Source organism: Protopterus annectens, chromosome 11.part0 (assembly GCF_019279795.1).
Source record: "Protopterus annectens isolate FY-2018-M chromosome 11.part0, PAN1.0, whole genome shotgun sequence".
NCBI lineage: Eukaryota > Metazoa > Chordata > Ceratodontiformes > Protopteridae > Protopterus > Protopterus annectens.
The window spans coordinates 372,345,300-372,489,478 of record NC_056745.1 but is presented as its reverse complement, the minus strand read 5'-3'; positions in this window follow the sequence as shown (position 1 = coordinate 372,489,478).

Below are 144,179 nucleotides of genomic sequence, written 5' to 3'. Positions count from 1 at the left end.
TGTAAAGACAGCCCTCACCAAAGCTAAGAACATAGCATCAATGTGACTGTAAGTTGTCCCAGGATGCATCTTACACTAGGCCCTCAAGGAACTACACCCTCACCTACATTCACTGTCCAGACTCAAGCGTATCACAGGCTATGTTCCCAAAGAATGGCATACACTAATAGTCATCCAGCTCCACAAAGGGTGTGCCAAAACAGAACCTGGAAACCATTGCCCTACATGTGTACTCAGCCTGGCCTACATAGCTAATGAGCAAATCGTAATGGAACTTATACACTAAGACATCGGAGATCTCCAGACACTGGACTCTACACAACTTTGCCTTATTAAAGACATAGCCTGGCTCCCAAACCTAGTTGACTTATTTAAAACAGTTACCATGAACATAGATGGAGGTGGAAGTAGTCCACACAGCCCATATGGACCTCACTAAGGGCTTACCACACCATTCCCCACTCCATCATCATGGACAAGTGTACCAGCTTGAACATGAACAGCTATGTCACAGGATGGGTGGCCAAGTGGCTCACAGATCAAACACACATGTTCATAGTTGCAGGTGCCATGTCCAACTCTAAGCCAGTCACACAGGGCATCACACAGGTCTTGGTCCTGGAACCCCACCTGTTCAGTCGATACTGCTCAGAGGTACAGGCAAGCACAGCAGGTGTAAGGCTGAACAGATTTGCAGACGACTGGAAACTGTGGTCCATAATTGACTGTACAGCTGACACAGACATCCTCCAGAAGTGTCTTACAGAGACAGATACCTGGTGTCAAAACAATGCTCTCAAGCTGAATGGCAAAGAATGCATAGTCATCCCCTATGGGTAATAGAAAGTGCACACAAATTAACACATAGGTGGTAATCCTGCATGTACAGAGGAAGTTATCATATAGTCTGATGATGTCACCATCCTACAAATATACCTGTGTAAAAGAAAACCCTCAGTAATATGTATAGCGTGTCGTGTTAATGCGTACTCCACTGGTATCATGAAGTAGTTAGGCAGGGGTTTGAATCCTGCACTTGGCAGCTGTTTGTGTGTGTTCACCTTGGAAAAGAACAACATTTTAGGAGAGTAGTGAAACGCCTCAAAAGTGGTAATCTAACCTTTGTCAACTCTGATGATGTCAGCATCCTACAAATATACCTGTAGAAAATAAAACTCCTACTAATCTGTATAGCGCTTCGTGTTAATATGTACTCTTCTAGTATCATGAAGTAGTTAGCTAGGGATTTGAATCCTGTACTGTGCAACTGTGTATGTGCGTGTCCCCCTTGGGAAAGAACAACCTTTTAGGAGAGTAGTGAAACACCTCAAAAGTGGTAATCTAACCTTTGTCATGTCTGATGATGTCATCATCCTACAAATATACCTGTGGAAAAGAGAACTGACACTAATGTGCATAGTGCGTCGTGTTAATGCATACTCTTCTAGTATCATGACGTAGTTAGGTAGGGGATTGAATCCTGTACTTGGTGGGTGTGTGCGCTGTATGTGTATAGCTCTGTTGGCCAATGTGCTGGGGGTTTTGCTTTTACCACTGTATGACATATCAGTATGCATTGCACATGTGAGCTAGCTGTGTGTCAAATACATATCTGTACATGTTACCTCAATGATTGCATGTGTGGGAACCCTGCTTTCTCCAAGAACACAGCTGTCATCCTTGCCAGACTGTGCTGCTGCTTCCCAGACCTTAGGTCGCATCTGTATGCTTGTGACAAGGCCAGCCACTGCAGTGATCCCTGGCCTAGGTCATCTGTGTCACACAAAGTCATTACGATTCCTATTGGAATGTGTGAGTGAGGGTCTATGGCCGAGGTATATGTCAGACCTGTTCAAACGCACCAAAGTCTGTCCATGATGACTATTCATAGGTGTAGAACAAACTGTGGATATGCATGCAGACCCCTTATTGCTTATGTGATCCACCAAGGGATTCCAGAATACCTTTGGAAATGTGATTAACAAAGGAGAGATGACATAACACTTGGTTGCATGCACACATCGGTACCTGTTCATCATGCTGGTGGCTACTACCTATGTGGTACTGTGGGGATAATATATTCTTTATAGGTGGATGACTATGCTTAGTTTGGCTTATAGATTTACAGCATGGGTTTGACAACAGGCATCTGTCTGTATGATACCCTTGTGGAGTATGTGTGTGTCATCTGGAGAATGCATTATAGGCCACAGTATGCATTACCAGACGTGGACGGACATATCCCTACTGTGATTGCTTGTACCTAAGAGAGCTATATGGCAAACAGGAGTGGTCTCAGTAATGAGTGCAGGTGAATACCAGTAGTTACTGGCATTGTATAGTACCTGAAGGATCCAAATGTTGCTGTGTGTCCTACATCTGTGTGTCGGTTGTCAAGACATCATCTAACAATTGGTTATGGTCAGGCTGTTGAAGTGATGTATACAACCAGAATGCAAAACAATGACAGATAGTAATTGTATCACCCACAGCACAGTGTCAAACCATGTCATACACACATGTGTAGTCAGGTTCCGGAATGTGTGCAGTACAATGCATACTGGCCACCAATAGAAACTATGGAGTGTTACTGTGTAATACAGAGCATGTCACCCTGGCCATGTGTCCACTATGTACATACATGCAGACAGTGCACCTCCACCATGTTCACAACTGTACACCTGCAAATCTGTGCTGCACACATCCCACACATACTGTCCACTCTCTAACACATGCTGCCAATACTGCACACATCAGCCAAGTGGCACATGGCCAGACAATACACAATTGGAACCAACACTGGTGTAAACAACACTACAATGGCAATCATAGCTTTAATGCATCATGCCTGCTCAGCTACACCTTCAAGCATATCATTACACTCTACAGCTGACAGCATGCTAACATTGTTATACTGCTATATAGACACCCTGTGCATCAGCACCATGGTAGCCTGTTCCTGCATCAATGTTACAGATGACAGGAGGCAGCACAGGTTTCATCATATGCACAGGGTGTGTTGTTGATTCACCAGAGGCCTACAGTGAGCCATCCAATTGACATGTATGTGTGTGTGTGTGTGTGTGTGTGTGTGTGTGTGTGTGTGTGTGTGTGTGTGTGTGTGTGTGTGTGTGTGTGAGAGGTGCAAGAATACTGTAATGGGCCAATGTTGTTGTAATGTGTGTGGGTATGTGTTAGCCCTAGGTGTCTGGAGTATGTGTGTGTGTCTGCATGCACACAGTTCCACCATGTGGCTGCCATATACGGGTATTTGTGGGACAGCCACAGACTGTACCTGCGAGGCTTTACAGATCACCGTCTCTGGCCACGGATATGGTACCTGTGCCTGGCAGGGGTGCTACTGACACTATCAGGTACTAAGCCAGACTAGGTACTATCCCCAGAGGTGGATGGATGCACACTGGACACAGGTCCCTGCTGGGACTGTCCAGAGCCATGTGCATGTGGTCTTCTAGGACATTCTATTGACAGCCCACCCCCAACATTGCTGGGGCTGGTACTGGCACTACGGTTGTAGCTGTGGCTTGAGGGACGTCCACAGTGACTACCAGCTGCTGATGTTGCTGGCATATGTCCACATCGACATCTCAACCATCCCGCACTGTCCTGACACATGGACATGACATTGCGTAGGATATCTAATGTCTCCCCCAACGTCTATCAGTGACCTTGGTGTAATGTTGGATGGCATCTGCTAGGTCACGGATACAGTCAATGACAGCGGTGTTATGGCCCTCTGTGCCCTTAGTCCCTGTCTGGTGTACCGTTCCATATGTGCCTGTACCTCCATCACAGTCTGGAACATGTGTGACACTGTCAGACCTGTGGCACATCTGCCAGTGGCATGATGAGCAGCAGTACTCCTACGAGAACCCCTGGACATCTGCCTATGTGGTACCCTTCCAAACATCTGGGTATGGCTGCTGTGTTGGGATGCATGTGCCATGGATACCACACTGCCATGGCCAATGCCAACAGTACGCTGTCCCTCAGCTATGGGCATTGGTGATGGATGTATTGGTAGCATGACTGTATGCATGGATGGGGTGGACAGCTGTGTACTGTCAATTGGTGGCCCAATGACAGACCCTGGCAAACACGCCTGTGCCTCAACACACCTATCTTCATTATCACTATGTGGCTCAGTGACATCAGTTTTCCTGCTGCAGTGAACCAGCCCTAACATAGCACCTGTGGGAGGAAGACAGGAAACACACTTTACGACCTGTACATGATGTCGGCACACATGCACACATGCACACAAATACACTCCTCACTACCGCAGATACCCACACACACCACCAGCAATCCAAAACATACTTAATAGTGGTTGAAGGTGGGTTACAGTATCACAAGGCAAACAGTCATATCACACGTCAGCATGCAGAAAGTTTGTTGCTCAAGACCATGCAGTGCGAGTGTAGACAGCCCATGTTACTAACAGTATACATGGCTTTGATGCATGTGTGCTGTTGTTCAGTGATTGGCCTCACAGCCACTCGTTACATGGATTTGTAAGGTGCCCAATACGGAACATTAACTAACATGAATGTGTTATGTGTTGAAGAGTGTCACACAGCCCAGTGATAGGCCTCTACCCCTCAGGTATATTATGTGTGCTGTGTGGATGACATGTGGGATGCTGAAGTGTGACCTTACAGCGGGTGTCTGGATATGCTATGTGTAGCATGTTAAGGTGTACTGCGTATGACAAAGTTGTGTATGTTGTGTACATGTGTATCAACTATGCCTATTCAATGTCCATTACGGTGTTGCCACAATTGTGTGTGCTGCTCTGTGTATTGCATGTGATTGAGGCAGCTACTGTCATTACTGAGATGTGCATAGTCGCACAGCAAACATGCACAGCATGCATTCTGCGTAGGTGTGTTACATGTTCTTGGCCTACACCTCACCTATGACATGCACATTTCATTAGCAATATTAAAATTATAATACACTCACCAGCATCAACCGGCTACCTTGCTGTCACACCAGAGAGACTTACAAGAATATGAGACAGTTTGTCAGTGGTCACAACTGTGCCATTGCTACTGTGAGTTTGCTAAACTACTGTAGTACAACAGTCAACAGTCACAGGTGTACAGATTATATTCCAAATATCAGTATTGCACAACACTATGCAGCACAACTGCTAAACACACAGTACACATGTCACATATGCATAATCTACCAATACAGATAACAGTAGTCTACAGATAGGTCATGTTACCTGCATGCTCCATGTCAACATGATGGGTGGCTGCGGCCTCCATGATGACACATGTCAGTTGCTGATCCTGTGGTTGGCCAGGAGACACCACACTTACGAGCAGCACCTCCACTCTGGTGAGGGGGGGGGATGAATGCCAACCCCACCACACGTGGCAAGCTGTTGTCAACGGATATCAGATGCACGCTGCCTGACATGTCTAATTAAATCACTGCAGTGATGGCGTACCTGCTCATATGTCCAGTTATGCATGCCTATGTCATTTACCCGATGAACGAGATCTTGCCACAGTGCAGTCCACTCATGCTGGTCCTGGCTGGTTCTAGAGAACAGCAGGGTGTAGTGCTGCACCAGGCTGTTGTGTATTTCCACCTCCTCTGCAGCTGTATAGCACGGGTTTCTTTGGTGGGACATACCCTTGGAAGACAATTAAACAAGATGTGTGAGCAAGTCAAGTGGCACACTTAACATGCTAAAGTACAGATATCAATTACCTGCCATATTTCACATCCAATTGGTTGTCAGAGGATACACATGTTCAATACCACATATTAGTGCTCAGGCTACAACTGGCTGACAGTGCCTGCCACGCTCTATATATCAAACCATGTTCTGCACAGCAGCAAAGAGAAGCCAGTATGTAAGACTATACACCAGTACATAGCACACTGTATTTGACACAGTGTACCACCTAGCCACAGGAGGTATATATCAAGCTAATGCATAAAGAAAGATGTCATCCATTGCAATGAATGTAAAGTACCGTACAGTATTACCAGTATACCACAGTAGTCCTTGATGCCAAACCCCTGCCTAACATATGTGCACAGTTGTTGATATAGGTGGCATACTGTACTAGACTATACATGTTGCTAGATACACACGTATACCCTGTAACACAGATATGATTGAGGGCATGGTACAGGCATAATTACACACACATCAGACATACATACAACACATAAATGTATGCCAACCCAGATGAGCTTTACCTGTGTACCATACAGTACTGTGTGTCACTACTTGCAAAACCTTATGCCTGAGGTATGTAATCTGTGAGGACTACAGGGAACACACAAAACAGTGTTTCCAAGCAATGTGAACATACACCATACTGTACTGTTTAGGCCTACAGCTTCAGGTAGTACTACAGTTCATATGGGAGTTGGAATCAACAGCAGTACCACTCACTAAGCATACATGTATTGCTTTAGCCTACAATGGGACACCACAGTCGACAACAAGGGACTACGTCACACCGTATGCCATACTACTTTTTCTGCCTAGCAATAGCATGCACATCTTTTGCTGGGATCACAGTTGGACACAAACTACCATGACAGAAACAATTTCACACTAAGCTATCACACCTTTACAGATCTTGCACACATTCACCAACACATTCACCATCACAATCAGTCAACCTCACATAGCAATTAATGCACTAAGTACATGTGTGTGTGCATCGTGTCATGGGTAGGTAATACGCTATTGGCCCTAGGGCCTACAGCAGCCTGGCCATATGCTACCCTGGCCTTTGACACACATGTAATTTAATTTCACTTGCCCCTGTCAACCAGAGCCACAGAGGTGATTCCCGAGGTGTATTTCCTATCTCCCAAACAATCATCAGAAGTATTTATGACAACTGATAATGAGGAGCTTTGTTTGCTATTGATAGGTGGTTTGTTCCAGAGTATGGCATGTCTCTGAGTAAGGACTCTATCCCTCCAGCATGTGCTGTTTAGTGAGCTGACAAGGTTTAGGGCCCTTGAGCATGTATCTGGGAGGGATTGTAATATGTTTAAGTGGAGGATGTCCAACAGCTATGGGTGTGACATAGCTCTGTATGTTAGGCAGAGGTCACCTTTTGTGATGACGTGTACCACGTAGACAGAGTACATGACTAGTGTGGCACTGTGATTATCAATGGGGAGGCTACTGTCCACCTGTGTCCCATGATCCCTTATCACACCTTCGGTGTTAGGTAGACTACCACCTATGTGGTAGTTAATGAGTACAGTGTTCTGGCAAGAAGGGATGGCACTGCAGTGTCAACACTGAGCTTCAGTCCATACCTTGGTCGCCAGGCACCTGTCGCAGTAAGTATGCCCCATGTCTCTCTCCCTCTCTCTCTCTCTATATATATATATATATATATATATATATATATATATATATACACACACACACATACATACACACATACATATAAACATCCATTGCTGTACATATAGATGTACATATAGGCACATATACAGTCCACTATTCATGGTGGGAATATCAGTTATGCGACAGTTGTGAGATATACAGTTATGTAATAATATTGCACAGTGTTGTGCAGACTGCATTGAAGGTATCCTCAGCCCATGTAGCTTTAGCAGGCCTCACTGGCTGCAACACTGCAAAACTGACAGAGCATACCCACAGCGTTTAACCACCACATGTCATATACCAGCACTGCATGCTGTTTTCTTTGACACACACACACACTACAACCTACATAGAAATATGCACATAACAACCTTCAACAACGTATATATATATATATATATATATATATATATATATATATATATATATATATACCCTTCACAAACAGTTGCAGTATGTCCCTTGCCCTATGCACATGTACAGATGGTTCTACCTGACATAGTCGAAACCACACAACACCGACAACGACATTACCGACACCACATAATCGACAGTGCATTAACACGAAACCTCACATACCCAACAACGAAATAACCGACGGTACACAAACACGAAACCCCATACACTGCACACACCACAATAACAGCAATAAAAAACAAAACACATCCGCATTCCACAAACCACACATACAACACAAGCACACCAAAATCCTTACAAACCCACACTAAACCTTACATACACAACTATCGACAACCCTAACCCTAAGGTCCGTCACTATCGCACACGCATTACTAACCCGCTCCTAACCCAAAGTCTATCCCTACCGCACACTTACCTAACCCGGCTCCCTAACCTAACTCACTTAACCCGCCCCTATCCCAAAGTCTATCCCTACCGCACTTACCTAACCCGCTCCCTAACCCTAACTCATTTAACCCACCCCTATCCCCACAGACCGTCAATATCCACACTTACCTGACTCGCACCCTAACGTCTGTCACTACCGCATACTCACACAGCCTTTTCCCATGTCGGCATCCTCGGCATTGGTGTTGTCATCCGTCGTGTCGGTCTTCTGCATTGTCGATGTTCTGGCACTCGCGATTCGCATCAGTCTTCTTCATTGTCGATCTTCTGGAGCTCGGGATTCCATTGTCGGTGTTCTACGCTGTCGACTAAGTCAGGTAGAACCGTACAGATACATATAGATACATACTGCTGCCACATATGGATGATTCAAAGTATGTAGAGTACTCTTCATAAACATCTACTACATGCCAGCAAATACATATGTGTTACATACCTTTCCTTTGTATTGCTCTGTTCCGTCTGTTTTTAAAGGAAATAATTTCTTTTTTTTTTTTTTTCTCTGTGTGTTGTTGTTGTTGCTCTTTCTTTTTCTGTGTCTCTCTGTTTCTGTCTCTTTGTCTGTCTTTGTCTGTGTCTGTGTCTCTGCCTCTGCCTCTGTCTCTCTCTCTCTCTCTCTTGCTGCAATGAGATTATTGCATGTGTGGACAGCAAGTACAGCCTGCTTTTCTAGGTATCTGCACATGTGCATGTGATGGCCTCTGCACCTATTGGTGCCGACTATTTACTAATTGCATTCAGCCTGCTGTGTGGTAATTGCAGTACTCACTGTCATAGCAGCCCACTGCTATAAAATGCTAGGTTAGGTAGGCGTAGCCCTTTCAGCTTTCCAAAGCGGGGCCCATGCTTGTTTGCTGTGGACACCGTTGTGTCAGTCAGAAAGTTGGTATACTTCTTATATCTGAAGCTAGGGTTGTAGCCAGTGATTTGCATGTTGTCCTCAAACCTGAATGTCGCTGCTTCTAGTACACACTTGTCAGTGTAGAATTTTACTCACCCCTCCAAATGCTTACACAAGATACATGGGAGTATGTACTTTCTTTTCTAATTAGACAATTAACTGCCATACAAAAGTAGCTATTGCAATGTATTCCTCTGGCACATGAACTGTTTGTGAACTACTATACTGTGAATATTACTTACCTCACTTCTGAACAGTTTGTTGTTTATTTGTGTTGACATTAGCACAGGCTGCTCAAGACAACTGGACACATTTCACTACTGAGTATGCCTATCTACATCCTTGGTAGAGCCTGAATACACAGGTATATTGTTCTTTTGGGTAGGGGTGCAGAAGTACAGAGAGCATTATATATTATTGTATGATGTTTATCTTGCTGAACATACAGGGTTGTTGTGTACCTGTTAGTCTAACAAGGCAAGTAGTCTGTCTGCGTAGCTCTCACTTGTGGACATATCCAGATGGTAGCCAGAGGTTAGCCTATTATTCTTTGTCTGTGCACCACACCGGTCTTTTCTGCACTGGAACAAAGGCATTGTCACAGTTGGTTGCTACCAGTACATGGCTAAATCCTTTGATATTTCTGTGTTGTACTCTTACATAAGGGTATGCTTGTGGGACTCATTCCAAAGCTATTTGCAGAGTGTGTAACAGCAGAAAAGCTGAAATGCCTGTGTGTTTCTGCCTCTGCCAAGCCTCTGATACACTTAGGTATATATTTGAACAGCCTCAGGGAAAGGTACATATAAGTGAGGTACACCTGTAATATATTGCAGACATTAAGTTGAGACTGTGAGAGAATCAGAGCATATGTATTAATACACCTTTTCTGACGTGCATGCAGTGTGTGCTCTAACTTATTGACATTATTCATTAAGTGTAATTCCCCACTTTTCGGCCTAACGTCAGTACTTTTCAGAGGGATTCTGAGGGACACAGCTAACATTTGTTTACGAATCAGGGACATCCCTGAAAAGCAGTCACAGTTGGGAAGTATGGCCTCCGCCCTATTCAAATATGCCAGTGTTTATCCTGCTCTGATACTGTGTGGGGTTTGTAAAGTGCTACAGCAACATTATTTCCTGCTAGAATGGCTGGTTCTCTTTTCACAGTCATGTCATGCAATTCCACAACAACTGCTGGTAAAGATCCACAGGACAAGATTTGTGTTATGGCATTCCTATTTTCCATTTACATTCACTCATTGTAATGCATGATATATTTATTACAGAACCAACTTGTGGTGTATTTGCTGTGGCTTAGTGGTACTTTATGCAGTATAGTGTGTCCAAGGTCTGGGGTTCGAGACTGACAGAGGTGTTTTATTATGCTGCTCAGCAGAACAAGGGCCCTGCCATGCAGAGTGACTAAGGCACTTTTAAGCAGTTGTAAGCGGGTTTGCACGATGCTTAGCAATACTTAGCTAAGCGCACACATGCGCACACTCGCTCAAACCCGCTAACTACTGCTTAAAACTGCTTACTCCCGCTAACCCCCATGCTAATTTATTTGAAAGAAAAGAAAATGGGGAGATAGGAAAGTGGTGAAAAAGGGGGCACAAAGTGGGAAAAACAGTAGGGAAAGCAGCTTGGGATGTGCAGGATGGGTGTAGGGAAGGTCCATAGCTGTGCATATGTTAGGAATTTAGAGTGAGATTTGAAACTTTCCATCCCTGAGAGAGGGGTGAGGACAAAAAAGTATGTTGTACTGCCAATTTTAATTATCAGTTTACATGTCCAGTGGACATGTGTGTAAAAGCTATGTATGGGGCGTAATTTTTTTGTGGGCACAGATTGCCCCTTTTTTTTTTTTTCAGGTGAGAGTGGAATGTGAGGTAGAGGAAGTAGATATATTTGGGGATGTAGGTTGGGGAGGTAAACAGGCAAGACAAACAAGACGCATACATGGGCGGAATATGACACATGGGGTGGGTGAACACAATTGACGGGGACGGATGTTTGGAAATTGCAAGCCCATGAGCCCACAGATGGTAACAGTGGAACTGAGATCCCCACACATGGACAGTCACCACTGCACCTTCACAGCCCTGAGGGTGGCTGTGCTGGGGGCTGCGTAGAAGGGGCAGGCTCACCCATAAGTCGTGCCACTCTCGCCTCGAGCTGGCATAGGGGATCAGCGACTGAACACTGGATCTCCCTACGCACCACAGCCCGGACCCTTCGGAGGGTGACAGGTGGCCCTTCTCCACCCACGCTTGCACAGGGGGGACGAGCCCCATCCCCTGCAGCGCTTCCACCTGAAGGTGGCACAGGACCAATGGAGGAGGGGAGCCCGGGCTGGGCACCGGATCTGTTAGTGCCAGGTGCAATCGCCAGCTGAGGAGGGACAGGTGGGTCCGCTGGAACCGGCCTTCCCATACGTTCTGTGTTTAGGTGAGTGTAATTACAACATAGACAACATCATTCCAAATTAGTTGTAACAGCATGCAGTAATATTCCCATTAACCCAACACACCAGGGTTCCAACAGTTGAACAGCAAGCATAACACATGCATATATTGAACGACAGTGGACATTCCAACAGCATTCAGGGATGATTGGTGGCAACAGGCCACCAAGATTGTGGTGTTTGAACACGGCACATGCATCAAAGTAAATGCAGATATTTATAGAACAATAGGACATATGTCCCAACAAATGTTTAGAGATTAGACATGCCCATTGAGGTGTGGAATTGCATTGTTTATGCACATACAGTAGGGTGTAAAAAGATATCTCCATTAACATCTTATAAGTACTTTTAGTCTACACTACATTCCTATTGACTGCAGGTGTATATCCCCTACGTGTATTATTACACTAGGCAGTGTGCATTAGGTTGTGTAATGGGTTTGGCTAGTTCATTATATACCTGACCTATATCTGACTTACTAACTGCCCAAGATGCAGATGTTATTGCTACATAGTTATATATTTTATTTATATTTATATATCTACATATCTGGATGTGTTCACGTGACATTTTCAGTTATACTTCTACAGACACCTACATTTCATGTAGCACACTCACATTTCTGGGGAACACATTAACAAGCTACTCATGTGCCAGATTTACCTATGCATGCCAGCCATTAACCAACTGTTGAGGACTGTATATATGCTTCACAGCTACTGGCACTTCCTTCATCCACTTTATATGGGACTGCTCAACTGTCGGTTGACAGCACTTAATACAACAGTACTATTTATATAATGCAAGGGTACAACAACATTTCAAAGTAAGTGACACAGACACACTCCAAGTATTATACCTTTATTAATTACATTACACACATTTCTACAGGCTCTCTCATTTATTTGATATTACAGTGCATACAGAAGACTTATTCAATACGTATTATACCTTTATTAATAGGTTACAACACTCTTTTTCAGGCTCGCTCACTTATTTTATATAACAGTACATGCAGAGATATTATTCCGGACTTATTTTATCTTTATTAATGGGTTACTACACTCTTTTTTTGGCTCTCTGACATATTTTATATAACAGTACATGCAGTGAAATTATTCAGGGCATTTTATGCCTTTATTATTGGGCTACAACACTTTTTTTCAGGCTCTTTCACCTATTTTATATAACAATGCATGCAGAATAATTACTAACCTGCCTGTTAGTGCAGCCTTAGCAGCCTATCTGCATAGGCTTGCTGATTCGCAGCACAGACACATGCAGCTGTGAAGTAAATGAAGGGATATTGAGACATACCTATCCATTATATAGACTAAATTAGCATGTCTTACATACTTCATTCCATGGCTACCTACTCAGTAGTGGGGCATCTTGCATGTCACGGGCCTCCTGTATCCATCGGTTCAGTAGGTCCTGCTTCCATCTCTTCAGGTCTGCATGGTGGTGACGGACCTGCTCACCATTCTGAGGGATGCCTGTGGCACTGGTGAGATCATGAGCTAACCGGTTCCAAGCCTCTCCTTTGTACTCCATCCCTTGGAACTGGCCCTGCAGGAATCTTGACTCATGACGGTGGACAAGGAGCCAAACCATGTGTTTTGACTCTTCTATGCCCCAGCATTGCACTCGAAAGCATGTATCCTCTCCAGCACCAGCCATTCTGACTGCAGATGGGAGCTACAATCAGTTATGGTGAGTATTCCCGCCTATGGAGCTTAAATATGCCGCATTTCCCGCACTTTTTTGTGACTGGCCATTTTTGAAAATTCTCGACTGACTGCAGACCTGCTTAGCAATGGTTAGCCTTCCATTTATAAGTATATGTATGTTAACAGTGCATGTTTATCCTAAGCTGTCATGGCTTAGTGGTTCAGTATTTTAATTATGGTGCACAGTGTCCTGGGTTTGAACCTTGTCGTTGCTTTTTATTTTACTACTGTCCAGACAGGCTAATGGGTGTGTCTGTGTTTAGGCCACTTTGCACTACGTTGCTCCACATTGCCCGATGGCACGCTGGTTAGCACGGAGTGCAGCTCCGTGCAAAAGTATTGCACTAGGTAAAGTGCTACTTAGCTATAAGCAATAATATTGCACTAGGTAAAACCCTGATTATCTATGGGCAATTTTATTGCGCTAGGTAAAACCCTGCTTATCTATGGGCAATTTTATTGTACTAGGTAAAACCCTGCTTAGCCATGGGCAATTTTATTCTGCTAGGTAAAACGCTGCTTAGCCATGGGAAATTATATTGCGCTAGGTAAAACGTTGCTTAGCTATGGGCAATTATACGTCAATATCCTCAATGCTGCTCACCTTCTTATCTTTATATGTATACATTTTGTTCACTAATACATAGGCCATTTCAATGCTTTTTACTAAAATGTCATTCATATATGTCAGGAATTATTTTATATACTAATTTAAAACATAAAATAGAGAGGGGAATGGTGGGACTAGAACCGGGAATGTTTCCTCTTTGTGCGAATGCTCTACCACTATGCTATTGCAATCTGGTTTGGTATGCATAAACATTTCTTATTATGCTCTTCGTTGTCGACATTGCTAACTGCAGCTAAGCAATGGGCACACCCGCGCACACACACGCGCAATTATGGGCAGCTATATCGGGAATTATAAAACAAAAAAATAGTTTACATTTTACATTTACAAAGGGGTTTAGTATGTGGGGATGTGTACTGTTTGCTCTGTGTGCATTTCAGTGAACTCGCTCCTTGCATTTCTCATTTTCACTTTATATGGTTGCAGGGGCGTAGATATTTGGACTGCTCAGCAGTCCGACACGCCCCCTGCAGTCTTACACACTCCGTGTAAGCCTTCCAGTTGAGTCAGCACCCTCGTGCATATGCATGACGCGCTGACGTCGTAGGCTTAAATGGCAGTCTCCGAGTAAGACTCGGTTAGTCTTATTCAGAGGATTACTGAATCCCGGCCATAGACTTTTCTGTGAATTTGGACTAGCTGCTTATTCTACCATATTACTGCCTCCTAAATCGTTTTTCACTTGTGCACTTGCCTTGCTTCATTTAAAAAGTTTTAAATTGCTAATTTTGTAGAGTTTTACTTGCATTTACTGTTTAGGGCTACACACTCAAGTGCGTTAGCCTTTTCTGTGTTTAGTTACTGCATGCATTATTGCATTGTTTAGCCTGCTTTAACCAAAAAAAAAAAATATATACTATCTTGCTTGCTCGTTTCCTGTCTTTCCTAGCTAGTATAGTCCAGATCCCAGGCTTTGCTGGTCTCAGGACTTTATTTTCTGTGTTCAGAGCTATCCAAACCTTGCTGTGGTGGAGGGAAGTCCTACTGCTTACCAGTGGGAGTGGTTAGCATTGTATTGCCTATATAACACTAGAGGAGTGGTTTCCACCACTGAAATTGTAATTGTATTAGCCTTTTTGGACTGATTTCTATCCCTTTCAACTTTCTGGCTTAAAAACGTCTATATTTGTGCATTTATTTGCATCACGCAGCACCACGGGGTTACAGTTAAACTATTCCGGGTGCTAGAAAGTCTGCCCTTCAAATCTGAACCTCTGTGACTAGCACTTGCTCTAGAATTTGCTGGAAAGCACTAGAAAGCCTTAAACTAATACAAGCACTCAACTCTCCTTGTCAATAAGGAGAAATTAATTGTAGGCACTAAACACCCTATAATTGCAAAGTACCTTGCAAAGGTAAGGGAAAACAGCTCTTGTACTTTACAAAAAAACACCTAAACAGGCATGTCCAGGGGTCAGCTTCCGATGATTTCTCCTGTCCACCTGGTGAATCTGAGCATACTGGGGCAATGCAGCAACTGCCTCATGTACACAGACAACCCTCTCCTCCTACCACCCAACACTACAACCTGTGAGAGATGCACTTACATAGCCAAACTGGAAGCAAAGCTCTCTCCAGTCAAGATTGTGCTAGACAGTCAAGAGGAGAAGGTTAACACCTGCCCTACACCTCAAGCAACACATAGCCCTTCAAAACCCACGCCATCAGCACTCACACATAGCAACACTAAACCGACATATGTGGAGGCCTTTAACATTAACCTGCCCAAGCAACAAGGACCTCCGAAGCTGAAACGCAAACACCAGTCACAACCAAAGTGACACATAGCTCACAACACCAGTGTGCCACCCAACAACAGCCCCTAAGGCAAGACAATGTACCCAACACTTTAGTCATAGGTGACTCTATAGTCAGGCACACTGATGTCCCACTCACCAGGCTGAACAAGAAGAAAATTACAGTCAGCTGCCTGTCAGGTGCCGGGATCCACCACATAATGCATGCACTCAAGTCACTCCACAACAAGTACAAATACGACTCTGTCATTGTCCATGTTGGAGTGAATGACTTGAGATGTACCTCCCTGGACTACATGAAAAGAGACATGGAAGATCTCTTGGATCATGTGGCCAAGGCAGGTATGACCGTAGCCCTACGTAGCATCCTGCCTTCACCCAGATTGATACCACAGTATAAGAACAAACAATCGGCTAAGCTTCTGGTGTCATTCAAAGGGGATCCAGTATCTGTCTGCCTGGGAAGACATGATCGACAAACCATGATGCTTTGCCAGAGATGGTCTGCACCTGTCACCCCTGGCATTCAGGTTACTGGCTAAACCTCTTGCCACCCCTATAGTGCCTTTTTTAGGCAAGGTTCAAAGGACAAAACCACCACCATAACAGATGCAAGCATGCAAAATCTGAAGGTAATACTACTCAATGCTAGAAGTCTAAACCTCAAAATACACTCTCTCAAGGCACTCTTAAAAATGGAGAACATCGATATCTGTGCAGTAACTGAGACCTGGGTGAAGGTTCCAGAGAGCACCCCTGCAACACCAGGATAAAACTCTTACCACACTTTTTGGCCACCAAACCAAGACCGAAACACTAAAGGTGGAGGAGTGTCCATATTCAGCAAGGATATTCACACCTCCAGGATAGTTGCCCAACACAATGCATCTAAAATTTTCCAGGTGCAACTAACACTAGGTAAGGCTGCAATCCAAATTGTAGCTTGCTAGAAATCCCCCACCATGCCGCAGGATTCTCTCTACACCTTTCTAAACATACTGGAAAATATTAAGATGCAACTAAACACCCTAATACTGGGTGACTTCAACTACCCTGCCATTAACTGGGAAAACTACTCAGGTACCAAAACCTTTTCCCAATGGTTCTTGGAATTCATAAATTCCAACGCCCTGGATCAACTAATCCATTGTCCCACCAGGGGCTCCAATATCCTAGACCTGGTCATTACCAACATGGGAGATAGATGCTCCACACCAGTGGTCACCCCCTCATTGGTCAGGTCTGACCATAAGCAAATCACCCTTGACATCCACATCCCACCCCCACCCCCCAGCAAGAAAACCTCCATAAAAACTTCTCCAAAGCCAGCTTCATGCTACTCAAGTCAGAAGTGACAGACTTCATGATACCCATGCAGATGGGAGCTGAAAGTTTGACTGCTGAATCCTACACTAAGGCACTGTATGAGCACATCCAGTCATGCATGAATTGTGCCATTCCAAATAGAACCAAGACGCTCTCCTCCAAAAAAAGGAAGCCAATCTGGTGGTCCCCTGCCATAAATAAGCTATACAACAGAAGGAAGAAACTGTTGCAGAAAAGAGGAAAATCCCAAGATGCAAAAAACTCCATTACCAGCCTCAATAAGAAGCTGAGATCCCTCATAAAATCCTCTAAAGCTAGTTACGAAAATAAAATTGCAAATGATTCCAAAGATAACCACAAGGCATTCTATAGTTATGACAAGAATCTAAATGGCAATGCTCAGATCTGCTCTGAGCTACAACAGAATGGCATTAAACATACTGATCCCAAGGATATTGCCAATATCCTGGCAGATCGATTTAGTGCTAACTTCACCACCCTCTCACCCCCTAAAGTGACCATCTCAATACCAAAAGATTGCCAAATTCTGGTAATCATGGCCACACAGGTAGAAACCACACTCTCCAAAGCTAAGAATGCAGCATCCATGGGACCAGATGACATCCTGGGCTTTATACTACATGAACTACAAAATAAACTGGCACTTCACCTAAGTGTCATGTTTAATCATAGCCTCACCTCAGGCTTCATGTCCACTGAGTGGTGCACAGCTACAGTTATCCCACTCCAAAAGGAGGGATCCACCTTGGATCCTGGAAACTACCATCCCATCAGTCTGTCGAGCCTGATCTGCAAGGGCATGGAACGCATTATTATGGAACTTATAAACAAAGACATTGGCAACCTTCAAATGCTGGACCCCACCCAGTTTGGGTTCATGAAGGGCCGATCATGCCTCCTGAACCTGATTGACTTCTTTGAATCAGTCTCCAGAGCTGTGGACAAGGGTAAGGCGGTGCACACAGCCTATCTGGACCTTGCCAAAGCCTTCAACGCCATCACCCAATCTGGAATCACAGATAAACTTACTAAGCTGGGCATAAATCCCTATGGCACTCGATGGGTTGCCAACTGGCTTACTGACAGATCCCAGACTGTAAAAGTAGCCCACTCCAAATCCAGCTCCAGACAAGTGACAAGTGGAGTATCTCGGGGTTCAATCCTGGAACCGCTCTTGTTTTGTATCTACTTTTTTGAAGTACAGGCCAACACTAAGAGTCTCTGGCTAACAAAGTTCTTAGATGACTGTAAACTGGGAGCCATTATTGAATCCCCAAATGATGTGGATATTCTACAAAAGGCCCTTACAGAAACAGATGCTTGGTGCCAGAGCCATGGGCTAAAGCTTAATGCCAAGAAATGTATAGTTATAATCTTTGGGAAAAAACATGTACCCATGATTTACCACATAGGTGGCAGTACACTAAACACTGAAAGTGTGATGAGAGACTTAGAGACACAGGTGGATAGTGATCTCACCTTCGATAACCACATTGCCACAACAGTCAGGAAATCCTTCTATGTGGCACAACTCATCACTAAGGATTTTCATCCAGAAAAAATGAGGTCATTGTCCCACTGTACTCATCCCTCTTTAGACCCATTATAGAGTACAATGCCCTGTTTGGTATGTATCTCACAAGTTATCTGCAACAGCTGTAAAGGCTGCAGAAATACCTCACTAAAAGAATCACAGGCCTAAAGCAGATGCCCTATGCTGACCATCTAAAAAAACTCCAGCTATACTCTGTGGCATATAGTCTACTCAGAGGCGATCTCTGCTTAACATACAAGGCCATGCCAAACCCTGAGCTGTTGGACATGCTCCATTTAAAGAAATCCCAATCCTACAGAGCCACATGCTCCAGGGATCTAAACCTTGTCATCACAATGAACAAAACATGCTGGAGGGATAGGTTCCTGACCCAGAGACTCCCCATACTCTAGAATACACTGCCCATACATATCAAGCAGAGTGCCTCCTTGGCCCTCTTCAAAAGGAACCTTGACAATTGGATAGGAGATAGGAACTTCACCCCAGAATCATGTCAGTCACCCTGCTAGACAGGGGACCAGGGAAGTAAATATCGTTGGAAGAAATATCCAGGGAATTGTTATGGCTAGTCTTGTATAGGCCCTAGGGCCGATAGCCTAGTACCAACCTATGAACCTATGAATGGGCTTTTGGACACGGATAGGGGATGAAGTTTGCACTGAACCTATCTTCTAGCAGGTTGGCTAAGTCAATAGGATCAGTGTAAGTGGTACCATTAAGTACTAATTTGGAACAAACCTGGGCTTTGCTGTGGAGGTTCCTGACATAACTGAAGAGGGCTTTATGGTTTGCCTTTGTTTTGGAGGTTAGTTTCATTTCATAATTGGCTTTGGAGGCTTTCACTAGTGATCTAATTTGCTTGTTGAGGCAGAGGAGGGAGTTTTTATGATTTGGAATTTGTTCCTTTTTACCCTTGGACAACAGTTTCTTCCTTTTGTTGTAAAACCTGTTAATAGAGGATGTCTACCAGACAGGTTTGTGTTTCCTTGAGGATCAAGTTTTAGTTCTGTTGGGTAGGGCTGAGTTTATGCAGTTGTACAGATGTTTGTATACTGCATTGGTATACTGTTCAGTATAGTTGACTGCATTCTGTAAGGGGGACAGTGGTGTGAAGCTGTTGATACCCTCCCTTAGGAGGTTGTAGTCAGGATTTGAAAAGTTTTTCAACTGGGTTATGGCTGGGGTGTGTGGATGGGATAGAAACTTTGAATGAAACAGAGTGATGATCTGAACTCACCAGGGAATGTTGCAATGGTCACCCATGTTGGTTAGAACCAAGTCCAGAATGTTATCTCCCCTTGTGGAGAATGAGACAAGCATGTCTAGTGCATTAGAAATGATAAAGTCAAGGAATTGTTGGGTGAGTGCATTAGTGCAGGAATAGTTTGCCAAGTCTATGGTGGGGTAAAATTTGTTTTTTTAAATACTTTAAAAAGCTTTTAAAATGACAGGTAAAAACAGCACTCTCATTTAAAAGTACATTACAGTCTCATGATAGTCCATGAACAGAAACTTCTAGCTTTAAGTAACTTTCCTGTATAGGAAATTATCAAACATTTTTTTTTTTAAATAGGAAGATTTTATTCTCCCTGGAGGGGAACTTACCTGGTCAGCAAAAGAACAGCACAAGCCCAATGCTGATCCTCCAAACATCAAAAGAGTGTACTGTTCAGTGGCAGGAAAGTTCTGAAAAGCTGCCACCCAAACCTGTCTTTTTAGTCAGCTTAACTCAAACTGACTAATAGTTTGGTAGTGTGAAAGGTGCCTTGAAGCTTTGGAAGCTGGTTGACTGTTATATCCTTGCAGGATATAACCCATATAGCCTAGGCTACTGCGGCAGTGATCACTATGAAGAACATCTGTTTCTCCCCTCTAATACATCATCAGAAGCTAGGATGTATGACATGGAATCTAGAAGTAATCAGAGAGTTGCTCAGCATACAGTAAACAGGAATACTACTTTATTAAACTTAATAACTATAGGTCGACTGAAGTAACTAAAGCAAAAACTACATATTTTATAAAAAAAGCCCACTCTGCAAGCTGAGAGCATAATTATAACAAAAAGAAATAGTAGAAAAGACTTTGCGCTTAATCTTTAAGTTTTTTCTCACTTCTTGAACTCAGCGACTGCATTCATCCTATTTCTTCCATCACTTCCTCCACTGTATATTTTGTAAATGCTGCAATGTCAGTGCAAACTATTTTACTGGGCATGTTGCAGTTAGTTATTAGCATGTTACAAACATTTGTATGGTGTTCTTATCTTCGTATTTTCTTTTACAATATCTGTGATACCTGCTGTTCAATATTTTTCACCTTCAAATCATTGTAGGTTACTCCTGCTGCCAATATGTTCCAAATTCATATTTTTAAATAAATTCTGTGTTTTAGACTTGAACTATTTTAAATGACTACAGTTTGTCTGTGAGGCTTGATCTTTTTTCACTCCAAAGTGAATGTCAGAAATATCCTCTTGGATCAATCCTCTACCTCTGTAAACAAACAAACCAGCACAAACAAATAAACAAATGAAGTGGTATATACTTAAAAGGGACACCATAACAACACTAACCAAAAATTCTTGTTTCACTGTTTTGATATTATAGACAGCTTCTCCCCTATAGCAGTACAAAAGCCAAAACTCAGTATTTCATCATGCTGCTGACAGCATCAATAGGCTTTGGGTTATTTAGACATAACAGTAACTGTATTGGTGCAGATGTCATTTAAAAAGATTCCAAATTACAGTTTGATTCAGTTATTGACATTGGTACTTAATATACACTAATGCCACTGCCAATAACTATCCCTTTTTATAATGAATTTCCTTCTCATTAACTTGTTCCCACCAAAGTAATCTCTAAACTTCTACATTTAAATACATGATTTAACTTGTCTTTTAAAGTAAACATTGAACCATGACAAGATTACAGTTGTTAGCTTTAATAAGAAACAATTGTTCTCTAATACTGTCTTTAAGCATACTTTTTATTTTTCCCACATGCGTGCATGCATTCATGTGTTTCCAAGTAAACTTTGCCAAATATACATCCCAGCAAGTTTAAGAAGCAGAGAGGATATTATCTGAAATTTCTATCAGGGTTAATGCCTGGCTATTTTTGCCCTTGTCTCCATAACTACATTCTGTGCAGCATATTTCAACTATTTTCACAAAGACCTTACAGTCCAATATCACTATTACCTGTTTGTCGCATCTTCAAAAGTGAGCCTAATCGATTACTAAATGCATAGGTCTGACGCCTACTTGCTATTATTGAACTAGTAAATTATGATACATTCATCTGTTGCCTTATTATGTTAGCTATGACAGATCATGTGTATTTTGTATATAGTATTCCCAGGTCATACAGCTAGTGTGTTTTCTTTCACAGTAACTCAGTTCATGACTCTGCATTTCTGTTTACAGTGCATGGATTATGTTCTATTTATTAATTAAATTAGCTCTTTTTGCTATGCATATAATGCTTATTTTCTTGGATTGACACTTAAAATGGTTTATATGTAAGTGAACATACTTAGATAGCAACCATAAATAAATACACCTTCTTCTCTTTTGCATCATGGTGGAGCATTGGTGACAGGAATAAGCATAGACATAGTAAGATATTATTCCAAGGTGCATTGCTGCACATATTTTTGTTGTGTTACTGATTGTGTTATCATAGTAATTCTTCTTATGCTTCACAAGAAGAATTGAACACATTACTAAAACTGCTGGATAATGATCCGTTAAGAAAAGGTATAGCCAACAGTAACAGCTACAGGAGTCATACAAAACCTTTTGGTATGCATCTGTATTTCAAACTTGAGAGTACTGCAAGAGAAAGCAACAGACCAGATTATTTTCTATACACACCACATATGAACTCCCACTTCACAAAGTTCCCATATGACAACAGAATGCAGAAAAGGAGAATGCAGGTATTACTTTTTATTACCCTCATGTCAATTGTATGCTGTACATTCAACACTTCGGCTAGTTCCAAAGAGGATTTACTTGAGTATTCATTGCTAAGCACAGCAGCACAAAGGACATCAGAGTAATGTAGATGAAGACAAAAGCTCGCAAGATTTTGTCATAAGTTGTGTACTTCCATTTAGCTACGTTGCAGTCAGTGCTTGACAACAGACATTGTGCAAATACCATCATCACTGTGATGGCAATCAGGCACAATGTGTGTATAATCACAGATTTGAACACATGCCTTACTAAGACAATAGCATAGATTATGTGCATAATCATGAATTTTAAGACATGCCTTACTAAGGCAATAGCATAGACTGTGTGCAAAATCGTGGATTTGAACAAATGCCTTACTAAGGCAGTAGCATAGAGAATTTTTTTTTTTTATTTCCTCAGGCCACAGGAACAACCTTAGCAGTTCTCAGGGGGAAAGAAAATGCCATTCCATAGCATCATGACACAGAAGAGGGAAGACACATAGGGGGAGAGAGAAAGGCAGGGAATGTGCAACTACTGAGAGATGTGTGGCTTACAATAATATGTAGCAACAGCTATACATAAAACAGTGTGTTAAAAACAGTCAAATAACTAATGCCTGGATTCAAACACTTGCAATTATGCAAAAAATCTGACAACAGCTCTGAGCATTATCTCATCATACTACAAAAAAATTTCTAATTCGCACACTTTAATTCACACAATTAAAAGAGAGTAACACCTTACTGAAGCAGAAGGGGTGAAGATAGAGAGAGAGAGAGGGAGGGAGAGAGATGGAGAGAGAAATAGCAAAGCATTTTTTCTTTGACATATAGAACCATCTTTATGGTGTATTACTCTTACTTATTTCCTCATTATTACTCTGCCATGCTCTGTATTCTTACTTATTTCCTCATTATTACTCTGTCATGCTCTGTATTCTTACTTATTACCTCATTATTACTCTGCCATGCTCTGTATTCTTATTATTTCCTCATTATTACTCTGTCATGCTCTGTATTCTTACTTATTACCTCATTATTACTCTGTCATGCTCTGTATTCTTACTTATTTCCTCATTATTACTCTGTCATGCTCTGTATTCTTACTTATTTCCTCATTATTACTCTGTAATGCACTGCACAATAATGTGTTTGCTATAGTTAGAAAATACAACCAACATAACACAGAAACAGCATAAGGATGCATTACTAACTCTCCCAGTTGGGGATGGAATGTTTTGTCAAATGCTTTCCTGCTGCACTATTCAAATTGTATGTTACTAAAATGTTGGAAAGGTAGATAAATACAAACATTTGCAGTTCACCATATGATTGGAATATAAAATGTCATGAAATATGAATTTGGCCCACAGCTATAACTGTACCCATGACACTATGGAGAAACATCAGTTAACAGACAGGGGAATTATCTCAGCATGTCACACAGGAACTTTAACTCATTACATCCAGCAGCCTATGAACTGTTAAGTAACCATTTCACACCAGTGCCTTTAGTCTGCCTGCATCCCCATAGGACAGCCAATTTAAAGCACAGCTAAAGGAAAGTAACTGGGCTACTTTTTCTGAAATTAAAATCTTCAGGTTTTGTCATAGGAAGTTGTTGTGGAATTCCCTGTCATTAAATATCAGAACAACTACTAACACTTCCAACTTAAAAAACTCCTCAAATCACACCTATCAGGGTCGTGGACCTGCTCTTGCACACACCCTGATTAGGAAATAGATGTCTTAAGGGAGCCAAAGGAACACAATTTGTTATTTTTGTATTTAAATAGTATACCCCTACTAAGCATATGTATACGTAACTGCTTGTTTTCTACCTGCAATCACAGTACTGCTATCCTTTGTATCCTATCTAGACTATGTGATTGTATCAGTGAAATGCATAACATGTATTTTCATTTTCTACTTGTATCTCAGATCGAATCGATATTTGTATTTGTACATTGTATATGTTCATAGGTTCATAGGTAGGTACCAGGCTATCGGCCCTGGGGCCTATACAAGCCACCCAAGAAAATTATTTTCCTGTGCCACTGTCGAGCAGAGCCATAGAGGTGATCCCCGGGGTGAATTTCCTATTTCCATTCCAATCATCAAGATTTTTCTTGAAGAGTGCTAATGAGAAGCTTTGTTTGATATAGATAGGTAGTTTATTCCAGAGTATGGGAAGTCTCTGGGACAGGAATCTATCCCTCCAGCATGTTCTGTTTATTGTGGTGACAAGGTTTAGGTCCCTAGACCGTGTAGCTTGGAGGGACTGGGATTTCTTTAAGTGGAGCATGTCCAACAGCTCTGGGTTTCACATAGCTTTGTATGTTAGGCAGAGATCACCTCTGAGTAGGCGATATGCGACGGAGTAAAGCTGGAGGTTTTTGAGACGGTCTGCATAGGGCATCTGTTTGAGGCCAGTAATCCTCTTTGTGATGTATTTCTGCAGCCTTTCCAGTTGTTGTAGATGTCTTGTGAGGTACATACCAAAAGGGGCGTTGTACTCTATAATGGGTCTAATGAGTGATGAGTAGAGGGGAACAATGACCTCTTTTTTTCTGGATGAGAAACCTTTTGTGATGAGGTGTGCCACGTAGAAGGATTTCCTGACTACTGTGGTGATGTGATTATCAAAGGAGAGACTACTGTCCACCTGTGTCCCAAGGTCTCTTATCACACTTTCAGTGTTAAGTATACTACCACCTGTGTTGCAGTTCATGGGTACAGAGTTTCTACCAAAGGGGATGACAATGCACTTTTTAGCATTGAGCTTGAGGCCATGGCTTTGACACCAGGCATCTGTCTCAGTGAGGCCCATTTATAGGATGTCCACATCGTTAGGAGTTTTGATTATGGCTGCTAGTTTGCAGTCATCTGCAAACTTCATTAGCCAAAGACCTTCTGTGTTAGCCTGTACTTCAGAAAAGTAGATACCAAACAGGAGAGGACCCAGCACTGAACCATGTGGTACTCCACTTGTCACTGGTCTGAAGTCGGATTTAGAGTCTGCTACTTTCACAGCGTGGGTTCTGTCAGGGATCCAGTTGGCAACCCATCTTGTGCCATAGGGATTTATACCTAGTTTAGTGAGTTTATCTATAATTCCAGAGTGGGGGATGGTGTCGAAAGCCTTGGCAAGATCTAGATAGACTGTGTGATCCACCTTACCCTTGTCTACAGCTTTGGTGACTGCTTCAAAGAAGTCTATCAGGTTTAGGAGACATGATCTGCCTTTTACAAACCTGAACTGAGTAGGATCCAGAGTTTGGAGATTACCAATGTCTTTGTTTATAAGTTCCATGATGATACATTCCACAGCCTTGCAGACCAGGCGTGTCAGGCTAATGGGGCAGTAGTTCCCGGGGTCCGTGGTGGCTCCCCCCTTGTGGAGTGGGATAACCATTGCTGTGCGCCATTCAGCAGGCACAAAGCCTGAGGTGAGGCTATGATTGAACATGGTACTTAGGTGGGGTGCCAGTTCGTTTTGTAGTTCGTGTAGAACGCAGCCTGGGATGTTGTCTGGTCCCATGGATGCTGTGTTCTTGGCTTTGGAGAGTGTGTATTTTACCTGTGCAGCCATGATTACAGGAACTTTGCATTCTTCCGGTACAGAGATGGGATCTTTAGGGGGTGAGAGGGGGTAAAGTTAGCACTGAACCTATCTGCCAGGATGTTGGCAATATCAGTTGGGTCTGTATATTTAGTGCCATTGTGCTGTAACTCAGAGCAGATCTGAGTGTTGCCATTGAGATTCTTGACATAGCTATAGAATGCTTTGTGGTTGTCTTTAGAATCAGTGGCAATTTTGTTTTCGTAACTAGCTTTGGAGGATTTTATCAGGGATCGCAGCTTCTTACTGAGGCTGACCAGGGAGCTCTTCCACTTGTGGGATTTTACTCTCTTTTGCAAGAGTTTCTTCCTTCTGTTGTACAGTTTGTTTATGGCAGGGGACCACCAGATTGGCTTCCTTTTATTGGAGGATAGCATCTTGGTTATGTTTGGGATAGCATTATCCATGCACTCATGTAAGTGCTTATAAAGTTCAGTTGTGTAGGATTCAGTAGTCATAACTGTATTGTCCATATACATGGGTGTCATGAAGTTCACCACTTCTGCCTTAAGAAGCATGAAGTTGGTTTTGGAGAAATTGTTTACCATGGTTTCCTTAATGTGGGGTGGAGGCAGGATGTGGTATCTTACAATTATTTGTAAGTGTGGAGCTTTTCTCCCTGTGCCTTCACTGAAAAGGGACATTTTGTCCATTCAGACTTTCTCTGCAAATAAATATAAAATAAATAAATAAATAAGTTAAATGGAATGCACCGTCACTCAGCATTGGTGCGCAAATGCTAAGAACAAAAAGTAAAGGCTTCTCCGTGGGCTATTTCTGGCTATGTGTATTGTGTGTGTGATTCAATTTTTTGTTCAGATTAAATGTGCAAATAAGGGGTTGATAGGGCAGTGGTGAAAATGGGGGTGGCAAGCAGAGGGTAGGACACGGGAAAGAATACAGTAATTTGCAGGAGAGTGGTTGGACATCTCAATAGCTATCTATTTCTTCAGAATATAAATGCGGTATTGTACTCACAATTTTATGAGTTTGGAGAGTCACCACACCAGGGACAGGTAATAATAACAGAATAAGGCTATATATCCAACTGGACCAGATCAAGTGTGTCAAGATGACACATTGGTGATATGTTATGCTAAAAGTGTCTTAGTTCTGGTTTAAGTACTTGGGCTTCAGGCCAGTTATTTTACATTAAGAAAGTTTGTGGTCTACATTGTTGTGGGAGGAGCTGGTAGCTTCTCCCCTTCCGAGCTGGAAATTGCTGGCTGAAGGCTTATTGTACCTGCTTATTAGAACTGTTTTTTTTCTGGAATTGGTGCATTTTGTAGTAGCGTAGACTAGATTCAGACATGCTGAATCTAGTTGTGATTGTATAACTTCAACACTAAACCAGGTCATATTTAGTTTCTCCCTGCACCCTAGTGGCAGGGGTGTGCAGTTAAAACTCATCTGATTGAAGGTTGCTGGATCGGGGCTCAGTTTTAAGCTTTTTATTGGTTGTTGTTGTGTCTTTCGGCTTTTCCCAGTTAGGGGTCGCCACAGGGGAACTCCGGTCCGCTAATGATTGGCAGTAGATTTTTACGTACTGAGTTGCCAGCTCTGATGCACAACCTTCAACGAAGGTACACCCATTCACACATGTCTCCACACAGAAGACAGTCTAGCTGAGAATCAAACAGGATAACGTCATACTGTGGGGTGACAACGCTACCGCAGCACCACCACCGGAAATATAAATTCTACTTAAGTATTGCAGAGATCAGCAGATGGTTTGGATTTGCTTATGAAGCAAATGAGAGCAAACTGATTTAAACAAATTAACCAAGCTTTTTTATTGGTTAATTTGTTTAAATCAGTTTGCTCTCATTTGCTTCATAAGCAAATCCAAACCATTTGCTGATCTCTGCAATACTTTAGTAGAATTTATATTGCCCATTTGAACTGCATTTTTACTATATCACTGCTTATTTGAACTGTTTTTTTTCCTGAAATTGTTGCACTTTGCTGTAGCATAGACTAAATTCAGACCTGATGAATCTAATTCTGGTTGTATACCTTGAGCACTAAACCAGGCCATCTTTTGTTGGAGAGGGTTCCCTACACCCTAGTGGCAGGAGTGTGCACTTAGAACTTATCTGATTGAAGGTTGTTGGAACAAGGCTCTGTTTTGAGCTTTTTTATTGGTTAATTGTTTTCATATGTTCATAGGCATGTACTAGGCTAATGGCCCTGGAGCCTTTACAAGCCTAGCCAATAGGATTACCCGGAATCGTGCCACCCAACCTTAGTTCTTAGTGCCTCTGTCGAGTAGAGCCATTGGAGTGATCCCTGGGGTGAATTTTCTATTTCCTATCCACTGATCAAGATTTCTCTTGAAGAGGGCCAGTGAGGTGCTCTGCTTGACATGTATGGGAAGTCTATTCCACAGCATGGGCAGTCTCTGGGTTATGAACCTGTCCCTCCAGCATGTTCTGTTGATTGTGGTAATAAGGTTGAGGTCTCTGGAGTGTGTGGTGTGGAGGGACTGGGATTTCTTTAGATGTAGCATTTCTAACAGATCTGGGTCAGACATGACTTTGTATGTCAAGCAGAGATTGCCTCTAAGTAGGCGATATGAGGCAGAGAATTAATTTAGATCAGTTTGTGCTCATTTTCTACATAGCACCAAGTTTGGGCATAGTGCACTGCCACCCAGAAGTGGGCACCGTTGGTGATTATTGATGCAAACACTTTTGACGGCAAATTTTCCCTTGGTCCTCTGCTGGTGCTCCATCAGTGAGTTCTTGTGATTGTCCCTTACTTACAGGTGATACATTCAGCAGAGATCCTGAGGTGCCAACACAGATCCTTCCCACTAGCCCTTCATATCTTTTGTCCACTTCTCTTATCCTCTACTTTACCTGGTCCTTTCTGTCCTTTCCCTGTTTTCTGACCACATCAACTTACCTAGCATTATGGATGGACAATTTCCCAATTTCTCCAGCCAGTCTGGTCAACATGAGCATTGTGCACAAATGTAGCAATTGTCTCATGTACACTGATAACCTACTTCTTCTAGTCCACACAAATTTATTATGTGAGAGATGCATCTATATCAAGAATCTAAAATCCACACTCTCTCTCTCTCTCACTCACCAGTAAGTTCATCTGATACTAATCAGGTTGTCAGCATGCATGCCTCACTTCCTGCACCTACCAAACCAACAACACATAAACCTACATATATGGAGGTCCTTACAAGAAGCTTACCTAAACATAATAGACCTCCCAAACACAAACACAAGCATGCTTCACATAATACATCCTCTGCAGAATAAAGTCTATATGATATATCACACACCAGTGTCTTACCAGTCAAGCCCCTAAGCCATATCACAAAAACAAATATCTTAGTCACAGGAAAGTCAATTCTGAGATACACAGATGTTCCTCATAGCAGGTTGGATAAGGAAAGGTCACGTTCAGCTGTCTGTCAGGTGACAAGGTCCACCACATTGCATACTCACTCGAGTCTCTCTATGACAAACACTGTTATGACTCCATCAAAGTCCATGTTGGTGTGAAAGACTTGAGACATACCTGACTGGACTATATGAAGTGAGACATGACTGAGTGCTCTGCTTCTGTGTCTCAGGCAGGTATGTCCCTAGCCTTAACTAACTGAAATCTGACCACAAATCAGTCTTGCTAGAAGTAACTATAACACAAGACTCCCTCTTAGCAACAACTAGACTAAAAAACTTCTCTAAGGCCAATTGAAACCTCTTACGTGATGGCATAAATAGCTTCATAGCTCCTCCCCACACTTATGGAACAGGCACCTATGCTGAGGTACACACCAATGCTTTATACAAGCACCTGTACACTCTGCCATACCTGAAAGAACCAAAGCAAGATCTTCAAGGAAAAACAAATCTGCCTGGTAGACAACTACCATTAATAGTCTATAAAATAAGAGAAATAAATTGTCAAAGTCAAGTCAAAATTAACTTCATTTCCAAATTGTGGTCGGCTAGTTGGCACCCTATCCACGGAGCTCTTAATGTAGTTTTTACCTCTATTAGCCTTAAACATGTCTTAACAGTACCTTCTATTGATCGCTGGTCTCAACTAACTACTTAAATACACCTGACAGCAGATCAGGTGACTTCTACTGGAAAAACTTAAAAAATCCACTTTTTATCTAATTCCTGGGATCCGTGCCACGTGCATCCAAGAGGCCTGGGTGACAGCTCTCTGCCTGACAGATTAGCGCTTTTGACAGTTAGCGCTCCTGACACTCTGCGTTTAATACCAGCTACCAGTTATGTCAGACAATGCTGAAGTCATGGAAACTCAAAGTACCAAAGCAAAAATATCATCAATTCTATCTCCGGAGAAAGACAATGCATATAAAAGACTAAGAACCACAAAAACACCAATGGACAGCATCACTACAAATAATAAAACAAGTTCTAAAAGTAAGCCTGACCCCAACCTTCATATCGACGATCTCAAATCAGCACTCCAACCAATTCATAATGCTATCCAGGGCCTCTCTGTGCAATTGACTGGCCTCACTAAATCTATTAACCATCTTGTGCAAAGGGTTGACACTCTTGAACAAAAAACTCAAAATAACGACTTTCAAATACATTCAATAACTGACGACATAAAAAACAACTCTGCGCTTATCTCTGATTTACAGTCCAAAATAACAGATCTAGAAGCTAGGAGCCGACGCAACAATATCATTATCAAAGGTTTACTAGAAACCTATGACAATCAAAACCTGCGGTCAATATGTGGCCAGATTTTTATTGCCTTACTGGGTCCGGGAAATTCGACTGAAAACTTAATAATTGAAAGAGCGCACAGAGCCTCTATCTGCCGGCAAGATTCACCAACTCCACGTATTATTTACACAAAGCTGCTTAATTTTCAAGATGTTCAGAACATTTTAAGTGCTGCCAAAAAACAAAGAAACCCTACATGGAATAGCCACAAGATCACTCTCACTCAAGACCTACCTCACCAAATAAAATTAAATAGACAAAAACTGGCTCCCTTTTGCGCTGATTTGATCAAAAGGAATGTGAGATTTCAAATGCGTTATCCGAATATCCTCTCTTTCTCCTACAAAGAAATAAGATACTCAGTGAATACTCCAACAGAAGCCAAAGATGCTTTTACCAAAGCCTTTAACTCCTATCCTGTTTCATAAATGTGTTCTGACAAGTTCTTCTTCTTACAGCTCTTTTGTCAACCCTCATGTTAACAATAATACACCGCTAATTATTCGCTTGCTTCAGACAGTCACAGATTCAGTGATTCTGCAACGCTCGGTCTACAAAGATAAATCAAATTGAATAAAATAAAGGAAAAGGTTTTAACATCAACTCGACACTAATTGCTGCATATATCTTTATAAGAACTGTAGTGCTTACTATGCTTGCAGCCATCGGATCCACTGCTAAGTATTCATTTGCTCCAGGGAGTCACATCACAGTGATTCTGCAGTGCTCGATCTACAAAGATAAATAAAATCGAATAAAATAAAAGAATAAGATCTAACATTATCTCAGCTCTATTTTGCTGCATATATCTGCATAGGAACTTTAGTGCTTACTATGCTTGCAGCCAGCGGATCGCTTGTTCATGGAACTAGCGACGGATAACCAAGTTGATACACTTCCCACGACAACCCTGTAGCAACAATTCCCGCTGCCTCGTACATCTAAGGCAGCATTCAGAAGTCTTGCTTATTATTTTTCAATTGATTTTCATGACTAGTACAATTTTAACTGCTCTGACTGCAGTAACGGTTAGCTGAATCCACAAACTCATCTTTAAACAAGTTGCTGTTATCCTCCTTTACACTGTGGTATTATCAGCTATCTCCCATTATGCGCGATTACATCGCGCATCCTCACATACGATTGGATTGTTAATTTTGGTACCCTGTGTTGTGTTAAAGTGTTTTCAAAGTGTTTTCAATCACAATTTTTTTTTCTTTTCTTTTTCTTTTCATATGTATTCTTATTATAGAGGTACATTTCTCTTGCATACTTTAGGTTTACAAAGGCAGTTATGTGGCCAAGACACTTATGCCTATTATGTACAATATTTGTCTATCATATAACCACTCACGTACCTACACCTACTTTCCTGCACGCTACTCCAATCTAATCCCATTCATATAAATGTATTTTTATGCCAGCTTAAGTGAACAGAATGGTGTAGCTTGTTCTCATCTAGTACTTACATCCTCTTGAGCTCTAAACAAATAAATATATATAAGCAGGATGTACCTTGTTAAATGTGTAACTTTCAAGTAAGACATTATTAATATTTAGTAATTAAACCTTAGACTGCAGAGGACTGTAAACATAATTTAGCAGTCTATAATTTAGTAGCCTACAAGTTGCCTTTTTTCTTACCTTAAATAATAGTACAAGTTAATTATTAAAAACTGGAAATTATTTAGTTTTGTTTTCTACTAATCAGCTTTTCTTCTCCTTATTACCTTACTTGATAACTAACAATACTAAAAGTGTAATTTGTGTTTAAGCATTAAAACAATATTTCAGCTCTAATTTTGTACTCTCAATTAACTTTACAGCTTAACATTTCTTTTTACAGTTCAGACACGCTGGTTTCTGTCAGTACGATAAAATATTTGTTTATATCATGATTTAACAATCAGTAATAGATTTTTCCTACCTCTACTTCTTATGCTTTCATGTTTCATTTATTCTATATTCTTTATATCTCTTTTTTCTCTTTGTTACAAATGGCTATTACCGGATGTAATTTTTTATGAGCTCATGGAGGTGTTTTGCCTTGGGTTCTAATATAACCTGGTCTTGGAAGCAGATAGAGTTGTATATATGTACATATTGTTATTTTGCTAATTTAGTTACTTTTTGTTTTTTTTACAACTTACAAGACAAGAATAATTTTGCTAACCTAATACAAAAATTCCTGCTTTATTGTATATACGTTCCTTCCACCAGTATAGAATGGTGGGTAGGCACTGGGGATTTGTGGAAGGAACTGTTATGCTGCCTTAATTACCTTTTTTTTTTTTTTTTTTTTTTTTTTCCTCTTCTTCCTCCTTCTCATTACTTACTATCTGGATACCCAGCTCCCTCCTTCAGTATGTTCTCTCTCAATGTGCAGTCACTCACCCCCTTCACTCTACATCACTTATAAATACAAACTACCTACTCTTAATTAGCCATGACTCTAGATATTGACTCATGGAATGTCAGAGGGCTGCAGAATAAAGCCAAAAAAGCACTCCTCCTCCACCTAGTTTTTAAGTCACAAGCTAATATATGCTTTCTTCAGGAAACGCATACACATAATAAGGACTGGACCAAAGACAGGGAAAAGAAATGGTTGAAATCCATTATCTCTGCAGGAAATAGTTCAAACTCTAGAGGGGTGGCGATTATTATCAAAAAATCCTTCCAAGGCACTGTCTTAAAAGAGAGGTCTGATGTAAATGGCAGATGGTGCTTATTTTCATCCCAATTTCCCAATCTTAATAAACCAATTCTATTCTTCAACTTATATGGCCCGTGCTCCCAACAATATATCTTTATTACAGAAATCCACAATATTCTAGCAAATTTTAAAGATCACTATATTATAGCGGGAGGGGATTGGAATGCCGTTATAGACCCTAATTCAGATCGCATTAGTAAATCTCCCTATTATAATCTCCAATCCTCCTCTGCTTTAGAAGACTTAATGTACGATCTCAAACTTACTGACCCCATCTCTATGAAAGACCATATAACTAAAAATGAACTATACACATACTACTCAAAATGCAACAAATCTTGGTCAAGGTTGGACTTCTTCCTAATCTCTGAATCCCTCACCCACTTCAAAATTAATCTCTCTTTGGAACCGAGATCCTTATCAGATCACGCTAAGATATCCTTAAATATTAACCCTGTTCAAAAAGTAACTTCTCCATATACTTATAACAACTGGACACTTAACAATAATTTACTCTGTAATAAGGATATTATTCAAGAAATTACTGAAACATTAACTAATCTTACCTCTAACCTCGACCTCACTAACATACCACTGGATGTACAATGGGCTGCATGTAAAGCCTATATCAGAGGTACTTTAATTAACAAAGCCTCTTACCTCAAAAAAATTTACAAAAGCAAAGAACTTGAACTCACAAATAAGCTTCTTGACTTAGAGAAACAACAAAAACTTAGCCCAGACCCCATCAGGGACAATTTAATAAATGAAACACAGAACAATCTACTTCAATTACATAAACAGAACTTAACCATTTTTGAACAAAAGATGATCGCGATTTACTCTGAATGGGCTCAAATCCCATCTAAACTACTTGCAAAATTAATTCGGAACACCCAAGAACCCCCTAAAATATCTCGTCTACACTTTAAAAACAAGATTTATAATTCGGACCAGGAAATTATGCAACTCTTCTCCATCCTTTATTCAGATATTTATTCTAAAGAAAACACAGATCATGTTTTTCATCAACATATGATCGACTTCCTGAATTCCATTAAATTCCCTTCCCTTAATAAAGAACAATGTGACATGCTCTCAGCTCCCTTAAACCTACAAGAAATCCAATCCATTATCTCGAACTTCAAGTTAGGCAAATCCCCTGGTCCTGATGGCTTCACAGCCGAGTTCTTCAAAACTTTTATCTCAATAATTTCCCCTATCCTGCTAAAAGTCTATAACCACGTAATAAAGTACAGCATATCAGACTTCCACTGGAATACTTCGAAAACTATCTTAATTCTAAAAAACAAAAAAGACAAAACGGATCCAAACAACTATCGCCCCATCTCATTGATTAATATTGATATCAAGATTTTAGCTTCGCTTTTAGCCAACAGACTTAGAAAAATTCTTCCATCTATAATTTCCATGGAACAAGCAGGCTTTATGTCACATAGGCATACATGGGATAACACTCTAACTTTAGACTCTCTTATTCATCTGTTGAAAAAAGAAAAAAATCCAGTTTATGCTTTAACTTTAGATGCAGCAAAAGCCTTTGATAGGGTGAACTGGGATTTTCTTTTCCATTCCTTATCATATTTTAACATTCCCTCCTCTTATGTAGATATGATTAAAGTTTTATACAGTAAATCCTCTACCTGCTTACGGATAAACAGGATTATTTCCAAACCTTTAAAAATAACTAATGGCACCAAGCAGGGGTGTCCGCTATCTCCCTTCCTCTTCAATATATTTATTGAACCTTTATTTCTTTATATAAAACTAAATACTTTCCATACAATCCCCAAAGTAATGAATACCAAAATAATCCTTTCAGCCTTCGCTGATGATCTAATCATTTATTTTCAACTTCCGAATACTGACCTTAACAAGATTGAAAACTCCATTAACGCCTTCTCAGAAGCTTTGGATTATCAAATAAACTTCAAGAAATCTCACATCTTTCCCATTAACCCTCTAGGCCATAAACCAAATTACTTTCCCGCCTCCCCCTTCAAAACAACTTTTGACATCAAGTATTTAGGGATCTATTTTGATCATAATCACTCATCTACATTTCAAAATAACCTTCTCAGATCTTGGTCCAAAATCTCTCTTGATATTCATAGGTGGGAAAAACTGAAGCTATCTCTTTAATCCAAATCAGCAATAATTAAGATGAACATACTCGCCAGACTCCTCTTTCAGTTCAACTCTGCGGATCAGTTGGTACCCAAGTCCTTTTTGACCAAGATTAGCAAGGAACTAGCTAAATTCATTTGGTATCCCAAATCTGTAAGAATTGCATATAACAAATTAACCCTTCCCAAATCCAGAGGTGGCTTGGGCCTCCCGAACTTTCATCTATATTATTCAATCATCTCTGCAAGTAGATTATTATATATCTCCAAACTTAAGATAGCAGACTATAATACCTATCCTACCTGGTCCAAATTATGGTTTCAGCAGATCCTTAGTGTTAACTTAAATCCAGCTGCTCTCCCCTTTCTCTCATAGGACACTTTACGTAGTCTCAACTTGTCAAATAACATAAAACAAAAGGTTGTCATCTTCCACAACATTCTAAAACTCATAAATCTGGACAAATCACTCCCTTTACTTCAACCCCTACACCCAAATCCCAATATCAAAATAAACAATCTTCCAGTCAACCTCTCCAACTTCCCGCTAATAAAAAAATCTCTTGGTCTGGGATATACTCAAACACAACAATGAAACACTGTCTAATCTATGCAAAATCCTTAAAGTCAATAAGAAATACCTAACTATTACTCGACAAATACGAGATGTTATTACTTCTAAATTCATACACCTATTAGATAATGGACAAAATCTTTCCATACTAGAATCTGTGATGCATAATCTAACTCTACCCGAAAAAATGCTCTCAAACTCATACAAACTCATATCCTCCATGTTCAATGATAGAAATTATCTTTTTTCAAACTACTGGGACAAGTATAACCTTCTTCTTTCACACACTCAGAAACTCTCGGCCATAAAAAATACTATAAACTTTTCCACCTTTAAGAACCTTTTCTACACACAGTTAATGATCAACAATAGTGCTTACTACACCCCAGCTAGACTAGCTAAATTTGACTCTAAGAAGTCTCCTTCCTGTCCCTGCTGCTCTTCTCCGCATGCTGACCTAATGCATGTTTTATGGTCCTGCAATTACACACACAAACTCTGGACATCGTTAAAAGTCCACCTTCAAAAAATGGGTTATCATAAGTCAACACTTTCGTGGGAACTAGCCATTCTTCATATCCCTACATGTACTCTTTCTAAATTTGACACACATGTTCTAGTTTTCCTATGCTCACTCATGAAATTATACATCTCTAAAAATTCGTTGGACCGCACTAAACTCTGTTGGAACAACTTTAAGTCAATGGCCCTTACATACATTGCTGCACAAAAATTCATCATAAAAAGTCCAAAGAGGAATGTTCTCTATACAAAAATTTGGGTAAAGATCAATGCCCTCCTTCTTACCTCTACTTAAAACAGACCTTCCTTTCGTTAATGCTGTGATTTATCTTGTGCTCTCTAATTAGTGTCCTATTATCTCTTCTCCTTGGGTAGCATGCTAGGTTAGTAGTTCATATGGGGTATGTTATATATATATATATATATTTTTTTTTTTTTGTGTTTGTGTACATAGTTATGCTTGTTAGTTTCTACTGCATAATATGTGAACTTTATACGAACAGCTTGTATTATTTTTACCTTTACTATAACCTGTTTGGTTTCTCATCATTTGTTTGTTATTTCCTTTTGTTAAAAGAGAAAATAAAATAAAAAGTTTTTTGAAAAAAAAAAAAAAGTCAAAATTAACTTTATTGTCATTTAGACTCTACAAGGGTATCCTTAATGAAATTGTGTGCATCAGGCTCAGTACTGAGATGACAATTACACAGATACAAATTACATATAGCACATGCAACATACATAGCATTAACTTTAAGTTATACTGTTATTTTATTATATACTGCTATACATTACTATGTCGACAGTTTTTAGCACCTGAGTGATTGATTAGTGCACATTTATTTATTGCACACTTATTTTCTGATAAGTTAGAATAGCTAGCAGATAAATATTGCACTTCATTTACATTGTAAACAGATAAGTATGAGCAGGCATCTCATAACTTCTATTGCACCATAATGGTTTGACTGGCACAAGATGTTGTCAATGACTAACATTCATCAGATTGTTTTCAGAATTCAAGAACCTAATCATCTGTGGGAAGAAACTGTTCCTGAACCTGGTTATTTTGCAGCGCATGCTGCAGTATCATCTGTCAGATGACAAACTTGTAAACAGACCATAGGCAGGGTGTGTAGGATCACTGGCTATTTTTGTGGTCCTGTTGTAGCAACATTTTGTACATATAGACCATGTATCACTGGGAAGTTGGAGCCTGTTATTCTGTCAGCAACCTTCACCACCCTTTGTAGGGCTTTTTGACCTGCAACTGAACAGCCCCCGTACCAGACTGTGAAGTTGTTCATTAGGGTACCACATTGTGAAGTTTCTCATTAGGATGCTTTTTATGGCCCCCCCTGTAGAAGGTGATAAGGACGGAGGGAGGTAGATTAGCTTTCCTTAACCTCTGCCGAAAATGCAGGCATTGGTGGGCTTTCTTGACTATTTGACTGGTGTTTAGTGACCAGGATAAGTCCTCTGCAATGTGGACTCCCAGGAATTTTGTGCTACTTACTTTTTCCACCCTCTCTCCATTAATCATGAGTGGAGAATGAGCTGGATGGGTTATCCTTAAGTCTATTATGGTCTCCATAGTTTTGGTGACATTGAGATCAAGATTGTACTTAGCACTCCAGTCAGTCAGTAGATTCAGTTCTTCCCTATATGCTCCTTCATCTTCATTACTGATGAGGCCATGTCTGTGGTGTCATCTGCAAACTTGATGATATGATCAGTATTAAATCTGGCTATACAGATTGCTGTCTAAGAATAGGAAGGAACTGTCTCAAAACTGGAAACACTCCCTCTTCAACTTAAACAAGCAAATAAGACTCCTAGTGAGGTCCTCCAAAGCTAACTATGAAACCAAATTAGCTTCCATAAATAAGGATAACCATAAAGCATTCTTTAGTTACAGATGCAACCTCAAAGGTAAGGCCCAGATTTGCTTAGTTAATGGTACTATATATATAGAACCTGTGGCTATAGCAAACCTGCTAGCTGACAGGTTCAATGAAAACTTCACTCCCCTGCCCCACCACATATACCCCAAAGCATCCCTAACACCTGTCCCCTGCCTAGCATCTCAGAGGAACAGGTCTCAAATACCCTCTCCAAGGCCAAAAGCACACCCACTATTGGACCAGACAACATCCTGGGCTGAGTTCTGCATGGGTTAAAACAGGAATTAGCATCACCATTGAGCACACTTTTCAATCATAGCCTAAGCACTAGCTTCATCTCAGCAGAATGGAAACAGCTACCATCATCCCTTTGCACAAAGGGGGTGCATCCACAGACCCTGGGAACTAAAGACCCATTAGCTTGACCAGTCTTATCTGCAAGGCCATGGATTAAACCTTATTATCAAAGATGTAAGAAATCTCCAAATGCTTGACCCCACCCAGTTTGGCTTTGTCAAGGAGTGATCATGCCTGTTAAACTTGGTAGACTTTTTCGAGACAATCATCAAAGCCCTAGATGAGGGCAAATCTGTGTATAAGGCCTTTCTAGATTTAGCCAAGGCGTTTGACACAATCACCCACTCAGGCATCATTGATAAATTCAATCAGCTGGGTATCAGCCCATATATTGTCAGGTGGGTTGCAAACTGGCTCACTGATAGAATTCATATGGTGAAAAGAGGAGACTCTACCTCCTCCAGTAGACTCGTAACCAGTGGTGTTCCACAGGGATCAGTTCTGAGGCTCCTACTGTTCAGAATCTACTTGTCTGAAGTACAAGCTAAAACTATAGGACTGTGTGCTGATTACTGCAAATTAGATGTGATCACTGAGACCCCAAGCGATGTCAACATCCTGCAAGAAGGTCTTACGCAGACTAATGACTAGTGAGTGTCAAAGTCATGGTCTTAAACTTAATGCAAAAAACTGCATTATCATCCCCTTTGGCATGGGTTATGTTCCTGTAAACTACCACATCAATAGCAATACCCTAAATACACAGTCAGTGATGAAAGATCTGGGCACACAGGTGGACAGCAACCTTAACTTTAATCAACATGACTCTACAGTGGTAAGAAGGGCATTTTAAATTGCTCATCTCATAAGTAAGGACATTGTCTCAAGAAAAAAAGAAGTTATAACCCCCCTCCCATACTCTTCCCTCATCAGGCCAGTAGTATAGTACAATGCTCCCTTTAGTATGTTCCTTTCTAAGCACCTGTAGCAATTGGAGTGACCACAAAGGTTTCTTTCAAAGAAAATTCAGGGTCTTTGTGATCTGTCTTATGCAGACACACTGAAATCATTGTCACTTTACTCTGTGTCATATGTACTGCTCAAAGGTGACCTGTGCCTTGCATATAGAGCAATCTCTGATCCAGCTTCAATGGAAATTCTGCACATTCGCAAGTCAAATGACACATGGGTTGCTTGGTCAAAGGTCCTTAACCTGGTATGTGACATCAACAGAATTTGCTGGAGAGACAGAATTGTCTCACAGAGGTTGCACCATCTTTGGAGCAAGCTTCCTATTCATGATAAACAGTGCCCCTCAATGGCCCTATTTAAGTGTAATTTGGATGACTGGATGGGTAACCAGCAATTCATCCCAGGGGTTCCACCTGTGTCCCTCTTGGACAGGGGCAATGGGAGCTGATTTTAGTATCTGCTTGAATCAGACACCCTTAGGAACATGGGTTGAGCTTGGCTAGGCTTATAAGGGCCCTGGAGCTGTTAGCCTAGTAACCTCCTATGATCCTATGGAGAGCTATGCCTGGGACATAATTGTTTGAGGGGAACAGGGGCCCTTTTTTTTAGGAGAGAGAGAGAGAGAGGAATGTTGGGGAAGATGGTTAGGAATGAAAAGTTTGGGTATGTAGGGCAGGTTAGGTAGCAGGCACAAACATATAGGACATATAAGACACACAGGGATGGTGATGTCACAAAAGGTCGTGGAGCACTATTATTGGGAATAGGTAGGACACATCAGATGTGCATCCACATCCAGCTGGAGAACAATGAAAATCTAATCTTCACCCTCAGAAATGTCAGCTTGGGTCAGTGCTGGACATGACATAATTTTTACAATGCAATGCAGGATCTATCGATTCAGGCACTGAGGCCCCTATCTATAATGTGTTCCTGTTCCACCAGCCCTGTAATCTCATGTGGGATGACAAAATTGCGACCTCCACTACTACTGCTCCTGGAGGGTATTACTGTACCAGATACAAGGGCAGAGCTACCTGATGCAGATGGAGCAGGTAGGGAAAGAATTTGTGGAGGCAACACTGACAGGTTGTGACTCAGATGTGCTGGTTATCTGTGCTATCTGTAGTGGTGATGCTAGGTATACCTTTCCGTGCTGATAGTCATTTTGTTTTCAGAAGCAATGTGTTAAAAAAGGGAGAGATAAAGGGTGAGGAGACAAAAAAAGAGATAATTAGATCAATGGCATGTGAAATTATTTAATTTTTTGATATGTAAGACAATATAAGAAATACAGAAGTACACATTGGCCACATCCAGATATGATGGTAAGGCATGAAAGTGTCATAAAAATCAGTCAATCACAACAATGTGATACAAGTAATCGAATCTTGTATTTAATTTGCCCTAACAGATACCTACTTTCTCAGGTAATAACTGCATTTGCAATATTCAGTTGTTAATTCCCTGCAGTACTGAAGTTAAAATAGCGTATAAATATTAGCCTGTAAAAAAATGAATATCTGTCTCTGGGTATTGAACCCACACACAATAGATCTGATGTACTCATTGCTTAATAAAATAACCAAGTTCTATTGTAGCAGGCATGTAGACTTGATTTTAAAGTAAAGGGATGCCAGTTCAAGATGATATACAGTGATAGAGTGGGAATACTTATGTGCCGTTCAATCAGAGGAGATACATACTTACCCTGTGCCTCTCTGAGGTGGGTTAATCTCTCCTCATGCACCTCACAGTTTTCTTCTATTTCTGTTGGAGCCGTACAGTACAAAAAGAAAGCAAATATATATGGAAGCACAATGAATAACTGCATTGGCTGGCTAATTAATGACATATAATAGACAGGTTATGGGGCAGTTTACTTACACAAATGAGGGGTGTTTGTACTCCTTAATTCATCCTCCCATCAGCTAAGGAGGTCCATCTTGTGCTTCTTCATGTCACTGTAGTGGTGACAATATTGTTTCCCAATGTGTGGGATGCCACTTGTACTGGAGATAGCTTTGGCAAAGCTATTCCAAGCCACAGCCTTATACCGACAGTTAGTATACCCCCCCCCCCCCCGGCAGTAGCCTCTGGTTGAAGTACTGTACAATGAATCCAAAAAAATCCTGGACTCTTCAACACCCCACCTTTGTGGTCTAAATGTAACACCATGCCTGCCTGCCATTTCCAGCCATGTTTGCAACAGTCAAGCAAAAAAAAAAAAAAAAAAAAGCCCAAACTGGGCGCCAGTTCTGATCTTACATGTAACTGCTTTTGCACGAAGAGGCATAGCCTTACTTGCTGTATTTGCACAATTGGAAGAACAGCAATGGCTTGCAAGACACAACATTGTGTAGTACCACCTGGAAATTTAACCCAAGAGAAACAAGGATAAAATGTGAAACTTTGCTGATTAACTGTCACTGCCACAGCACAATTTACTTATTCATATGATAATTAGAGGTATACTAATTTAAGACTGAATGTAGAAATACTGAAGAGATGCCTGTATGTCTGTAACTTTACTTAGTCATGTGACTGAATTTCTATGTAAAAGGAAGTGTTTGTTTCTGTGATTACATCTCAGATGCATGCAGCTGCATGATGTGAGTAAGTTAGGTTGCATATATACCTCATACCACATGCTGTCATAAACATATACTTATGATATGTGAGAACTCAAAAAGAACAAAAATATTGTGCAGAATAAATGCAAATGATGCAGTTTTAGAGGAACAAATCTCAAGAAAAGGTACTATAATTAGGCAGTCTTAAAGGAAAATAAATAATTTATCATGTCTCAAAAGTCAAAAATGGTACCAAAACACAGCTGGTTACTATATAAAACTCAGGTTTAATAAAATAATAAAACAAGGTAAGTGCTTTCACACATTAGAATGTGCTTCTTCAGACAACTAGTATCACAAACAGGGCAGTTTATATATCAGTTTTATAAACATCATTAGCCAATTACACAGCATTCTGTCTAATCACTTGGAAATAAGTATTACTGCAGAAGAAAGCATGTTGTAAGAGAACAATGAGGGTGACTTCATCTTACAACAGATATTTGGACGAAGATACAAAAATTATACAAAGACATTGACACGTTTTAAATGTTATAAGAGAACTGTGGAATTATATAACTGATACACTATTTTTAGTTATAAGAGATCTATGAATTTCAAACAGAAATTATGTTATAAGGAAAAAATAATAAAAACATTTGAGATGTAGTCAAAGGAAAGGCACTTTTTGTTATAATAATTGCACTTTTTGTAAAAACATATTTAAGGGAATGCTTCTATGCATCCAGTTACTAGATTTAGTTATAAATTCTTTCTATGAATGTATATATATACTGTCTGCATAGTCTGATCAGCTTTCTGTCTGGGAAGATGAACAGGGAACTTAAGGAATGTTTGTGACCATTTGTCCAAGATTAAAAGAAAAGCTAATACTAATGCACTTTATAAGCATATTAGTGAGAGTGATGACATAATGGGCCAGAGTCAACAAAGCCTACACTAAGTATACACTGCTCTGAGTGAACAGACAACACAGGCATAACACACACCTTCTGCAGCTTTAAATATTGACAGGACTTCATAAAGGTTACCACAAAGTGTAGACTACATTTACACAATGTAATAGTTTCGAGTGACTAAAAAGGACAAAAAAATGCGATAAGAATTTAATTGAATACATGTCATGTGCACTTACTGTACACTTATGTAGGCTTTATTGAATATGGTCCTAAGTTTATGGTATTGTAAGATAAGCCTGAAAATTTAAGAGGAGGTGATGTAGTCACTAAAACTGAAAATGTAGAACATAAATGGATCAATATTCTAAGAGCTGATAAATTTCCTGCGCTGAGTGAAATGAACAGTCTGGAACCTGTACTAAAAGTGATGCAATTTAGACAAATTATTGTTTAGTTTAATTATTGAAATGTTTTTAATTAATGAAATGCTGGTAGCTAAATTTAACTCGTAGGGTATTTGTACTAATTATGTATTCATTAAGCTCTCTTACTTAAATTTTTTCTGTTCTGTCTGTCTCTGCTTCTATTCTGCATATGTGCAACATATCAGGTATGTATTTCAGCTTGCCTTTTGCTGTTTGCAGTGCTCCTTTGTAAAGGTTTACTACCATCACAATTTAAGAGCAGTGGCAGGAATTTATGAAATCTTTGCTGTGGTACAAGTCTTTGATTCTACGCTTGTTCTAGACATAAGCATGCAATGAAGAATCCGCATTCTGAGACACCTTGGCAACATTCTGCAAGCTCTGCTAGGGTAAAATATGCAAAGCACCTGTAAGCAGAGAATTTTAAATCTTTTTCTATAGCATTGTAATAAACAGTCTGATTGAGTATACCAAAAAAAGGCATACGGACCCGGTATTATCAGTGGTCATCCTCCTCCAGACAACACAGGTTTCCCTATTTAACAATCATTGTTAAAAAGCGGTGAGTAGAAAAACTACCTTTCCCGTCCTGGCTGGGATGGTTGCCATTGTTTTCTTCCCTAAAGCCTACTATCTTTTCACATCCTTCACCCATAAGCCCTAAAGGTGATTACTGACTTTATTTTCCCAGCTCCCTGTGCTTAACTGCATGGTTCTCAGCCTCTTCACAGTTAGTGCTAAACCTAATAATGGCAAAGAGTAAAGGACCAAAAGTCAAATAATGCTTTACATATTAGCAATAGTTATTCAGGAGGTTGGCAGAATAAAATAATTGACTTTAATATGCATTTTCTATTAATGTTGCATGTAACAGAAATAATGGCAATATTAAGTGACTATAATCCTCGATGTTCCATATATCTCATTAGGTACTGAAAGCCCCTCCACCTCACTTTTCTCCTTCTAGCAGAGCTTGGCACCTGCTGTGTCTCTCTGTGTCACCAGTCACTGTTGCCTACCATTGGTCTCCCAACTCATTATCAGTGATTGAGGCTCCTGATAAATCTCAGCACAGTACGCCAGTAACTTTACCCCAGCTCTTGCACTAACATCATGCCATTAGAGACCCACTCTTTTCTTTTACACTGATCCTAGTGGTTAATGGGAAATTTTAACACCATTTCATGCTGTAGCAGACATCAGTGCACCCCACTAACCTCGGATGTTCTCTCATGAAAGAACTATAGCAAAATGCATACCCTTCAAGTTTCTCACTGTGCTTAGTTGAAAGCTGTTATCCCACCACCAGCAAATTTTGCTGACTCTCAAGCTCCATTATCCCACAACTAATGACAATTTCACACATATACTATACAAATGAAGCACAATATGACTGCCAAGGAGCAATACTTCATTCTCATAGACATGTATGTGTAAACGATTTAGAATGTCCCACCTTTTACAAATGAGGTATAATATGACAGCTGGAGAACAATACCGTATTCTCAAATAGATGTGCATTCTACCTAGAGTGTCCCACTGACTAATCTGCACTGTATTCCTTCTGGCAGAAATCATCCTACCTCAGTCCTGGTCACTGTGCAGCAAACTGGGGATATATCACAATGCCCTCAGTACTCAACAATGCCAATATTACACCTATTACACAACAGCCAATATTTATAACCAGATTTCAATGCTAAAATCATTGAACATGAAGTGTTACAGTTGATGTATCTTTGATTCATCTCTTTAGCAAGTGTTGTATTCATCTTTCTGTTTTGCTAGTTTTATAAAAAGAAAAACTGAAAACTCCTTATTCCCTTAACTGCTCAAGACATTATATAAATGTAAAACTTGTAATAGATATTAGATGTATATCACATCATATCATCATATATATCATTAGTGTTCCTCCTACTACTATGCAACTTAGGCATTAAACATAAACAATAACTACAGACCAATGATACACACAGTCTAAGGAATAGCCAAAAACATATTTAATCCCAAACATTACTTGTGTTGTTTATAATATCTTACCACAGACAGAAAAAGATCTCACCTTAAGTCACCAACCCTACTGGAGTGTCACTACTGAAACTCAAATGCAAAAAAGCCATTGTGCTGCAATACAGTAAAATAAAGTCTGAAACACACAAGGCCAAAAATCTAAACTATATGCATTTTTACATGATGAGAGCCCCATGTGGTGCACTAAACTTATATATTTCAACTTTGCAGGTGCATAAATATAAAGAAGTGCTGCTGAACATTTGCAGATTGTACAGGCAGTGATTTTGTATGTTAAACAGAGATCAATATTCTGTTCCTCATTGTCTTGTGCCTCAGACACCTGAAAAGTAGCTCAGTGATGTGTATAGAACTCCCCCCCCCGTACTGGTGTTATATATATTCTTTTGATTATTAGAAAGTGAGTACATCTGCCATCCTGATTTTATTCAAGATGCATGCATTTTGTTAAATGGGTAAATTATTTTACTACCTAAAGCCATTATTTTAATTAAAATAATGTATCAAAGACTAGAAATTGCAAAGGAGCATGATCACCTTCAAACAAATGTTGTTTTTTTTCACTTAGAGAAAGAGATAACAAGGGGTCTGGGATGTCAAAAATATGGCTATACAATATCTTGCTATACAAGTTATGTCTTTCTGGCCTTGTAGATTCAGAATTATTTCATAGGCATCTATGTCATACAAGTAATCACACAGATGCATAAAAAATGTTAAGTAAACAATCTCACATTTTTGTGTAATAGCAACAACTGCTTAAAAAAGGAAGACTTACATGATATCCTGCATACTGACCATATGGGATTAGTATGAATACACTGCAATATGCATTCCAGTACATAGCTTAAGGTTTGCAATAACATATCTTTCAGTCTCTTTCTCTTGCTATATATATATATATATATATATATATATATATATATATATATATATATATATATGGGAACACTTCACATAATCGAATTATTAAAATCTCGATTTGCATATGGTCGAGACCATATGATCGAGATTTTAATAAATCGAATGTGTGTAGTGTTCCGAAATAACACTTTACTTACCTGAATACATTACGTGCACACAGAGGCAAGTATTGTTGCATGCCTTGTGTGTACGTAATGTATTTTTTGTTTCGTGGTGTTGGCAGGAAGTAAAGAAATCTCCCGTTTTGCGCTTCCGCATACAGCGCAAGACGGGAGATTTACCATCTCCCCATTGTAGCGCGATCTTGGAGTTGGTATATTTAAGTAGGGGGGGTGTGGGGGCAGAAGCCCCGGTGCAAAAGCAAAGCTTGTGTTTTTTTTTGTTTTAATGGTTTCCCTTCAGAAGTTCGAGTTTCCGAAACTCGAGCTTTTGGTTTCGGTTATTTGTAGTTCGAGATTTCGGAAATTCAATCTTCTTAAGTGAATCCATATATATATATATATATATATATATATATATATATATATATATGTTAGGGCCATCTAGTAATGTCTTGGCAAGAGACATATCTAACTCCTCTGGCACCCTGTGCCATTACCTTATCTGATCCCTGTTTCAGCTTAAACTGTAGCAAACCATTTGCTGTAGAAGTAAATGTACATACTATAACTACAGTCTAAAATGGCAAGGTCATGTTAAGTATTCTACAAATAAAGTGAGCATCCTCTGAAGTGGTGACAATAGCAAAGAGGGAATGACAGGAAGTTTGATTTATTTGTAGAGGGTGAGAACATGTGCAAGAGTCTGTCACCAATATATGAGGTTAATTCGTGGATGGTACTTTACACTATGAAGACTACATAATGACAGTAAAACTCTTACATTCACTGTTTTGATTGTTTTGTAAGCATCCATCACTGCACACTGCACTCTGTTCATGAGGGTTTACTTTCTGTACCATATGAGAAAAACTGCATCTGAAAATATCAGAATAATTGACTCAGCAGCTCTGCTAATCACTGTCTCTGTGACTGTATGATTCATTTATAAAAGTAAAATAAACTACATAAAGCTGGATTCTCAAGTGAGTTCTCCACTTATTACCCCTTTGCAATTCTGTCACTGGTATCTACAATTTTAGAAAAGTGCATACACTCTCAACTTCTTAAATTCAATCTAGAACACAGCCTCCTCTTTCCTACACAGCACAGTTCCAGAGCCTATGATAGCACCACTACAGCTTTACCTAATTTCACCAGCAGAGTTAACCAAAATAGAAACTTTCGTAGTCTAATATTTACACTTTTCCTTGATTTATCTAAAGTTTTTGATACTGCTTGCCACAAAGAACTTCTACAGCTACTTAACATATTAGGCTTCTTGGTATTTTGCCATCCACTTGTTCACAAGTTAATAGACAGGCAATAACCTAAATTTGTAAAAAATAACCCTTTCAGAACCCACCACTATATAGCTCTAAAAAGCCTAAATTAGCTAGAACTAACCCATTAACTAACATATACACAGCTTCTTACCAGTAGGGTTACCACCTGTCCCACTTTGCGAGGGGCAGTCCCTCTTTGGGCAGCTGTGTCTTGCGGCAAACTTGAAAAAATAGCAAGTGTCCTGACATTTTAGGACAAAATGATTTCCTAAGTTTTCTTTAATAGTTTCATAGAACAATTGTTTTCTATCTGAAACACCTAAATGTTATATGAAATAGCATAAGCAACTGAAATGCTACAAGAATACACTTCTATTTTGACAAAGAAGTGACATGCTGTCCTTTGTACTGATCATGGGCATGTTTTGTCCTCTAAAATCTGACATTTCTACATAAAATGTCCCACTTTGGGCATTTGAAAAGGTGGCAACCCTACTTACCAGCTCTAAAATTATCCAGAATCCATCTGCTTGCCAGTAGTAAATAACATTCTACACAACTATGTTCCCAGTTGGTCATTACTATCCAATAACTAAAAACATCTTGTCTGTCCACAAACCCATCAAATCTGCTTGACATTGTTTAGTAATACTTTAGAGCTTTTCTCCCCAGGTCTCCACTTAAAATGGCCCCTTATCTAGCTGGGCTTTCTTGGTAAAAAGATGTCAGTAAATAAATCCATAAATAAAACCACTCCTCTTTACTGCTCATATCCCTAGGAATGCCCCAAGGTACGATACTAGTCCCTTTATTGTTTAATCTATTTTTAAAAGACTTACACACTAACTCCATATATGCCTCGACAATTAAGTACACTTATGACTCCAGTCTTATTTGCACAGCCAGAAGTCTATCTATTCTACAACAACTAACCCATCAATCTTTGTCATGCACAGGAACTTGGCAACTTCCAACTCCTCCTTAACCCCCTCTAAAAAAACTAATGCTGATCACCCCTAAACAGACTGATGCCAAGAAAAAAATGTCTTCACTATGTCCTCAAATATCAATGCAAAAACTGAAGCAGTGACATGCAGTAAATTACTTGGAGTCACTACTAATGACCAAATGAAATCTGACAATCATATATTGCCGATAATAAAGAAAACATAACTAAAATGTGTTAGTCTTTATAAAGCTAAACTTTTTCTCAATGACATTACCAGAACTTTTCTACTTCCTACTGCCTATATGGCTCTCCTGCTCTAACCCACTTATCCTTCTTCTCTGTCGCTCTCAAAATTCAACAATGTTACAATATTGTTTTTCAACTGTTTAACTGTTGTGGGCTACACACTCAAGTGCGATAGTCATTTTTCTGCCTTGAAAGCGTTTTTATTACTGTATCTGTTTTAATTTTTGAAAAAAATAAACAAAAAACCCCCAAAAAATCCTATCTCTCTACTCGTTTCCCACCCTTCTATAACCAGTAGAGTCCGGTTTTCAGATTTTGCTGAATTCTGGGCTTTGTAGTTTCTGTGTTGCCCAGATCTTACTAAGATATAAGGAAGCTGCTCTGTTCATCAGTGAGAGTGGTGAGCTTTGAGCAGCCTATCTGTCGCTGGAGGAGTGGTTTCAGATCAGAATCTGTAGTTTTATTGGCCATTTCGAGCTATTTCTATCCCTTTCATCTTTCTGTTTAAAAACCCATGTTTGAGCAGTTTTTGCAGCAGAGAGATAAAAAAAAGACTTTGAGTGGATTATGTACCTCTGTTTTGCTTTTTATTGCCTATTTTCGCTAACCAAAGTATTCCAACCATTTTTATTAACTTTGTAACTTATTTGAACTGTTTTTTGAATTCTGATACTGCTTGCACTTTAACTGATCAGTTTTAAGTGTTTTTAAACTGTTTAATTGTTATGGCCTACACACTCAAGTGTGATAGCCATTTTTCTGCCTTGAAAGCATTTTTATTACTCTATCTGTTTTCATTTTTGAAAAAAAAGTCCTATCTCTCTACTCATTTCCCACCTTTCTATAACCAGTAAAGTCCAGTTTTCAGATTTTGCTGAATTCTGGGCTGTTTGTAGTTTCTGTGTTGCCCAGACCTTACTAAGATAGAAAGAAGCTTCTCTGTTCATCAGTGAGAGTGGTGAGCTTTGAGCAGCTTATCTGTCACTGGAGGAGTGGTTTCAGCTTAGAATCTGTAGTTTTATTGGACATTTTAGGCTATTTCTATCCCTTTCATTTTTCTGTTTAAAAACCTGTGTTTGCTTGGTCTTGTGATCGTGCAGCTAAGGTTAAGCTATTACCGGCGCCAGAAAGTCTGCTCAACAAGTTTTCCATTAAAACTAGCCAGTTCAGCTTTTAAGCATTCAAATCCATTCCGAGTAGCTAGTACTTGCCCAGAAACTGTTTTAAGCAATACATAGACCATAAATTGCTACAACACTCAACTCTCCTTACCAAGTAAGAAAAACAGTTAGTACTTAAATAGTTAGTGCTTAAATAAATAAGTACCTATCCAAGCATGTCCAAGGGTCAGCTCCCGGTGTCTTCACCTGTCCAACTAGTGAATCTGGGCATCCTGTGGCAATGTAGCAATTGCCTCTTGTACACAGACAACCCTCTCCTCCTACCACCTAACACTACAACCTGTGAGAGATGCACCTATATTACCAAACTGGAAGCCAAGCTCTCTCCAGCCAAGACTCGCACCACACCACACAACCCACATAATCCTTCAAAACCTACACCCACACATAGTAACAGAAAACACACACATACATTTATGGAGGTCCTTAAAACAAATTTGCCCAAACAACATAGACCTCCGAAGCTGAAACGCAAACAACCAATACCACCTAACACAACCCAAGTGACACATAACTCACAAAACCAGTGTGCCACTCAACTTCAGACCCTAAGGCAAAACAACATACCCAGCACACTAGTCATAGTTACCTCTGTAGTCAGGCACACTGATATCCCGCTCACCAGGCTAAACAAAGAGAAGATTACAGTTAGCTGATGGTTGGGTGGCAGGATCTGCCACATAATGCATGCACTCAGGTCACTCCACAACATGTACAAATATGGCTGTCATTCTTCCTGTTGGAGTGAACGACCTGAGATGTACCTCCCTGGGCTACATGAAAAGAGACATGGAGGACCTCTTGGATCTTGTAGCCCCAGGCAGATATGACCCTCGCCCTGAGTAGCATCCTGTCATCACTCAGAATGATACCTCAGTACAAGGACAAAATGACTGACTTCAACAATTGGCTAAACTTCTGGTGTAATTCTAAGGGGATCCAGTATTTGGCAACCTGGGATGACATGATCAACAAGCCACGGTGCTTTGCCAGAGATGGCCTGCACCTGTTGCCCCTGGGTTTCTGGATACTGGCTAAGGCTCTTGCCACCCCCATAGTGTCTTTCAGGCAAGGTTCAAATGACAAAATCACCACTGTAACTGGTACAAACAAAAAAAGTCTGAGGGTAATGCTACTCAGTGCTAGATAGAACATAAATTGCTACAGCACTCAACTCTCCTTACCAAGTAAGAAAAAACAGTTAGCACTTAAATAGTGCTTAAATAAATAAGTACCTATCCAAACATGTCCAAGGGTCAGCTCCCAGTGTCTTCACCTGTCCAACTGGTGAATCTGGGCATCCTGAGGCAATGTAGCAATTGCCTCTTGTACACAGACAACCCTCTCCTCCTACCACCTAACGCTACAACCTGTGAGAGATGCACCTATATTACCAAACTGGAATCCAAGCTCTCTCCAGCCAAGACTCGCACCACACCACACACAACACATAATCCTTCAAAACCTACACCCACACATAGTAACACGAAACACACACATACATTAACGGAGGTCCTTAAAACAAATTTGCCCAAACAATAGAGACCTCCGAAGCTGAAACACAAACAACCAACACCACCTAACACAACCCAAGTGACACATAACTCACAAAACCAGTGTGCCACTCAACCTCAGCCCCTAAGGCAAAACAACATACCCAGCACACTAGTCATAACTGATTCTGTAGTCAGGCACACTGATGTCCCACTCGCCAGGCTAAACAAAGAGAAGATTACAGTTAGCTGGGTGGCAGGATCTGCCACATAACACATGCACTCAGGTCACTCCACAACATGTACAAATATGACTTTCATCGTTCATGTTGAGTGAGCGACCTGAGATGTACCTCCCTGGGCTACATGAAGAGAGACATGGAGGACCTCTTGGATCTTGTAGCCCCAGGCAGATATGACCCTCGCCCTGAGTAGCATCCTGTCATCACTCAGAATGATACCTCAGTACAAGGACAAAATGATTGACTTCAACAATTGGCTAAACTTCTGGTGTCATTCTAAGGGGATCCAGTATCTGGCAACCTGGGATGACATGATCAACAAGCCATGATGCTTTGCCAGAGATGGCCTGCACCTGTCGCCCCTGGGTTTCTGGAAACTGGCTAAGGCTCTTGCCACCCCCATAGTGCCTTTTTAGGCAAGGTTCAAATGACAAAATTACCACTGTAACTGGTACAAGCTAACAAAATATGAGGGTAATGCTACTCAATGCTAGAAGCGTAAACCTCACAATGCACTTACTTGAGGCACTCCTTAAAATGGAGAACATCGACATCTGTGCAGTGACAAAAAACTGGCTCAAGACTCCAGAATGCAGCCCTGCAATACCAGGCTACAATTCATATCACACCTTTCAGTCATCTAACCTGGACCGAAACACCAGAGGGAGAGGTGTGTCCATGTTCACCAAGGATATCCACACCTCCAGGCTAATTGCCCAACATAATGCATCTAAAATTCTCCAGGTGCAACTAACACTGGGCAAGACTGCAATCCAAATTGTAGCTTGCTACAAATCCCCTACCATGCCTCAAGACTCCCACTCCACTTTTCTCAACATACTAGAAAATATCAAAGTACAACCCAACATCCTTGTACTGGGAGACTTCAACTACCCTGCCATTAACTGGGAAAACTATTCATGTATCAACACATTAGCACACCTTTTTTTGGACTTCATGAATTTTAATGCCTTAGACCAACTGATCCAGACCCCCAACAGGGACAGCAATATCCTAGACTTGGTCATTACCAACATGGGTGATCAATGCTCCACAACAGAGGTCAGCCTCTTGTTTGCCAGATCCGACCATAAGCTAATCACCCTAGACATCCACATCCCACCCCCACCCCTACTAAGGAAACCACTTTAAAAAAAACTTCTAAAAAGCCAACTTCATGCTTTTTAAGACAGAAGTGGCTAACTTCACCACTCCTGTGCAGATGGACAGTAGCAGTACGACTGCTGAATTCTACATCAATGCACTGTATGAACACATACATGATTGAATGGACCATGCCATCCCATATAGAACCAAGATGCTATCCTTGAAAAAAAAAGAAGCCAGTCTGGTGATCCCCTGTCATTAACAAGCTCTACAACAAAAGGAAGAGACTGTTGCAAAAAAGAGTAAAATTGCAAAATTGGAGAAACTCCCTTGTCAGCCTCAGTAACAAGCTGAGATCCCTCATAAAATCCTCCAAAGCTAGTTACAAAAACAAAATCAGCATAGATTCTAAACACAATCACAAGGCATTTTATAACTATGTCAAGAATCTCAATGGCAACACTCAGATCTGCCCAGAGCTACAGCACAATGGCACTAAACATACAGAACCAGCTGATATCACCAACATCCTGGCAGATAGGTTCAGTGCAAACTTCTCCCCCCGCTCACCCCTGAAAGGCCCCATCTCTATACTGGATGAATGCCATGTCCCTGTAATAATGGCCACACAGGTGAAAAATGCACTCGCCAAAGCCAAAAATACAGCATCCATGGGACTTGACAATGTCCCGGGCTGTGTTCTTCCTGAACTATAAAATGAACTGGCACCCCACCTAAGTACCATGTTTAGTCATAGCCTCACTACAGGTTTTGTGCCTAGCGAATGGTGCACAGCTACGGTGATCCCACTCCACAAAGGGGGATCCACCATGGACTCCGGGATCAACCGACCCATCAGCCTGAAGAGTCTGATCTGTAAGGCCATGGAACGTATCATTATAGAATTTATAAACAAAGACACAGGTAACCTGCAAACTCTGGACCCCACCCAGCTTGGGTTTGTGAAAGGTACAGCATGTATCCTAAACCTGATTGACTTCTTTGAAGCAGTCACCAAAGCCATGGATGAGGTAAGAAAGTTCACACAGCCTACCTAGATCTTGCCAAGGTCTTTGACACCATCCCCCACTCTGGTATTATTTATAAACTCACAAAACTGGGCATAAACCTCTATGTCACACAGTGGGTGGCCAACTGGCTCACCGACGGAATGCGCACCATGAAAGCAGCCAGTTCCAAATCCATCTCCAGACCGGTGACAAGTGGAGTACCACAGGGTTCAGTTCTGGGTCCTCTTCTATTCGGCATCTACTTCTCAGAAGTCCAATCCAACACAGAGGGCTTATGGCTAACAAAGTTCGCAGAAGATTGCAAACTGGGGACCATTATTGAATCCCCTAAGGATGTGGACATTCTACAAAAGCGCCTTGCTGAGACAGATGCCTGGTGTCAAAACCATGGCCTTAAGCTCAATGTCAAAAAATGCATAGTTATCCCCTTTGGGAAAAATCTGTGCCTATTTACTGCCACATAGGTGGTAGCCCACTCAACATGAAAGTGTGATATGAGACCTAGGGACAATGTTAGACAGCATTCTCTCCTTTGACAACCACATAGCCACAGTGGTCAGGAAGTCCTTCTATGTGGCACACCTCATCACAAAAGGTTTCTCATCCAGAAAAAAAGAGGTCATTGTCCCCCTCTACTCAGCCCTCATTAGACCTTTTATAGAGTACAATGCCCTGTTTGGGATGTACCTCATAAGACATTTGCAGCGACTGGAAAGACAGTAGAAATACCTCACCAAGGGGATCACTGCCCTTAAACAGATGCCCTATGCAGACCGCCTTAAGAAACTCCAGCTCTGCTCCATCACATATCGGCTACTCAGTGGCCATCTCTGCCTACATATAAAGACATGTCAAACCCAGAGCTGTTGAATATGCTACACTTAGAAAAATCCCAATACCTGCGGGCCACATGCTCCAGAGACCTTAACCTTTTCACCACAATAAACAGAACTTGCTGGAGGGATAGGTTCCTGCCCCAGAGACTTCCCATACTCTAGAACAAGCTGCCCATTCATGTCAAACAGAGCACCTCATTGGTCCTGTTTAAGAAAAATCTGGACAACTGGATTGGGAATAGAAAATTTACCCTGGGTATCACTTCTGTGACTCTGCTTGACAGGGGCACAGGTAAATAAATTTCTGGGTGGCTAAAGCCAGGGAATCTTTATGGCTAGGGTTATATAGGCCCAGGGGCTGATAGCCTTGTACCTACCTATGAACCTATAATGTAGCCAAATTTGTTACACATGTCCTTTATAGGGTCCACTACCCCTTGGCACTCAAAACACTCAATTGGATGAAGGGCTCATATGCACTTACTTTTACACAGCTTCGGATAATCCATAAAACTCTACACACACCTGATGTATGCCAAATCCTAAAAACTTTACGTCCACCTAATGCCCTCATCCCTAACATACTCCTATAGTATGATGACACATTGTTCCATACCATAACTAAATCCAGTAAGACTACCGGTGATAAGGTGTACTTCAACTCAGTCTCAAGAAAATAGAACTCATTGCCAATTTCCCTAACTGTTTTTAAAGGTGAACTAAAGGAATATCTTAAACAAACTTAACCTCTGCTCTTTTGTTACCCAACTAAGATTATCTAAATTAACCTACACCTCAATACTATGCATCATGTTCTGTTGCACTGAATTCTGTCAGCCTTAACTCACTTACTAAAAGATGTATTATTTTGCTGAACTGCATTCCTTCGTTGTATAACTTTTGTACGGTTAAATTGCCTGTATTTTTCTGCTAATTGAAGTATAACTGTTGTCAAATGTCTGTATTTTTATTACTAATATGTACTGTAGATAATGTTATTTTTCTTGGAGTTTTTCTCCCTGGGACCTCTGCTAAAAGGAGTTTCATGTTAACAGATGCAATAAATAAATAAATAAACAAACAAATAAATAAAATAGATTTTACTCAGTCAGTCTTTCCTAGTAAATGAAGGGAAAAAAATTAATGGTTTCGGATTTTACTTTATATGTGGTACTAATTTAATATTGCTAACTAAAAATTATTAGCAGAACTACAAGATATGCAGTCTTACAAAGTTTATTAAACCAGTTTCCAGTCCAGTATATGTTCCCTAGTGAGAGGTTTGGCACTGGTATACATCATTACATACATGGGGACAATATAGATAGAGAAAGACAGCTAGAGAGAGGAAGACAGACACACAGGAAAAAATGTGATGTGAATGAATGAATGAATGAATGAATGAATGAATGAATGAATAAATAAAACTCTCCACACTCAGAATTGCAGTGCTTGTACCACTAACACTGCTACCACTATTCATCAGCAAATGTCTTGTGGATATACAAACACTTATTGCTATTGATTATTGCTTGTGTTCAAAACAGAAAAAAATGCATGTATAGTGGACACCTAGGGAAAAGGAAGACGAACAACATAAAAAATCAAGATAGACCAGGAATACGTTTAACATATGCAGCCAAATTCAAGACTCTCAAATGCCTATGGAAAAGATATGGATCATAGTACTGACAGCTCAGTGTTATCTCTTGGACTAAGTAATTAGTTAATGGGGATCCTTTCTATGTCACTTGCATCTTTGCTAGAAATACAAATTATGAGTAGACTTAGTTTTTTTTTTTTATTTAAACCTGTACATTTCCTTTGAGTGAGAATGAACCAGATCCAGTAGAAGATCTGCTTAGATTCCTGCAGTGATAGCACCTATGCTGACTCTTTTAGCTTTCTATTTTCTGCATATACTCTGTTTTAATCAGAAGATCAAGTAAATGTAATAATAGGGTTTTGAGAATTAAATGCATGGCTTCAAATAGTTATCCCATGGAGTCTATCAAAAGTTTAGTAGTCTCAAGAAAAAAATTCTTAAAATAACCTATTATTTTATATATGACATTTACAAAGCTGTTGTTCAACTCCCATAAATAATCCTTACTTTTTATATCTTTTCAGCATACATATGTTCTTTTTGTAGCCGGTAATCTGACTTGAAAACTGGGCTTGTTGAAATGCTATGCAAGCTGAATTTATTTCTACACTGTGCATTTCCATCTTAACTACCTTGGAATTTACCTGACCCAGACTCTGCCAGGGCATTTTAAATTATCCCAATATGATAGATAATGACTAGGATTCAGAAAGAACCTACCAGTGAGCATTAGCTGTTTTGGCAAAATGGGCTATTTATTATGATAAAAACCGATTCATAGACACATTACTCACAATGAGGAAATACCTCATTATAGGCTATTTTGCATGTCTCTGAATCACATGATAATTATTGGAAGTGCTAAAGCACTTTGCTCTGATAATCACCACTGGCCACTCATGCATCATGTTGGCACAGGCAGCTGACCTTCATTCCTCAACAAAGAAATACACACACACACACACACACACACACACACACACACACACACACACACACACACACACACACACACACACACACACACACACACACACACACACACACACACACACACACACACACACACACACACACACACACACACACACATCCTCATACCTCTGAAACATCCTAAGATTTAACAGAACATCTCATAACTGCCTTATCCCTCATACCTCAAGCACTATTACAGTCAGTCAGCAATGACACACATTAGACTTTCATACTTTTTATTGTTCAGAATATGCTTTGTGATGCATTACACTTTGTTTTGTTAACTGTGTATGTGACATACAGTAATATTTAGAGAGTATCACTGGTGTCCAGTGTTCCCCAGTACTTTTTATTACTCAAAATGTGCTTCAAACTGCAAATCTTTTATTCTCTTAACTTTTTATGTGACTTAGAGTAATGTAGCATTGTTGCCTTCCAGCAAGAGGTTCTCCTGTTCGATTCTCAGCTGGAGCGCCTTCTATGTGGAGTCTGCATGCCCTCCCCGTGGTCGAGTGGTGTTCGAAAGACATGCGGAAATGAGGTGCCTTCGTTGAAGGTTGGGCATCGAGCTGGCACCTTGGCCCCGTAAAAATCTACTGCCAATCATTAGCGGACAGGAGTTCCACTGTGGCGACCCGTAACCAGGAAAAGCAGAAAGAAGAAGAAAAAGAGTAATATTTGTCCAGAGTCTTCCTCCCAGTATTGCTCATTAGTCTAAGGGAGTTTGGAAGTATGGCAACCCCCTGTACAGACACATGCATAACACACACCACACACACACACACACACACACACACACACACACACACACACACACACACACACACACACACACACACACACACACACACACACACACACACACACACACACTCCCATCCCCATCTCTCCACTGGACTCCCTGACACTTAGCTCTAAGTAATACTCTAAGTATTGAATAAATGCATCTTTTCGGCATTAGTTTATTCAGTACATCAATACTATGCATTGCTATGTTGCTTAAATCCCTTACCACTGTCATTTCAGGAGGATCATATGACTCATTAACTTTGCAGTAAGCTTTATTCACATTTCATCTCAGTGATTCTACAGATCACATTGAATCACTGCAGTATGGCTAGCTATAAACCAGAAAGGGCTACTGCCAGAGGAAAAATGGCTGTTTTAGAACTTACTGCTGGCAATAAACCTTTCCAAGTCCCAGGGAATGTCAGTCCTTTATCTGATAAAAGTTGTATAGGATGGTATTGTTAAAGGAAATGTACAAAGCAAAGTTATGCTTGCCCATTATAGGTCAGTATCAATCTGTCGCATGACTTTATCACTGCCATTATCCTATATAAAGACATTTGATATTCTATGCCAGACAGAAAAAATGCATAAAGTTAATAAAATATTACTCAATAATCTTTACAGATGCATAGAAGGAAAACATCTATCAGAATTCAAATCAATAAATGTTAGCTAGCAGAGAAGAAATATTTTGCATAACAGAGTTCTGGAGGCAGGAAAATAAGCCGACAATCTGATTGAAGGGAGTCAAGTTAGGAGTACAAGGCATCTAAGTAGTTGAGGCAACCTGGCTGAAAGACGCTGATTAATTTAAATGGCACTATTACTGATTTATTGCCTGACAACTCTAAAGAGTGACAACAGAACAACATCTCAGTAAGATGTCTGCTAACCCATTAAAATGACACCACCTTACTTTGTTGTCCAGAAAGGCATGTGATATGTGTCAGTACAGAATACTTATGCTGTAACAACTGCTCTTCTGATAACACTCAGTGAGCAAAATGCACTAATTTTAAAATGGAAATTTGTTCCGGTCCCCTTCAATAAACATCGCACTAAATGACATTTGACGACCTTTATTAAACTTCCATAACATAGCTTTGATAAACAATATTTAATTACAACTGAGCATAGTATAGATGATTTTAATCACATAAAACATCCATGTAATGTTAATCAGGACAACGTGACCTCCTCATCCGGATACAGTAAGCAATGTCCATACCTCCACTCACTTTACTTATGAAGCAGCATCCCACCACTCACTTCATATACCATTATTGAATTACCCATCCAACCAAATAAGTCAGGACAGCGTGCCCTTACTCATCCTGACCCAGTAAGCAGCCTCCATACCACCACTCACTTACATTACTTATGAAGCAGCATCCAACAACTCACTTCATATACCATTTATTGAATTACACCTCCAACCAAATAATCTTACCTCTGCTTTCTTATTTTTACTACATCAAAACCAATAAGCAGCATCTTTACCTCCACTTGCTTATTTATCAAGAAGCCTCCAACTGTTCACTTTCTTTCCCAAAACATTGAAAAGAACATCCAACACCAGAGGGGAAACAGAAGAGGGCAAGCCTGTCCTTCTTCTCCTCCCTACCCAGACTGATAAAATAACCACAATCCCCACCAATCCACAAAAAGAGGGGGAGGTGGGTGGGTAGCAAGTTCATGCCAAAATGTGATCCCTTACCCAGCTACACTTAGCTAGACCCCTTGAGCCCTTCCCCACCCTTACCTCATTTCCTCCCAATCATCCTTTCTTCCCATTTAACCCTTTCATCCCCCCACACTCTTAACTCCCACTAATATATTTCAACCCCCACAATATATATTTATCCAGCCCTCCTCTGAAGATTTATTTATTTATTTTATTTTACATTTGTTTACCGGGATAGTCCAACTGGATATATATCCATTTTCAGCAGATGCCCGGGGAGAAAACCTCCACATAGACAAACTTACATAGATTACACAGAAGTTAGCAAACAATTATAAAAACAAAGTGATTATAAACAATGGCTTAGTAGTGTTCCTTAGTAGGGACTCACAATTCTCATGGACAGACAATTAAAAGTAAGAGAGATCAGGTTGGAAGCAGAGCTTGGTGACGCAGTTACAAGTTATGATAATTACAGAATATGCTTTCAGTTTATAACTTAATCAGCGTTGGTACATGGGCATAGCCAATTCACTTTGAGATACTGTTTGAGGTTTTTTTTGAAGAGACTTTTGGAGGATTGTAAGGTTATATAGTTTGGCAATGAATTTCAGGTTTTGCCAACGAAGCTGGCAAACAGGGATTCACCAGCAGAGTTATTAGCTTTGTGGGTTTGGACCAGTAGCTTATCGGCTGACTGTAGGGATCTCAGGTTGCTATATGGCTTAATAATATTTTTAAGTCATAAGGTATCCTCAGGGTGGTACAAAATTTTGTGCGCTATTAAGAGTTGATTGAATTGAATTAAGCTAGGCAGTTCTAGCCACGCAAGCTGTTTAAGGTTCTGGCAGTGGTGGGTTCTATAGGTGGAGCCAGTGGCGAATCTGGCAATATGATTGTAGTTATGGGACAGCTTACCTAGTTCAGATTTGTTGAGGTTTGAGAGTACAGGTGAGGTATATAAAAGAGTAGAGAGTAGGTGTGATCAGGCAATTGCAGTCCTAGCCAGTGGGGTTAAAAATGTCTTGTTTCTATATAATGATCCAAGCTATTGATGGGCTGTATGGTTTTGTTGACTTGTGCATCAAATTTGAGATTATTGTCTATGATAACCCCTAGCAGTTTGGTGTGATGATCTGGGGAAATAGTGGTACCATTGTTATATGTGACAGAGAATGAAAGTGTGGTAGATCTACTAGTGGAGGAGAAGAGTAGAAGTTTAGTTTTATTGGGGTTCAAAAGTAGGCGTTGGTTGGTGAGCCAGTTCTCATAGGTAGGTACTAGGCTATCTGCCTGAGGGCATTTATAAGCCTAGCCAAAGTGTGTCGGCTTTCACTTCCCCATTGATTAATTAATTAACTGAACCTTTGTCAAGCAAAGCCAATGAAGTGGTCCCAGGTGTGTATTTTCTGTTACCCATCCATTCATCAAGGCTTCTCTTGAAGAGTCTTAGTGAGGGGCTCTGCCTAATGTAGTTAGGAATTCTGTTCCAAAGCATGGGGAGTCTCTGTGACAGGAATCTATCCCTCCAGAATGTTCTATTTATTGTTGTGGTGAGGTTTAGCTCACTAGAGTGAGTGGCTCACAGTGACTTGGATTTCTTTAGGTGGAGCATGTCCATCAATTCTGAGTTGGACATGGCTTTGTAAGTCAGGCAGAGATCATCTCTGAGTAAGCGATATGCCACTGAGTACAGCCGGAGTTTTTTCAGTCAGGCTGCATAGGACATATGTTTGAGGCCAGTGATCCTCTTGGTGAGGTGCTTTTGTGGTCATTCCAGCTTTTGGAAGAGTCTTGTGAGGTACATCCCAAATGGGGCATTGTACTCTATGATGGGTCTGATGAGTGACGAGTAGAGGGGCACTATAACCTCTTTATTTCTATATGCGAACCCCTAAGTAATTAGATGGGTCACATAGAAGGATTTCCTAACGACTTTGGCAATATGATTGTCAAAGGAGAGATTACTATCTACCTGGGCCCCAGATCTCTTATTACCTCTTCTGTATTAAGGGGGCTGCTGCCTATGTGGTAATTTGTGGGTGTTTTGTTTTTCTCAAATGGGATGACTATGCATTTTTTGGCATTTAGCTTGAGGAGATGACTTTGACACCAGGTGTCTGTCTCAGTAAGGCCTTTTTGAAGGATGTGCGTGTCAGCCGGAGAGTCAGTTATGGCTCCCAGTTTGCAGTCATCAGTGAACTCAATTAGCCACAGTCCTCCTGTGTTTGCCTGTACTTCTGAGAAATATATGCTAAACAGTAGGGGTCCCAGAAGAGAGCCTTGCGGGACTCCACTTGTGATTGGTTTAGAGTCAGACCTGGAGCCCGCTATTCTTACCATGTGAGTTCTGTCTGTAAGTCAATTTGCAACCCATCTTGTGACGTTGGGGTTTATGTTCAGCCTGGTGAGTTTTTCTATAATACCCGAGTGAGGAATGGTGTCGAACGTCTTGGCGAGATCAAGGTAGGCTGCATGAACCACCTTTCCCTTGTCTATGGCCTTAGTAACTGTCTCGAAGAAGTCAACCAGGCTTAGTAGGCATGATCTGCCCTTAAAGCCAAACTGGGTTGGGTCAAGTGTTTGGTGGTTCCCAATGTCTTTGTTAATGAGTTCCATGATGATGCACTCCATAGCCTTGCAGACCAGGCTAGTCAGGCTTATGAGGCGATAGTTACCAGGGTCAGTTGTGGCCCCTCTTTTGTGGAGTGGAATAACCATTGCTGTGTGCATTTCTATGGGCATATAGCCTGTGGAGAGGCTGAGGTTGAACAGCGTGTTTAGGTGGGGGGTTAGTTCATTCTATAGTTCATGCAAGATGCAGCCTGAGACACCATCAGGCCCCACTGATGCTGTGTTTTTGGCTTTTGAGTGAGCTGTTTTCACCTGTGCTTCTGTGATTTCCGGGACACTACACTTTTCCGGTATTGTTGTGGGCCCTTTTGAAGGTGAGAGGGAGGTGAAGTTTGCACTGAATCTATCTGCCAGGATGTTGGCAATATCAGTAGGTTGAGTATATTTTGTGCTATTCTGCACTAGCTCAGAGCATATCTGTGAGTTGCCACTTAGATTCTTGACATAGCTAAAGAAGGCATTGTGGTTATCTTTCGAAGCCTTGGCTATTTTTCTTTCGAAGTTAGCCTTGGATGATTTTATAAGGGATCTTAGTTTCTTACTGATACTGATCAGAGATGTCTTTCCTTCTTGGGATTTGCTTTTTTTCTGAACTAGTTTCCTCCTTCTGTTGTATAACCTGTTCATGACAGGGGTCCACCAGACTGGTTTCCTTCTCTTAGGGGAGTGAGTCTTGGTTTTGCTAGGGATGGCACGATCCATGCCTCCTTGAAGGTGCTCATAGACTGCAATAGTGTTAAATGTATTTTGGGTTAAGGTTTGCAGTTCAGATGTGGAGGTGGCTGAGCAGATCAGAGTTGAATCATCTGCATATAGAATGCAGGTAGCTTTAGGGATAGCAGTGTGAAGGTTGTTGATAAAAACAGAGAAAAGTAGTGGACCTAGTATGGACCCTTGAGGGACACCAAGTGTGAGAGGTAGCTGGCTGGAGAGTTTGCCCTTCCATAGTACCACCTGTTGTTTACCAGTCAGGTAGGATTGAAACCACTGGATAGCAGGCTTGTTGAGGGAAATAGATTTTAGTGAAAGAATGAGAAGTTTGTGGTTGACCACATCAAAGGCTTTTGATAGGTCAAGAAAGAGGGCTGAGGTTAGCCTGTTGTCATTCCTGCTTTGGTTTATGGCAGTAGTAAAGGAAAGGAGGGCTGAGGTGGTGCTGTGGTATAGCCTGAAACCATGCAGGGAGTTGTATAGTAAGTTATTCTGTGTAAGGTATCGCATTAGTTGCTTGTGTACCCATTTCTCCATTATTTTGGCTAGTGGGGAAAGAATGGTAATGGGTCTATAGTTGGATATGTCTGAGGAGCTACCACCTTTAAGGATTGGGATGACGTGAGACATTTTCCAGCGGGAGGGGATAGCGTTTTCGGATAAGGTTCTGTTGATGAGGATAGATATGGGATATGAAATGGCATCTGCAGCTATTTGTAGGTACTCTGCAGGGAGGAGTTCAGGAGCGGGGGTGGTAGGTTTTAGTTTTTTTAGAAGTGTTTTGATAAAACTAGTGGATATTGGTTGGTAGCTAAATTGAGGGTGATTATTGGGTAGATTAGGCATGTGGTTTAAGTTAGAAGGGGGTTAGGTAATTTGCTAGGGATTGGATTGTTTCAGTGAAAAAGTTATTAAAGATGCTAGCTATGGTCTCTGGGGAACTATGGGTGTAGTTAGCCGGGGGTTGGGGTGGTGGAATGACCTGGATGAAGTAGTTGATTTAAGCCTGCCCAGAACTTTTGAGGGTTGTTATGGTGTTTTTGTAGACGATTTTGGTAGAAGCTTTTTTTATCCAGTAAAATATTTTTTTTGGTATCATTCCTGAGTTGACAATATTTTAGATGGTCAAGTGGGGCTTCAGTTGTTCTCCAGCTGGCCCAGGCTCTAGTTTTGATTTTACCTTTGGTACCTTTTGTGAGCCATGGTGCTGTATTTGATCTAGTTTTTATTGTATGTGCTGGAACATGGGAATCAAGGATACTTAGGAATTTAGTGTTAAAGTGATCGATGGCCTCCTCTAATTTTAGATTTTTTAGTTTTGAGCAGTCAACTGCTTTTAATTCATTTTGGAATATAGCAGTGCCAAAGTTTTTCATCTAACTGTTTTATATTTGGGGTGGTGAGGGTTTCCTGCCTTATGTTTTATGATATAGGTTAGACAATGGTCACTGAGGTCATCAGGGAGAGTACCAGCTGTGTACAGTTGGGGTTGGCTATTAACTAGGATCCAGTCTAGGATACTTTCCCTGTTGGATAGTTTGTTTATCCTAGTGGGAGAGGTTATGGTCTGTTTAAACCCAGACAAGTTTATATGGGTGAGGGGGGGGTCAGAGGAGCAGGGGTTCCAGTTGGTGTTAAAATCACCAAGAACTGTGGTTTCTTGGGGATAGGTAGTGGATAACCAATAAAGGATATCTTCTAGGGTATTTAGGTTGTTGTCTAGGGAAATGTATGCACAGACAATGTTCAAGTGCTTGTTTTGGTTAATCTGTAGCTTGGTTATGAGGAGTTCTGCGTTATTGAATTGGAGAGGTTGAATGGTGTCTTTATTAATGGTTGGAATATTTTTGTAAAGGACTGCTATCCCACCTCCTTTCCTTGTAGCATGGTCTAACCGGTGAATATTGTATCCTGGAGGTAGTATCTCACTGTCAGTAGTACTGGGTATTAGCCAGGTTTCCGTAAGACACATAATGTCTGGGGAGTGGGTTGCTAGGAGGGCGTGTAGGTTGGGAATCTTATTGTTAATACTACTAATATTTAGGTGAAATTCTAGGAGGGAACTAGTGGGAGTATTCATGGGTAGCTTGACTGTGGGGGTTGTGGTAGGGGAGTGGAGGTTATTGGGTGTGGGTGGGCCAAGGATGGGATGAATGTCTCCATGTGTTATAAGGTTATAGTGACAGGATATTCTGAGTTTTAGGAGTTTGTTTATAAGTTTTATATAGTCTGTCTTTAGGATTATGTTTTGTGGCTGTACAGGGGTGGTATTTTATAGAGGGTGGTATATTCAGTGTGCTGGGGATGATAAAGTGTTTGTTGTTATGTGTGAAGTCGTGGGTGTCTGTTTGACCATTTGTGTAGTGAATACCATGGTCAAGTGTTTGTTCGTAGGCAGTGAGATGATAAAATAGAAACAGTATAGGCATTAGGGTAATTAGCATTTTTTTGCTTGTTTGCATTTTGTTGGGGGGTGGTGGGCCAAATTTTGATGGCTGACTGTGCTAACAGGGTATGGAAGAATGGGTGAGAAGGAAATGGGTTAAGGGGGAGGGTTGTTCAATGATGTGTGAAATGCTGATTGGTACTTAGGAGGAGGGGAGTGGCAAAGTCTAGTTTAAATTTAGCACAAGTCTTAGCACTAGTTGGGGCAGGTGGAATTTGGGGGCAGGGAGGGGAGCGGAGCAGGGCTAACACTGACTCAGAGAATTACCTTGGGCTTTTGGTTTGTATGATTGTATGCAAGCAATGGTTTTGGCTGTACTTCAATTTGTTTTTTTTGTTTTTTATTTTTACACCAATTTTCAGGCTAATTTTAATAGGATCCTAGGGGTAAACTACCAAATTTAGTCAATATGGAGGGAGCCAAATTACTGTGGGAACAGCCTAGAAGCAAAACTTTACCAAGTTAAAAAGTAAATGCTTGGGACTGGAACAATGTGTGAATGTAAGGATGATTCAAGGTATTATAGCCCAATCTCGAGGCAACTGGCTGGATCCCATCACTGTTGTACTTACACCTTTAAGCCTCGACAGTTTACGAAAACTAAATTGTAATTCACCTATTACGATAGAAAAGCTGGATTGAGTCAGGTTCTTGCTTCCCAGAGGTGTTACTTAGTTAAGATAGCTAGCTTCAGTGGAAAAGATAGAAATTGCTTTATGCAGTTGTCCCTGGACAAATTGGTTTGTTACCAAACCTCATTTGTCCCGGTCCCATTCTATAAACACATCACACCGAATGATGTTTGATGACCTTTATTAAACTTCCATAGCACAGCTTTGATAACCAATTTTATTAATTACAACTGAACATAATATAGCTGATTTTAATCACAGCATAAACATCCATGCAATGTTAATCAGGACAGCGTGACCTTACTCATCCTGATCCAGTAAGCAATGTCCATACCTCCACTCACTTTACTTATGAAGCAGCGTCCCACCACTCACTTCATATTACATTATTGAATTACCCATCTGACCAAATAAGTCAGGACAGCGTGACCTTACTCATTCTAACCCAGTAAGCAGCATCCATACCTCCACTCACTTACTTTACTTATGAAACTTCGTCCGGCAACTCACTTCACATCCCATTTATTGAATTACACTGCCAACCAAATAATCAGTGTTCTTACCTCCGCTCGCTTATATTTACAACATCAAAACCAATAAGCAGTGCCCTTACCTCCGCTCACTTATATTTACCACATCCAAACCAATAAGCAGCGTCCTTATCTCCGCTCACTTATATTTACCACATTCAAACCAATAAGCAGCGTCCTTATCTCCGCTCACTTATATTTACCACATCCAAACCAACAAGCAGCGTCTTTACCTCCACTTGCTTATATTTACCACATCAAAACCAATAAGCAGCATCCTTACCTCTGCTTGCTTATTTATCAAAAAGCCTCCAACTGCTCACTTTCTTACCCAGTACATTGAAAAGAACATCCAACACCAGAGGGGGAACAGAAGAGGGAAAGCCTGTCCCTCTTCTCTGCCCACCAGCCTGATCAGGCTGTTCCCCCTCTCTCCTACAAGAATTTCAACAACCTAACCACCCATAAAAGAGGAGGGGTGGTTCAGCCAAACATCATTTGGTGTACCCATCTTCTCTAACACCCAACTGGAACCCTATCAGCAGCCCCAAGAGCCATGCCTTATCAGCACCGAAAGTCACCACTTGATTAACAGTTGAACCAACGATCCTTTTCCAATACTAAAATGATAACCATATCTTTGCTTACTTCTGTATATTAACTAACTTCTCACACATTCCAACTACCAATGTTAACCTCGTAATGAGCTCCAAGCCATTACCCACCCTAGGTGACACAAAAAACATTAACCCAATGCCACATGAAAACCACACAAGGGCAATTGCCTACCATCCCCAACAGCAGCCCTATATAATAAAGTCCAAGAGCAATCCTGCCATCCCTCTAAATATCCAATACAAGCATAGCACCTAATGACCATCCTCCCCTTTGCTGACCCTTGCTGACCCTCAAAACATTTTTGGAATGACTAACTGCAGCCATAACAAATGCCACAGAAACTATAACCCCTTGAACTCTATATCCCAAGATCAATCTCTGCACAAAACCCATCTTTACAATAGTCAAAATCCGTCCATCTTCCCTCTCAACCTACCCTGACCCTTCAAACCAATGACCACTAACCAAATTCACTTAACCTTGTCACTCCTGCAACTGAAGTACTCATAGCTACCTCCTCCTGACCAACTGAACTGTCTTATCTTGATCCCAAGGCTGTCAAATAACTAAATCTTTCCATCAAATTATTCCTACCAACTGCTGTAACCCACACCTAATTAAGCTAGCCTCGCCTTTGGAGTTCCCTTTTAAAGCTCTCCTTTCAATGTATCACCTTTGCATCCAATAATGAAACAAACACTAGACATCTGCTAGAAGACTAAAAACCATGCCCTGCTTAATCCCCATAACTTCAGCCTAGCCACTGGAGCATGTACCACCTACCTATCCTCTACACTCACATTCCTGCATTACCCATCAAACCTTCCTATTCTAACCATCACGTATGACACACAGTCTATCAGTCCAAGGAAAGGACTAGCAAATAACTACCGCTCCCCATTCCTAATCCACCATAGCTCCCATCACTACTTCCTTTTATAAGAAACAATCCTACCTAATGTCCCCACACTCCTTGCTTCCTTAAAAATCCTTAAGAAACCCCCCTCATCTTATCCATGTAACAAATTAACCTACACAATTCAGGATGCTGTAAATTCAAATTAACTTGAAATTTGCTAAAATGCCCACAATGGTAAAACAGTACCCCAACTTCTAAACCCTTCCCCAAATGACCTGAGTAAACTGGCCGACAGGCAAATCTGTTAGCCCAAGACTAAACAGCCTTAATCCGTAGATGGTCTTTAACCTTCCCCTCAAAGCTTACTTCCTATGTGTTACCTTTACATCAGGTAAAGAACTAAAACATGGCCTGCATGTGCAAGAAACCCTAAACAGTGCCTTGCTTAAGCCTTCTAACCCCTGTGTAGCCTTGAGGCACACAGTTCCTCACCTATCTGCAAAGCACCCACAGACCTAGAATGCTCCATCAAATCCTATCTACTCTTAGCAATCATACATATACTGAACCACCTCCTATAATTCTTAATGTACAAATCGAATGGTACACATGGCACTCAATTTTCCCATGGTGCTCACAAACAAGCTTCTCATTGGCCATCTTCAAACAATACAAATGACTGGATGGTTAGCCATAAATTCACCCCAGGGGTTCCACCCCTGTCCCTCTCAGATAAGGGCAACAGGTGCTGCACGCAGAAATAAGAGTTGAACTTGGCTAGGTTGCCCTACTACCTTGTAAGGGCTCTAGAGCCATTAGCCTAGTAACTTCCTATGCCTATGATGGTTGCACATCTACCCCACCTGTGGGAACCCCAGATGCCCTATAAAATTCCGCAATCCTGCTTTACCCAGCCCCAACACACTCCCTCTTCACTTGCCCACACACTACCCCAAACCACACCAATTCTGTGATGCATTAATGAACACCGAATAACATAATATTACCAGTGACCTCATTGTACACAAATCCAGTAACTGGAACATCCACCCCATCAATTACCTTTAACCACTTCCTGCAGGCCAGCAACTTTTGCTCACTTCAGGCTCCCCCACTCGGGCTCCTTTGTGCACCATTCTATTAACAGACTGCCACTGGTACCTGCACCTTCACCTTTAGACCAACTTCCTTCAGATCACCGACTGATGTCCACTCTGCTCTTCCCCACCTGCAAAAGAAAATAAAATTGTAAATTCTCAGCACACACATATCTAAAAGTTCCTAAAGCCAACCTTAAGTGCCACTGGGTTGACCCTGTTCCTCAAATGCACAGGTACTACAGTGGCCCGCAACCCATCATAGCAGCTTCACCCCAGTGCTGCTTGCACTGCAATCATCTGTAATTCAACACTGTTATATTAAACCTACAACCTTAGCATCTGGCAATGACCTGGTCAGGCCTACCAAAGATCTCACTGGTATTCACCATCCTGGTCAAGAATAACCAAATATACCATCAGAAGTCAATGATTTAAAATTAACCAGGACAGCTGGCAGAAAATAAGGACCTTGGGAGTAAAAAAGCCCTGCGTTGGTAGCACATACCTACACCGTTGCCCCGTTCTTGCCTATGCATTTGTAGTCAGAAATTAAAGACTGCGTTCAAATTGCCTGTACCTTATCTCTTAATAAATTCATGTTTTTACTTAATGACATTCTGCACAGAGAAGGCAAATATATGATATAGCAGAGAGTATTGAATCATATGGTAAACTAGAATACAATTTATGAAATAAAGACTCAGTTTCTGTTTAACATTAGCCTTAGTTGCATGTTATCAGCATGTATTCTAAATTATGTCTTATTTACTTGATTAGTCTAGACAGGCTATGTTCTGTGCCATATAATCACATTTTAAAACATTAGCATGACCGATTTTTTAAAATAATTCTCTAGTAGGCCTAAAGGAAGTGAAATGTACAACAATGCTTCTATTTAACTTGAATAATTTTGGTTTAACTTGTTAAGATGCATTTAACAAACATTGATAGCTTGATGACAGCTGTAAATGCTCACAATGTCTTCCCTTGGACCTGTCTTTTGTTTGTCAGGACTAGTACCTTTTTGGATCTACACAGCTAAGAAGATGTGGCAAGAAATTTTTCTACTTATTCAAAGCACCAACAGAAAGATGCTGATAATGCAAACAAGCAGTGTGAAAAAGGTGACAGGACAAGTAAGGTGTGGTGGAAAACAACACACACCAACATATTTCCCTACAATGCGCAGCAATCAAAGTCCATCTCTCCCATTGTTTGAGTCAGTTACTTTATCTTTGCAACTGTACTTTTCCAAGCATAGCCAGAAACATCCTTTTATAGGTATCATTTTACTCAGTATAATTTTCATAATGAATAATATGCTTATTTATGAAGAAATTACAATACATACTACATTTGTTTACTGGATATTCTTGGGTTAATCACATGTTCATTAAATAGCAATGTCCGCATTATTGCTGTTGTCTCTGTTCTTCTGGATCAAGAAATGCCTGTCGACTTTCTACTTGGTATATATATATATATATATATATATATATATATATATCTTTGGAGAAAAGGGAATGTTGACAACATGCAGCATTTCATGTCTGTTCACACATGTATCATCTTGGGGAATGCTTTCTAAAAAGCATTTAAGAGCATTGTTTTTAGAATTGACTTATTTATACTTTTCTATCAAATCTTGTTACATGTCATGCCTAGTGACAATGAGACTGTAAATACTGGTCTAGTGATGACTAAATCAGTGAGAAAGCATCATTGTCCTGTTACACTTGAGCACATCCCTGCTACACAAAGTAGTGAAAGGAGCACGAACGGAAACCTCTAAGGCTGCATGGCCCACAAGAAAACAGAAAAAAAAACTTTCTGTATATACTGTGCAAGTTGTGCAAATTATATACTACTGAGGAACAATAAATCCACAGGCACCAATACTGTACTGGCAATATGAAACACCAAAGTAATTCATAGTTAAGTAAGACAATGGTAACCGCGACTCAGCCCATGCTTGATGAACAACCTTCATGCAGAGTTCCCTATAGCCCGCAAAATCATTCAATCTCGTTAGAGCTACACCAGAGGAAAGATGCCAAAAATAAAAGCTTTTCAGCTGAGATGCTGCTCACTCTCTCTCTGTTCACTTTTTTTTTTTTTTTTTTTATAAGGTTGGGCTAGGTGAATTCCAACATACTGTACCACCACAACCGACCCCACCAGAATACAAACCTACATCTGGGCATTCTGTGAAGATCTGGGACAACCAAGAAGTACAAGGGGAACTGCACAGATGAACCTGACTGCCAAACAGGTCCAGCTGCAACAATTCATTGCTTGCTGTCATTTGAGAGCCTGCAAACCGCTTGTAACGGCCACTTCTAACCTCCGTACACCCACAAATACCCAAATCAAAACATGTTACTCACTTAAAGCCCATGGGGGAAAAACTAAAATTCACAGTTCTGTTTACCTCCCTGACTCCCAAAACCATCATACTAAACCATCACCAATGCTACCGAGCAGCAGACCATAACAAACAAAACAACACGTATATATATATATATATATATATATATATATATATATATATATATATATATATATATATATACCGACAAAGTGACTGACAAGACACAACACTACCCAGTCCATCATTGGGACAGACAAACCAATAAAATCTGTACCTCACAGAACCAACTAAAGAAAGATAAAGGAATCTACACTCCCTCACCTCGCCACCAGACTTTACCATATCTCACTCATTAAACTTAAGCAGCACCCATAAAAAAAAGACAGCAATTAATATAGACAACCATGCCCCCTCTCTCCCATGCACTGCTACTATCCCAGGCCTACCTGTCCACTGGATTAGCTATAGGTCTTCTTGGACATAAACTTGCAGTATAGCAAGTTCACTTCAAAATGTGATTCCCTCACCCAGCTACACTTACCTAAACCCCTTAAGACCCTCCCCACCCTTACCTCATTTCCTCCCAATCATCCCTCCTTCAAACTTAACCCTTTCACCCCCCCACCTTCTTAACCCCCACTAATATATTTATCCAGCCCCTTTCTGAAGATGTCCCAGGACAAACTGGTTTGTTACCAAACCTCATTTATTCTTGTGCACTGTTCAGTATATATAATGGCATTATAAGACAAAACGGAGGCTGAGATGAGAAAATTAAGTTACTATAGTATGAAGTGCAAAGTTGTGCTCATTTTCCAAAGACATCTAAGAACATAGGTTCATAGGTTCACAGGTTCATAGGTTGTTACTAGGCTATTGGCCCTAGGGCTTATACAAGCCTAGCCATAACAATTCACTGGATATTTCTTCCTACAATATTTACTTCCCTGGACCCCTGTCTAGCAGGGCAACTGATGTGATCCCCAGGGTGAATTTCCTATCTCCCATCCAATCATCAAGGTTCCTTTTGAAGAGGGCCAAGTAGGCGCTCTGCTTGTCATGTATGGGCAGTCTATTCCAGAGTATGGGGAGTCTCTGGGTCAGGAACCTATCCCTCCAGCATGTTTTGTTCATTGTGATGACAAGGTTTAGTTCCCTAGAGTGTGTGGCTCTGAGGGACTGGGATTTGTTTAAGTGGAGCATGTCCAACAGCTCAGAGTTTGACATCACCTTTTATGTTAAGTAGAGATCACCTCGGAGTAGACAATATGCCACAGAGTATAGCTGGAGTTTTTTTAGATGTTCAGCATAGCGTATCTGCTTTAGACCTGTGATTCTTTTAGTGAGGTATTTCTAAGGCCTTTACAGCTGTTGCAGATGTCTTGTGAGGTACATACCAAATGGGGAATTGTACTCTATAATGGGTCTAATGATAGATGAGTACTGTGGGACAATGACCTCCTTTATTCTGGATGAAAAGCCCTTTTTGATGAGGTGTGCCACATAGAAGGATTTCCTGACTGTTGTGGCAATGTTGTTATCGAAGGTGAGACCACTGTCCACCTGTGTCACTAAGTCTCTCATCACATTTTCAGTGTTTAGTATACTGCCACCTATGTGGTAATTCATGGGTACATGATTTTTCCCAAAGGACATAACTATACATTTCTTGGCATTAAGCTTGAGCCCATGCCTCTGGCACCAAACATCTGTTTCTGTAAGTCCCGTTTGTAGAATATCCACATAATTTGGGAATTCAGTAATGGCTTCCAGTTTGTAGTCATCTGTGAACTTTGTTAGCCAGAGTCCCTTAGTGTTGGCCTGTACTTCAGAGAAGTAGGTGCCAAACAAGAGCGGTCCCAGGACTGAACCCTGTGGTCCTCCACTTGTCACTTGTCTTGAGCTGGATTTGGAGTCGGCTACTTTTACAGTCTGGGTTCTGTCAGTAAGCCAGTTGGCAACCCGTTGAGTGACGTAGGGATTTATGCCCAGCTTAGTAAGTTTATCTATGATTCCAGAGTGGGGGATGGTGTCGAAGGCCTTGGCGAGGTCCAGATAGGCTGTGTCGACTGACTTACTTCATCTGCAGCTCTGGAGACTGATTCGAAGAAGTCAGTCAGGTTCAGGAGACAAGATCAGCCCTTCACAAACCCAAACTGAGTAGGGTCCAGTGTTTGAAGGTCGCCAATGTCTTTGTTTATAAGTTCCATGATAATACATTCCATGCCCTTGCAGATCAGGCTTGTCAGACTGATGGGAAGGTAGTTCCTGGGATCCAAGGTGGATCCCCCCTTTTGGAGTGGGATAACTGTAACTGTGTGCCACTCAGTGGGCACGAAGCCTGAGGTGAGGCTATGATTAAACATGACATTTAAGTGAGCTGCCAGTTCATTTTGTAGTTCATGTAGTACACAGCCCAGCATGGTCCCATGGATGCTGTATTCTTAGCTTTGGAGAGTGCGGTTTCTACCTGTGTGGTCAGGATTACTGGAATTTGGCAGTCTTTTGGTATTGAGAGGAGGTAAGAGGAGGGTGAAGTTGGCACTAAATCGATCTGCCAGGATATTGGCAATATTCTTGGGATCAGTATATTTAATGCCATTTTGTCGTAGCTTAGAGCAGATCTGAGCATTGCCATTTAGATTCTTGACATAACTATAGAAAGCCTTGTGGTTGTCTTTGGAATCTTTGGCAATTTTGTTTTTGCAACTAGCTTTGGAGGATTTTAAGAGGGATCTCAGCTTCTTACTGAGGTTGGTAAGGGATTTATTTGCATCCTGGGATTTTCCTCTTTTCTTCATCAGTTTCTTCCTTCTGTTGTATAGTTTGTTTATGGCATGGGGACCACCAGATTGGCTTCCTTTTGTTGGAGGAGAGCATCTTGGTTCTATTTGGGATGGCACGATTCATGCACAAGTGGATGTGCTCGTACAGTGCCTTAGTGTAGGATTCAGCAGTCGAACTTTCATCTCCCATCTGCATGGGCATCATGAAGTTTGTCACTTCTGACTTGAGTAGCATGAAGTTGGCTTTGGAGAAGTTTTCTACTGAGGTTTCCTTAATGGGGGGTGGGGTGGGATGTGGATGTCAAGGGTGATTTGCTTATGGTCAGACCTGACCAATGAGGGGGTGACCACTGGTGTGGAGCATCTATCTGCCATGTTGGTAATGACCAGATCAAGGATACTGGAGCCCCTGGTGGGACAATGGATTAGTTGATCCAGGGCCTTGAAATTTATGAATTCCAAGAAATGTTGGGAAATGTTGTTGATACCCGAGTAGTAACATTTTAGCAATGTTAACTTAAATCATGTTATATTCAAAAACTGGCTGCAGAAACTACACACACACACACACACACACGCACACACACACACACACACACACACACACACACACACACACACACACACACACACACACACACACACACACACACACACACTTAGATTGATGTAAGATAGATAGATAGACAGAAAGATAACAGGAAAATAAAAACAAAGGAACAATGCTAGGCAAGCAGTCACAAGGACCATAAGACGGCTAGCAATATACACCTTTAATAGATTCACTTAAAAGTTTTTGTCACCCTTTATAAGCATCTAATTGGGCCCACTTCCCAAATCAAGCAGTGCTGTACATGATAACTCTGATATAAACCAATGTCTACCCTTCCAATCATCAAGAGTAGCTTTAACTGCAGACAAAGCAGTATTTCGCTTGACTTGTAGTGGTAACGTATCCCATAGATTAAGAATATGTTGAATTGTGAAGCTATCTCTTCTGTGAGTCTTGTTTATTGACTGATATCAATTTAGGTTCTTAGAATGGATATTTGTCCAGCCACTGGTATTGGGAAGAAATAAGAGGTGAAATAGGATTGACCTACTATTTGACATCCTATGATATATTACACAGATAGACAGCTAGAGGAAATATTATGTAAATGTATGTACTATACTCGGTTTATTATGTAAAAAAAAAACTTTAAAAGAATCAATACTTGTAAAGCCGATCTATTAGTTAACCATTTGTTAAGTAGTCAGCTTTATTGTTCAGTGTGCTAAAGTCCTAATGGTCACCCAGATGACACAGGATCAAGTAGTCAATGAGGGGCCAGTCCAAACTTGTCCATCTTAGGTCAGAAGTTGGTTGAACACTCCCCTCGCACACATTGCCAGTGCCTACTGGTGGCTGAGGGGTGCATAATGAAAGCATAATGATTAAAGAGATACAGTTTGCTCTGACAAGCTGTATTCATTCAGTGGGCTTTGTGGGGCATATGGGGAAATGTGCATGCTCACAGGGGAAGTCATATCAGGCCTTTGTGTCTGTGAGCATGCACACCTGTTGCCAACAGAGAGGCTAGGACAAAAAAAAGTGAAAAAAATCTCATGGCTGACTTGATGATAGGTATGCCATGACTATTTTTCACCCCACTGATGGGAAGCAGATAGGCACAATCCCAGCAGTGATTAGATGGTCAACAGGCATAGGAAGATTATTTTTTATTTTATTTTTATTTTACATTTGTTAACCGGGGGTGTCTGACTGAGTCGAAAAGGCCTTTTTTTCAGCAGAGGCCCAGGGAGAAAAGCTCCACAAAGAAAAATTATAGACACATTTAGTTATTTAGACATGATTAGTATATGCACACATTACAAGATACATGTTTTTACAGTGGTATGCAGCACATAAACAGTTACAGTGGAGAGAACAAATAAAAAAATATTAATTTTAAAAATAAAGGTAATTAATAGATTTGTGGTGTACAGCTGAAATTCGGAACATAGGTAGAATACATACATAGTACACAGGTACAGTACATACATTGTAGATTAGCCAGTGTTTGTGAGTAAGATTGAAAACTATTATCAAGTGATCTAGATTTTGTATGTATATGTTATCCGCTTTCACTAGCCTGGGGAGCAATCATGGCACTGCCAACTTTTCTTGAGATGTTGCCTGATGAGGTCTTTAAAGGAGGCTTTGGATGATGTATTTTGAATGCTAGTAGGGACAGAGTTCCATTTTTTAGCCACTGAACTATATAGTGCATCTCCAAAGCTATTGTAGCTGTTGGTGACTTCTAGTAATAGTTTGCTTTATGATCTAAGAGGCCTTTTGGCTGAGTGATGTTGTACTGGTGTTTGAGAGCAAAACACTTATTGGGGAGGTAATAGATAGAATGATTTATACATATTATTACAAGATATGGATGAAATCAAGGAACAGCCATATATTTGGGGGCAAAATGATTTCAGTAAAGTTTAGTATTCATTGATAAAAGAGGGACAAAAAAATAGAAGTTATGTTCTTACCATAACATTACATCTGTGTTGTCGCTCTTCATTCACTGTTGACTGTTGGGTCTTGGTTCCATCCTCAGACCCAGCTTGGCCGTTATATCAGGGTCACGCCAGCCAGAAATTCTTAAGCTAAGGCTACCCATAGTGCCTCTCTTCCTTTCCCCTCAGATCGAGTTTGAGCAGTAGAATAGAAAAAGTGTGAATGTTTTGTCTGAGCAACTGCCCTACTAGAAACACAGGACTAGTTCTGTACCTCCAGGAGTCTTTGGAAGAAGTAAGAAGGTGGGATGTTAAGAAAGAATGAAGATCGAGAACACAGATGGAACATAACTTCTTTATCTGATGTTGTCAATCTTCATTCATTCTTGACTGTAAGGACAGAGTCCTTCACTACTTTAGACCTTGGGAGGCCCTAGGGAAGGATATTCCTGAGCACCATCGAGCCAAAGGATGCTCTTCCCTGGAGACCATATCCAGTTTGTAATAAGTGATAAAGGTATGAAGGGTAGCCCAAGTTGCCGTTACACAAATGTCATCCATAGAGGCTCTGGAATGAAATGCTACTGAAGTGGAAACTGATCGGGTAGAATGAACCCTAACTTTTTTTGATACATTCAGCTTATTTTGGTATAAATAAAGGTGATTTAATCTCTCAACCATTTCGATAGAGTAATTTTGGAAACTGGTTTGTCCAGTCGAGTACCTGAAAAGGATAGGAACAATTGGTCCGATTTCTTAAACAGTTTTGTTCTATCCAAATAAAAATCTAATTGTCTGTGTATATCCAACAAATGCAAACTATATTTTCCCTTGTTTGAGTAGACTGATTAATGTTGGGGTCTGATATTACTTTAGGCAGAAAGGAGGGGTTAGTTCTAAGTGATACTCTGTTTTTGTGAAAAATGATATATGGATGTTTCACACACAAAGCCTGCAATTCTGATATTCTTCTGGCGGATGTGATGGCTAGAGTTTTCCAAGATAAATATTTGATATCATAGGTGGCTGCTCAAAGGGCTTAAGGACCAAACTTTGTAAGACCAGTGTTAAATTACAGGGTTCAATGGGCTCTTTTAAAAGGTGGTTTCAAATGTAAAATGCCCTTTAGAAAGGTTTTGCAAAGGTGATGAGACATCAAGGATAGGTCATTGACACCATGGTGAAAATTTGAAATAGTAGCTAAATGAAATCTAATAGTAGAAGCAGAAGCTTCCGATTGGAATAAGATTGATAAATATTCTAATACTTCATCAATCGAGTCTGTAAAGGGGTCAATTCCTTTTTCCTGAGACCAAGACACAAATCTGTTCTATTTACTAATGTAAAGTTTCCTGGTGGTTGGTTTATGAGAAGCTAGAAGTATAGTCTGTACTGTAGAAGATAGGTTATTCTGCCTGGCAATTACTGGAAATGTAGGAACCAAGCTGTCAGCTTGAGACTTTGTAGGTTGAGATGAACCATTAAAGAACAACAAAAGCCAGTAAAATCCAAAGGTTTATTCGATACACTCTAGCGCCTCGGCTACAGTAAGCCTTCAAGGAGTAACATCAAACACACCCAATACATCTTTTATACTCCCAACAGTCCATAAATCAATAAAACAATTAATCAATCAGCCAATAAAATTGACTTTACATCACACTTCTCCAACAGCAATCTGTATTAGGACCTTTAGGTAACAAAGTACCATACTTTAAAATAAAAACAGTTTCTTTTTTTAAAAGTAATTTTACAACAACATTTATATCCAATTTATTAACAGCCACTTGTTGCAAAATACTAGCTTGCAGTGTATGATATTGTCCATTATGGTATTCACAAAAATGTGTGGTCACTAGTGTACATAGAAAATTTGGTACACCGCATGATTTTGTTAAGGCATCTAGTTGTCATCCTGCACAGACAATTCAAGCCTTACCATATGGAGAGTTACTTAGAATCTCTCGTTTGTGTAATGAAGATGAAATATTCTTGAAAGAAATACACAACACAAGAGAGATGTTTGTTAATAGAAATTATGACAGCAAATTGCTTGATGCTGATATAAAACGGATAACTAAAATTAGATTTGATGAACAAAATAATGAAGAAATAAAGTACAAAAGTGTAAATAGTGGTTATTTTTGTAAAAATAGAATAGTAGATTCTGATAATAGAATTTTTTTAGTATCCACATATAATGTGTGTAGCTATAAAATTAATAAAATTATTTTACATTTTTGGCAGTTTTTACAAAATTATAGTGATTTGGATCAATTATTGCTAAAAAAGTTAGTATTTTCGTATAAAAGAGGTAGGAGCATCAAAGATCTGGTAGTGCATACAAGATTTAATAGACCAGAAGTTAAAATGTCACGATTAATTTCTGAACTAGGTACATTTTCTTGCACTAATTGTAATTGTTGCCAATATATTCAGAGAGTATTTAATAATATTAATAACAAAAGCTTTGTCCCTGATGGCAGATATAATTGTAGAACAAGTAGAGTAGTTTATGCAATAAGATGTGGCTGCAATAAGTATTACATAGGTCAAACAAAAATAATGTTCAAGGTGAGGTTGCTTGAACACATGAGAGACATCAGAAACTGCAAAATAGAGAGTCCTTTAGCTAAACATTTTTGTGAATACCATAATGGACAATATCATATACTGCAAGCTAGTATTTTGCAACAAGTGGCTGTATGAAATGGATATAAATGTTGTTGTAAAATTACTTTTAAAAAAAGAAACTGTTTTTATTTTAAAGTATGGTACTTTGTTACCTAAAGGTCTTAATACAGATTGCTGTTGGAGAAGTGTGATGTAAAGTCAATTTTATTGGTTGATTGATTAATTGTTTTATTGATTTATGGACTGTTGGGAGTATAAAAGATGTATTGGGTGTGTTTGATGTTACTCCTTGAAGGCTTACTGTAGCCGAGGCGCTAGAGTGTATCGAATAAACCTTTGGATTTTACTGGCTTTTGTTGTTCTTTGGTGATATCAGTTCTATTTTGTTGTTTTCTTCTTTGAGATGAACCATTCCCTGCGGATGAGACAACAGGTCTGGAGTTAGATACAGAGTCCACAGGCAGTGAACTAGGTACGGCCAGAGAAAGGGGAGCCAGACTTAATGGGGCCAATAAGGTGCAACGAGGATCACTTTGCTTCTCAACCATTGGTCTTTCTTCAAAAATTGGGGAATTAGGGGGATTGGTGGAAAAGCATAAAGTAGTCCCCGGGGGCCAATTGCGATGTACAGCATCTCTCAGAGACTCCACCGAGGGGGGTTTGGGCAAAGTAGATGCTGCATTTGTGGTTTATTTGAGATGCAAACAGATTGTAGCAAGGCTGACCCCATCAATGAAAGATCTTTGTCGCTACATTGGGATTGAGAGACCACTCATGAGGCAGGAGTATGCATCTGCTCAGTTTGTCAGCTATCACTTTGGAATTCCCCAGAATGTGCATTGCTATTAGAAAGCAGTTGGAGGTGATCGCCCATTGCCAAATACTTAGGGCTTCCTGACATAAAAGACAGGATCTGGTTCCTCCCTGTTTGTTGATGTACCAGACAACCGACATGTTGTCTGACTGAATAGCAATTGTCCCCAAAGGGAGGGCAGATTGGAATGCTTGCAGCACTAAAAGCTCTGCCTTCAGTTCTAGGACGTTAATATGCAAATTGGCCTCTTGAGGGGACCAAGTGCCTTGGACTGTCTTTCCCTGAAAAAGCCCCCACCCCATCAGGGATACATCCATGGTCACTACGGTCTTGGGCTGAGAGGGTGAAAAAGGGCAGCTCCATAATTCCTATCCTGGCTTTGTCCACCAATAAAAATCTTGCTTGCATTGGTTGGTTATGCCAACTGGGTGGGACAATGGCTGTGTTAACAGAGACCACTGTGACACCAGGAGCCATTGAAGCAGCCTCATGGGGTACCTCATCAGAGGAACTAGGATGATTGTCGCTGCCATGGACCCAAGGAGTTGTAAAACTAGGCGAACCAGAATTTTTTCATGAGAGAATAGCACTTGAAGTTGTGACCTCAACCTTATCAGTCGGTGAAGGAGCAGAGCAGCCATGCACGATTTTGTGTTTAGTGTTGCTCCGATGAATTCTATGTCTTGTGTGGGGGATAGTTTTGTCTTTTCTCTGTTTATTGAGATGCCTAAGAACTCTACAAGCTTTAGAATGGAGGCCAAGGTAAAAAGCAGTAGATTCCTGATTTGGGAGGTGAGGAGCCAGTTGTCTAAATATGGAAACACATGGAATCCATGTAGCCTTAAGTAAATTGCTACCATTGCCATGCATTTGATGAACATCCTGGGGGCTGAGGTGAGACCAAAGGGCAGTGCTCGAAACTGGTAATGACTGGCTCCCAGCTGGAAGTGGCGGTATTTCTGGAGTGCTTGTCCATTTTTATGCGGTAATACGCATCCTGAAGATCTATAGAGCACATCCAGTCATCTTTCTCCAGAAAAGGAAGGATAGACTAAACTATGACCATCCATAATTTTGTCTATTGAGCATATTTATTCAGTGCACAGAGGTCTAGGATTGGCCTCCAGTCCCTTGTCTTTTTTAGTACTAAAAAGAATCTTGAGTAAAATCTGGAGCCTACTTGGTCTGGTGGGACTGATTGGATGACTCTTTTTTGAAGCAGCTTTTGAATTACTACTGCTGATGTATCCCTCTGACTGGGTGGAACATTGTGGATTCACCTTTGTGGTCTGGGATAAAGAGTTTAAGGAATATGGTAACCTCTGGTAATTACTGTCTGCACCCAGGAGTCCAATGTTATTGTGTGCCAGGCTAAATGGTGCAGAGAGAATCATCCCCTGACTGCCTACAGAGGCAAGCAATTGGGCTGCTGCTCAGGAGCGCTGGTAGCATTGGCCAGAGAAAGAATCCCTGGAACCCTGGTTACACGGTCCCCCTCTGCCATGGGAGGGATATCTTCTTAATGAAATTCTCCTCTCTGCCCCAGGGAGAAAACTCACCACTTGTGTCCCAAAAATGCCCTTGAGACTTCCTGAACCACCTCTTTCCTCTCCTCTGATTCCTTGAGTAAGGTTGTTGAGGGGTTAAAAAATGCATGCCCATAGCAGAAAGGGTCTTTCCACCTTCTCACACATGGCTAATGCATCTTTGACTTTTGGGCCAAACAATGAGGTAGGATCAATGGGAGCATTAACAAAGGAAGACTTGAAAGGGTCCATGAAGTCACAAAAGCACATCAAGCATGACGCCTAATGGCAATGCTTGCACCCGCTGCCCTGGCCGTCCCTTCAATTGTATGTGCAGTCAGCCTCATGGATGAGTTGGAGATTGATTCTAGGGCTGCAAGCTGAGAGGCAACCATATTGTGTACCTTGTCACACACTGCTCCTGCCAAGGTGCTTGAGAGCTCAGTTATCATGGCCCTTTGAAGTTGCTTAAAATGTGCCAAAAAATGTAATGACCATATGGCAAAGGTCATTGAAGCATAGGCCGCTTCCCAAATCTGTCCATTGTCCAAGACTCTCGGTTTGGAAGATGGACAGCAGGACTCTCCTCAGTGGCAGTTTTGTGGCAGCTGCCCCCACCATAGCATCTATCGCTAGACCTTTATACCAGGAATGGTGATCCTCATGTGCAGAGATAATTTTGTCTGGTCTATGGGGGATTGGTTCTGTAGTGTCAGGAGCCTTCCAAACATGCTGCATGATGAGTTTGACCAATTCATCGGCAGGTGGGGGGGTCACCCAAGAAGTAGAAGTTTGCGCACAAAATGCCTGCAAGAAGTCAGATTCTTCAGACGAAGGGTTTGTGGGCTTCCAATCACCCCTCTGTTTTAAGATTTCCAAGATGTCTCCAAAGGAGACATCTTCAGGAGGTGACAGTGGGGTCCCTTCCTCTTCATCATAATCTGTATCTTCAGTGGCAGATTCTTCCAGAGAATCTAGGTGCTTCCTCTTGCATGATCTCTTACTGGGTAGTCCTCAGGGGGAAGATCTGATGAGGACTCTGAAGAGAGGATACCCTGCAGCAGGGTTTCTTGCTGCTTTTCTCCCCACTGCCCCAATGTAACAGATTGTGACAGCCACAAGCCAGAGGATACATAGACATAACACTCTGATGGGGATGGTGCCAACTGCAAGCCTGCTGAGGTGAGAGCTCTCTCCTGAATCTAGAAGGCAGGCTCATCCAAAGAGGAATGAGACCCCCAAAACCAAAAAAAAAACAACTTTAGAACCAGGGTCACACCCCGGTCCAACAAGCTTACCTCCAGAAATGGAGCGATTAGAGGACTCAGAACTGTCAAAGCCCCAGGAATCGTAGACGGTGATGTGGAAAAAATCAGAGCTAAACTAGGGATCCTGGAGCCAGCAGCCACATCATGGTCCCGACTAAAGAGTTGGTTCCGGAACCAAGATAAGGTTCACCATCAGTACCAAAGTAGTTGGCACCAGAAGCGTTGAAGTCAAGGGCTCCAAGACCTGCAGAGAGGTTGAAGGAGGAAGATTAGTAGGAGTCCTTGAAGAGAAAACCTCAGATCCAGATGGGAGAAAGAGTTCCTGGATGGGGCAGAGTGACCTCTGGCCGACAAGAGCTGATCCACTAATCTGACTACATCAAGCTCTGAAAGATTCCTGGTGGAATGGATGGACATCTCCGAGGGTGATTCTAGGTGTTCAATAAAGGGCCTCAACTGTTGACCAAAAAACAGGTCAATCAATGGAGAGTACCTAGCCCTGGGTAAGGATTCGACCTTCAGCGCCATGGTTAGCTGACCAATGATCTGTTTTGCTGGGGGGGGGGGAGTGACCGATTTGAGAGGAGAAACTATTATTGTTGCCAAGAGGGTCATAGGTACTGGTGAAGGGGTTGGTATAGAGGTGACTTTTGTAGGTTCAGTAGTTGTCGGCACCATGGAGGAAGTTACAGGCTTCAGTGCCAAAACAGTAGCAGGTGTCAATTTCAGAATCTTAGGCCTCTGTTCCGAGGTTTGAGTTGAGACCTGGCTTTTGGAAGATTTAGATTCTTGACATTTATGTGACACCAGAATGGAGTGGCTCCTCTTTTTAGATTCTTTCTTTGGAGACTTAGACTTCTCCACAGACAAAGCCTCACTAAAAAGGCATTTTAACAGCCCCTTGAGAATCAATTTGCTGCACCTCTCTACAAGGGTTCAAGTGCTGAAACCTTTGCAGTGTTCACATGGCAGTTGGATTTCTAAATGTGGCACCCCCAAACACTACATACAAGAAAGAAGCCCACCTGAATTGGGCATTTTTCTGCCACATTCCTCAAACTGCTTGAACACAGTTGTTCTCTTATGCTTTTCTGACATTTTTTAGTCTATAACTAGAAAGCACATACACAAAAATGTTCTCACACATGCAGAAGGAGTAAAAGAAAACAGAGAAAGGCAAAAAGTTTTTTTTTTTTTTTTGAAGAGTCATACCAACAATGGTAATTAAGAAAATACCCAGAAAGGGTAAAGGGAAGGAAAAAAGTGAATACCAATGATGGTATTAAAGAAATACCAGAGGTAAGAGGAAAAAGAGGGGCCTATACCAATGATGGTAATACAAGAAATTACTGAAAGGTAAAAGAGAAGAAAAACAGCCCTCACACTCAAAAATATCAACAGCAACAGGATATACTAAGTAAACAAGAAGTTTAGAGTTAAAGAGAAATTTTGAGTAAAGATGTATATGAAAAAAGTAGCACTTAGCTGAGAGCACAGCTGATGTGTCCTAAACTCTACACGGCAAACGTGGATATGGGGTGACTTTTGCCAAAGTGGTTATTGGCGTCTATGGCAATTTGACACTGAGGGTTATAAATAATAATTGGAGGTTTGGATTTATAAATACTGACAAGGTTACAAGGCATGCCTTCTTTCACCATGTTTGTTTTTGTTAGTTATTGAAGTTCTAGCATAGATGGTCAGAAATCAACTACAAATAAAGAGAAAGAATGAAGTTTCGTTCACAGTAAAAACCATAATCTGTTTCACTGATGAGTCTGTGATATTATTCACAGAGACTGAGGACAGACTACAGTGAGTATTGCAGGAGTTCACTATATATGGGCATCAAGCTGTGTCATAATAATGTACAAAACTGCGGCATTATCAGAAGGGGAGATTTCAGAGTGAATTTCTGGGTGTGCAGGAATAAAAAGATGATTAAGTGAAATGCATATATTTAAAAATGACCCTAGCTGGAATGATACGGTGATGAAGAATCAGAGTTATGAGGTAACATCAGGGAGCTTCTCGACAAATGGGTGAGTGGTATGTACCCCTTACCTGCAAGGACAGGTGTACTGAAAATGATGAATTTAGGAACGTACAAGGAACTGTGATAGATTTATTTGGGGTGAAAAAGGAAAAGATGCAGAAAGGCCAGACTTATGACACCAGTAAAGAATGGGTGTGCAAATTACTTGGTTTCACCTAATAAATAACCATAATTGCTCTAACAAATTTATACAGAGGTTAAGACAAACCTGGGGAACATGGGTGAAGTTGGGGAAGAATCAAAGAATTGTTTTAGTCAGAAGAATGAGAAGAGTTATGAGCATGTCTAGAAAAGTGAGAGTGTTGTCATGAGGAATAGCACATAATGAGAGATGGCCATATATCTAGCAGGGAGTAGACTAAAGGAAAAGTAAGTGAAAATATGTATAACAAACCTGGATAAAATGAGGAGAGAACATCAGCTGAACATGTTCTCTAACATGAAGAAAGAGAAGGGGAAGCTAGAAATCCATTCCAAAGATAATAAACCTGGATAAAATAAGGAGAGAACATCAGCTGAACATGTTCTCTAACATGGAGAAAGAGAAGGAGAAGCTAGAAATCCATTCCAAAGATAATAAACCTGGATAAAATAAGGAAAGAACATCAGCTGAACATGTTCTCTAACATGAAGAAAGAGAAGGGGAAGCAAGAAATCCATTCCAAAGATAATACAGGGTTTCAGGATGTTTGGAGAACTGTTGCTAGAATATTTGGGCAACTACAAGTCATTATGCTAGGGGGATGGTGATATGAAAGTAGAATGAAGTACAGTTAGAGGGTCCTCCTAGGAGGAGCACTGGAAAGCTGGTATAACAAGTGTTTTGAGTAAATATACAGGGTCCTGTGACAGAAAGGAGCAGGGGGCTTCCTCAGATTAAAGGGTGTGGAATACAGGAACTTGAAGGTCTGGCATAACTACATAACTTATAATGGCATTTAACTCAAAAAAATATAACATCATCTTTCAACGTAGCACAACACTTTTCTACTCTTTGTCATTTTAGCAATTGTTTATCTTTATCATTCTTAAAACTGTTTTTTTTTTTTATTTCAAGATACAGTTGATGCCTACTGATGAACTGTACCAATTGTGTTTGGGCACTTTTTTCTAAAAGTCTAATTCCTTTGTCATTACAGAAAGTCATATGAGCGAACTTTGAAAACATTTGTTGCATGATGCTAAAAATAAAAGTGAAAGCCATAGAAAGCTCACACTAGTGCAGGACACTCATTTACAAAATGTATGTGTTTGGCTGACATGCCCTAATATGTAATAATAGTCTAGATCCTTTATGAAAAATATCATTAGTAAAGCAAAATAATTCTTACCTAAACTTCAAAAAGAACCAACTTCATAGCATATCATTTTTTAAAATAATTTTTTGCATAGTATTCAAACGTTTTAGTATTATGACTCATTAGATACTCCCTTTAGGATGTATCTCCCTTACCACATCAAACAATTAGAAAGAATCCCAAAGGCTCCTAAACAAATATATCACATGCCTAATGTCCCTCAGCCACAAAGAAAGGCTGGAAGCTCTATTCCTTAATTCAGTGTCTTACAGACATTTGAGGAGTGATGTTTTTCTTACTTACATCACCTTTAGAGACCCAACTGTCCTGGACCTTCTGTTTCTCAGCAACTCCAAAATCTCTAGAAATACTAGAACCACAGACATAAATCTTCACCAACAGATAAATACAACATGATGGAGGGTTAGTTTTGTAACTCAGTGCACCCAACCCCTGGAATAAACTTCCCCTGCATGTTAAGCAGTGAGATTAACTGGCTTTCTTTAAACAAAAAATCGATGACTGGATGAATACTTCCAAATTTACTCCAGGACTGATAAGTATGGTGCTCCTAGTGAGAAGGGGTGGACTTCCTGAGGGATGGTGCTGCCAAAGCAAGGATGAGCTTGAGGCTCAGTTTCTTCGGAAATATGGTCTATAAATCCATAACATGACTGTATCTAAAACATGAAAAAACAATATTTTCAAGAACATTACAAAGTTTTTTTTTCAGGGTGTTCCCTTTGATAAATGTAATTGTAATACTTGTAATTTATATGAATTCTACAATAAAAATGCCAGCTTACACATTTCTTTGGAAAACATTATAGCTTTATAGCTGCCATACAATGCACCACCAACGGAAGGCATAACTGTAGTACTAAAGGGGTGGTTTATGACACTAATTGGATCACGTCAAGCTTTTTATATTGGAAAAATGGAACATACCTTATAATGAGAACTGACCAACATGTTTACATGATTAGAATACAGGATGATAATAATTCCCTCAGTAAACATGCTACAGTTCATAAAAGTTTTAAAAAATTGTTGTTTTTTTTAGTTTGGAGAAGGTTAATAAAAATGAAAGTAGTAGTAACTGAGAATCTTATTTGGAATACAGAGAACAAATTCTGTTGGACACCAATCAATTCTCTGGAAATAATGAGAAAATTTCAGCAGCAAGCATATTGATGCTAAGGGCAGATAGAATATAGACTATCAATGCTGGTCAATTTTAGATTGATTAATATTGTATTTACATATTTTGGTTTTGAAGCATTGTTTCATTGTACATTCTAATTTTGAATAATTCTGAATTTTATATAATACATTTTGAATGTATGTTTTAAATGAATTGGTGCATTAATGTAAGATTGTCCCCTTAAGGTCATTGTTTAGATCATAATATTTGTTCTTGGGCTTGGTGCAGTGATACTTAAAAGTGTTCTTAGTCAATAATTATTTATTTCATAACATTTTATTAATTTACCATGGGTTAGTGATGAAGTTTTTTTTTTTTTTTAAGATTTTAGTCTGTTTTAGAACAATTATGTAATATGTAAACTTTGACCTTGAGGGTATAAATTAAGTTAGGGATATGATGTGTGTAGTTCTTATTAAGTTCTGCTGGAATGAAAGAGCTTAGCTGTATGGTCATTAAAGTTTCGGTGTGTTGATGTACACATTTTTTTTTAGGATAGCAAAGTATTGGTAGCACTGTCGCCTCACAGCAAGAGGTTGTCCAGCTTGATTATTGGCTTGGGTGCCTTCTGTGTGGTGCCTGCATGTCCTCCCTGCATTCATGTGGGTTTCCACTGGGTACTCCAGTTTCCTCCCACTTTAGAAAGACATACATGTGGAGCATTTCCCACCAGGCCTCAGCTGAAAATTGGCTTCATTCCAAGTCAGACTTTCCCGGTTAACAAATGATAAATACATTTTTTTTTGGGTGTTATTTACCATACAATGCAAGATGTTATACTGAAGGAAATATCTTTTTTAAAAATCTTATTCTTCTTCTTCATTGCTTTTGCTGGAGTAACTGTATTGAATCAAAATACTAACACAAACACACCCACACACATGCACGCACATGCACACACACACGCACACACACACACACACACACACACACACACACACACACACACACACACACACACACACACACACACACACACAGTGATATACTTTGTTACTGAAAAATTTCATTAGTGATATTACAAATTGCATCATTGTATTAATGTAGTAACATATTGATTTGTTCATGATACACATTTTATAGCACATTTTGGCATCATGCCTCAAAAACGGTTCTACACAAGAAAGTCACATCAGAGCAGGTTTGCAGCAGGTATTGTATATTCAGTGCACATTCTTTAAAATTAAAATGAGTTGAGAAACCAATACTTGTTGATTTTAGAATGTATGGGGGATGCTGCACTTGGCAATAGGCCTGGCCCAGTAAGAATTACTAGCAATGCTGTGACTTCATCTTAGTGTACTTCACTTATACAGACAATATGCTGGCATCTTGCAGCTTTCAGTATAATTTTTACTGATCTTCTTACCTCATCAACTTGACAACATCACACAAACATGCTTTTAAGACAGATGTGACTGGATTGGGGTTCCAATCATCTGTTCCTCTTGTTATTCGCTACTACAAGTTTTGTAGCAGTGATTTCAGATAATTATTGCATTGAATATACAAGCTGTGTATTTTAAATATTTTAATACAGATTTTTCCTGAATATTTATGCCACAGTGTTCTTACTTAAATACCCTGTTTACTTATTGTAAGACATGACATTAAGTTGGGGAAATATAAATATCTCAGAAACAATGCAATTAAAGATTTGTAAATTGCACAGAAACTATACACATAAAGGTGGCATCAGTATTTTGAACCTAAAGTATATATCTTGGCTGTCTTACATCCTGAACATGCTGTGCTTCTTTGGTACATTTTTGTACTTACAAACCAGGTTAATGTTGTCACAATACGAGATACCGCCAGCCCAGCTATCTGGAATTTTGTAAATAATTATATGTCGTTTGTGAATATCAACATGAGTCATATAATATGTTTGTGTTACAAATGTATTATAGCTGTATGTCATATAAGATGGTTTGTATAGACGTGTGCTGAAGAGGTATTTTACAAAGTGCTGTTTGAAATCTATCCACAGTGTACCCTACTGGAATAAAACAGAAATGTACATAAACTATTGTAACAGTTTAAATGTATATATTTTAACAGGAGAAATTGGAATACAGGAGGTAACTTGTAAAACTTCAGAAAAATAGCTGAAATTAAATTACTTTATGGCTAGGCCATAAAAAAATGTTGTCTTTCAGTTTCAGTGTAGCAAGGAGACACACTGTCTAAAACTAAGGTGTTTTCTATATTGTCTTGGAAGTGGTTTATTGTTTTATGACTTCCATCATTTGCCCAAGATCTGAAGAAAAGCCTTTGCCTATGTATTTTCAGAGGTAGATGTTAAATACCACCAGATTCCAGCAGTGGGTGGTTTCACCTGGGATAGATTCAGATGACAAGAAGTGATGTCATTCTGCAAACTATCCTAGCTGTAATATTTGAGATATTAATTTTAAAACTTTCTGAGAGAGACTTAGCATTCTGTAGTCAGTCTTAGACCTAACCAGAAGACCCATTCACCACACATTTGCCTTGGTCTTAACTCATTAACCCTGAGTACCTTCTCATGGCGCCTGTGTGCTTAACACCAAGTGCACCATGAGGAGATACTAATTTCAAGCTATTACCCCCAAGTGCCTTCCTGGAGCATGAGAAACTGTAGTTCACATTTGTAGTTGAGCCTAATGTAAAACACAATGAAATTGTAACTGAACATGTAAATTACATTATATAGTTATGATTCAGTGTGTTTTTACATTAAGTTCACATTAAAGTTTTACTACAAATTCCATGTAAAAGGATATTGGGGTGGCAGCCAATCGGATCCTTGCAATCCAAGCCACCACTTGCGTACCAGCTCCACCCCCAACCTAACCGTTAACTTCTTCAGCATCTGTATCAATAGTTTATCATGCAACTGAATAAAAAGTTATTCAACTTCTTATAAATGCAATTACTACAATACAATGGCAAAGTAAACAGAGGCACACCTCTTTTCGTCCTTCTGACTTTGGTGTATTTAACAAATTTCACTGTATTTGTAAGAAACTGCAGAGTGCCAAGAGACATTTCTTGTTTATTTTGTTTTGCTCTTGACGTATTACAGTTTTGCTATTGACAAGCTTGGGCGATGTTTGCTACTACGTAGCTTTTGAGTTAATGATTATTCTTTATTTTGTTTTACATTTCCTTACCGGAATGGTCAGACTGGGTTAGAAAGAACACGTTTTTAGCGGAGGCCAGGAAGAAAAGCTCCAGTTACAGGCTGAAGTGTACAAATGTTTATAAGCAGTATAGTGTACAATAATTAAACATGACTAACATATAAAGTAGGAATACCAGTAGGTTGTAGTACATTGTGGTGAGGGACATGACTAATTATTTTTAAAAACTCAAACATGATCATAGTAGAAAGTAACATTGCATGTTCAGTTGACTATCGTATCAACATCATAGATGGTAAGCTAGGCATACATAGGTTTAGATAAGCAAGGTGAGATAGAGATAAGATGGAGTAGGAGCAGTGTGCGACAGAAATGTTGAGAGGAAGCGATTATACGAGGTAAAAGGGTGTAATCCTTAAATATTCTTTGAGTCAAAAACAGTAAACTTACAATATAAAAAAGTGACGCCTTAGCAGTTAATTTTGCTCAGAAACCAGTCAACATTGCTCCAGATTTTATGACCCAAGCAACAGAGTCTTATGATTTACATTTCAAGTCTTCTACGCAAGCTGTTGCATGCGTTTGTGACTTATGACAGATGGCATAACTTCAGGGTTTGTCGAAAAGTCTGTGCTATAAACATCAGACTATGAAGGATGGCTACAACAGATTTTAAAATCTTACCTGGTAAGACATTTTTAATTTTAGGTGCATTGCTGATAGCAATAGCTCTTTAATTTTAATGGTTTACTTGTCGGAGCACGCTGTTCACTCATTGCCAGCTCTTAGCCTCGGTTTTTCATGATCTGGGTAAAGAACCTGACCAAAGCAAAGACACATATTAGTACCACTGTCAGATGATGTGGAGCAAAAATTGTCTGATTGTAGTGAGCTCAAGATTGGTGTTGAGATGAAAAGTGAGCAGCAGTAAAAATTAAGTTGTCAATGCACTGAATCTGGTCAGATTTGAGGTATTTTGTAGGTCTGGAAATGATGCTTCTATCTATCTTTACATAAAGATGTATTTGCATTTAATTATTTGTTTCTGTTTGTTAATTGAGTAGAGTGCTGGTGCGCTGTAAGACTTAGCCAAGTGGATCCTGCTAAGGATTGCACAGTCGACAAATTGAGGCTAGGCACTGAAGATGTTTAGGCAGCCTAGGTAATGGGAGTGAAAATGATGCACGATCATTAACGTGTGAAATAAATGATGCACGATCATTAACACGTGAAATGTATTTTATGTGTAATTATCCCTAGAAAAATGGTAGGGACATAGTAAATATTTTCAGGGATCTTACACATAAAGTTTATCCACTATAGAGTACAATGGCCCATTTGGAGCATGGAGCTTCTCTAGACTCGTTGGTGTAGACCTAGTTACTCGATACTTCCCATTTTAAGTTTATGTGACAAAATAAGCAAGCAGTGTTGATGGGAAGTCTGTCTAGGGGTTTGGTGACTTTTTCAAAGAAGCTAACAAGATGACATGATATAGCCTTGCCATAGTTAACTGTGAAGGGGCTAGACTCTACAGAGCTTGCATCTCCATTTTGATTAGTTCTACAGTAATAATTTCATGACTTTACAGATAAGGCTAGTGAGACTGATGGATGTGGGACAGCAGAGAGACCACCTTTATGGAAGGGGCCAACTGTAGATTTCCTCTCTTTTTCAGATACTTACAAAGTGTAAAGATTTTGTGTGAAAATGTCTATGAGACGTTTTGCTAGATTATGCTATCAGCAAGCAGCCAGGTATGTTGACTGGCCCTCATGGAGATATTTTTTTATTTGTTTGGACATGCAGGGTGAAACTTAGCCAATATTAATGATGGGGATGGGAGTTTTACAAGACATGGAATGGAAAGAAACCAGGGGTCTAGTAGGTAAAGTAAAATTTGGAGGAATTATTAGTCAAGATGTTAGCTGTGGATTTCAGGACAGGGTCAATGGTACTTTTTGCAGTGATTTCAGAACATGGCAGGTATTATTGTGGATAGCCCCCAATACTAGGGACAACATGATGGCATTTTTAGCTGAAACCTCAGGTTAGTAGTTGTCATGTTACTACATGGATTTGTGCTTCCTGGCATGATCAGTGAGATCTGCTTCCAGTTACAGTACATGAATGCATCTATCCCAGAAGGATTTTGTATTGGATAATAATTGTCAGTAAAAGTATGCGATACTGCTTCAGGATGGCTAGGGAGGTCAGACTGGCAAGAAACCAGAATTAACAGCCTGTGTCTCCATAAAAGAGTATACTTAGGTTGGGGGGGGGGGAGAAAAAAATGCAAACTACCCCAGATAGCTACCTGCAGGGCAATACCTCTTGGTTGGCCGCTGCCTGGTAGGAAACAAATAGGCTGATTGCCTGAGAGCCTGTCTGATGGTCAACAGACTGTTGGAGAAAAAAAATTGGAAAAAAGGGTAGTGATTAGGTAGCAGCACATTGAAATCATACTACTAACAAGCATGACGTGTATAGCAACAGTTTCCTCAGTGTGTGTGTGTGTGTGTGTGTGTGTGTGTGTGTGTGTGTGTGTGTGTGTGTGTGTGTGTGTGTGTGTGTGTGTGTATGTGTATGTGTTCATTGCAACAGCACCGCTGTCCCATAGCTTCTCCACTGTTTGACTGTCTTCACTGTGTTCCATGTTATATCCAATGCTCAGTAAGATATAACTGCTGTACTACTTTGATGTAATTACTCTGGTCTTTGTCCTAACAGATGGTAATGACTCTGTCTTATATTCTACCTGTACAAGGAATATGATGCATGGCTTACTCAACAGATAATGTGATGCGATTTCCCACATGCACATTCAGTGTTCGTTTCTGAATTTTTCATTTTGGTACTTGTACATACCAGGAAATGTTACTGAATGGTTGTTTCAGGTTGATTTTTCATTCTGGTGCCTGTGCATACATTATATTGAAGGGCTCGCATGGGTGAATGCTTCATTTTGGTGGTTTAATACTAGCAAATCTTAGAGACATTTCATTTGGTGAAGCGTTTAATTTTGAACATTGTGCATACCTCAACTTTCTACTGAAGGGGTTGCTTGGGTGAAGTCTTCATGCTGGTGGTTGCAAATACTAGGAAATGTTACTGAAGGCTTGTTTGTGGAAATGTTTCATTTTGGGTGCATGTATACCTGGACATAATTATCAGGATATTGCTTGTAGAAATAATTCATTGTGTATAAGGGAAGTGCTTGTGCATGCAAGGTGGGAGCAAGGGCTCAGTAATATCTAAGTCTTGGTTAAGGTGTGTACCTTACAGACACAAGGTGCAGGGTTTGATCCTCACATGAGGTAATTGGCTAGGCTTGAAATGGCTCGCAAGGGCAGTTAGCCTAGTTCTAACCTATGAACTATGAACTATGAACTATGAACTATACTATTTGACTGAATGCTTCAGGTCTTCTCCTTACTGATAATACTGAGTCTGTATTACATAATGGCTGCACAATGTAATATAATGAATGCCTACTCAACAGGTTATGTGCAGCAATTATCACCTGCATCTTAGCATTCATACCTTTGCAGTAATGAAAGGAAGGTCATTATCACATTAGCAATACGTGCAGTTACAACAGAGCAGTGAGTCATTATCACTTTTCTGGGAAAAGTCTCAGCTGCTGTCACTGTTATTCACATAAGTAGAAGTCGTTATCACTTTGATGAATGTACAAGCCAGGTTGTGTTTTTTTGTCTGCTTAGAGTCATTGCAAGCAACCCCCCTCATTCTTCAACTGCCTACTCTCCTAAACCCCTGATTTTTTTCTTGCTGTGTATATATATATATATATATATATATATATATATATATATATTTGTGTATATGGATATATATGTATGTACATAATGTATTGCACATATATACATTGGTCACATGTATATATATATATATATATATATATATATATATATATATATATATATATATATATATATATATGTATGTATATATATGTAGTCTTCCAATACATCTCTCAAACATCAGTAGTAATCTGTTTGCATTTTCTTTGCTCTACAGGTTTGTCCACCTTCTGACGCTGACATGGCTTCATGACCAGGAGAACGACAAGTGAGAGTGTGGGTATGTGGCCATTCCTACATTCACTGGGCTGCCAGCCATGCCTCCAAAACTGAAAACCAGTACAACTTGAGCTTCCCCACTTCCATTGTGAAGGTATACTGGATTGTAAGAAGAGGTATTCTTGACAGAAATGGAAAATGGAAAACAGTGAATGGGCAGCTCACAAGGCCAGACATTTACAGAATGGGTTCATGCATGGCTTGATGCACAGGGTCGGAGGATCTACAATCTGCCATGACAGTATCACTGCAGAAGATGTTCACCTGTTCAGAAGGGATGGTGTTCACCTAACTGAGGAGGGCATTGCATTGTTCTTGACTGACCTCCATAATGGTGTGAGGAGAGCTATGCAGGATTGGTAACATGCAGCTTGTGAGAAGAATGGAAAACACCCATGACCAAGTAGGACCAGTATAGTAAGTGAAACTATATTATGAAATGAGTTGTGTAAAATATATTTTTCTGAGTTTGCCAAATAACTGTGGTAACGAGCTGGTGAAGATGCTGAGAAAGCATCTGTTTCAGGAGAGTGCTACCATGTACAATCAAATATGACAATGACCATCCTGCAATACTTCTTTTTTTTATTCTGCTTTTATCAGGTATGTGTAGAGGTTAGATGACAAGAAGGGCTTAGTAATTTAGAATTTGATCCCTTAGGTCCATTGCTGAATGGACAGACACATGTAAAGAGAAAAGGCATAGGTAAGGCAGACTGCTGACACTGAACATCGTTAGACTGCAGTGGTATCAGCTGTCTGAGTGGGTAGCCAGCACAACTATCAGACAGATCAGATGGCCTTGCCTGCCACTGAAGTCCCATGCCTGTCCTGGGTTCATTAGTGGAGTGGCAGTCCTTACCTTGCTTTTTCTCTTTACATGTACCCATTCAGCAGTATGTTGGCTACACCAAGAATGTGCATATTTACAATCATATGTGTCTACATGGTAAAACAACTGCTTCTGAATGCTGTACACATGTACATATATCAGTTTTGTTAGGACTTAGGTTATGGAAATTATGATTTTTTTTCATATTTTGGTAAATAACTTTGCAAGGGAGCATGTCAGTGTGCCAAGTAATACCTCATTTTGAAGGCAGTATTGATAGTTCCAACATGGTAAAATAATTGTGCCTGTATGTTGTACACATGTACAAATATCAAAGTTTGTTTCGGACTTGGGTTATGGAAATTATGATTTTTTTCATATTTTGGTAAATAACGTTGAAAGGGAGCACCTCAATGTGCTAAGTAATATCTCATTTTGAAAACAGTATTGATAGTTCTAACATTTGAAAAGAATGGTGCCTGTATGTTGTACTCATATGCAGATATCAAAGTTTGTTTCGGACTTAGGTTATAGAAATTATGATTTTTTTTTCATATTTTGGTAAATAACTTTGCAAGGAAGCATCTAAATGTGCCCAGTAATACCTCATTTTGAAGACAGTATTGCTGGTTCCAACATGCTAAAAGAATTGTGCCTGTATGTTGGACACATGCAGATATCAAAGTTTGTTTCAGAATTAGGCTATGGAAATTACGATTTTTTTTTATATTTTGGTAAATAACTTTGCAAGGGAGCATCTGAATGTGCCAAGTAATACTTCATTTTGAAGACAGTATTGCTGGTTCCAACATGGTAAAATAATTATGCCTGTATGTTGGATACATGTGCAGATATCAAAGTTTGTTTCAGACTTAGGTTATGGAAATTATGATTTATTTCATATTTTGGTAAATAACTTTGCAAGGGAGCATGTCAGTGTGCCAAGTAATACCTCATTTTGAAGACAGTGTTACTCCTTACAACATGGTAAAATAACTGTGTCTGTGCACTGTACACATGTACAGATATCACAGTTTGTTTAGTCTTGTACGATTATGAAAATTGTACATTTACAATACTTCTCATTATTATGCCCACATCTTTGCATTCAGATGCACAACTTCTATACTGATATGTAGGCTCTGTCTGTTACAGGTGATGAGATATTATGCTTTGTTTATCAATTATGAGAAATAATATATTGATCATATTTCTGTGAATATCTCAAGAAAGGAGCATCACACGGTAATGGTTAAGTTATCATGTTAAAGCTGACATTCATACTAACAAATTAAATTCAAATTATATGGGTCTGCATGGTACATTGACCAAGATATTGTGCTTTGCTTTTCCAAAAAGTTAAAACATATGCACAATATCAACATTCCTTGCCAAATATTTAATAATGACTTTGATATGTACTATCAACATTTACACTGTTGGAAAGGTCAATGTCTGCTGAACAACTTTCACGTTTACATTTTTAGTCTAGCTCTTATAGTTAAAGAGTTATGAACATTTGTTTTCTGTATGGTATTACAAATAGATTTTCTGAAAATGAGCTCAGGCTGCACTGTTGTTCCTATGGTGGAATTAAGCAGGCAGCTTTTTCTGAGCTGCTCCAGAGTGAATGAGTTAAGTAAGTTAACTAGGCTATTGTAATCCTCTTAGATATAGTCAGGATTATAGCCAAGCATCGTTTAGATTTTTTTCTTTATTTATTTGAAACTGTCCTGCAATGTTGTTTAAAATATTTTCTGTGATTTTGAACTCTGATGTCACTGTAAATATTTATTGAGTATTTTCTTGTTCTTTTAGAATTTATTATTAAATATACTTAAACATTTCATCGTGGCTGATCTGACTAAAGATATTTAAGTTCTGAGAGTACTTGTATCTTTATTTGGTGACATTTTGTGGGCCACTCCTAATAGCCTTGCTATTGGTCAAACTACCATTTGGATTAATAGTAACATTACACAGTAAGACTGGACACTCTTTGTTAAGGGCCTTAAAGTAGCTGATACTGGGTTCTGGTGACAGTGATAGCTATCTTATAGTCTGGGCTGAAGTGAGCATAGCTAGTGAACCTGTGCCAGACTTTCCCAGGTGTGTGTGGGTGTGTGTGTGTGTGTGTGTGTGTGTGTGTGTGTGTGTGTGTGTGTGTGTGTGTGTGTGTGTGTGAGTGTGTGTGTGTCAGCTACCTGGGCAGGGACACGAAGCACTGGTTGGACAGAGAGACTGTTGGAGGATGTGGCTAGGAACCGTGGCTAAGGGCTCAACTCTATAGCTGTACCAGTGGGGAGTCTTATTGGGGATCTGGAAAAAGAGAGAGAAACCAGCCCCAGACTGACCATGGTCTCTCTGTGCTCTTAAGGGAAATTGCACTTGATGCAGAAAGCTGAATCTGGAAATACTGTGTGCGCACTTGCTATCTTCCCAGTGTATATCCCCCACTGGTGCCAGTGGTGTGGACTGAGGCTCCTTGATTACTAGTCCAGTGGTTGTGCGTTACAAATGTCTTAAAACTGAGTGAGAGATAGATGCCTAACTGAATGGTAATTTTTGTTCCTTCATTGATCTCTGGTCCAGGATAGGAGTGGGGTGGGATGGGCTGGTGTGGGGACATGAAAGGCACACTTGCTGATTCTTCATTCTGTCCTGCAAAGAAAGATTGCTTATAATATACACTGTATATATATATATATATATATATATATATATATATATATATATATATATATATATACGCTTCACTGTGGTTATCTTGTCAGCATAGAGCTTTGTACCATGTTCATATTCTTTTAAAAAACTGCCTAAGACTATAAACAATAAAAAAACAATGTTAAGGTGTGTACTGTGAGTTACATTTTCTGTTTCCCTGCAGGGTTGGTGCTATGGTAAAAAATATATAACTATATATATATATATATATATATATATATATATATATATATATATATATATATATATATATATATATATATATAGAGAGAGAGAGAGAGATCTGTATATATATGTATATGCATCTCTCTCTCTCTCTCTCTCTCTATATATATATATATATATATATATATATATATACACACACAGATAGATACAGTGATAGACAGATAAATAGCTAGAGATAGATAGATATCTTTCTTCTCTCTATAACAAACAGTCAGCATTTGGTTACTCTTTTCTTTCTCGGTTTGGTAGCCTTTAGACAATGGAATCATTCACTAGAGTGAGTCTCAAAATGTGGAGACTAAATGGCCTAAAGAATGGACTTACATATAATGACTCTGAAATGTAATTTCTCAGAATATTACCCTTTCATCAAGGTATAGCAATCTTGGATTTGGTATATATAACTTCTGGGGGTGTGAGGGAGTGCAGGTGGGCAAGTCCCCTGCAAAAAGAAGTTCAAAGGAGAAAAGCAGTTTTCAAGGTTTGCTCTTCTCCTGTAATTTCAGTCTTTTTTTTTTGGTTTACAGGCACGAGGTATTTTGAGTGCTGACATTTCAGTAGGGAGCCAAGATGGTCTCATGTTACACAGTATGCTATTCACAATACCCTGATAGGTCATGTACTAACAGAACTCTAATATTACACAGTATGCTATTTACAATACCCTGATAGGTCATGTACTAAAGATGGTCTCATGTTACACAGTATGCCATTCAGATGGGCCATGTACTAAAGATGTTCTCATGTTACACAGTATGCCATTCAGATGGGCCATGTACTAAAGATGTTCTCATGTTACACAGTATGCCATTCACAGATAGGTCATGTACTAAAGATGGTCTCATGTTACACAGTATGCTATTCACAATACCCTGATAGGTCATGAACTAATAGAACCCTAATATTACACAGTATGCTATTCACAATACCCTGATAGGTCATGTACTAAACATGTTCTCATATTATACAGTATGCAATTCACAGATAAGTCATGTACTAAAGATGTTCTCATGTTACACAGTATGTCATTCACAGACAGGTCATGTACTAAAGATGTTCTCATGTTACATCGTATGCCATTCACAGATAGGTCATGCACTAAATATGTTCTCATGCTACATGGTATGATATTTACAATACTTTGATAACTCATGTACTAATAGCACCCTAATATTACACATTATGCTATTCAGCATGCTCTGACAGTTCACATACTAAGAGTATCCTAATGTTATTTACGGGGGATTATTGAAGTATGCCACTGTTACTAGACCATTTACCATAGTACTGATTTATTCTAAGATGTGCAATGTATTCCTTAAACATCCAGTTTCAGCCAATATGTTATGATACATTACTTCTACAGCATATCTTGTATTGTGATAGTACTTCTAAGGTCAATAAAGTTTATTGTTATGAATATTGACCTGCCTTTCTACATTGCTGTGAACTCTTACATCACCGTACCCTAACATCAGCTTAGAGGGCTGTTACGGCATTCCATGCCTTTATTTTTTAGGGTATTTCCCCTCTGCTTTTCCTTATAGGCTGTGGAAAGATATCTGCATAGCCATCACAAGTTATTCTATTCATATTCCTATCAAAACCTGCTGAGACTGCAAACAATAAAAAAATGTTAAGGTTTGTACTGTGAAGTAGCTTTCATGATCCACCATCACAAACTTTACTTCTATATACTTTTAATTACTATATTTAGTTTCATGTACAAACTGATCTTTTTTCATATGATAACTATATACATTTTATAGCCTGGGTGGGCTGAGATTCAGCGCCATTATGTTCTTCTATGAAGAACAGTACATAACACTTGAACGCCCACATTCCACCGAAACTATAGAGTGCCATATTTATTGACACTTCAGAAATGCTTATCAAGACAAATCCCCACACTCTCTAGGGGGTACCTTCCAGGAAAATTATAGTCCTGTCAAGACACTATTTTTCTTTCATTAAATTAAATATGACATGTTGAATGACATGCAGTACTAAGTCATTATCAGAAGGCACCTGTGCAATGTTTTCAGTCTCTGGGAGATGCTGTATATGCTGTTATGACCAGAATAGTCACTTGTTTTACCAAAAAAATGCACGCAAACATATATGAAAAAGAGAGAGAGAGACTATCTGAAAACCTAATTTAAAGGACATTAGATTTCCCATCTACAGCTTTATTGGACATTTTTTAACCACCAAAAATTTCAAAAGTTAGAAAGTAAAGAGTAAAGAAATATCTAGTTATGTTACACAGTCTGACAAGCATTGTATTTTATAATGTGTGTTATTAATGTCTTAATTAAGATAATCAGTCTATCTTCCCCTATGTGTATAAGAAGTGTCAGATCAGTCCTGAATCTTTAATCCTTCAACTCTATAACATACTTTGTATTATCAGCATTTTGATGGCAGAATCACACGTACTGAGAAATAATATAAAAGCAAACACAGCACAATGTTGACATGCCAGAATCATATTCTGTACAAGCTCATCAAGCCTGAACATATGGCAGAATAGAAGACATTTATATCTATATCTATATCCATATCTATATCTATATGCTATTATAAGTCAAGCCACACTTCCATTTCTAACTACATTTCTTAAAATACACTCAGATTCAGCTTTTATCTGATACTAAATTTAATCGCATTTAAGTCTACATTTAACCTAAGCCTGAATGCCAAATGTAACATCAAATCTTAGTCTGACTACATGAATTATGATCTTCATATGAATAACTTTAATACAAACTTTTCTTCAATAGTACCTTTTGTCTATACCTGGCATACCTATAACCCTTGAATTAAACGGCTCTATGTCACTTTGTCGAATCACTATTTAGTGAATGCCTGTTTGTCGAACAACTATTCAGCAACCAAACTAATCATTGAACTAAATTTTCATCGAACACTCTCCTAGGGCAAAACAACAGTTGTCCACCATCTAAAATTTGCCCTTTTGCCCACTGTAGTGCAATCTTGGATTTGGTATATTTAGTTAGGGGAGTGTGTGGTGTGCATACGTGTTATGTTTTTTTTATTTTTATTATTACGATTGCTAGGAAAGTTTTCACTGGAAAGTTAGTTCAATGATTAGTTTCTTCGCTGAATAGTTGTTTGCCGAACAGGGGTACGATAAATAGTGATTCAACAAAGTGATATAGACCCAAATTAAACCTAGCCAGAGCCTGTCTTTAACAACATCTGTTACTCTAGTCCTATTCTAAATCTTAACCACACCTTTAATGATAACCTACTCTGAAATCTTAAGAAAAAAAAGAAAAAAACAAACAAATGGTGCAGCAGTGCTAGATGCAATTTTATCAGTTTATTTATTTTACTTATTTTACATTTGTTGACCAGGTCTGTCCGATTGAGCTAAGTAGCCCTTTTTCAATGGAGGCCCGGGCAGAAAAGCTCCACAGGTAAAACAGATTATCATTTACAAAAAGCAGTCAACAGCAACATTACATAATTTATACAAAAACATATAAATGAAGAACTGAAAATTACATAAGAATAATTATAGTTTTGTCAATAGAGGTAAAAACTTGCATCATTCAGAAAAGTATTTAAGTAATGTGTTTATGGTGAAGATTTAGAGTGGCTGATGAGAGACTAAGAGCAATCAATAACTCCAAAAACAAGTCCAGCCATAACCAAATCGAAATGGAGATATTTCCTATTTAAAACTGCTGAAAATATACTTTTTACTGTACAAAGAGAAATAATTCACATCCCTCTATTTTTAAGATATCCTTGACACCAGCAATGTCGGAATCTTCAAATTACTGTTTGTCTGAAATTCTTTAAAAAATCATGCCTCCTAAACCTGGTAGACTTATTTGAGACAGTTACCAAGGCTATAGATGAGGGAAAGGTGGTTCACACAGTCTACCTAGACCTCGCAAAGGCCTTTGACACCATTCTCCATTCTGGTATTATAGACAAGCTCACCAGCTTGAACATAAAGCGCTACGTCACGAGATGGGTTGCCAACTGGCTCATGGACAGATCCCACATGGTAAGAGTTGCGGGAGCTAGGTCTGACTCTAAACCGGTTACAAGTGGCAGTCCTCAGGGTGCAGTCCTAGGACACCTCCTGTTCGGCATATACTTCTCAGAGGTACAGGTAAGCACAGGAGGTCAATGGCTGATCAAGTTCACAGACAACTGCAAACTAGAGACTATAGCTGACTCTCTGGCTGACACAGAAATCCTCCAAAAGGCTCTCACTGAGACAGATATCTGGTGTCAAAACCATGGCCTCAAGCTAAATGCCAAAAAGTGTATAGTCATTCCCTTTGGAAAAAAAAAAGTACCCACAAACTACCACATAGGTGATAGCCTCCTAAATACAGAAGATGTAATAAGGGTTCTGGGGATCCAAGTAGATAGTAGTCTCTCCTTTGATAATCACATTGTCAAAGTGGTTAGAAAATCATTCTATGTGGCCCGCCTAATCACAAAAGGGTTTCCATCCAGATCAAAAGAGGTCATTGTGCCCCTCTACGCATCACTCATCAGACCCATCACAGAGTATAACGCCCCATTTGGGATGTACCTTACAAGACACCTGCAACAGCTGGAAAGACCACAGAAGTACCTCACCAAGAGGATCACTGGCCTCAAACAGATGCCCTATGCAGCTCAACTGAAGAAACTCCAGCTGTACTCGGTTGCATACCGCCTACTCAGAGGTGGTCTATGCCTGACATACAAGGCCATGTCCAACCCAGAATTGATGGACATGCTCCACCTAAAGAAAACCATATCCCCTTGAGCCACACGCTCTAGGGATCTAAACCTCACCACAACAATAAATAGGACATGTTGGAGGGATAGATTCCTGTCCCAGAGACTTCCCATGCTCTGGAGCAAGATTCCAATCTACATTAGGCAGAGCTCCTCGCTAATACTCTATAAGAGAAACCTTAACGAGTGGATGGGAAATAGAAAGTTTACTCCGGGGATCACTTCAATGGCTCTGCTGGACAGAGGCACAGGGAACTAATCTAAGGGGGTGGCAAAAGCCAGCACAATTCCGGCTAGGCTTGTAAATGCCTTCTGGCAGATAGCCCTGTGCCTACCTATGAACCTATGAGCCTATGTATCAATATTACAAAATGGAATTTGCAAAATCCATATTTACAAAAGCTTTTGCTCTTCTTTACAACATATGAGACATGAAGCACTTTTTCAGGCCAGTTATCTGATTATTACTGAAAGAAGGACATATTGTCTTTCCTTGAACTGAGCTATCCCACCCCACACTTTATTAATGTAATGGAAGGGCCAATGTCCTGGATGATCTGAGTTCCACTCCTTATTTTGAGTGACTCATTGTAACAGACCAGTCCCATATGGGTACTCTGTTTTTTAATTACTGGGCCTAAGATCCTGACTTGTGTAAGTAATCCCCCACTGTTGTGTATTTAGAAGCCTTCCATTTTCTTCCTTGGGTTTTGCACCTGTAAAATAGTAAATTAGCCTAGTCGCCACCTGCCAAGTAATTATTAGGGTTGTTCAGAGACCCTCTTCCATGTCTACAGCAGGAAGATCTGTCCACTCACTTACTTGCCTAACAGCTTATCAGTTGACTTGTTACAGAATTAATGTTAGCAGGTCTGTCCTGTCATAAGCACTTACAAGAGCTATCATCCACAATGGCTATCTAACCACAGGCAAACTTAATAATAAAAAAAGTAGACAGGAGAAGAAAATGAATATCGATAAAAAGAAACATATCATGTGAAAAGAAATAATGGATAAACAACAATGCGCCAAAGACCATCAAGTTTACTAAAGGAACTGTTAAGTGCTCTCATGCTTTAAGGCACGTAATTAGAAAATACAGCAACTCATTTAAACCACATTTATATAAGAATCCATGAAAATCACATGGCCATGGGTGCTGGAACTACAGAGCCAGGGGGAGGGGGAGCCCCCCCACTTTTACAGCTGCAAGACCTGTCAGGAAAAATTAATGAAGTGGAGTTTTCACTGTAACATGTATTCGCGCATGGAAGTTAAACTAACTAAACTAGCTGTTTTTGTTCTCGTATTGTTCTCTGTTACAGGACATATGCTGCCACTGTTCTGTTGGTAATGCCAGAGTCATGCCAGTAATGAGAGTTTTGTTCTTTTATTTGCAGGAGTTATGCAGCTTGTGTGTGTGTGTGTGTGTGTGTGTGTGTGTGTGTGTGTGTGTGTAAAATGCCCCAGTTAGGTACACCTGGTGGTTAGTGTTACTTAGGTTCAAATAAGAGCCTGAATTTGCCACCCATACCACCACTTGTGATTCAGTGAGTTGAGTCCATAGCTCTCAACTGTCCAGATTTTCACAGAATATTTGGCTCATACTTTTGGTCTGTTCCTCTTAAAATTTGTGGTTTTCTGACAAATCAGTGAGAACTGAATTCACTAAAGAATGATAGCCCTTTAAGTTTCAGTCTTCCTATCTTTCAGGAAACACATGGTAACACATAACACTTTATTTTAACAACTTTTTATACAAGCAATATTTAAAATGTATCCCTGGTTTTGGGCCTTTGCCCCCCCCCCCCCAAATAAATTTTGACTTTTTCTAGATTTCTTGTGCTGCGAAATTGAGAGATTTAGTTGAGTGTCAAGTGGATTTTACAAGAAGCTGAGAGCTGCAGGGGAAGAGAAGTTTAGTGCTACTAATGCTAAGTCATTTGCATTGTTAGTAGCACAACAGGTAATATACTTGCTTTTGATGCAGAAGGCTATGGGTTCTACTCCCACAGTATGAAGGTGGATTGCTGATACTGTACTGTGTTATACTTTAAAGGGAGTAGATGCTGCAGTCTTATGAATGTTCTCCTTTGGAGGAGTTGTCTAGTAACTATGTTTCTTTTATCAGTTTGCCATCCATTCCCTATTGCAAAATTATTAGCTTGTCATTTTTTAAATGTAGCATACGCAATTTATTCTTCAAGGGCAACAGGCACTTTATTTGTAGATGAAACAATGAAATATAAAATTGCTTGCTAGCAGCAACCTCTTCATTAGTTACATATCCCTTTAATGTTGAATTATTTAGATTACTTCTGCAGAGATTTTGCATATTTACTGATAGTGGTGGATTGTAATGATAGAAGTTTGAGTGGCCCTTTATGGTTGAAATTTTCTGAAATGGGTATTTTTGTTGTTATTGGTTCATACATTTTGTTTCATTGCTTACTAGAAGACTGTTCCAAACTACAAATTTAAAACACATTCTAACAAGTGGTGCTGTATTATAAGAGGGATATAATTTAATACAATCAGGTTAGGTGAATCAAAGAATGCATACATGTATGCTTGCTCACAGGATGCAGGGGATCAAAACAGGAGAAGAAACCAGTCACCAATGGAGTCCCCAGGGTTCGGTGCTGAGACTTTTTCTGTTTGGCATATATATCTCAAAAGTAAAAGGAAATACCAAAGAGCTTTGGCCGACTAAGTTTGAGATGACTGCACGCTAGGAGTAGTTATTGAATCCCCAAATGACTTAACCATCATGCAAGAAGGTTTGTCCCAAACAATAACTGGTGCCAAAATCATGAATTGAAACTACACTCCAAGAAATACATTATCATATCCTTTGGGAAGTCATCTCCTCCAGGGAACTGCCAAATTGACAATATCCTCTGAGAACTGACCCAGTTGTTTGACATTTGGGAGCTAGTGTGTACAGTGACCTAACATTTGACCAATATGTGCCCAGAGTCATAAGAAAGTCTTTCTATATTGCACAGCTTATAAACAAATTGATTGTGGCTAGATCTAGAGATGTTATTGTCCCCCTTTACAAAGACCTCAGTATTTATTTTACATTTATTTTACATTTGTTGACTGGGACAGTCCGACTGGATACTTGTCCATTTTCAGTGGAGACCCAGGGAGAAAAGCTCCATACATACATACATACATGCATACAGAAAAGCTGTTACATTAAACAAGTTAAAGCACTGTTACAGATACAATACACAGGATAAAAGTAATTCATTCTGTCATATATAAATCTGATTTGTTACAGAGTAACAATTAGAAAGCAATGTAGGGATGGCCAAAAGACCTCTTTAGCACATGTTTATATTGCCAGAGTTAGTCAGGATTAGAGCAAGGACATAGCCTTTGCCTTTTAAGGTACTGTTTTACATTTTTTTAAATTGAGTTAAAGTTCAGCAGGAAGTGAGTTCCATATTTTACCGACAGAGTTGGTGTATAGAGAGTCTCCAGATGAGTTGTTGCTTTTGAGGGTTTGGACTAGTAATTTGTTGGTGGAGCGAAGTGATTCATTAGGTCAATCATCTTGTATAATGGCCACTTTGGCATGTATCTGTCCAGACCCATGCAACAATTGGAATACCCACAGAGATACCTTACTAAAAGGATACAAGTCTTAAACAATAGGTCTTGCATGGACCACCTCAAAGATTTATCACTATACTCAGTATCCTACAGAGTGCTTATAGGTGACATGTCCGACATATGAGGCATCCTCTGACATAATACACATGGACCTAGTGAATATCAACAAGTCAAATGGCATCAGAAATACTCAGCCCAGGTATCTAAAGTGAATGTTGTGGAGAGATGGATATATATGACAGAGGCTACCACTGTTCCAGAGCAGACTATTCATTCAAGTAAAACAAAGCTAGGTATAATTTTGAATGAGATGTAAGATCCCTGTCCATAAATGCAACTTATATCTAAGAATGGGTAATAGAAAATGTAGTCCAGATCTAAGAATGGGTAATAGAAAATCTAGTCCAGGATTGCCCCTCATGCCACTAGTGGATAGAGGCAGTTCCTAAATGTTGCATCCCTTACAAGGGTCCCCTCAAATGATCTATGGTATGATCACATTTATTCCCACTAGGGCTAATATACAATTAACAGCCATGGGATAGGTAAGACCAGTCAGGAAATGTTAATTCAGGCCCCAAAAGGGAAATTGGCTAAGCCTAAAATGCCTTCCAAGTGAATCTATTTTGTGGTAGTAAATAGCTTTAAATAATTGCCCTTTTTAGATCACTAAGTGCCCCTCTCATCCTCCAACCCTCTAGTCTTCAACAGCTTCTGGCACCTCTGCACATGGCTAAATATTCAATTAATCAATTAATTCTTTAAACCTTGCAGTTTAAAAATTAGTTTTAAAGAAACAGAAACACTTATTCCAGGATGTTATATAGTGTCTACCTTATAATCCGTTTATATTTTTCTTTATCAGCGATGCTAATAAAATCTCCAGAATTTATTTGGAATATTAGCAATCTACAAAATCAAAAACTTAAATGTATGATGTATACCACTGTCTGCCACATGTTTAGCCATTGGGTTGTTAGTTTGTTCTTTACTTATATCACAAATATGCTTTGCAATTCTTTCTTACAGAGTCCTATTAGTTTTCCCTACTTAAAAATAGTATGCTTGACAGACAACTACATAGACTATATTCTCAGTGCTACAATCAACATAACATTTAAATAAAACCTTTATATTTCTTAAACATATGTATAAACCATACATCTGATTTAGTACATGAACAATAATTACAGTTTTAACAAAGGAGAGTTCTTAGTCTTCTACATACTTTATGCATCTTTCTCTTAAAAGAAAACTTTGGTGTATCACCTGCAATATCTCTAAACTCAGTGCTTGTTGATAAAGCAGACCAATTGCGATTTATAATCTTACAGGTAATAGTAATCCCTCTAGTGTGTCTTGCTGGAACTTTCCAATAATATTCAAATTATCATTTTGACTAGGTGTAGTAGTGGATTCATCTAAACATCTGTATATTGCTGTTACATCTCATTCAAAATTATACCTAGGTTATCAGTACTTATGAGCCTAATAGTTCTTACAAACTGTCCTTTAAGGACATCATTATAAACAAATGGCAGATACATGCTATGTTTATGTAAGTAAGAATGTTTTTTATACATCATTCTATTAATATTTCCCAGATCATCTTTATAAATAGTAACATATAGAAAATCAGCCTTATCCTCAGAAAAATATGAACAATATCTCAAACAAAGATGTATTTTGGTAGACATTGTATAAATCTATTAAGTTGTTCAAATGCTACCAATCAATATATATATATATATATATATATATATATATATATATATATATATATATATATGAATACATACATATATATATATATATATGAATACATACATATACATATATATATGAATACATATCTATGTGTATATGTATATATATATATATATATATATATATATATACATACATACATATATATATATATATATATATATATATATATATATATATCTTAGAACAAACAAATGAAAGAGGCCCACTGCCAGTGCAGACTTCAACAATTTATTGAGTGCTTTCATCAGTGATACACCCTTGACTTTCTCAGAATAATGACAGGTCATTATTCTGAAAAAGTCAAAGGTGTATCACCAATGAAAGTGCTCAATAAATTGTTGAACTCTATACTGGTTGTAGGCCTCTTCATTTATTTATTCATAGGTTAGTATTAGGCTAACTGCCCTTGCAAGCCTAGCCAGTTATCCCTTGTGAGACTCAACCCCTGCACCTTGTATTTTTAAGGCAAACACCTTAACCATTAGGCCACCCTCTCAATAATGGTTTTATTACGTTTGCCCTTTTGCTATATATAAAAAAAAAAGTCATCTACAAAATGTATATAGTATTGCATGAGAGATATATATTCTTGAACATTCAAAAGGAAATTGTTTTCCTAAAAATAGCATAACTACATTAGCAAAGGTATTTGCACATGGGGTACCTATAACAATGCCTGCTTTTCACAAATAAATCATCAAACATAAAAACATGTTTTTCTAAATTTAAATCAAGTAGTAAACAAATAAAATTAATTAGAATTAATTAAATCTGTACTGATAGCTAAATAAGTTCTAAAGCTTTCAGTGCCAAACTCATTAGGTAAAACTAGAAATAAAGATTTAAAATCCATAGTAACACATACTAAATAATTAATATTCACTCGCCAATCTTTTGATCCAATAACAGCATCTCTTGTATCCTTCAATACAATGGGAGAAGCATCTAGATATAGATGTAGGGCCTTTTCAACAAATATAGAAATTGGCTCTGGTAGACATCCATGATCGGAAATAATAGGTTGTATTGGTGGAATTTCTAAACATCAATGCAGTTTAGGTAATCCATATAATGCACGTATAACTGTATGGCTAACATAATCATCCAATAATAAGATCATTTGATCCAGATATATATCTCTGCCCTTTGGTACTATTTCTCCCCTCTTATCTGCCAGCTAAACCTCAATAGAATAGATAATTTTAAACTCAGACAATGCATCACACTGTATTTTAGATTATAAAAGATGTCTTAGTTATGTTTATTAAATACTTCATACAGATCGTGTTCACATAATTGTGTTAATGCTTCAGTTAATGGATAGTTAATTCATTAGCTAAAGCTATACTCATGGAGGTCTTAAAAATAACATTACATTATAAGTAAAATGTTTTAAGTCTGTTATTTGATCCACAGTATTGCCTTTTCTTGCTGGAATGAAAGGAGTTTCTCTATTCCATAAACTGACCTGTGCATCTGTGAGAGTAGTAGAGGAAATGTAAATCACATTATTCCTTGTGTCATGCTCCAAGTTGTAACATGGTAAATTTTGTTCATCTGTGTTCTTTCTCTCCCTCCGTTATCTCTTTACCCTCTGCTTAGGGACCACTCCCTCCTCGGAGATAGAAAAGGTGCAACTTGCATTTTATAAAGCTTCTATGCACAGTACTGAGACACAAGCACACACATGTGCACACACACACACACACACACACACACACACACACACACACACACACACACACACACACACACACACACACACACACACACACCACAAAACATGACTATGAATAAAAAAAGATGGGGAAGTTGCCTCATTTGCACAGCACAGTTAATCCTCATTTACATGTCAGTAGTACCTCATTTGCTTAAGTTCTTCCAAACCACATTACAACTGGTGTTCCTAAACACTGCTGCTTTCTATGAATTGATCCTTAGTTAGAATTAGGCACCATCTGTACAGATTTCCTCTATGCTTAAGTGCAATGACTTTGAATACCATCATACTGCCATCAGCATTGTTTGTCTGTGTGTGAGTTTTCATACTATGCTTCAAGTTCTGTTCCATCACTGCTGTCCTAAGAATGGGATCCCTGTCCGGGATGGCAGGTGGTCTTCCACTCCTGCCAGGTGTCTATTTTATTTTATTCAGTGCTGGAGCATTGCCTGCTGCCTGTTCCACCTTCTGAAGATATGACTCCTGCAAGAGGAAGAGAGGGATTTTGGCTTCTCAGACCAGTTTGGAGCATGCCTTTGGGCCTTTATAGGTGCTGCCATTATGCAAAGTGCCAGTATATAAGCAAAGAATGGAAGTGCAAGACAGAGTATAAGAGTGTATGAACCACTGTCCCGCCCACACATCTATGGGTTTTACCTGTGGATGTGATAGCAATGTCAGGGTTGGTTTAATAACTGTACTGAAGCAGTCACATGAATTTTCATATTTGTTTTTCACATTTACACCTTGTTTTGCTATGTAAAGGAACATTCATGAGAAGTCCATCAGGTAGACATGTCTTTCAGAGTTTTTTTTTTTTATTATTTATTATTTATTTGCAGTTTGTTTGCCAGGATAGTCCATTGGGCCACAAGAAGCCCATTTTCAACTGAGTCCTGGGGCGAAATGCTCCAGAAAAATACAAATACATAGTACTCATTGCACATATACATTACAGATTTTTATGTACAGGAATGTACTGCCTATGGCACAAGAACATCTTTATGGTGTTAATAATCTACGACAGAATGACCTTAAAAGTATCGCTGGTGATAATGGTTTTGTAATTGCTATTTTGTTAATTCTTTACATTAATAAAGTAATTGCATATTATTTCTTGCCTCTATCAATGTGAGTGTCATGAAATGATAAGATGTGCTGTGTTTGATGGATGCATATGGATTAGAGTGCAGTAAACTCCAACCTAAATGTTAACTCACTACAAATATGTCAGCCAGTGGTGTAGCCTAGTTATATGTGAGTAAGAAATGCTATGATCCAATGGTGTAACCTAGTTATATGTGAATGAGAAATGCTATAAGCTGTCACTCCCATGCTCAGCACAGCTAATAAATGAGAATTCTAATTATTTTTACTCATATGAGAGCAGATACACCAATGTGCAACACTGTGAGTCATAGAAATATGATTGGCTAAGTGTCATTTGCATAAGAAGTGCAGATATGGGTCAATGTTCTCACCAGTAGTCATATAGCCATCATTTTTAACTACACTCAGCCAGGCTTGGTGATGACTGATTTGCTAAAGTAAGGTGAAGTAAAATAACAAATACTTAAAAGCTGAAAATTAATGGGAAATTCATTATGCAAATTCAAATCATTTAAGAATGTGCAGACTACCTTTATGCCTAAATGCAATGACAATGACTATTACCCAAAATCTTTCAGTAATGTCTATGTAGCATTGTTTTGCTATTATTAATGCAAATATGAATAGACTATATTAGACGCATAGAGGCTTCACTAGGATGTTACTTCAGAAACATCTGGAGGTGACACTAGGCTGTAATGAGTTAAATAAATTCTTAATAAATCAGAAGCTCCTTTTTCACTTCTCAGAGAGAGACATCCCATCTTTCTCATATATACCTTAAAAGCATGTTAAAGATGGATGATGTAAAACTATTTTGCTCTTACCTGAAACAGGAATAGTATTCAACATGTATTAGCATCACTCTCTACAGTGAAACAGACTCCTATCCCTTGGGACCTTTCTCTTGCAGCTCCCAAAGGCTGCCCCTAGGTGGTGCTACGTGTACAAACAACTCCTCCAGACACTCTAATTGGTTTACATTTCTCCTTCATTTCCATTTCTACTATTTGGATCACCCCTTCTAACAAGTGTGTGTGCTATACTTTCTTCTTCTTATAAATATTTATTTTAACACCATTACTTTTGAGGAAAATCTTGATCTTCACATATTAAATAACATATCCATACTAAGTGACATTTTACTATGCTCTTCAGAAAACACAGATGTGATATGCTGCATGTTAAGTCCTAGGTGATCACATGCAGAATAATGAGGAATTTTAGTCTTAACTACCATTAATTAACTAACAGAATATGATAGGAATAATTGTCTGCTTAAGGCTCCATCACAGCAATAAAGGATTGGGCTAAGACAATGAAGACGGGCATGTCCCCAGCACTTATTGGTCTCCCCGTATCAGTTTATAATTACATGGATACCATATTGCATACAGATCTATTCTCTGTATTTCTCATGGCTTGTAAATGTCAGATTATTCCTCATTTGTGGAAACATATTGTCACCACTATGGCATTCTCACCTGACGAATCACACTTAGATATTTCTTCCTGTAAACTAGCATATTTGTTAAATATGGATTAAAAATCCTTACAGGGATATTGGCAGCTAGAATTCAACCTTTTTTTCTGAAAAAAGTCATACAGGTAGATCAATGCAGATTTATCAAGCATAGGTTTGCTTTTGATGATCCATGGTGAGTTCTATCATTGGCATGATATACTAGGATTAAGAACTCACTGTGCTTGCTTCTAAATATTGATGCCAAGAAGATATTGTAAAAACTTAAGTGGCATTATTGGTTTAATGCTTTACTCAAGTACAGTTAGCTTCTTCAAATTACTGATGCATTCAAAGCACTGCATTTGGGTGCAATGGTAGTTAAGATTGGTCATTACACTTCATCACCTTTTAAATTAGGCATAAATATTTCTCAGGTTTCTCCTACATTGCTCCTCTTATTTATCTAAGCCTTTGAACAAGCGGTAGTACTGTTAACCACATGACTTTATGATCATGGTATTTACTTTAGGTTCCGTATAAACCTTTTTGCTGGGCATTTAATGCTACTTATCACATACTCAGAGATAATCTTACTACAGTTATAACAATGTTTGAAAGCATTTCTAAAATTATTGGGCTACAATTGAATGCTTCAAAATTAGGGGATTTAGTGGTTGGTTTTATCTCACTTGGAAGCCTTGTGTAAGATTTTAACCTTAAATGGAAGCCAGTTTCTATTAGTTAACTGGGGGTGTATATTGTATTTTTTTCAAAGAAACAAAGCATCTCAATTTTCAAGTTGTTTTAAGAGAAACATAAAGATATGTATTTCTCTGGATAAGGTTCTGTTCCTGTTTCAAGCATTAGCATTAGCAGTTTGGCACAGACGTTTAAAATTATTTGTTTCTCAGCCTAGAATCTGTAAGGTACAACAGAAGGAAGAAACTGTTGCAGAAAAGAGGAAAATCCCAGGATGCAAAAAACTCCCTCACCAGCCTCAGTAAGAAGCTGAGATCCCTCATAAAATCCTCAAAAGCTAGTTACGAAAATAAAATTGCCACAAAGATTCCAAAGACAACCACAAGGCATTCTATAGTTATGTCAAGAATCTAAATGGCAATGCTCAGATCTGCTCTGAACTACAACAGAATGGCATTAAATATACTGATCCCAAGGATATTGCCAATATCCTGGCAGATCAATTTAGTGCCAAATTCACTCCCCTCTCACCCCCTAAAGGGCCCATCTCAATACCCAAAGATTGCCAGATTCTGATAATCACGGCCACACAGGTAGAAACAGCACTCTCTAAAGCTAAGAATACAGCATCCATGGGACCAGATGACATCCCAGGCTGTGTACTACATGAACTACAAAATGAACTGGCACCCCACCTAAGTGTCATGTTTAATCATAGCCTCAGCTCAGGCTTCGTGCCCACTGAGTGGTCCACTATCCCATCAGTCTAACAAGCTTGATCTGCAAGGGCATGGAACGCATTATCATGGAACTTATAAACAAAGACATTGGCAACCTCCAGACACTGGACCCCACCCAATTTGGGTTTGTGAAGGGCCGATCTTGTCTCCTGAATCTGACTGACTTCTTCGAAAACGTCTTCAGAGCTGTGGACGAGGGTAAGGAGGTCCATACAGCCTATCTGGTCCATACAGCCTATCTGGACCTTGCCAAGGTCTTTGACACCATACCCCACTCTGGAATCATAGATAAACTTGCTAAGCTGGGCATAAATCCCTACATCACTCAATGGGTTGCCAACTGGCTTACTGACAGAACCCAGACTGTAAAACTAGCTGACTTCAAATCCAGCTCCAGAAAAGTGACAAGTGGAATACCTCAGGGTTCAGTCCTGGGACCACTCTTGTCTGGCATCTACTTCCCTGAAGTACAGGCCAACATTAAGGGACTCTGGCTAACAAAGTTTGCAGATGACTGCAAACTGGGAGCCATTATTGAATCCCCAAATGATGTGGATATTCTACAAAACGGCCTTACAGAAACAGATGCCTGGTGCCAGAGCCATGGGCTCAAGCTTAATGCCAAGAAATGTATAGTCATCCCCTTTGGAAAAAAACATGTACCCATGAACTACCACATAGGTGGCAGGACACTAAACATTGAAAGTGTGATGAGAGAATTAGAGACACAAGTGGACAGTGGTCTCACTTTTGATAACCACATCACCACAACAGTCAGGAAATCCTTCTATGTGCACACCTCATCACTAAGGGCTTTTCATCCAGAAAAAAGGAGGTCATTGTCCCACTGTACTCATCCCTCATTAGACCCATTATAGAGTATAATGCCCCATTTGGTATGTACCTCACAAGACATCTGCAACAGCTGGAAAGGCCACAGAAATACCTCACTAAAAGAATCACAGGCCTAAAGCAGATGCCATATGCTGACCGTCTAAAAAAACTCCAGCTATACTCTGTGGCACATCTCTACTCAGAGGTGATCTCTGCTTAACATACATGGCCATGTCAAACCCTGAGCTGTTGGACATGCTCCACTTAAAGAAATCGCAATCCCTCAGAGCCACACGCTCCAGGGATCTAAACCTTATCATCACATTGAACAAAACATGCTGGAGGGATAGGTTCCTGACCCAGAGACTCCCCATACTCTGGAATAGACTGCCCAAACATGTCAAGCAGAGCACCTCATTGGCCCTTTTCAAAAGGAACCTTGATGATTGGATGGGAGATAGGAAATTCACACTGGGGATCATGTCAGTCACCCTGCTAGACAGGGGCCCAGAGAAGTAAATATTGTGGGAAAAATTTTCCAGGGAATTGTTATGGCTAGGCTTGCATAGGCCTTAGGGCAGATAGCCTAGTACCAACCTATGAACCTATGAAAAGCCCTAGGTTTGAATCCCACATCCTCTCTTAGTCCACTGTGTTTCTCTTAAGTAAGTCACTTAACTGTAAATTGCTCCTGGGTCACTCATGTAAAGAGACTGTGTGTCTTGTTGGCTTACCCACATTAAAATGAAAATTAGTTAATAGTCTGACAGTTAAACTACCTTTAACTCATATGCCTTGCACACTGTATGTAATAATGCCTGCCTTCTGTTGCTGTGGACAATATATCATAAAAAATGATTTTCAGCTGAAGTCTCAGTGTTTGCTAGCACATGAGAGGATGGCTTGTACATTTTCTTCCTAAATGTACTAAAGATTATTTTTTGGCATTAAGGATCTGAGAACATTAATTCTTTCTTGTTCTATCCTGCCACCTCATTTGAAATATATCATACATTAATTAATAAGGTCGGTTTCATTTATAGCAATTCAATGATCAGTTCAGTAATTTCTATTGCAGATTGCTCTTTGATTAACCAGACATACAGTAAGCACCACTGTATCTTTGCTGGGATAATCTGAGAGTGTTGTCTAGTTTAGTGACTTGCTCAGATGTAGAGCTTTGCAAGCATAGACTAAGATATTCAAATCTTATACTACAGAGTGAAACTCATTAACAGCTCATAGTCTTAACTTTCTATGCTGAATTTACATGTTTAATTTACCTTGCAAAAATGTCTGGTAGTTAGAACAGAAGATTAATGCTATGAACTGTTACTGAGTACAAGGTTGAATTCCTTCATCCTCCATTTACCTGCTATGTGACTAAGTCAGTTAACCAGACAGTGCTCAAATGAAACTGGGCTAGGTCCCCTGGATCCCATGTCTAGTAAATGCCTTTTTCACATGTAACAAATATAAGATGCATACATCCCCATGGGATTTACAAAATTAGGACACCACCAATTTGTAGAATATCTCAAGATTTTGATCCAGAATAGCAAGGACAACCAACATTTAAAAAGATCAGTGATGCAGTTCATATTTATTCAATTTCTTAGTCCAGATTGTGATCATTTGCAGTTGCCATTGACCATGTAATGTAGAAACACAGTTACTGCATAAGTCATTAATATTACACAGCAGTGCATGGAATTATTTTGCTCTACCATCTGGCAGATTCAGTATAATACTATAATGGAAAACTCTAAACACAATGCTTGTCAGAGAGCACTGCACTTCATTCATTTGCGTTGATTTATCAGCAATTAAGTGCAAGAACTATTACTTAGTAATTACTTATAATTCTTGCAAGCCTAAGGCCTATCTAACAATGAATCTATTCTAGTTTTAAAGACATAGTCATATTTTCACTGATGTGTCTAATACCTTCATGGAAGTAAAATGAGAAATAGCTTTAGACTTACACAATTACAAAATCTGCCTGACCAAAACAGGGGTCTAGGGACACATTATAAGTGAGTTAGTCAGTTCTTTATTTTGAAAGAAAGGCTGATATTTCTGCTGAATAGTCTAGGAATGGAACAATGAAATACTGATAATTTACTTGTTAGTGGTAGGCCTTATAATGTGATATACATTTTCTCCCGGATGAAAGGCTATGATGAGTGATACTAGGAGCTGGATGGGAATTTAAGAAGAAAGTCTGAGCAGGGTGCAAAAGCCAAGATTTTGGTTAGTTTCCTTTGTTTGAGCAAAAAGAAGAAATATCTCTCTGTAATGGCTGATTAAGAAGCACAAAGCAGTCATACAATTATGACATATTGCCTGTTTACACAGTTACACATGGAGGTTGTAAAAGGAATAATACCATGAACATTGCAACATTTATCTTTGCACACTCTGCAGAACTGGATAGTGAATTCAAAATTTAATCAAGGAGCTTCTAGTCAAACTCTTAAATATACAACTGATGAAAAGTTTTTGTGGACAGGAAGGAATGTTTCAATTTCTGTAAGTCTTATGGAACACAAGATGAAATAATTCAGCTTCTTTAGAGTAAATAAACTGAGAAACGGTGCACTTGTCTTCTCTGAAATCACATAGTCCACCCTTTGCTAAATTGCTTTATATAGGTAATGTATTAGTGATCAATACAAGGACTTCAATTTCTGTACTTTCACTAAAGAATCTTTCACTCAGTTATTTCCTTTCCTTCTGAGATGAATTTCTTCAGTTATTTAGTACTTGTTTACTGCAATAGCATTTTGATTGAGGAATTATATTATCAAGAAATGTGAAGCAGTTTAATGGCATCACATTGAAGGACCTGCATTTGCAGAACAGTTCCATTGCATTAGACTTTAAGCTGGGCATATTCAAACCAGGAGCATTAAAACAGGTAGACACAGCAGTTACAAGCTGTACCACATTAGATTTATGAACAGCAATGGGAAGAATGAAGAAATCCTTCAAGAAATAATTGCAATGCCAATGGGAAAGTGACCAGCACATCTGATGTCTGCCTTTTCATTCCTTGAATTCAACTTGCTCTTTCCTCGAGATCAGCTTGCTCATGACTAAACCTGTTTCTGCCGGTGCCTATTAGTATAGGAACCAGCCTGTATTTACTGAGAGAATGCTATGTTAATGCCTGTTCCTACCAAGTGAATGATATGTTTTTGTTAGTGCTTTTCTCTGACTGAAATGCCTGTACTTTTACCCTAATTATCAATAGATGTTTTCTCATTCACTATATTTTGTTTTTTTCTCTCTCTCTCTTTAACATATCCAGCTTCCCATTCTCTTATCCTGCTCTAAAATTAAGGGCTTACCTGCCTGGAGAATAAGGACTCGCACAAATATTACTAGCCACTCATCCTTAAAACTTCAGAAACTTGCCATCTTAAAGTCAAAAACCCTGCTACCAAGGGAAGCAAGAAAGTATGTGTTCCCCAAACCTAGCAGTAAAGTTGTAGTTGTACTAACATAACCTCTATGTGTGTTATATTAAACATATATATTAACTATTAAATACATAATATACCAGTAATTCTAAAGTATTAAAACTAGTGACTTAGCCAGGATACCCAGCAGCCATACCCCTCTCTTCTAATTAATAAACAAACGTTCCTGTCCCTATGTTGCCTCCTGCAGCTGTTATCACCGCCTTCCCTAAGTTCATAATAGCTATCTCCTATCTCTAGCTCAGCTGTAACACTATTTCCCTGTCCAGGTTGCTCCCTCTACTAAGTTTGTTTCTCACACTCCTATCTCTTCTCTCCCTCTTAGAATCTCACAATACATATATCTGCTGTTTAAGACTGCTCTTACATTCCCTAGTCGATCCACCAATTTGCTTAATAACTGCACCCAGCTATTCCCCCAACTATCAGTAACACAGAATTTCCAGCTCTATACTTACCCTTTCCCTCCTGGTAGCAACCCAGCTATCAGCAGCTCACAGATTGTTCTCTTAGACCCTTCTTCCTTTAGTTGTATTCCGCTCCGTTCGCCCTGCGGGCTAACTCTGCTCCCCTACCCTGCTCCCAATTCCCAACCACCCCACCACTCCTACATTTATTCTTCCCATTCCCCTCCCATACTCCCTAAATAACCAATAGATACCTTTCCTCCTTACTCCACCCACTTATAGCCAGCCCACTTACTTACATTCACTCTATCCACTTTCCTAAAAAACTGTAAGCCTGTTTCCTACCTTTCCTGTAACTAGTGTTCCAGATACAGATTTGCTGTATCCAGGACTGTTTGTAAGCTTCTGAGCCCCCCAAGCCTTTCTGTGTTGGAGGGAAGCCTTCTAGCTTATCAATGGGAGTGTTAAGCATTAGGTAACCTGTCTACCACATAAGGAGTGGTTCTGGCCCAGAATTTGTAATTATTGGCCGTCTGGGCAATCTTCTATCTCTCTCAACTTTCTGATTTGAAAGCCTGCATTTGCACTTGTTTCTGTCCTGTAACTCATCTAGTGCAGAAACAGATTCTTAGTTTTAGCACTTAAATTTGCTTTTTCATACTCAGCACTTGTTCAGAACTTGTAAGCACTAAATAAGCTACTAATTACTATAGCACTCAATCTTCCTCATTACCTAAAGGAAAACCATTTTGTACTTACTTTTCTCACTGGTGTTGAGAAAAAACAGCTCTTGTACTCACTTTCCTCACTTATCTAGAGGAAAATAGTTTTTTATTCAGGCATGTCCAAGGGTCAGCTCCCAGTGTTCTCCCCTGTCTATCTGATGAATCTGGGCATCTTGAGGCAATGTAGAAATTGCCTCATGTACACAGACAACCTCTCCTCTTACCACCCAACACTACAACCTGTGAGAGATGCACTTATCTAGCCAAACTGGAGGTAAAGCTCTCACCAACCAAAACTGAACCTGACAGTCATGAGGAGAAGGTAAACATTTGCACCACACCACACTCATCACATAGTCTCACTATGTCTACACCACCAAAATCCACACATAGAAACTCAAAAACATTTGCAGAGGCTCTCAATAATAATCTGCCTAAGCAACAAAGACCTCAAAAGCAGAAACACAAGCAACCTCCATCCCCCAACACAACCCAAATGACACATAGCCCACAGATTCAGTGTGCCACTCAGACACAGCCAATAAGGCAAAACAACATACCCAACACACTAGTCATAGGTGACTCTATAGTCAGGCACACTGATGTCCCACTCATCAGGCTAAACAAGGAAAAGGTTACTGTCAGCTGCCTGTCGGGTGCCAGGATCCGCCACATAACCCACGCACTCAGGTCACTCCACAACAAGTACAAATATGACTCTGTCATTGTCCATGTTGGTGTGAATGACCTGAGACGTACCTCTCTGGACTGCATGAAAGGAGACATGGAAGAGCTCTGCAATCTTGTAGCCCAGGCAGATATGACCCTAGCCCTGAGTAACATTCTGCCATCGCCCAGAATGATACCGCAGTACAAGGACAAAATGATTGATTTCAACAATTGGCTAAGCTTCTGGTGGCATTCAAAGGGGATCCAGTATCTGCCTGCTTGGGATGACATGGTCAACAGACCACGATGCTTTGCCACAGATGGCCTGCACCTGTCGCCCCTAGGATTCCGGGTACTGGCTAAGGCTCTTGCTGCCCCTATAGTGCCTTTTTAGGCAGGGTTCAAGTAACAAATTCACCACCATAACAGGAACAAGCAAGCAAAAACTGAGGGTAATGCTACTCATTGCTAGAAGTCTAAATTTCAAAATGCACTCACTCAAGGCACTCCTTAAAATGGAGAACATCGATATCTGTGCGGTGACTGAGACCTGGTTCTAGTCTCCTGAGAGCACCCCTGCACTACCAGGCTTATAACTCATACCACACTTTTCCGCCATCTAACCTGGACCGAAACACCAAAGGTAGGGGTGTGTCCATATTCATTAAGGATATCCACACCTCAGGGCTAGTTGCTCAGCATAATGCATCCAAGGTTATCCAAGTGCAACTAACTCTTGGCAAAACTGCAATCCAAATTGTAGCTTGCTACAGATCCCCCACCATGCCCCAGGATTCCCACTCCTCTTTTCTTGATGTACTGGAAAATATTAGGGTTCAGCCAAACACCCTAATAATGGGCAACTTCAACTACCCCACCATTAACAGGGAAAACTACTCATGTACTAATTCCTTAGTGCAACGCTTTTTGGAATTCATAAACTCCAATGCCCTAGATCAACTTATCCACACTCCCACTAGGGACAACAATATCCTACACCTAGTCATTACCAACATGAGTGACCGGTGTTCCACACCTGAAGTCAACTCGTCATTGGTCCGATCCGACCATAAGCTAATCACCCTTGATATACATCCCACCCCCCATTAAGGAAACCACAGTAAGAAATTTCTCCAAAGCCAACTTCATGCTTCTTAAGACAAAAGTAGCGAACTTCATGACACCCATACAGATGGACAATACAGTTACAACTGCTGAATCCTACACAAATGCGCTCTATAAGCACCTACATGAGTGCATGGATCGTGCTATCCCAAACAGAACCAAGATGCTATCCTCCAAAAAAAGGAAGTCAATCTGGTGGTTCCCTGCCATAAACAAACTGTACACCAGAAGGAAGAAACTGTTGCAAAAGAGAGTAAAATCCCATGAGTGGAGGAGCTCCCTGGTCAGCCTTAGTAAGAAGCTGAGATCCCTTATAAGATCCTCCAAAGCTAGCTACGAAAATAAAATTGCCACTAATTCCAAGGACAACCACAAAGCATTCTATAGCTATGTCAGGAATCTCAATGGCAACACCCAGATCTGCTCTGAGTTACAGCACAAAGGCATGAAAATTACAGAACCAACTGATATTGCCAACATCCTGGCAGATAGGTTCAGTGCTAACTTTACCCCTCCCTCACCCCCTAAAGGGCCCATATCTATACAGGAAGAATGCAGAGTCCCTGTAATCACAACTACGCAGGTGAAAGCTGCACTCTCTAAAGCCAAAAACACAGCATCCATGGGACCGGACAACATTCCAGGCTGCGTTTTACACAAACTTGAGAATGAATTGGCTCCCCACTTAAGCACCATGTTCAATAATAGCCTCGCATCAGGCTTCATGCCCACTGAATGGTGCGCAGCAACAGTTATCCCACTTCACAAAGGGGGAGCCACCACGGATCCCGGAACTATAGACCTATTAGCCTGACGAGCCTGGTCTGCAAAGCCATGGAACGTATCATCATGGAACTCATAAACAAAGACATTGGTAACCTCCAAACTCTGGATCCCACCCAGTTCAGGTTTGTGAAAGGCAGATCATGCCTCCTGAACCTGATCAACTTCTTTGAGGCAGTCACCAAAGCCGTAGATGAGGGTAAAGTGGTTCACGCAGCCTATCTTGACCTCGCCAAGGCTTTTGACACCATCCTCCATTCTGGAATTACAGCTAAACTCAATAAACTAGGCATAAATCCCTATGTCACAAGATGGGTTGCCAACTGGCTCACTGACAGAACCCACACTGTAAAAGTTGCAGACTCCAAATCTGACCTCAAACCAGTGACAAGTGGAGTACCACAGGGTTCTGTCCTGGGACCGTTCCTGTTTGGTATCTACTTCTCTGAAGTACAGGCTAACACAGAAGGCCTTTGGCTAATGAAGTTCACAGATGACTGCAAACTAGGAGCCATAGTCAAGTCCCCAAATGATGTGAACATCCTGCCGAAGGGTCTCTCTGAGACAGATGCCTGGTATCAGAGCCATGGCCTCAAGCTCAATGCCAAAAAGTGCAGTGTCATCCCCTTTGTTAAAAACTCTGTACCCATGAACTACCACATAGGCAGCAATCTACTTAACACCAAATGCGTGATAAGAGATCTTGGGACCCAGGTGGACAGTAGGCTCTCTTTTGATAGTCACATTGCTACAGCAGTCAGGAAGTCCTTCTACATGGCACACCTCATCATTAAAGGGTTCTCATCCCGAAAAAAAGAGGTCATCATTGCCCTCTACTCATCACTCATTAGACCCATTATAGAGTACAACGCCCCTTTTGGAATGTACCTCACAAGACATCTGCAGCAGCTGGAAAGGCCACAGAAGTACCTCACAAAGAGGATCACTGGACTCAAACAAATGCCCTACACTGACCGCCTCAAAAAACTCCAGCTTTACTCTGTAGCATATCTCCTACTCAGAGATGATCTCTGACTAACATATAAAGCTATGTCAAACCCAGAGCTATTGGACATGCTACACCTAAAGAAATCCCAATCCCTCCAAGCTACACACTCTAGGGACCTAAACCTTGTCACCACAATAAACAGGACATGCTGGAGGGATAGATTCCTATCCCAGAGACTTCCCATACTCTGGAACAAGCTACCCATCTATGTCAAGCAAAGTTCTTCATTAGCACTCTTCATGAAAAATCTTGATGAGTGGATGGGAAATAGGAAATACACCCCGGGGATCACTTCTGTGTCTCTGCTCATCAGTGGCACAGGAAAATAACTTTCTTGGGTGGCGTAAGCCAGGGAACCTTGTTGGCTAGGCTTGCGTAGGCCCTTGGGCCAATAGCCTAGTACCTACCTATGAACCTATGAACCTAATCATATACATTCCCCACCCCTTCTTACAATTCTAAGAAAATATGTTCCTCTGCCTAAACCCTCACTTCTGCATAGCCCTTTTCTCTGCTCCACAACTACATATAATCTTTCTCCCTTTGCACAAACATGCCTTTAATAATCCTCCACACCCACCTGGCCCCCTGCCTCCTTCTTTTACTAATTCCCTTATGCTATACCACTTCATTGTCCTCCAATGCCTGCCCAATTCTACCTACAAAATAACCTCCATACACACCAACCTTTACCCTTACTCTTACTCTCTCTTCCACGCTATCTCCCCTTCCCTCTTCCAGCCTAAGCCTCTACACCTATTCCACACTAAAATCTTCTCCACCTTTGCTACAAAACAGACACATAAACTAATCTTAGATCTTCCTAAATTCTTAGTTTTCAAATACAAATGGCTCAAGATTAACTCCTTCAACAACCTAGCCTTGGCTGGTGATATCCACCCCACCCCGGTCCCAATACCATTATTAATGCCTCCCCCCTTGTACCTCCCACCCCCACAACTCCATAAAAATCTTCACAATTAATGCCCAGGGTCTCAACAATAAAGTCCACCAATTTCAAGCTTGGCTAAGCCATAACAAACCAGACATCCTTGCCATCTCTGAATCTTGGCTTAAACCCCATATGTCCGATTCAAAGATCCTGCCCCCAGGATTTCACATCCTTAGAAATGACCGATTAAATAAAAAAGGTGGTGGCACTGCCTTAGTCTACTCTGACCTACTCACCTTAATTCCCTTCCAAATTCGAATTCCTCAATTCAATAACACTGAACTTACAGCTAGACTACTAAAACTGAACAAACATAAAAACATCTGCTTTATTGCTCTATGTATATCTCCTGGTAACAACATCTCTATCCTCAAAGATATCCTCCACTGGGCATCTACTAACATTAAATATGAAACTTACATTCTAGGTGATGTAAATATTGACTGGAACAAGGTCAATAGTCCCTCTCCATCCATATCCATTAACCTCTATAACTTCACTCAAAAAATCTACCCTATCACTCAACCTAACAAAACTAACCCCCCTGGATCTACAATTGACTGGATCCAAGTCTCTGATCCAAATAAAATAACCAACTCTGGCACAATTCCTGATTCCATTAGTGACCACTTCCCAGCTTTCATTCAATATGCAACTAACTCTTCTCCTCACCAGCACCAATACATTCTTACTCGCAACCTTAGTAACTTTAACCCCACAACCTTCTCTAATATGCTAAAACAAATGGACAGGCAAATTCTAAAAACCCTCCCAAATGACAGTGCTACAGACTACTTCAACTCTGTCTTCCTAGACACCCTAAATTCTGTAGCCCCACTAAGAAACAAAAGAATAAAAACTAATACAGCTATCCAAGGATACTAAACAAATTATGCTTCAAAGAGACAAATTGGGGAAGCTTAACAAAAAAAAAATAACCCTCCAAATACCTTCCTTCATTATAAACAACTTCGTAACCATGTGCAACAGCTAATCACCAAGGATAAAAAATCCTACTATATTAGGCTCCAGTCTAATAACAACAAAAAACCCTAAGCAATTCTGGAAATCTATTAATTCACTTCTCAATCCTGGCTCCAAGAATAATCCCTGTCCTGACCCTAGTAAATCAGACCTTGAAATCAGCTCAGATTTTAATTCATTTTTCATAGAAACAATATCAGACCTAACCAAGACATTCCCCAACAGCAACCTTCCAGTCTCTCACTCTTCCCCATCTAATTCCCCTAATAATCACTCCCTTATGTTTAACCTCAAACCTGTCTCTACTAACTTTATAAAAAAAACTTCTATGCAAACTTAAACCTTGCTCTAATGCTCCTGACAATATTCCCTCCTCTTTCCTAAAATGTGCTGCTGATGGTATAGCTCTCCCAATCAGCATCATTATTAACAGATCTTTAAAGGAATCATATGTCTTCAAACTCTGGTGCTTAGCTTATATTTTTCCTCTCCACAAAGGAGGCAAAAATACCAATATTTCAAATTTCCACCCTATTGTACTACTCTCACCAATCTCTAAAATCCTAGAAAAGTGCATTCACCTCCAACTTATGCCTATTCTAACCCAAAACAATCTTCTTACACCTACCCAACATGGCTTCCGCCCAGGCCACAGCACCATAACCACCCTACTGTCTTTCCTAGAAACTGCCAATCAAGCATGAAATTCTGGACACCTGGTCTCTACTGTATTGCTAGATTTGTCCAAAGCTTTTGATACTGTTTCCCATAAACACCTCCTCTCTCATCTCTCAAATCTTCATCTCTCACCAAGCACTTTATGCTGGTTCTCCAGCTACCTATCAGACAGATCACAGTCAGTTAAATGGAAAAACTCCACCTCCCCCTTCTTAGCTACTCCTACTGGTGTACCTCAGGGATCGATCCTAGGGCCAATGCTTTTTAACATCTTTATTAATAACTTTAACTCTACAATTCCTGATGCCAAAATCATTCAATATGCAGATGATTCTACCTTGGTCTGTTCTACCTCTAACCTCTCTGAATTGCTCACTAAAACTCAAACTGCTTTTTCAACCACCAAAAACTGGATGCGCCAAAACCACCTCTCTCTCAATGCCAATAAATCTAAAATGTTATTGTTCCCCCCAACAAAGACTCATTCTTATAACAAAGATACTTTCAGAGTCCTAAGTTAAACCAACTCACCTATAGAAGTGGTTCCATCCACCAAACTACTCGGCATTACTATAGATGAATACCTTAAGTTCGACATCCACATTCTGCAAAATATTAAGAGAACCCACCAAAAACTTGGTATGCTATACAGGAATAATCACTTTCTCTCACACTCTACTAGGCACACTCTGGCCACTACCTATCTTCTACCCTCCTTACTATATGGAGCTCCCCTCCTTACCAGCCTGTTCTCCTCTATCCCTCTAAACTAAAAAACTGCTATAATAAAATCTCTAAATTTGTCACCAAATCCAAACATTCCACCCATCATTGCCGCAACCTGCAATCTCTGAATTGGCTAGAACTCTCAAACTACCTAAACTACCTCCAACTTACCACTGCTCATAGACTCATATTTTACCCTTCTAAATGTCCAGCTCTAGCTAATATCTTTCCCCCTTATACCTCTAATAGAACTCTTAGATTTGAACATCAAAACTTGATAGCTATCCATAAGCCCAAACGTCCTGCTGGCCAACTCCTCCTTTCTTTCACACTAGGTAAAAAATGGAATTCTGTCCCCTCCACTCTAAGAACTATACCAAACTCAGAAAACTTCAAAACCCAGCTTTTCAAACACCTGTCCACTAAATGGAAATGTACCTGCCTTCACCCTACCTAAATTCTCCCAACTACTTGTCCATACAATGTTTTTGTTTCTTCTCTCCCAGGTTCCTAAGCTCTCTAAATCTCTCATAGCTTGTTTTTCTATGACTGTATCCAAGCTCTCTTCAATTCTTAGAGCTACCTAAACCTCATCACAACTGTGTAAATATTGTAAATAGTTTCATACTTTAAATGTGTGCTTGTAAATGTTTTATATTTCTACTTTAAAGGTGTGTATGTAAAGTGTTTTCCCCACATACTAAGCAATGAGTGCTCTAATAAATGAACCTGTATAACCCTTAAGATCATCTTCAGTGATGTTTGTCTGACTATTTTGCAACACTGTATGTACCTTTGTTTCAATTTGTTCTAGATAATGCATGTTTACATTTCTGTATTACTATATCTGTACTGTATACTGTATTTGGAGCTTTTCTTCCCGGGCCTCCACTGAAAACGGGTCCCTTGGGCCCAGTGGACTTCCCCGGTAATCAAACTGGAAAATAAATAAATAAATAAATAATAAATGACTCTTAAGTGACCATAAGTGTGGTAATTAAGACATCATAGAGTATAAAATTTCACACTATATGATATGATATATATATATGATATATATATATATGTGTGTGTGTGTGTGTGTGTGTGTGTGTGTGTGTGTGTGTGTGTGTGTGTGTGTGTGTATGTGTGTGTTTGTGTGTGTGTGTGTGTGTGTGTGTGTGTGTGTGTGTGTGTGTGTGTGTGTGTGTGTGTGTGTAAGCAGAATCTTCCATCAAAATGGCAATTAGGTGATTCTACAATGATCGATATCTAATTGATGAATACCAAAAAATTGATCCACAATGGACTGAAAAAAAACACAGTGTTTTTTTTGCAGGAGGGGCAAGTCCCTCTGACACGTTACACACCCCCTACTAATTCTAGATACTAACTATGACATCACACTACAGTGAGGAAAAGTGCATATTCCTCGATCCCCACTGTACTATGATATTGTCCTGCCAAATCGAGAAAATGGGATTTATACTGAGATTGTGGGCAAAAAGCAAAAACCCTCCTTCTAAATAAATACAAAATGTAATCAAGGAGTTTTCTAGTCAGAAGCTGAAATATACAATTGATACAAAGTTTTTGAGGATATGAATTAATGTTTCAGTTTCTGTACATTTTGTGGAACACAAGATGAAGGAGTTCAGCCAGTACAGTACAGTGGCAAACCCACCAGCACCCCCACACCTCCCGTAAATTAAATACACCAACTCCAAGATTGCACTACAGTGGGGAAAAAGTTAATTTCCTAACCCCACTGTATCAAGCCCCCCCTGCAGAAATGTAGTAAAAAGTGTGTTTGGTAGTCTGGTGTCACTAGATGTCATTATATGTGGAGAGGATGTTATTTTCATGTGATTTGTAGTGTTAGATGTTATAAAATTCGATGTTATGGGTTTTAGATGTTTTGGGTTTTAGATGTTCTGGTCTCATTGTTATGGAATTAGATGTTATGGGTTTTAGATGTTTTGAAGGGGACCCATAATGTAAGCCATAATGAGCAAAATGCATTTTCAGAGAGCAACATTTTGCTCATCTTGGAACATTTACTTAAGCTGATGGAGAGATGAGCAAAAGCAGCATAAAAAGTAAGCACTGATTTGCAGGAGTGCAAGTCATGTATAAGGCAGCTTTGTCTGCCCCAAATCCCCTTATTGTATTATTCCTCTCACTCAGAGGTTACTTCCTCTTTTCCCGGTTAGGGGTCACCACAGTGGATCACCTGTCTGCTCATGATCGGCAGTGGAGTTTTACAGTGCCAAGTTGCCAGCCCGGTGCCCAACCTTCCACAGAAGGCTCACACACACACTCACACCTAGGGCCAATTTAAAGTGTCCAATCCACCTACTGCATGTCTTTGGAATGAGGGAGGAAACTGGTGCACCCAGAGGAAACTCACGTGACCACAGGGAGGACATGCAGACTCCACACAGAAGACACCCCAGCCAAGGATCAAACCGGAGAACCTCTTGATGTAAGGCGACAATGCTAACCACTGCACCACCATGGCTGCCCCAGTCACTCAGAGTTTACTACAGCTTGGAAAAAGACTGATCACTAAGACTCAATGAAAATCCTGTCTTGTTCTTTTTTTGAAAAAAGGCTGCAATGTAAGAGCACCTACTGAACGGATATATAAAAGCCATGGGATAGAGTTTACATGCATTTTCATCAACAGTGACACAAGCTACTTAGAATTTGGGCTGTTATGCTGAAACATCTGTGGTATAAGGTCAGGTGATCCCTGCAACTGATCGAGACACATGCAGGATCAGTTATGACTATGACTGCTCATAACTGTTGTTGTAAATTTCATAATTGGAGTTAACATTTTTATTTCCTTAGACTGTACAAAGCAGTAGCTGACTCATGATGTCACTGGAGCTTTGAGTTTAAGAAACATTAGTAGAAGAGAATTGAAACTATAAAGGCTGGAGCGTTGTCATATTATTTCTGCTTGACAGGTTTACTAAGATGTTACAGTGACTAATGGTCTGTTTTGCCTGAACTAGTGAAAAGCAATAAACTTGTCATGTTGTTATAGAACTGGCTTGTGTATAAAAGTTAAAACATTTACTTCCATCTGCAGCTGCAACTTCAAACATCGGCTACCCTTGATATCTCCAGAGGAAATGTTATTCATCTTTCATTTAAGTTGTATTAATATTACCGCAGCCACTGAACTAATGTATTTGTATTTGTGCATGTCAGCACAAAAATAGTATATATATATATATATATATATATATATATATATATACATATATATATATATATATATATATATATATATATATATATATATATACATATATATATATAAACCAGCAAACAAAGCAAACAAAGTAACTGCATACAAACTGATTGGTAATAGATGTATTATGCTATGAAAAGAAAGGCTCCAAGGATGATTACTTTAGTGCTTCTACTTCATTATTTGCCTGTTTCATATATATATATATATATATATATATATATATATATATATATATATTTGTGTATGGTTTACTATCAAAATTTTGACTGCGCTTCACTGTTTATTCACATCGTCAAAATTATGTGAAATCTGTAATTCTGAATTGTCCAAATGCAGAAAAAAACTTGAATGTTGAAATTTCTCACTGCTCCACACCTAAAAACAATTGCTAACATAGGTCAAGAAGAGGGCGAGATTTTACGGTTTGGAATATTCAATTTTTGCAGCATTCAGACTTTGGACTTAGCGTAAGTGGATTCAGTGATGTGTCTTTCAATATGTTGATGGTAAACATATATATATATATATATATATATATATATATATATATATATATATATATATACACACACACACACACACACACACACACACACACACACACACACACACACACACACACATATATACACACATATGCCATTTAAAACTCTTTTCCATTCATATTAACAGCAATTGACTTGAACACTTCCTTCTGCTTCATTTCTCATCATTTTCTTTTTTTTTTTCTTTTGTTTCTTTCTTTTCTTATCTTTATTTTGTTTGTTAGCTTTCCATTTTTCTCCTTTCTTTTTGCGATGTCTCTTGATAAAGGTATTTGTTCCAGTTAGTCCTGGTAATGGCATGTTTTTAAACAGAGTATTCTGTTTTACTTATATACATTTCCATTATTAGGCACCTTCATGCAGCAACATTATAACACAATTACCTCTATTCACTTTAAGATTTATTATTGTCATGCAGCTTTACACGTATTAAATCAGTAACTGTTTGCTGCTTATGTTCAGGTGCACTCTTCTTTGGGAGACTATTAGCAAGTTATAAATATTTAACAGTCATAAATAGGGGTGTGTACATTTTTTGATCAAGCAGAATGTTTTAATAAAGGTTTTAAATGTATGCCTTAAAATGGATACAGAGATATTACATGGAAAATAATACAGGAACACTAAATTACCTGGCAAATATGATTTATTTGTGTGTAGAGACATATCTGCACATAGTTTGAAAGTTTGGATCTTTCAAAATTTGCTTTTCTTTTTCTGGGACATGTTAAACATTTTTGTAAAAGTTGTTATTACATATGAGAAAAGTTTACACAGTTATATTTTTTTTGTTTGCAGATTATAATTCTGGTTTTGTTGTTACCTCTGTATGACACCTGTTAGTACTAGGGATAATGCAAATGTCTCAGTTAGACTTGCAATGAAGTTCAAGATTTTGACAGAATTGTGTACAGGAAAAAAAAAAATATATATATAGATATATAGATATAGACATAGATATAGATATATGGGTTTACTTCTAAATTTCAAACTTTAAAAATGTCAACTTTCTTACGGTTGAAACCATTTAAATGTAGATCTCCGTACAGCACAGAAAGGTACATTGACCATTTTCTTCGCTATAGTGTGATCTTGGAGTTGGTATATTTAATTATCAGAGGGTGTGGGGGATGCTGGGGAGCTTGCCCTCCTGCAAAAAACATAAAAAAAAATGATTTTTTTAAATTTTTTTTATTTAAGTTTTGGAGTTTTAAAACTTTGATCTTATGGTCTTGACCATAAGAAAGTTGATGTTTTGAAAGTTCAACATTTAAAAGCAGACCCTTTATATATATATTTGTATATGTAAATAAAACTGTTAGTATAGGGAACCTTATGCATAGGTCAGGTGTTTTACTTTTTTCTATTGCCATCTGCATCAATATACTACAATGAATCTCCACAGAATAATTTTGGTGTTTTCATACATGTACTCACCACACATTTTTGGGAAGGGGTTCTATAGTCTTGTGATACATATGTTAAAGAGCCTGTACTGGACTTTTCATGGCTGTGTTCTAGCTCATGTTTGCAGAATGGGATATGTAATTGGAACTTTTCTAGCATCTCCTGTTAAATCACATTATCAGTTATCATGGAAGCAAAAATTGATTGAAATAAATTACCAGAACAAAGACCTTTGTGATTAATAATGGTTTATGTCTTTGTTTTACAAATGATCATTACCACAGTAAAGATTCATAGTACAGTATTACATAATCAGCAAAGGTGCATTCATATTAATAGAAGTTGTTAATAAAGTATGATCAAACTGGAAATACATCATATGAATTACTTATACAGTTTTCCCATTAATAAAATAGTCTGTGAGAACTAGGTTATAATCAAGGATGTCAGCTTGATAATCAATGCTTTTGAACTGTGCCATTGGAAGAAACATTTGAAGTCAGATCACTTATTACTAAGAAAGTAAACCCAGAGTATTCTGTGGAAGGTTAAAAGTAAAGTTAAAACTCAAATATTGGCTATAGCTTGCAAAATGAAGAGTCAGTAGTGCAGACTCTGATGCATGAAAAGGTTGAAGGCAAAAAAAAATGGATTAGCAGATGTTAAGATGTATAGAGGGTATTACTGAAGAAATTAATATGGATTTGCTAGATCTTAAAAAAATGTTGATCGACAGGTCTACTGTGCCAATGTCTCTGAGGTCATAAAATGTCAGAACTGAATAAACAATGACAACAAAAGCTTTGTAGACACAGAGTTCTGGTTCATGAAAATGCCTTTCTGATTGTGAAACATTTTAAACTGTTATGGGATGTTTTGATCCTTGTTATTGCTGATTTTTTTTTTATTTCAGCCTTGATACATCAAGCTCTCAGTAAATTCATGGAGAATACAAACAACTGTATTAGAAATAACTGCAAAACAAGTAATTCATGCAATGTCTTTCCAACTTGATCATGCTTTATTAAACAAGAAATACAAATTTGATAGGTAAGTATATATTCAGAAAGATTAATCCAAAAGAACATCTGCATTTATTTGTGGTTCAAAAAAGTATATGTGTGTGTGTGCGTGTGTGTGTGTTGTGTGTGTGTGTGTATGTGTGTGTGTGTGTGTGTGTTTGTGTGTGCGTGCGTGAATGTGTGTGTGTGCATGTGTGTTGTGTGTGTGTGTATGTGTGTGGGTGTGCATGTGTTTGGGGGACTCATGGTTTGAAAAATTGCCCAAGGCTTAATATACACTTAATTTTCCACTGTTGCTACACACATTTAAAGTCATATACACATGTTCTACTAATTTCTGAAGACATAAAACATTCTTCTATCACTTTATGAAGGTAGACAAATATTTTCTCATCAGAATGTTACAAGTGCCCTCATTATAGCTCTTTTAATACTTTTTGGTTCCAGTACTCTACACAACTTTGACATACACTTCACTTCTGAACCAGTCTTAACTCATTCCCTCCAATGGACCTCTTGAGGTTTGTAATGTAACTGCCAATGGGTGGAGTCTAAGTTTTTTGATAGAATACAATCATGTCCTCACATTTCAAGCAAATGTTCATATTTCTGGAACCATAGTGGTTACTAAAAAGTGCAAATTTCAAACTCCTCAGCACAAACTATTTTTGCAGTCATAGTATTCCTCAGGTTCTAAGTCTTAAACAGGATTTTAAGTCCCAGTAAACACAGGAACTACTGCCAGTAATATTTTGTAAACAGCTTACAATATCTTATCAGCCAGTCAAGTTACAAACATAAGTTATCAGAATTTTGTTCATCCAGCTTAATGTGTTTTTTAGCCTCTGCAAACCTGTTTTTCTTCTACATTCTCCCATTTTGCTGTTATTAATTCCCTTTCATTTTGCTTTTTCTACCAGTCCCTCTTACGTCTTCCCCTGTTTTGAACCCAGACCCCAAGTTATATCATTTTTATCTTTTTGGTACTAATGCTTCCTCATTTCTTAAATCATCCTGTTGATTTTCACTTCTCTCATCCCAAGTCTATTAACAAATTCAAGTGAATTTTTGTCAAATAATTTTACCTGCTGTTGCGAAAACGCTTCGACCACAATAGCCTCTTATTGAGTTTTAAGTAATTCTTTTTTATAAACCAAATTAACTTCTTCTCTTAGTAAAATTCCTTCATAACTAAAATTTCATAAGTATTTCCTTCATAACTGAACCATATTGCCCTTTTATTCTGCAGTTAGAGCCCAATTCTAAAAGATATGCTGTTAGTGTAAGTGACCATTTATACTGACAGCATGCTGAGCAGGTGTTTTGGAATCTGACCCCTAGTGTAAGCCTGTTTATAGATAAACCTTACCCTGAAATAAGTTACTTACACTGAGAACAAGCCTTTCAGCATCAGGCAGACTTAAAATGAGAGCAACCTTTTTTGAATCTGTCCCTTTGTTCATTCATTAACTCTGGCCTTTTTTTTCATTATTTGTTATATCACTTAAATGGATAAAAAATAATTAAATGTGATTTCCCATAGAAAAAAAATATTTTTGGTTGATCCAGAAGTGGAAAATGCCCCTTACATTATTAACAAGACAAAGCTTGGGTAAATGCATTACCCAATGTTGTTAAATTTTTAACATAACCCATGCATCCCAACCTCCATTCCAAATACCCCTGAAATCATAACATTTCTTCAGATCAGTAACAGTTTCTCAGTTTTTTTTCAAGACACTATTTTATATCCTGATGTTCAACATCAGCACTCTTAAAATGAGAAAAGAAAATGCCTGCAAGGATAAGCTGGAAGTGACATAATCCTTAAATGGAAACTAACGTTATCTTTTTCAAACAATCCATACACTTAAATGTTAGTTCATGTATTTCAAAATAAAATCCAGTTTACCCCAAATGAATTATAGCTCACAGGTCTACAGTGTTAATGCCTAATAGTTTTATAAAACAGTCTCATAGCTTTTATGTGACTAATTTTAGTTCATTTTCAGAAGACACCTTAAAGCAGGATTATTTTGTCTCCTGTTGAATGACATTTTAAATACTCTAGAAAATTCATTGCCTCCATAGGAATATCATTCCTCCATTTCCCGCAGGCCACCACCCACTTGTCACTCCTTCAGTATCTCATGCCAACCTCTTGACGTACAGTATTTTGAAACTCATCTTTCTTCCAAAACATCACTTGATATTTGTAGTGCAAAACTAAACAGTCTGTGTGTTGTTCTCTTCAATAAAACTGACACAATAACATTTTCTAAACTTCTTTACTGAAGTCTTACTGGAACATACCCAGCAATATTATTGTGTGTGAGCTGGACCTTTGTTAATCAGTGTAAGTTATCCTATCCTGTTCATTTTTGGGGGGGAGGAGGGGTTGCTGAAACTTCTCATTTTAAATTCTTCCAGACATTAAGTTGGTTGAGCTTTTGCAGAGAGCAGTTGTACAATGCTAGCTGACCTCAGTGCATTAATGGGCCTTCTTGTCTGTTCTGACACATAGGCTATGCTCTTTTCTCCATTGTGTTACCAAATGCTCTCAGCTTTTCAGGTAAAATGTGTCCTGAGCAGTGCTATCACACAGTAGCATGTAAACAGCTATTTCTTTAAGTAGGTTTATTATTATTGTTAAATAAACACACCGAGCTTTTCAGAATCCAACACTGGCTTCATTTTGCTGCAAGCTGCAGTACTGCTCTACTCTAATATGGACTGTGAATATCCCAGTTCTGCTCAGTTCTTGTTTTTTATGATGGTAATTAGCTACATAAAATGAACACCTTTAAACGCTTTTATTAAATTCACATATCTTTAGTAAAGACATGGGTAAGCATGCGTTAATAGAAAAGAAAACAAGCCATTACAAACATATTTCATTTTCATGAACTATACATATAGGCTTTCTTATCATTCACTCCTTTATATAAATTGAAATTTCAATCCTCTTTTTATCATTATTCTGAATGCATTGTCCCTATAAATTCCATTTACTTCTATATAGTTCCTACATCCAATTATTTTATCTCATTCACAACATTCGATAATTCAGTTAAGCATTACAGACAAACATCTATGGAGAACGTTCCGGATGAAAGCGGCTACTACATGGCTTTGTTGTAACTACGGTAACTGCTTAATGTCTGGCCACAGTATCATACTTATTTCAGACCATTTTCTTTTCCTTTTATTTTATATACAGCATTCAGTATGTACAACTCAAATTCAAAGTGATGATCTTTTGCAAGATGTGAGATGTTCAAGTCATTGAATAAAAGCCCGGAAAAAACACCATGATGCGAATCACTTCTTCTTTTAATAGAGACAAACAAACAGGTAAATGAATAAAATCCAAGAGCGCTAGTAAAAGATGAGCACTTTTGGCTCTTCAGCCTTCATCAGATCTAAAAATGAGTTCTATTCACTACTTTAAAGACATAGTCCCATCCAATCAGACGTTTGTCATTTAGGGACATCATACTGAGCAGGTGTAACACACTTTTTAACTTCTTAAAGCTATAGCTCTAGCTGCAAAAACCAGGCCTTCCTAACATTAAAATAAAGTCGAGAAGAAAACTTTCAGAACATTTTGAAGCACCTGTTTTTAAGCAGAGGCTTCAGTGGTACTATATTGTTTATACCTGGATGCCTGTCGGCTCTAAGGTTTATTATCCACTCAGTTTCTCATATTTCTGTAAGAGTTTTAAGGTAACCTCCACTAAAATTAGGTACGATGTGATCCAAGACCATAAAAGTAAATGAATGTGTGGGAAACTGTATAACGTGAGTGGCTAATGCATTGTTAGTATCAGCTTTAGTGATATCTCGCAGATGTTGCATAATTCATTTAGTCCGGGTGGTGTCATGGCATCAGTTAACAATTGCCACCAAAACTCTCTATATGCTAAAAAATTCTTAATATTACCACCTCTAGGATTTATAGTTACATTTTCTAATATGGCAAATTTAAAATAATGATCCTCACCCTGACTCTTGATATGTTTATAAAGTGCATTTTTAGTGTCCTTGGTTCTAATACTGTACAGGTGTGAATAAATTATTTTTTTAAATTTTCTCTCAGTCTTTCCTATATAATAGGATGGGCATGTCATACATTTTGCAAGATAAACAAGCATGTTAGTATTGCAATTGCCATATTTAAAAGTAATTTTAGTTTTGTTAATATTATTCAAAATTACATATTTCTGTTCATTTATGACATAACATTGATGGCATGCCACACATTTAACAGTATGTCCAAGTTCCTTCTTTAAACCTTTATTGCCATGTTCAAGTAATTCTTTTAAATTACTACCCATTTTGTATACAAAGAAAGACTTAGATCCTAGGATATAAATTATTTCTTGATCTGTTAAGAATATATGCAAGTTCCGATTCATAATAGCTTTAATATAGTTACTGTGGGGGCCATATTCAATAATACAAGCTCTATTATATGTATTATAGTCACTTTTAATTGTAGTAACAATTTTATTTTCCATTTCTGAATTCTGTTTCATGTTCAAACCCAAAAGAAGTACACATTTCTTCCCCCATTCATTTATAACATATGTGTTAACATCCAACATCATATCATGATCATAATCCCATTCTTTAAATAAGTTGTTAATATATTTTACCTCATCTAACATATCAGTATATTTTGATGTCATTCTAATAGCTCTAATACACTGTCCTTTATAAATATTATATTTAAGTTTTCTCGGATGGTTACTATGAAAATCTAAATATGAATTGGTGAACGTAACTTTCCTGTGAATGTTGGACTTGAAACTGTTATCTTCACTGGTAATGAGGGTATCTAAATAAGCTACTCCTATATTGTTATATTCAGTAGTAAATTTCAAATAGTCACTACTGCTATTAAGATATTCTACAAAATTTATAAAAGAATTTTGGTCCCCATTCCATAAGATGTAAATATCATCCAAAAATCGTGAATAATATTTTATGTTGACTATATGTTCATATATTTCCATATATTGTTTATACCTAGATGCCTTTCAGCTCTAAGGTTTATTATCCTCTCAGTTTCTCGTATTTCTGTAAGATTTTTAAGGTCACCTCCATGAAAATTGGGTACAATGTGATCCAATACCATAAAGTAAATGAGTGTGTGAGAAACTGTATAATGTGAGTGGCTAATGCATTGTTAGTATCCGCTTTCATGATATCTCTCAGATGTTGCATTATCCTAGCTTTAAACAACTGGTTGGTTTTACCTACATAGAAAGCTGCACATTTCTTGCAGCTAGCTAGATAAACTAAATCTCGGGAAAGGCAGGTGGCATATCCATTAAAATGGAAGTCTTGGCCAGAAATAGGATGTGAGAAGCAGTGGCTGGTGTTTATAAAAGGGCAAGCTTTGCATTTGCCACATCTATATGTACCTTTCTTAGATGTCTGTAATACAATTCTTTTTGAAACTCCATCTCTGAAGCATAGCATCCTTTTTAAGTTATTTTTGTTCTTGTAAGTAAAACGTGGTTTCTCCCCTACTATCTCTTTAATTTTTTTCATTCTCTGTCAAGACTGGCCAGTACTTGTGTATGGTGTCACAAACTAGTCTAGAGTCAGAACTATAGGTCAGCAGACAATTTAGAGTCTTATTGAGATCCGCTGTCTCTCTCAAATTCCTTTTAGTTTTCCTCATCATATCTTCTTTCCTGAATGAAGGACATCCATTTGTTTTCCTAATATTCTCCAGCTTATCTGCTCTCATAACAATTTCTCATTCCAAATAGCCTCTATCCTGTAAGAAGTCCTGTATCTGCTCAGTTTCTTGTGTTAAATCACGATCTCTTGTGCAGAGTCTAGAAGTTCGAATGATCTGATTTTCTAGGATATGTCTGAAAATGTGTTGAGGGTGCATGCTATTTCTCTGTAGGTAATAGTTCTTCCATGTTTCTTTGCGATAAATGCAGGTGTTTATACCTAAATCCACATCATAGGTGAGTCATACATCCAAGAAATCAATTTCTTTACTTGAATAATTAAGAGTGAACCTAAGGAAATCAGTGGTTCCATTCTAATATTCTTAAAATCAAGTAAATCTTGGACACTGCCATCCCATAGAATATACACATCATCCACAAAATGTCCATTGAATTTTAGTTTATGCAACCAATGATTTAATTCATCTAGGACTTTAGTCTCCTCTCATTGGGCTAATACAATATTTGAGTAACTGTTAGCACATGAGGTACCCATCGCTACTCCCCAGTTCTGTAAGTAAGCACTGCCGTATGTGAAAATGTTAGATTCAAGTATTAATTTCAGCAATGCACAGATAAGATCATGCTTAGCATTCAAGTCTGTTAAGAACGTACTGGTGGCCTCTATCCCATATTGATTAGGGATAACAGTGAAAAGGTTGCAAACATCCATAGCTACAAAGAATAAATCTTTGGGAATTCCTTCAGCTTCTAGTGAACAATGCAAACACCTGTATCCCTCAAGACCTTCTCGGCCTGTTTGACATAGTCTTTTAAGGAATCTTCTACATATACATATAGAGGTTCTGTTACCCAGTTTTGTCCTGCGACAATCGGGCATAGAGGGGGATTGTGCAGGTCTTTATGTATCTTGGGTAGACTGCTGATGGTGGGAATAGTAGGATATTCCACCTTGAAAAAGTCAAACAGTTCCTGGCTCAATAGCCCTTGTAACAGAAGTATTTCCAAAGTATTGGTCACTTTATTGATAATGGAGTTTTGTGGATTTGCCACATCTATATGTACCTTTCTCAGATGTCTACAATCCAATTCTTTTTGAAACTCCATCTTTGAAGCATAGCATCCTATGAATAGAGCTTATTTTTAGAGCTGATGAAGGCTGAAGAGCCGAAAGCACTCATCTTTTACTAGAGCTCTTGAATTTTATTTGTTTACCTGTTTGTTTGTCTCTATTAAAGGAAGAATTGATTCTCATCCTGGTGGTTTTTCCAGGCTTTTATTCAGTTTTCACATTTTATCCAAGGACTGCCTTTAGCTGTTATAGGGTGCTTTATTTGTTTTATGTTCAAGACATTGTTTTCAGTTGGCAGCTGGACTTGTTTTTGTTGTTATAGCTGTGCTGTTTCTGTAGAAATTATATGATGCAGACTATTAAGCAATGCATCTAAACAGAGGATCACAAATGTGAACAAAGGGAATAGACAAGCTGAAAAGGTCAGATGCACTTCTTCACCAGACTTTATACACTAGGGAATAACTCTTAATTTACTTCGCTTCACAACACCAATTGAACATTTTCACTGTTATATATGATTAACAACATGGCATTCTTGCAGTTGCAGTGAATGTTTGAACAATAAGACATGTCTATAATTGCAGTGTGTGTATTTATGTGGTGATGTGGATTTGTAAAATAAATGCAACTCAATTTCCAAAAAATGGCCTATGGAAAGGATTAGGATGTTTTATTTACCTGTTCAGTTCACAGATGGAGTTATTTTAGCTGTAATAGGTGTGTGAGTTCAGAGAAGAATTATGTGCAGCAGGCTTAAACAATGTCCCTACAGTTGCAATCTGTGATACAATGATATGGAGTAAACGAGCAGAAAATGTCAGATACATGGCCTTGTAAATATTTATTACAGGAGGTAGTAATGCAGTCATGAAAAGTACTTCAGAATGGTGAGCACACAGTAATGCAGTAATTTACACTTCCTCGGAATGGTGAGCATACATTCTCACTAATATCTGTAGTTAATCCCATGACAATACTCTTCAAATTGTGTATACAGTAAATGGAAAGAGGCTGCAGCTTTGAAATTTTTAGGTTTAGGAAGATATGAAGTTACTGTTCAGGCTTCTGATGTTTTTAATTTTCTGATTCAAAGTGCACTGTAACACAGTCATTGAATTTGCAATTGGCAGTAACTCAAAGAATCATTCTGTTCCAAAATGCTGACTGCCCATTTGCAGTAATGTTTGTGGTTAATGATAAAATGGTATTCTGGCAATGGCATTATGTATGCTCAAGTAACAAGAATAGGCTGCAACTTTTACGGCTGCATATCTCGGAAAATGTGGAACTGCACATTACATGCAGTTCAGTATCAACATGTACTAACGCATACAGAAATGGTGTACACATTTTGCTAAGTGGAAATGTGTTATTGTGCTTTGCACTTTATGATGATAAAAAACAAGAACAGTGCTTATATTCTGCATTTTGATTAAAGGCACAGTACCAAAGTATGTCTGTGTTGATATTTTTTGTCTTTTGTCATTGTTTCAGTCATCCCAGCTGCTCTTTTCAGGAGTATTTCTTATGGAGATCTTCATTTGACTCATGAACCAGTTTGATTCTAAATTTCCCAGACTACTTGAATATAACCATGAGTGTAGCTGGTTGGCACTGATTGTTTTGTAACTACACTTATCTGTATTTTATGAATTTTTCTCAACAACGAAGTGACTTTTCTTTTAATTTCACTGCCATAATCCCTGCTGATTTTATTGCACTACAAAATCAACAGCATAATCTGGAGCATTCTGTGCAGTATTAAACTAAATTCAATGAGCTACAAAATCAGTTTATGCAAAGTAGGACATCATACGGCAAAATTAAACTAAATTTAATACTATTTACTCAGACAATATAGAGCCTATTATGCCAAATTAAACAAATCCTGTGTGCTACAGTTTTTCAAGTATATCATTCTTTAATCACTCTCTGAGTTAAAACTTTGTTACCAGTGTGCTTTGTCTGGTTTACCATTTTTATCTTTCAGATCACAGTGTTAGTAAGTAACCAGTATGAATCCAAATAACCCATAGACTGTACACTTCCACTACATGCTAATAAAACAGCACCAGTGATCTGAAAACCAACATATTCCATTGCATATTTCAATTATATATCTCTAATCACCTCGCTGAAATGGATCATTACATATCAGCTTATCACCTTTGTTATCAGGCTTCATTACATAAATAAACAAATAAATAAATAAAACTGAAACAAATTGGCAGGTGCATTATACACAACTATCAAGATTTCAAGATGTTAGGATTGTAGACTAGGATTCTCGTTTAAATTAAAACCATTTAAAAATGAGCCTGAAATTATATTTATATTACATGGTGTAATAGCTGTTAATAAACTTGATAGTTAAATGTGAAACGTATGATTTCCAAAGTGAAAAAGATTCAGTTACAATATTCAGCAAACCTTTTTTGTTTAAAACATTGTGTTTTACTTAAAGCATGCCATTTGTTTCTAAGCTACAATCAGTAAATAGAATGTGTTAGCAAAGCTGAGTATAGACGAATCAATAGGAAGTTTATTTTATTTATTTATTTATTGCTTTTGTTGACCCAGAAAGTTCAACTGGGGAGAACCCATTTCAGAGGAGGCCCAAGGAAAAAAGCTCCACAGACAATGGCAATAAAAATGTACAAACTTTGATTATCAGAAATTAATCAATAAATGAAAAAATAATGCAATGCAGGAATATAAGTAGAAACAAAAAAAGGGTCAATGAAAAAATATAATTCAGCCAATACAAGTAGAAGCAATAAAAGTGCAATGCAGGCATTAATTATAGTTTTAAGTGAAGGGGTGGTAGTTAAAAGGAGAGGTGAGGGAGAAAGAGTAGGGGTAAGAAATAGTGAGATAGGGAAGAGATAGTAGAGTTAGAGAGAGAAAGTGTTTGAGGTAAAATACACTTTGGGTGTTGTTTTGGGAAGGATAGGGGAGGACAGGCTAATGGGAGCGGTGGAGTCCTGTAAAAGGGTAGAATATTGTAGATATGTTCAACTAGTAGATTAACATGAATAGAGCTGATTATTGTTTAGGAGATTCTTGAGTTGGATTTTAGAAAATTGCTAGTTTGACTTCAAGAGTGATAGCATTCCATAGCTTAGAGATCTGGCTAGAATATAGGGATTCTCTTGCCTTATTGCTGGATTTAGTTATGTGTAGAAGGGATTTATTGGTAGACCTCAGGTCTCTAGTGGAGGAATTTTGTCACACTGTTAAGGAGAAATGGGAATTTATCTGGCATATAAATAATTTTGTAGGCTGTGACTAGTTGGGAGTACGATAAGCAATTTGGTAGCTGTAGCCAATTTCTTTCAATGCAACACAGTAGTGGGTTTATATG